Source organism: Echeneis naucrates, chromosome 1, assembly GCF_900963305.1.
Source record: "Echeneis naucrates chromosome 1, fEcheNa1.1, whole genome shotgun sequence".
Classification (NCBI taxonomy): Eukaryota; Metazoa; Chordata; class Actinopteri; order Carangiformes; family Echeneidae; genus Echeneis; species Echeneis naucrates.
Window position 1 is genome coordinate 1,569,098 of NC_042511.1, and position 139,728 is coordinate 1,708,825.

The following is a 139,728-nucleotide window of genomic DNA, read 5'->3' on the forward strand; positions in this document are numbered from 1 at the left end:
AGCGGTTTAAACGCAAAATACTGCAAATGAACACACAGAGTGCAACTTCAGCTGCCTGCTTTTACTTCCTCACACAGCAGCAAGCACGAACACACCTCTGTATTATCAGCCGGTTGTGTATTTTATTGTTGGCGTGTGCCAGATGAATCTGTTTAATGATCCTTTTCTCCCTCAGAGATCTAACATTTCCTCTTTTCTTCTTGGCTCGCCAAAGATAAATTCTTCTCTCGCAGAAAAACTGTCTCTGAATTAGTCTGTTTACATTTTCCAGGCAGGACACTAACATCTCAGTTATTCTGTATCAATCATTTTTTATAATGCGTGTGCGCATTGTGTGTCCTTTGTGCACAGCAGACCGTCAATGTGTAGATGTTGGAGGCTTTATTGGAATTGGGGGTTGGGAAGGTGCTGTGATTTTTATCCTCCTTTAAAGACGCAGGGAGAAAGAGAGGAAGGAGCGGCGGGGGGAAGGGGTAAAGATGGCGGCAAGGAGAGGTGGAGGGGGTGGGAGGCCTGTGGATATGTTGCAGAGGTGTTCAGTGGAGAGCAGGCCGAGTGTGTGTTGGGGGAGGAGGGTCTCTGTGGAAGCCGATGGGGGTATATATTATGTTTTATGGTTACGAGGGGATGAATAAATCACTGATTCATTAAACGGCCTCAGTCTCAGAGCGCACCCCCCCCCACCCTCCCTCGTGGAAAATCCCTCTTTCTTTCTTCTCCTTCCTTCCACCGTCTCCCTTCCTCCCCTCACCATCTCTTTCTCTGTCCCTGTCTTCCTCCCTCTCTCTACGAGCTGCCATTGCTCATCGACTCGGCCCGGACGCTAGATGGCCATGACACAGTGAGGTCAAAGGTCAAAGTAACAACAACAAGAGGAGCACAGCCAGTGTCAAGGTTAAAGATGGAAGGAAAAGGAAAGCAATGGAGGAGAAAACAGCTCTTTATTTAAATAAATAGGAAAAAGAAGCACTACTTGTCGTACCAACCAATACATGAGTTTTTCTTTTTTTTTTTCTCGTCCCATGAACGATGCACGGCTGGTCTGCATACTTTTGCTTGTTTGTGTTTTTGGCAACTTAAAAACAAAGATTCAGCTACAGTCTACAGATGATACAGAGACAACATCATCTTCAACATATAAAAATACTGTGACAAACTCAAACGTATTATTAGCTCATTATATATATTACAATCTGTTAGGCTGTTACTGTGTGTAGATGTATTCCAGTTATTATAATAATAATGGTAATTAAAGCTACATTAGTTTAATAATGATTTATGAAAAAATAACCAGCTAAAAAAAACAACAAATAAAAACATGTTAAAACTTAATATTACAGTTTTATTTTAGTTTCACATCCATATAAATTACATGTCATCATATATAAAAGCTACATTTTCTGTGTGGCATTTGGACGACGTGTTCACTGGCTCTTCTGACAAATGGGAGAGGAAGCGTTTGATTGGGACAAACACACGGAATCATCACAATGAAGCTCATTATTAGGGACGGTGACACTCACACACATACACACTTTTGTTCTTTTATTATGAGGACTGTCGTCAACACGTTGTGCATTCTTCAATACACCATGTTTTATTGCTGATAACAAAATGATCTTTAAAAGTTTTTCTTATGTAATTTATCAGCAGGAGCCAAATTTCATTTTCCATAAATCATCTAATCTTTAGGTCCCATTAAAAATATCATACAAACATCCTCAAGTATTTTATCTCCCACTTCATGTTTCATTCTGTGAGAATCAATTCATCTCCAAGTTAGCTTGAGCTTCATGACCACAGAATAGGAAATTTTAAGATTAATTTATTAATAAAAATAATAATCACTAAGATCAATGTGGGTGCGGCTACAATAAAAAGGACCAAAACTATCAGAAACAATAATACCACCAAACTCCAAAAGTTGAGTGTCTGATTTTGAAAATGTTTGTAGAAGAGGAGAGAAAACTAGAAAATATTTGTGCACCATCCTTTAAAAACAAGAACTTCTTTTTCCAAGTCGTCCTCCTCAAACACATTATCAAAACCGAAAACGTATTTATTCTTAATTCTCAACCTAAACCTGAACCTGATTCCTTTAAACCAAATCCAGACTCATCTGACTCTCAGTCCTCAAAAAGAACAGAAACACACACACTCATAAACACTCCCAGCCCCATGAATCGGACATTGTGCCACGGCCCCTTTGCTGTCCCCAGTGAACTTTGTGACCTTTGACCTTTCCAGCTGTGTTCAGTTGTGTCAGAGGAAGTGGAACATCCAGCTCTAAATGAAGTGCTCGTTGGCGGACGTCGCCTTGTCGTCGGTGTTTACCAACGAACCCAAATCTGTTCTCTTTCAACATCATGAAAGTTTAAGCTGAGGACAGAAAACTTCTGTAAATGTGATCAAACAAAACATGTTTAATTCCCATCTATTGAATAAGATTCTGCCCTGAGCTTAAACTTTCATAGAAATCCTGACATTTAGATTGGTTGTATTTCCGCGGCAGAAAAAATGACTTGATCAAAATGTTCTGTATTTCATATTTTAGCGACTTTTTTATAAACCTTGTCGTCAGTGGAGCAGAAATACGGTGTCTGCAGTCACGCCTGCACATGACGTCCGTCAGTGAGATCTTTGCTTGCGAGTGATTTTTCTTAATCTGACTTAAAACCTTAGTTCATGAATGTCTCAGATTAGTACCTTTGCTCCCCTCTGCCGCTGAGACCGGGAGGGAATGAAGAGCAGCCACACATCAGAAACACATACGAGAAGGCATACAGAGGCTTTTCAACACACGAGTATTAATGACGAGGTGGAGTTAGGTAGTTAGTGCGGCAGGTTTCCGCCGCAGGTGGAGAGGAGGAAGATGACGATGAGGTTGACTCGTTGATTTCATGTCTCAGGAGGGAAGAACCGTTTTATGTTACAAAACCATGTCTGTGCGCAAAAAAAAAAAAAACACACAAAACAAACACAAAAAAATGTCTTCATCAGTGATTGGATCCCTACAGTGTGTGCACCTCTTCAGCTTGGTGTGTGTGTTGTGTTTGGATGTGTGTGGGCCTGCATGTGTGTATGTTGCGCACCCTCACAGCCGCAGTGCTACACACACTCCTTGCAGCCACATTCTACTGGCTTCTCCACGTCCTGCGTAAACGAGGTCCCGTCGTCGCATTCGAAGGCGAGCCGCCGGCGTCTGACCCTCAGGGGAGCGCAGCAGGGGGTGCCAACGCCAACGCCCGGCTCAGTTCCTGTCTGGCAGCGGCCCCGACACTCCACCCAGGAGAAAGGTTTGGAGGTCTGGCAGAGGACGGTGCCACGCTGCAGCCTGTGGTAATCCCTCACTGGCTCACCTCTGCAGGGGGACTCTGTGGGCGGAGTCAGGGATGGTTAAAGGTCCATGTGGTCTACAGGTAAAAAAGTTATTTTTAGTGTGTTCATTGTTTAGTTTCTGAGATACACAATTTTTTATGCAAAAAGATGGCATGTTCACTAAAATAAACAATTTACAATAATGCAATCTAGTGTCTAAGTCTTTGTACAAAACCATGTTCATCTATGAAACAAGAGATGGTGAATATTCCATCAGTGGAAGTGCTGTAAACAGCTGCAGAATAGATTACAATATTGTCGTTGTTTGCGCTTTTTACTGGACTTGTGAAAAGCCATTAGCGCAAAGAAACAGCTCTCTGGGACACACTGAATGCTGGGTATTAAAGTATCACTCCTCCAGTTTCATATGAAAAAAATGTATTGCTCTATTTTATTTGGTTGCAATTCTACCAGCATTTAAAAATAGATATGCGAACGGTCTTAAAGGGTTAATGCAGTGAATGTATCAAAGGTCTCAGTCACAGAGAAATGTTCGCAGCCCGGATTCACAAATTGAGCCTTAAAACCGGCCCTCAGGACTTCTGGAACTTTGTGATGTCACAACCAAGAACTACTTGTGATTGGACAACGTGTTAGTACAGGTTATTTTGGCCCTGACCATCCGGAGAAGGGTTTCTCCTCCTGACCTGTGTCGCAGCTCTCTCCGGTGTATCCCTGCTGACAGACGCAGCGCTCTCCGTCCTCAGTCTCCTGACATCGGCCCTGCAGACACTTCAGTCCCCGGCAGCTCGCCGCTGGCTCCCCCTGCAGGTTACACAGAGTGCCGTGGTAGCCGACCTCACAGTCGCAGCGGTACGTCTGTGCGTCCAGCACCACGCATACGCCGTTCATACACCTGGAACAAAACAGATCGAAGACAAGACAGACAAAATAACCCCAAAGATATTAGCTTCTGTTGACAGGATTTCATGAATGATAACAATAAACAAGTATTCTCCAATTTATTCTGCACTGAGATGACGTCTCATGTTGGTAAAAATCTTCTCAGAATCTTGGGGGGGAAAAAGCTTTAGTTTTCTCTTCTTACTGTTAATGAAAATTTTTATTTGTAACGAGGACAAATGTCAATCTATTACAAACCTGAAATGTCGATAAATGCCAGAACAACACTCACTTGCTGCCTTCACACGGGGACGCACCAGTTGCCGTGGTGACAGCATCCACACCGGTGGGGCCTCCTGTTATTGGCTGGTCACAGTGTTGTCCGGTCCAGCCTGACTGACAGTGACACTGCGGCCCCTGTGAGGAAAGACATGTTTATTTCAGCAACACTTCCAGGAAAAGAAAAAGCTGAAGACAGGAAGACCGCGAACAAAATAAGTATTCGTCAACAAGCAGTGACCTTCTCCTCTGTCACTGACAATTTTGGCCTCTGCTTTCGACACATCAGGAGAATTGAGAGGCTGTCAAAAATGAAATGCCACTTTTTTTTTTCTTTTTCTTTTTTTTTTGCTGTGACTTTCTATAAGAAATAAAATAGATTGCTAGTCCTCCCATCTGTCGATCCATCAGGGTTGGAAGGGGGATAGAGCTAATATGGGATTCTTGTCACCCTTCAATAATAATTCTGACACATTTAAAAATCACCTCACAACAATGTGCACACGATGATAAACAAGGGATACAGGACATTTAGATCTGACCAGAGGAATTGGATCAGAATCCACAGTCCAGACTGTTGGTGGTGATTTGATGCTGAGCTAATCAACCCTGATTTGATCACTGCAGCCCGTCTGAGTAACTCTGCTCATATTCAACGTCTACTTCCTGTGTGATAATCTGATTTCCAAAGATGAATCTGTGTCAAACTGGTTTCTCAGAAGACCTCTGAGATTTCGTTCCTAATTAAGTGCCCTGTCTTCTCCTACCTGTGCGGTATTGGGCTGGCAGATGCCGTGGAGGCAGTAGAGTTTGCGGCAGGCTTGGCAGCCCGGCACCACCCCGGGCTTCATGTGGCCGCGGGTGAAGTCCTGCAGCTCGTGGTTGATGTACAGATTCCTGATGCAGCCGTGGAAACTGGACACGTTGAGGGTCTGAGAGGAGAGACCCAGAGAGGCTGGGATTACCTCCTCTGGCATACCTGGGTAGAAGGGACATTACAAATAAACCTCTGCTCGGAAAATAGACAGATTCAGATTCTCCAGCCCCCGAGTCCAGATCTTACCTCCCACATACAGAGGGGCCTCCCCTGTCACCAGCTGGCTCCGGCCCTGACTGTCCAGAGTCATCGGCTCTCCTCCGTCCACTGACAGGTTCACCATGCGGTTAAAGGTGACCAGCTCCACTGTGTGGAAACGGCCGTCGTTCACTGTCTCAGTGCTGGGGGGGGATACACAATCTATATCAAAATCAAACTTCCAAAGAAAGAACGATTTTCTACCATCCTTTTAAAGCTGCATGTTAGACTCAACACTATGAGATTCAACAGCCCTCTTTTTGTTGCTGCACTCAGCCCCCGAACACACCCATAACACCTCGTGGACTAAAATAGGAGAGAAAAGACAAAGGGCAAGAACGTACGCTCAAACTAAAAGGATGGATGGCAAAAGGTGTCACTATAAATGGCTTTAATTTTCTTGGCCCTTTTATCTTTTGCTCTTTGCAATTTGCCTGTCATTTTCCCATTCCCACTCAAGGTGCTGCTCAGACCATCTGGAGCAATTTGGGGTTCCATATCTGGGCCGGGAACAGTTTGACAGATAATGCCGGCCATCAAACCTCAGCGCTTGTTTAGGATCGACCGAAACGAATTTGTTGCTATGGGGCTGAAGAATATCACATAAAGGTTTAATATTTCTGAAATTCATTCAATACAAAACAGTTTGGTAATAAAACAACAGGCTGGATATAAAAGTAAATGTCCTGAAGTCTACACGCTCAGTAAAGGTTTTTGATAAACTAAACTTGGCCATAGATTTAAAACATCCAAACATTAAAAAAAAGGAGCAGATGAGGGCAGATTTACAACAAAAAACAAAGTTACAACTAAACCTCAGAAATCTGTTCTGGCTTCATGTGTTTGTATCCATCTGGTTAATTTCCAAAATTATTTCTTTGGTGTGGTGCTCACCAGGTTCCAAAAAGCTCATTAATGTCCTAAACGTCAGCTTCAGTCCTCCATGTGTTGCTGAGCACTTACAAAATGAACAGAAAGACCCCACCAGCTCCAAAGTTTAACACAAACAGCTGTGTCTTATTATCTGGAACATAAATAGACAACCACCTCGGTGCATTTTGATAAAACCAACCAACCAGCTTCGGTCTGGTGATGAACGTTGTAATATTAAATTTGGCCTCACACAACAAACCCACAGCCGTCGACACCCTCCCCTGACATTCCTCTCTTTTGTGTCTTTTGTGTGATCACCATAATCCCAATCTCCTCTTCACAGCTGATATTCACACAAATGGCTTCAATGTGTGTGCCAGCTGGCTACACCTCCTCCTCCTTAACAGTGAACCATCCAAACATTTAAGCACTCGACAGCCGATGGAGTGGACACTCATCTCAGAGTGTCCTCCGGCCGTGATTAAACCACACGGCCGACGTCGCCCGTCCACATCCCTGGACGCGGCAGGATTCTCTCTGAGCAGGAGCCGCTCCGGCCCGATGCTCTGAGTGTCTGACAGGAGTCTGGTCCGTCACTCGGCTCAATCAGCACTCTGCTTTCAAAATGTGATGATGAGAGCTCGCTAATCAAGTTGCAGCTGCAGTGTTGTGGTTAAATGTCCCATATGGACTAAACGTGGACGTTAAAGGTCCATACCAGGTGGTGTTATCTAATGGATGACAACACTTCAAATTAACTTTAACATTTACACTTGGTTCCAACAAGTGGAGCTCTTATTGTGCATCTTCTCACCCAGAGCTGATAAAAGCCTTTGTATGTTTATCCCGCCTATTTATGGAGGAAGAAAGGCACATTAATGTGTCAATACTGCAAAAAATGTGAATGAAAAATAAAAACAATGAGCCTTAAGTACAGAAATGCAAACGGGAAGTTTCCGCTCCTCTGCAGAGCGTGTCGATGTGTCCTTGAGCAAACCAGTGAGCCTTTAATTGCTCCCAATGCTGTGCCATCCCCCTAGTGAATGTGTACACAGTGTGGATACAACATCATGAGGCTCTTTGAGCGGTTGATAAACTAGAAAAGCTGTATGTGAATACAGTTTCTCCCTGAAAGAGTTAAAGAAAAAACTGAACAACGTGACCGTCAGGCTGGTTGGATTTGCTGTAGCTCCGTACTGTTAGAGCCTGCTAACAGTAACTACACGAAACCAATGCCATGCCAATGGAGCGTAAAATAAAGGCTGCCAAACCTCACAGTGTTCCTTTTATAGACAATATCATACTGAGAATTAATATAACTCATATCGTTGACTCACAGTGTTCCATAATGTCTGGCTGATCTAAAAAGACGATTATCAGACCAGAAGCTCGTCGGGAAAACAATTAGTAGAGCAAGTAGAGTGAGAGTAGATTTCAATACAATCTGACTTATCTTACAGTCAGAATGAAGGTTAAAGGCTCATCAGCAGCAGCTTTCCTTTTCACACCCGTCTGCGTCTGCGTTTTCATCCCATGTTTTTGTTAAGAGATTTCAAATCCTGGATCACGTGACGGTTGACATCACTGTCCACAAAGGCAGGACTGTCATTAACATCTATATCTGCAGCTGTGTGTGTGTTTGGATCAACCTGTAGATGGCGGTGGCGGGCTGGTTTCCAGGGTCATAGGTAACCCGGACATGACCCTCGTGGAGCTCCACGGCGATTGGCTCGTCGTCTCCGTTGTAGAGCAGGATCCCATTGTCCTCTGCTGTTGACACCTGATGACACACACACACACACACACAAAAGCTCTCGCAGTCAGAGTAGTTTTGGTGTCATTCGTCACCTGTCAGGTCCGGACAGAGGCGGACTCACCTGCAAGGTGATGTTAGCTTGAGGCCAATTCTTGACGTCTTGGAGCTGAACGTAAGAATCTCTGTTTACAAAGTTGACGCTGACCAGCTTCTCGCAGCTCAGGCCCTCGAAGCCCGGCAGACACTGACACGTGGCGGTCCCCGTTTTCTCCACGCAGGGGGCGCCATTCTGACACTGAGCCAGCTGGCAGGGCGATGGGGGAGCGACGGCAGCCTCACAGAACTGTCCGCTAAAGGAAGGAAAAACAGCCATCACAGAGGAGATCAGAACACATCTGACGCTGTAGATTGACCATAGTAGCTCTGATTGGATGATAGGAACGAAACAGGAAATACAAAGATCCTGGCGTTTGTATTTCCTGTCCTCAGTACCTGTATCCCTGTGGACAGGTGCAGCTGTATCCGTCCAGATGGTCGACACACTGAGCTCCGTTCTGACAGCGATGATCTAAACACTCATTATAATCTATACCGCAGTCCGGCCCCACCCAGCCTGGAATACACACACACCTGGAAAACACACACAGCTCAGCAAACCTTGCCTTTGTTCATGTTTGTGTGTCTGTATTTTACTTCATCAGGGAGCTGCATCTGAAACTCTGCTGAGCCTGGCAGTGATGAAGAGGTGTGTGTCTGTGTGTGTTTTGTCACCTGGGGCCCGAAGGACTGCTGATGCAGGTGGACTGATGCTGACAGGGGTTTCTACCTGGAGAACACACACCCTCCTCTTCTTCACAAAACAGACCTGTGATCAGATGGAGAACATGAAGGATCAGCTGTCTGTTTGTAAGACAGGAAGCTTCGCCGGCTCCGGAAGCATGGCGGCGTCGTTACCAGTGTACTTTGGAGCACACAGGCAGGTGTAGTTTCCAACTCCATCCACACAGGTGGCGCCGTTCTCACATCCGTGGTCCTGACAGTCGTCCATGTTCACCTCGCAGAATGTACCGTGGAAACCGAACGCACACGCACAGCTTAAAGACAAACGACAACTGATACTCACAAACACAAACAAACCAGCAGGTTCAATGTGACAACTGTGCTCTTTAATCTCTGATCAGAACAGGACGTGTGTCGATACTTGACATGTCCACACTATGAGACGTGATTATGTGTCCTCCTCTTCAGGGCTGAAATCAGCTCAGACCTGAAGGACAGAAGACAGACGTGTTGTTACCTGAACCCTCTGGTCTGCTCGTCGCTCAGGCAGGTTCCTCCGTTGGTGCAGGGATTACTGACGCAGGCGTCAACCGGAGTCTCACAGTGTCTCCCCTGAAGTACCACGCACGCACACACACACACACACACAGAATATGGAGCATACTTTTGACTCACACAACATTAGATCGGGTCAACTGATTAATTTGAAGGGATTATCACAGACAGATGTGGGTTCAAAATAATCACCGTCAACACGAAAACACATAAAAATATTGGATCAGCGGTTTGACAACCTTCAGCTGTGGGTGTCTAAATGGATTGGTGTGTGTCCCGAGGGGGGAAAACCTTTGGATTGGATGACACAAGGGGCCAACAAAAACAGGCAGGCGCTAAAGAGATCACGCAAGCCTCTCTGCAGCACGCAACACACAGACACACACACATACCGTGAATCCGGCCTTGCAGGTACAGGTGTAGGACTGTGTGTGGTGGACTTGGCAGAGCCCCTGATTCATGCAGGGGGAGGACATACAGGGACTGCACTTAGCTTGGACGGACGCCTCGACAGGACCTGGTAACACAAACACACACATTGGCCAGTTAGTGACAGTAAACTGGTCAGGAGTCACATCTGGAGGGTAAAAAAAACAGGATAAGGGCTCCTAGTTTTTTTTTTTTTTTAATGTGGATTTATCAGTATTTGTCATGATAATTAAAATGAGTTAAAATTGGATTAGAAAAAAAATAATTATATGACATCAGGCTGAAAATTGGATTCTCAAAATACTGTTTGCAGCACACTGTAATTTAAATGGTTATTGTTCTCTCTCCTTCAGCCCGTCATTTGAAACTCATTTGTATTTTCATTTTTTTCCCCCACATCACTCTTAATTGCTCTGCTTTGGCCACATCCCAGGAAATATGTCGCTATATTTTACTTTACTGCTTTTGACACGACTTGTGTTTAAAGGCAACAAACACCTGATGGAGGAGAACCTGAACATGACTGACGACGCCTCCGTCAGCTGAGGAACGACCTGAGGAGCACGTCAGTCAGTCATCATGGTGATTGACAGGTTGGGGGGGGGCAACATCTGTGAGTAAAACTGATCAAAAGATCATTTTGAATCCTGCAAAAGTCACAAATAAAAAGAAGAAAAATGTAGCTCCGCATGCAAAAGGACAACAGAAAGAAAAAGCTGTAAATTGAAGCTATTTTGATAGATTTCTGCCTTCAAGATGCACAAAATTGATCAAATTTCAATCCCAGATTATTTGGCCCATTAATATAAAAGGTAAATTATATTAATATGACAGAGGTGAACTCAGAAAAATGAACCAGCATTATATGTTCATGAATGTGATATATTTAAAATGTTATTTAATGGAAATGAAAAGACTTTCCTTTCTGACAGTAGAAGGTGGAGTCAAACTCCTCCATCAGAAACAGATCTTTGTGTTGACTTTATTCATCAGTTGTCCTGTTTTAATAATTTAATTCCTTTAAATCAGTTTCCCGTCTTTTTATTGAAAAAGTCTCATCACCTGTTGGTTCGGTTTGTGGGCTGCTATTTCTCCAGTAACTTTAAAAGACACAAACTAAGTAAATGCTTCTCTTTATTGCGTGTTGTGTGAAAGTTCACGACATGTTCCAGACAGTTGAGTGATTCTGCTGCTGTCACTTCGCTCTGTTTAAGGAAAAGGTGAAGTGGTACGAAGTGAAATGAAGCGTACACGGTGCTCTGAAGTGGTGAGGAGACGCCGTCCTGTTTGCAAAAACGCTTCATGTAGAGAATATTTAATTATAGCAAGACATCTCAATGAATTTTACAGTGCTAATGCATTTGGATGTTTAAAAATACAACAATTAGCACCTGCGATGGAGAATAGAAGCTCTGAATTGGAAAGTTCACAGTGTATTCACACCGTCAGGAGGGCGAGTCTGGATCCTCTAACCTGTCAGTCGATGCTGTTTGAACACAACTTTGACTCTTCATCCTTGTTCTTTTCTAGTTGTCACAAAACCTATTAAAGAATTCATCTCTGTTCACCTTTCATGATTTCACAACTTTAATTGGTTGTGTTTTAGTCGAGCTTTTTAATCCACAATTTAAAAAAAGAAAAGAACGAAAGACGAAGAGAATCCCTCTTATCTCGCAGCCCAATCAGCAACTCGCTGTTTTAGACGTTGCACAAAAAGATTGATGGAAACTAAAGTGTGAGTGGCATCTTTAAATAATATCATGTTAGACTGTTTGTGCAGCACTGCTGTTACTCAGGCGTTCTGCAGGAAGAAAGAAAAGTTTCAAATTAAAGACCCGTTCAGAACCAAGTCAGACACATAAAAGCCTTCTAAAGGAAAATGTCATTGACAAAGATCCACCAAGACCGGAAAAAACTTATCGGCATGGTGGAGCAGAGGTTAGGACTCACAGGAAGAAGGTTCTGGGTTTGAACCCCAAGCCTAGACATGCCTGTGTGGGGTCCAAACACACCTGACTGTAAATGAGTGACTGAAAAGTGTCCTCTGTCTCAGACGAATGCTACGTCTGCAGGAGGGCAGAGGAAGGCCGGACTCACCCAGACACTGGAACTTGTCGGCCGGCGTGGTGAGCAGCAGCTTGCCCTCCATCCCTCGGGGGCCGGCACAGCGGGCGATCCCCGGCTCCTTGTAGCCGCTCTTCACCCAGTCCGACAGCCAGAGCAGGCGGCAGTCACAGTACAGGGGGTTGGCACCGATCGCTCTTGGGGGGAGGGGGGAGGGGGGGGGGGGGGGGGGGGGTGTGTTAATGGATGGTCACAAAAATTTGACCTGCACAGAATTTTAAAGCCACATGGTGGAGCTCTCACACAGTGACACACACACACACACACACACACACACACACACACCTAATGATATTCATTTAGACAAGTCAATTGATTGACTTAGTCAGATTATCAGATAAATGTGGATCAGACGTCGCTCTTCCCATAATGCTCGCTCGCTCTCTCTCTCTCTCTCACACACAGTCATTAGAGGTTGTTTCAGTCCTTCTCTGGTCAACTGCCGTGGTTTCAGTTTAAAGTTTGTTTCACTGAACGCTTTCTAAAACCAAAACATCTGTGAGGTTTGGCTGAAGTTTGTGATTTGAGCTTCTTTCTTTAATCCCAATATGAATAACAATGAAGATTATTCAGTCTGAAATTGAGATAATCTAATCTTGAATCATCTTACAGCTGACGTCAGATCATTGACAGCTTCAGACATCGTCAGATTTCAAAGATGAGATGATATCACCACTTTATCAGGGACGACCAGGACAGCTGGTTAGCCACCGCTGGAGGCAGGCTGAACTCAGAGCTCCTTTAAAGAAAAACTGATGGTAGAAAAACGTCCTTCACATTTTGACCTACGTTTTCTCCTGTAAGCCCGAATCATCAAGAGTCTTGATGAAGCTGAGCAGGCGAGGAAAGGTCAGCTCTACAGCCCGATCAGGCTGATGAGGACGGAGGATGATGTCACGTTTAACAGGATGAAAAATAAAGACCCCCCCCCACCACCATCATCCATCTCCCTCCTCACTAACTGTGGATCCTCACATCGACTCTGACGGGTCACGCCTGACTGAAGATGATGATACTGAATGTACAGACACACACAGATCAGATCAATAGTATCATGGATCCTTCCAGCTAATTCAATCCAGCAGGAGAGCACTTTAAAGTGGACTCAATCTGACCAGAGCCACGTATGACACGCTGTACATTCAGCCGGTGCTGCCATTATGAACGTTTCTATCTGAGCTCTTACAGGTGAGACAGAGAGGCCACGTCGCTGAAGATGCCCTGCCGCAGCTCAGAGATGTCATTTCCATGGAGAGAGCTGAAAACAATAACAAAAATAATAATAACACTCATTTATGAGCGCCTTTAGAGACATCGTCCGATAAGTAAATAAATAAAATCAGCATACGTTAAAGAAAGAATGGAGTGTAATAGAAGTTAAAGTGGGTGAGTTTTGAGTTAGGAGAGAATCAGAGGCTGTGGATGTGAGGAGGCAAGATTTGGGGGGGGGGCGGGGGTATCTGAGGTATCAGGCAAGGTGGGAGAGAAGCTGTGGATTCCAACACAAGTGCTGGTGAATATTGTATGTTTTTCATCGAAGGACAGCATTAAAGATATACAGGCATCCGTGGAGTACAAATGGGGGGGCAGCTGGTTGGTGAAGAAAGATGTGTGTGTGTGTGTGTGTGTGTGTGTGAGCTCACAGCAGCCTCAGAGAGCGCAGGCCGCCGAGGGCCAGCGGAGGGATACAGCGCAGCGAGTTGTAACTGAGGATGCTGAAAGGAGAAAACATAATGAGATAAAATACAGAAACACACACTTTAATCTGTCTGTCTCTGTCAGCCTTCCTCAGGCTGAGAAGAAAATTAGTTTTCAATATTAAATCAGCTGATTTTGTTATGTTCGCAGTCAGAACAACTAACAGCTTTATTGATGAACTGCACAAACACACACCCGCCTCCAATAACGACAACTATCATTTTATTTGAACAGTGTTTGTTTTGTATGAATTTGTGTGTTCGGACTCACAGTGTGGTGAGCTGGCTCATGTTGGAGAAGGAGTCATCGGACAGGGAGCTGATTTTATTATTGCTCAGATCTCTGCAGAGAGAAAACACACACACACACAGTTTAACCCCATTGGATACACAAATCAATCACATAACTTTGAACATCTTACAACTTGCTCATTAATGAAATGAGTTGATCACATGTTTTTGTGTGTATGTGTTATTTCAGTATGATGCTTGCTGGAGTTCCCTCCACCACACAGTCCACAGCGCCCCCTGCTGGATTCACCCAGAAATACAGAAACTGCTGGTTGATCTGCTTCAGGATCTCCTTCACTCCGTCACGTCTCATCAGACACTAAATGTGAAGTTCTGGCCTTAGAAGGTCACCAGGAGCGAACTGAAATCCAAGTCTGACAAACACAGTAGCACCTGGAGCTGTTTTTATGAGGGCCTCCTGTAAATGTTTGATAATTGGTTGGAATGAAGCCTGAACTCTGCAGTAGCTCCACTTCCTGCTTGTTCCCGAAGCCCTTCTGCAGATCATCAGACTGAGGTTCTGAGCCGGACTGAGCCGGGTCAGAGACTGGACCAGGCTGATGGGAGGTTTGCTGTTTTGAAGTTTAACACAACAGCTCCCCCTACGTTCAGCTCCACTCCACTGCCTCTGCCCTGACTTCTGGACTTAGGAGGATTTACAGAATGACTGTTTACACCTCCAGTTTTTTTCCTGTCTGTGTTGTAAATTTATTAGATTTACAAAAACTACGAAACAGAGTTATTCTCTCACACAAGCTGCAGGTACTTGAAGGTGGCCAACTCTTTGGGAACGCTGGTGAACTGGTTTCCATCCAGATACCTGAGAGGACCAAAGATGGACAAGTTTCATTTCTAAACCATCGCCATCATCACAATCGGCGCACTGAGGGATTGTTTTTAATATTATCTAAACAAACATCATGAATAAGACAACAAGTCTTCATTTCTTGACTTTATCTCAGAGTCCTGGAACATCTCTGACTGAATCGGGACTCACAGCTCGGTGACGTTGCGTGGCAGCCCCCGGGGCAGAGCCTGCAGGTGTTTGTTGCTGCAGCGGACCACCGTGTCCATGCAGGTGCACTGGTTTGGACACTGAGGACCTGGACCGCAGCTGCTGTCCTCCAGCACTGAGCCTGTGAGGACGCACAAACACACTCAGCTGGATTATCGCACAAATGGGAACTAACTGGTGTTTCTGCCGCCCTGGGCCTGTTGGTTGTGGTCTCCCCTTTTAATGCACCAACAACACCAGAGAAATAAAACACACAACATCACAAACATCTTCAAGCCAAACGATAAATTATACATAAAAAAAGAAAATATAAAGTTTAGAAGTGACTTCATACGCAGCCCGTCATAGAGAAGTGGACGTTGGATGGAAATAAAAATAAAAGCACTGTACCGTCCTCGCAGCGGAAGTCGGGCACAGCAACATCTTGCAGCGGGATCTCTCGGAGGAAGGCGGGGCCTTGGCAGCGAGGGTTCCCCGTCACGATCCGTCTGCTGCGGAGCCACACCCCGAACCAGGACAGACGGCAGTCACAGTTGAACGGATTGGCCAGGAGGTTTCTAATGGATTGAAAGGAAGAACGACAGATGATGAGGAGACAGTGTGTGTGTCTGTCTGTGTGTGTTTCTGTGTGTGCGTTACGAACAGCGTGGACAGGTTGGGCAGTGTGTCGAAGGTTCCAGGCAGGATGGTGCTCAGCTGGTTGTCGTAGAGGGAGAGCAGCCGGACGTTGGTCAGCCCTGTGAAGCTCCCGTTATGGATGCAGCTGATCCGGTTGTTCCTCAGCATCCTACAGACACACACACACTGTGTCTAACAACATTATGCTCTCCTTGGTGATGAGGATTTGGTGGGGGGTGAACTCACAACATGCGCAGCCCCTCCATCCCTCTGAACATGCTCCCTCTGACAGACTCCAGGTGATTGGCCGTCAGGTGGAGCTCCACCACCGAGGAGGCGCCTTCGAACGCTCCGTCTTCGATGTCCAAGATCTTGTTGTTGCTCAAGTTACTGGAAGGAAGCACAGTGTGGGTAATGAAATCATGCTTTCCAGGAGTGAAATTAATTTATCATAATAACAATGATAATTAAGAATCATGTGTACTTAAGCTCCTGTTTTGTGTTGTGTTACAAACTAAACATTGTGCATTTTCTTTTCACGCAGGTTCATTTGCGAGCCAAAGACAATGAGTTCGATCTCCGAGGAGTCGTCATTGTCAGCGTGTTGACAGCGACCTACATTTTCTTGAGCTGCGAAAGGCCCTTGAACGCTCCGGTGGCCTCCAGCACAGAGAGGTCGTTGTTGTTGAGGCGCCTAATGACGAAGACGGAGACGAAAATCATCATCAGAAGACAAGTCTGTTTGGAACGTGTGTGTGCATCAAACTTAACCAGACTGATAGTTCAGCAAGAAAAGTATCATCTGCAGATAAAAGATTAATTAATACCAACAGACCCACAATTCACTTGTGTAGCTTTACTGTGTTTGTACAGAGAGCATGAACTCTGAGTGTGTGTGTGTTTGTCTCACAGCTCTTCGGTGGAGGAGGGAAGGTGTTCGGGGAACTTGGTGAGGCGAAGGTTGGAGCAGTCGACCATGTTGGCCTCACAGCGACATTTGGCAGGGCACACCGGCTTACTGTTACACTCATAACTCTGACGTCTGTCATCGGTGCCTGGACGCACACAGACACACATGTTGTGGGTCAAACTGATGTTCAGACATCAGACAGGTCAGAAAACTCATCAACACAAACACACATGATCACCTGGGATGTGGTACTGCTCTTTGGCTGTCAGGAGACAAAGAAGACAGAAAAACTGGTGAGTCAAAGAAAGGAACAAACAAACAGACGTCTGCGCTGATGTCAGACTCTCTGACTCTAAATTTCAGTTTTACTCCTCGACATTCAGCCTTTAATAACTTCAGCTGTTTAATCTGGAAAAATAAAAATGTTGGCAACATCGCTTTATAAATGAGCCAACCTGATTTCTTCAGTAGATCATAACTCCAGTAAAAAACTCATTTTATTTAATTTACTTTCTTTAATATATCTACTTACTTTAATTTTGCCGTTAAGTTGTTGGAGTAAATAAAATAAATCTGAAGAAGTATATTTTTTTCTGAGCAGCTCCTGATCTGGATTTAACCAGTTTATTGAACTTCAGAGAAAAGTGGGAGAAAACCAATCTTCCATCACAGAGCATCACAAAGATCAGTGCTGTATGACTGACAGAGGCTTTTCTGTCAGCTGGCGCTTCTGAACGCACACAGACACACACTGTGTTACTGACCTGAGCATCTGAACTTGTTGCTCTTGATCTGTGCGATGCGTTTGTTGGCGAGGCGGCGAGGGCTGGCGCAGCGAGCGCCGCTGGTCTCGATGGGGTTCGAACGCAGGAAGTCAGCCAGCCACTTCACGTTGCAGTCACACACGAAGGGGTTCTGGGCCAGGTGGCTGATGGGAAATGACAGATCAGACAGTCAGACTGAATGTTTGTGGGCGGTGGCGGCGGCCTTCAGTGTGCGTGTTGTGGCCTCACAGTGTCTGGATGCTGTGCAGCGAGCTGAAGGTGCCTTTTGCCAAACTCTGGATCTTGTTGTCGTACAGCGACAGCAGAGCCAAGTTCTCCAGGTCCTTGAACACCGTCGCTCTGATGCAGTGGATCTTATTGGCGTTCAGCAGCCTGTGTGGGGCCACAGGAGGTCAGGATTGTTTTGTTTTTCTTCAGCACAGTTAATCAGGATATAATCAAACACAACATCCAAAGAATCTGTTCACATCTGTCTTTTCTTTGTTGTATCTGGGCAGGTTGTGTTTGTGTTTTTTTCCACTGCTGTAAATCAAATTCCTCCTCAGGGAAATAAAAGTTTAAACTGAGTCCAGCTCTGGACAGAAACCTGCGAGAGGAGACATAAAACTCCACAACCAAAAATATATCTTCTCATGGATAAAACACCGGGGACACTCCGCTTTCTACATGTTTTTGCTGTGTTAAAGTGACAAAGATGAATTAAATCGAAGATGAGGCAGCAGGAACAGATGTATCTCAGCTTGAGAAAAAATTCAGCACTACAGAAACATTTGTCTCTGTCCTCAGAAATGAATTTATGTAAATGTCACTGCAGCATGATGGTTTGGACTTACAGCAGCTCCAGCGAGGCCAAACCGTCAAACACTCCGCCGGGCAGCTCTGTGATCTTATTACCGTACAGCACCCTGAAAACAGAGAGACACCCTGAGTTCATCTTTAACCGTCGGCCTGTTCCAGCAAGACGCTTAATTTACTGGAAAAACGTTCTGTTGGCAAAACAGATTCCTGCTCGTACGCACAAAGGCCGCCCGCTGTGAATGTTTACACGTTGTGATATTTCATAGGAGACGTCTGCACGGCGCCGCTCCTGCATTATTCATTCAGCGGTGACATATGGAGGTGAAGGCAGAACGCAGACAGATGTAAACACATATTGGTGGAGGCACTTTGTAAACACGCGCGGAGCAGTTGTGTTGTTGTGTAGTTGTGTTACTCACAGCGAGTTGAGAGCTCGGAGGCCGTGGAAAGCATCCGGAGCGATCTCAGATATCTGGTTGTTACTCAGGTCTCTGTGGAACAGAACAAAAACCAGAGTGATTTCAATCCTCAGCTTAAATTAATTTCAGGAAGATCTATGAGATCAGATCTTCACTCTGGAAACGGCTGTGTGAATTCTGAATTCTGGACTTGAACTAAAACCTTGTTTGGCTTTTTTTTTGCAGTTTTACTAAGCTGTTAACGTTAAGTTTTTTATTTTTAACCAGAAGAGAAGTATTAGTTGGAGAAAGTGCAGCTAAAGATCTCACCGACGGTCTGAAGGAGTGAAAATGTCACATTTGCTTTTATGACATGAAGCTTGTAGACTTTTAAATCAGCGCTCTAAATGTTATCTGCATTCAAAATGTTGTCTTGGACTTTTGAAACTTTGTAAAGTCTATTTTAATGTTCTTTGTTTTTGAGCTGCCTCGTGTCTGCATAGAGCTGAATAAATAATCTTTCCTTTTCTATCACGACGATGCAGCTCGCTGATGGAAGGAAAGTTCAGGATTTTCTTTGTTTCGAGACTCTGATTGTTAAAACCGATCCTGAATCTTCCTCCTCCAAAGAGTTTAACGGAATACAACATTTCCATGTGGCGTTCTCCAGATGATGCATGAGCGACTTAATTGTTCTTTTGGTATTCCTTTTTTCTGATCCCAAAATGAAATCGACCCATTTATGAAGTGGAGGCAGCAGCACTTCGTGAGTCGGCTGGACTGGGACGGATCTGGACACGTGAAAAGGCAGAGACGGAGTCGGAGCTGCTCTTCTGCAGTCTGAAGTCCGTCTGATTCGGTCTGACAGACCAGACCACAACATGCTAGATTAGAAAATCCTTGTTCTGCTGCCATGTCAGTCGCTGAACTGTCATAATACATCTTAAGACGAACCACTTCAACCAGTCTGGAAATCGAATCAACCCCCTCCCCCCCTTTCCTCCTGTTAGCGCTCAGGACAGTCTCACAGTGATGATCTAAGAGGGCGATGAGATGAGGAGGAAAAGCAAAACCACAAAGACGGCGAGAGAGATCGTCTGAGGATGGAAAAGTGGACGGAACAAAAACCACAAAGAAGAAAAAAAAATTCAACAGGGTAGAAAGTCAAAAAGTCAAGACTGTAACTGTTGTGGTTGAACCAGATCACAATGATATACGTTCCCATAAAGGAGGGGGGGGGCTGTCTGTCAGGTCGGTGGACGCTGGAGACGAAGACGAGTGTGATCCAGTGGGCAGGTCGCACTTTAAAGCGTCAACGCTTTCTGAGGCATCACCTCCCAGAAACATCTCATTGGTGGAGGTTTCAGCAGCTCCTCCAAAGAAAAACTTTTTTTTTATGGAGTTAACAAGTGCCAAAAAAATGTCAATAAAAAATGGATGTGGATTGCGATCATAAAGTACAGCATCAAACTCTGACCCTTCCTGACGTTTGTGATCTGCTCTAAACTCTTTTTAACTACATCCTGATCGAAGAAGACTCGAACCAGAGACTGAGACCTGGAATTCATCTGGAAAACATCAACCGAGCTGAAGGGAGAAGTTCCCATACACTTCAATCTACCCCTGTTTTTATGATCCTAACTGACTGAAAATATTCACAGAGCCTGTTTCCTGTAATTTATAATTTCTCGTTTATGTTTTTGGGGGCAGCAGTCTAAATAAATAGATTCAAAAACCTTTGGAGTCAGTATGAACTGACGTCTAACACTGAGGAGGACTCACATTCGCCGAAGCTTCTTGTAGGAGCTGAAGGCGCCCGGAGGAACCGACTTGATGCCATTTTGTTCCAAACGACTGGAGAGAGAGAGAGAGAGAGAGAGAGAGAGAGAGAAGGGGGGGTCGTCGATCAGAAGTTTGATTTTATGTGTCACTGAAATAACATGAATATAATCTGGTAGCTCCATCTCTTCCCTCAGATGAAGCATCCTCTTTCTGGAAGGTTTTAGGGAGTGAAGCGATTGAGCAGGAAGCCTGATCTCTCAGATTACACCTTTTAAAAATTTATTTCCCGCTGTACGTCTAAAAGAGCCCATGAGTTCATATGTCTGCTTTTAATGTCGGTCCATCCATCAAAGAGTCTGAAACGTGAAGTACGCGTAATGGCCTCTAACATCTATTTATTAGATTTGCCTGATGAGCCACGAGCTGAAGTGCAGCAGCATTAATAAAGTGTTCAGAAAACCACGACGTGTTCGAGACAGGTCGTCACGGCTTTATCAGAGAGAACACAGAACAGCTCTCAGAAGTCATTCTCCGTTTTTCATTCAAACAGAGTCTGTGAGAAAACATGACATCACGTTCCTGTCAGAATAAATTCATTTATCAGAATGTGACAAACCCCCCCAGCAGCCTTTTGACGGAACATTCATCACCTTTAGATTCGTTTAGATGCGCAAATAAAGATGTTACATATTCATGTTTATATTGTAGATGTCTGTTACAAAGAGATGAGAATGATGTATCATGGTAGATTTTAAAGATTACAGATTATTTATTACAGTCAGCTGACTCCTGTTTCAGATTCAGGGTCTAGCTTTTTCTGCTGGCACACTCACATCTCCGTCATGGCCTCAGGCAGGTGGGCGGGGATGGCGGTGAGGCCCCTCCCTCGACAGTCCACGATGTTGTTGCTGCAGGAACACATCGGCGGGCAGGATCCAGACGCCAGGCTGCACGGCTGAACGAAGGCGCTGCCGCCGCCGTGACCTGAAAACAAACAGGAAGAGCTTTGATTATCCAGCTGGGCCTTCGTTACTGTTTGGGCCAGAACCGGCCCCCCTGACGCTGCTGCTGATGTCATACCCGGACAGGCGAAGTCGCTCTTACGCAGCTCGGCCAGGTTGAGGCCCCTCAGCGTGGGGGGGGAGCTGCACTGAGTGTAGAGGCCCAACGCCGGGCGCTGCCGCAGCCACGGAGACAACCAGGCCAGGTGACAGTCACAACGAAGAGCGTTGGAGTGGAGACGACTGAGAGGGAGGGAGGACGGAAGGAGGCAGGAAGAAAGTAGAATACAAACGCAATCAAAACTGTGGCATTGTGGGTAATTGAATGAAAGGAGCCGAAGAACTTACAAGGTGCGGAGCTTGGGCATGTGGTTGAAGCTGGAGACCGGGATGCTGCTGATGTTGTTGTTGTTCAGAGTGCTGAGGGGGAAAGGTGGAGCGAGGAAACGATGACTATCTGCACCATTCTTCATGTCGACGCCACAAAAATGTGATGTATTACATTTCCAACATGTATGAAACACAACGTCCGCGTTGGCTTACACACAACCATTTGTTTTCCTCTACCAGTAACCTGCCGGAGTCGGATTTAAGCCGGGATTTGTCGTATTAAAGGACGTTTACTACTCACAGAACTTCTAGAGAGCGCAGAGCTCTGAACGCTCCCTCCTCGATACAGCTGATGTGGTTTTTGTCCAGCTGCCTGGTGGATAAGAAGAACACAAACACAACTTCACACAGGTTGTTTTGCTGCAACATCGCCATTATTCAGTGTTTTTATTGTGCGTTTTGTGTAGACTTTCACACACAGGTTTTTGAGGTCGGTGGCCCCCCTGAAGGCTCTCCTCGGGACGGCCTGGATGGCGTTTTCACTCAGGTCCCTAAAAGCAGAGAAACATTGTAATGTGTCTACACAAAGTGACTCCAGACGTTCGGTTTCTGTTTATCAGGAATCTTCTTTGGCAGTTTTGTCTTGTTGATGTCGATAAAGCACAAAAAGCTTTTACATCTGAACACACTGGAGATTATTAACACAAACATTCACACTGTGTGTGAGGATGAATGTATGTATTTGCTGCAGATCTTTATATTTCTCATCCTGCAGCGTTTACCCACCACCAGTATCCAAGCTGCTGGGGAGGAGGGGGGGGCCAGAGAGAAGGCATATATGTACGTCAGATTAAATGATGTCAGAAGGAGAGTGGAATCCAAAAGATACAAGCAAAACTGAAGGATAAAAAATGTTTGTGTGTGTGTTCAGATAAACCACAGAGGAGGATGTGCATCATCTCTGGCTGCCCTGGAGGCCCTCAGACACACTCCATTAAGGTTGGGGTCAGACCAGAGAGCGTGACAGCCGAGGAAACACCCACTGACAGAACGTACGGCAGCGTTTTTTCTCCTCTGCAGGCCGAAACTGTGAAAAACGTGAAGCTGACAGCTGAGAGGTTCTTAAATAATCAAACATTTTCTTCTTCTTTTTGACTTTTGTTTGTCACATTTATCGCACAGATCAGAGAAGCTGCTTCGGACCAGTGTGCTTTCAGAACAAACTCCGGGTCACGTCCGGGCTAAAGGAACTACAAGTTCTTCCACATAACAATCTGATTGTATGTTCACATTGTTGTGCGTTATAGCCTGAGAAGGCCAACAGACTACAGTTGTGTTTCTATTGTGTGGCTCTGCAGGGCGTCCCTCCACATGTTCGGTTTTCTGGCGGCTGCAGCTCTGAATGTGGAGACGCTTCAGTTCTCAACCAGAAGTTCCTTCTGTGTGGCCAAAACCAGTGGAAGTGTCAGAGAGAGGTCAGCGGTTGTTCGAGTCAGGCTGAAAGAAAATCCATCACCGGGACGAACTCGGAGAAAACCAGACAAAAAAAAAAGCTCAGCGGTGACATGAAACAATCAGCAAATAAGGTGGTGAAGGATATACAGAGCGACGGAGCGGTCCAGAGGACGACAGGATGATGGATGGGCGGAGAGAAAAGGGAGAGGGAAGGACGTAAATTAGAGAGTAAGAAGTCAGGAAGTTCAGCGTCTCATCCAGCAGATCCAGAGAACGGGAGAAACTAAAAGATAAAATGAAACATGGAAAAAGAAAAACTTCGACTGTTACTACGATGCCGGCAGAGAGAGAGAGAGAGAGAGAGAGAGAGAGAGAGAGAGAGAGGCTGGACAAAAAAGACGACGTCAAGTTGTCCTGCTTCTTTTCAGACAACCAAACCGACTCTTTATGTCCGTCGGTTTCCAGTCTGTCTGTTTCTGTGTAACACGAAGGAAGGAGGAAACACAGCTGAGCCAACACAACAGAATGTGAGCGTCACGCAGAAAACATGAAGAAACGTCCTCTGTATTTTTAGAAGCACTCGAACTCCGAGCTGCTGCCATCGAAGGAGGTGACAATTTAATAAAGAGGCGGATTTTACCTCACGGGGTTATTTCAGCTTTTAATTGGATACCAACTTTTATTTCCAGCGCAGAAACTTTGGCAGCTCAGGGAATATAAATTAGTTAGAACACTGAAAATGACATTACAGGATTAGAAAAACTAAACTAAAGTGAAGACGTGAGTGTCTGTCAGTTATTTATCATCCGTCTTCAGCGGTGGAAGTCAACTCATTTATTTTCTCTGATCCAACGAACCGGCTGGTCTTTTCTCTTTTAAACAGTGAAAGCTGAAAGAGCAGCAGACAGAAATAGTTCTTATTGATTTGAAGGTTTAATAAAAAGCTGGTTTAGGTCCAAAGTGACTCCACGTTAGCTGTACCTTTCCCAAACATGGCAGTGAGTCTAAACAGCATTATGGAGGATGACACTTTAAAAAACCAAGATGGCTGACCAATAAATTACACTTCTCTCTGTTTCCTGCACTTTTACCGCACAGTAAATACAAAACACCATAAAAACATCATAAAATAGCACATAGGACTAAAACACACATCTATCTTTATGAACTTCTACATCTGCACAATGAAACACATTCACGGTCCAGAGGCAACCAGCTACACACGCGCACACACACTCAATATTAAAGATGCTTTCCCATCAGGTTACCAAGATATCTGTTGCCACGGCAGCACAAGACTGGATATGATGTTTACTGGAGGGAAACAGAGCGGTCACAGCTGGACGTGTGTGTGCAGCGGGTCGCCTCATAATATTTGCTCTTTCTCTCTCCTGCTATCTGCTCAGTTCATTTTCTGCTCCGTTCTGTCATCCGTCCGTCGGCCCTCCCGTCGGTCCAATGCCCCCCCCACCTCTGAGGAGGGTGAGAAAGGTAAACTTTCCCACTCCTTCCCTGCTCATCTTTTTCCTGGTAACCTCTCCGTCCATCCGTCTCTCTCAGCTTAGTTTTAACTGAACTGGTTATTCTCAGTCACTTATTTTTATTTTCAGGTTTCCATTTATTTACTTTTTATTGTTGTCCACAGTTTAAAACTTGTCCTTTTTGTTTTTAACCAGGTGCACCATTGTCCAGAGACAGATAAAGCCAAAGAAGGTCAATACGGAAACAAACAGAAGTCCACTTCAAACCAGCAAGAGACAGATTAACCGTTTAAATCATCTGAAAATATCGAAGGTAAATTTGGTGTGGCTGGAAAAGCTTCCCCTGTCGATTCAGTTTTAACCGCGAGAAGTAAAATCGACCTCACCACAGTTAATCGCTGCCATAAAAATCTCATCAGAACATATGACATAACATTTCGAACACGCTGGAGGAGATCCATCCAAAAAGCAGATCAATGATCGTTCACGTGGTTAACGAAGCGCAGTGACCTCCTTCGAACGGCTCTTCAAACGGCCACCAATCTGGCAGCAGCTTGGCCTGATTCTATAATTAGATGAGGGCAACGGTCCGAAGGCCGAAACTGGGCCAAATCAGACATGGACCACCCAAAGCTGCCGTGTTGATACTGACGCCAGTCAGACGCAACTAATCTGCATCACACTTATTTATTTTTTAATTGGTTGGTGTCGTTACATAATTCAAACACAGTCTCAATAATCCGCCTCCTGTGACGACTGCTGTGACTTCCTGGATACACACATTCACCGATGAGACAAAACAGGTCAAATATGTACCGTCTGCCCAACAACACACCAAGAGGTGAACGCTATTTACACGTTACACATTTAACAGCCAAAGGCCAAAGTTCAGATTCACACCGGGCCACCGCAGACTTTATTTTACTCCATAAACAGCCCATGGTTACTATACCGCCGCCACAAGGTTACCATGGAAACAGCATGAAAAAGACAACCTGACTTGTTTTACTTCAGCCAGATTTTACTTTCTGATGAGCTCTGCAGGTTTTTATTCCCGCTCACTTGTGTTTGAGGCTTTTTAGGATGGAAGCTATTGAAGGCCAAAACAGACAAGAGGAATCTGTAGACAAAGCAAAAAAAGGGTTTGTCGCTGCGATCGTTTTCAGAAGAAAACACGGAGAAGGGGAGACGAAAGTTAAAACCAGATGTGGAGCAGAGAAAGAGTAAATAACATCAGAATGCAGACAGATGTGGTTGAACAAGAAACTGCAGTTTGAAAGGTCGACCCCAAAAAGACACACATCAGACCTGATGCACCACTTCATCTGTAAACACGCTGCTCCTGAATCTGGACGTTTGCTGTCGACAAGCGTGACACATGCTTTTTGACAGAAGCAGTCGATTATATCAGCATGGACATACGATCATCACGATCGCTACGCCGTCATCCTCGCTTGGAGTTATCACAGAAGTTTCCAGACCAAACTTCTGAGGCATTCGCCGCTCCGTTAAATGTTACAGCTTCTTTTATGGGCCTGATTGTCTCAGTTAACCTGAAAATGGTGTAACTTCAGTTAAAAAAAAAAAAAAAAAAAAAAAAAAACACATTAGAATTTCTGCTGTCAAATGAGCTGGAAAAATTATTTTCGACGGTGAAAGTCTTTCAAGAGAGAAGTTTAAAAGTTTAAGGAGAAGAAGAAAATGTTCTTGTTTCACACAGAACCTTCATTTTTCTGATTCGGCTCCTGTCTTTGTGTCGACCGCAGAGCTGCAGGCGGACGCACAATCACACGGACAAAAACACAGCGTGGGGGGACACACACACGCAGTGTGAGCATGCAAACACACCACACACACATGCTAAATATTAGCCTCACACAACATCCAGAGGCTGCCCCTTTATTCAACACAAGCCGAGCACATCGCACCACACTGACACACACACACACAGTGCAGCACATGCGTGACGAACACACACGCTCCTGTTGGCACGCACAAACACAAATTCCCATTGAACTCTGGGAGGGTTCACGACCCGATGGCACAAAGGAGGCTGTAACCATGGCAACAGGCCAAACTCAGCCAACTCAGGAGAAACATACTGTAAATGTTTTCTCCCCCCATCAATCGATAAACATCGCACACATGAGAGCAGTTCAAAGCTTCACTGATGTACGAAAACACAAAAGAATTAATAAGCAAACAACAAATATGGTTTAATTAAATAAGACTAACTAAAAATGTAACAGCTCCGAGCCGAAAAGCTGAAACCTTCATACAATAAAGAGCTTAAAAAAAAGTAAAACTATTTCTAAATCAACACGTTTCTTCTTTCTGCTGTAAGTTCATAAACATAAATATGTTCAGCCTGACTGATCCTGGAGCCGAGTCAACACTTTGAAATGGTTGTTGTTTTTCAAAACAATTCCCAACTGCTGGGAATACGATGGACTCGTGTGTCCATCGACGCAGGACGACACCATCTTGTCTTCTTCCCACAGTGCATTGCAGGAGCTTCCTGAAGTTTTCTGGGCTTCCTTTTCCATCCTCCAGTCTTTTTCCTTTTTGGCTTCCCCTCCATGTTTCCTGTTCCCTTCCTTTCATGTCACCTCCATCTCTCCTTTCCTTCCTTCCTTCCTTCCACCTCTGCAGTCGCTCTCTGTTTCTTCATCAAGACGACGGCCTTCTCTTCATCTTCCACGCTCCGTCTCCTCCTCCCTCCGTCCACGGGGGAGCGCAGCAATTAATTGAAAAACCCCCAAAGGCAGAAAGGAATAAAGGTGATGAAGGTTAGAGAGGAGGAGGAGTGATAAGCCCCCCACAGAGTGAGAGCTGAATGCGATTATCTGCCGTCTCTCACTGATATTGGTCTGTCCGTCTCTTCCCATCATGCCTTTCACCTCCCTCACTGTGTCAGCTTTACTTTGGAGGGTCTGACTTCCCACAAACACACATCCTGGTCTGGGGAATAACAGCCTGCCAGGTTTTTGGGGGGGCTGGTGTTCGTCTTCTCCACAGATCCCGCCTTCCTGGGCGAAGTTGTGACCACATGCAGCGGGAAGCGCCCCCGCAGTCCCGGCTCTAAGAAAACTTGAATTCTGGGAAAATCCTGCAGAGTCCTGCAGATAACGTAAACATGGCGGCTGTCTGGTGGACGCCTTCCCGCAGACTGGTTGTGTTTGTTTTTATAGGCTGGAATTAGACCATTAGAAGCTCAGAGCTGCTGAAAAACTTCTGGTTCGTTAAACCGGCTGGACCCCGAGCTGACTGCAGCTGATGGTACAATGTGACGGTTGGACCTTCGTCCACACGTACAGCCGGTTTGTTATGTTCAAGATGAAACAGACAGACAGCTGATGGAAGCTTCTTTACTATTGTTAGGTAAAAAAAAAAAAATCAATTCAATGACCCAAACATCAAAAAGTCGAGTTTTACTGACTTCTGCACCAACAAACACTGACGGCATCCAATTATCTCACAACACACCAGCAAAAAACTGCAGAAATACAAAATGATCACACATGCAAAGGAAATTAATTACCGTACATGCTGACACACTTCCTGTCTCTGCAGACACTCCAGTAATTCTGTACAAAGCCACACTAACAGGTAATTATACAGGACAGAATGCTAATACAAGCAATTATCACACAGAGTCACAGTTGAGGACACACACAGATATCACTTTTTCCAAAAATGAGTTGGGTAAATGGCAAGGTCACACTCCGGTTAGCCTCGGAGCCGCCGCAGCCCGCCAGCTGCTGTCACCGCCCCCGTTAGCTGCACGTCGCTAATTAGCCGCCCTTCGATGCCAATCAACGGAGCTAATAAGGACAACTCTGCCATTCTGCCTAATGAGATTGTCTTCAGGGAGAGCCAACCATTAAAACACACACACACACGTTTCTATTTGGTTCTAACTTCATCAGCAGTTAATCTGATGCACATAAATAAAGTTGATACACAGCGTCAGAGGAATGTAACGTGAGACTGATGATGTCAGATACGAGCTGCAGCTTTTTGAGAAGAACGTTTGGATCAAGCATCAACAAAACTTCAAAAAACCTGCAGCTCCTGACTCACATCAAATATAAAGATATGAGGAAAAAGCTTTGGCCAGCTCTGCAGAGTGATTTTTCTCAGAGCAGCCAGTTGTTTTCCTCGACAGGCTCATTTGTATGCAGCAGATACTGACGGCCGTTAATCCCACGTGGGACCTCTAAACCGGTCCAAAGACAATCCTGCCGACTTCACTCACAAACATCAACGTGCTTTATCGGGGTTTTTCCGCGTTCATGGCCTCATTTGACTTTTTGCTCTTTGTCCAGCTCGGAGTCGACGGGACGGAGCACAACTCTGCCAAGTTTGACGTCAATCGGCAGTCCACAGCAGCCGACCGGCGAGCCGCACAGTTCACCTCCAGGTCAAGGTGTGTGTATGTGTGTGAGGCAGCCAGCTACTCTCCCATAATTCTTGGGTTCCCCCCTGGGCTGAAGGGAGGGGGCACCCTGGTACACAAACACACACACACACACGCATTCAGGCAGCCTCTGGGCATGATGAAAACACACAAAGAGCTGTTACTGGGTGTGGAGCGAAGCCATCGCACAACCGCACAGAGCCAACAAAAGAGCAGAGAGGCAGAAATGAGTCAATAAGGACAAAAAAAGGAAGGCCGAGGAGGGAGGTGAGGGAGATGACGTCCACATAAGAATAACTTCGATCGTTAAACAAATCACCTCAGCGGAGTTCTCTAATCATCACAACATCTTGTGTTGGGATTTTTGGGTTGAGGTTGACATTTTGCAGCTTTTCTGTAAAAATCTTTAAAAACCCAAACAACAATTTTAATGTCAACAAAGAAGATGGTTGAGTGATGGAGAGCAGAAGAAGAAGAAGAAAAAGAAAAACAAAAAAGCAGCACACAAAGTATTTTTGTGTTGGTATATATGTGTGTGTGCCAGTGGAGACACATTACACCAGGGAGGAAGTGTGTGTGCGTTTCCAAGGGGCATTGAGCTTTATAGAGTCCATCAACACAGCAGGAGGAAAAGAAATCACTCCTGCTGGAGGAAACACTAATGGCTCTGCACTGTGATTGTGTCACTTTGTGTGTGTGTGTGTGTGGCGATTGATCGAACATGCCAAGTCCATCTCGGCCTCCCCCTAATGGGAGCATGAAATTGCCAGAAAGGCAAATAATCAGGACACACACTCATCCACAAACACAAACACTCTCACGCACACTTTCTTTCATGAGCGTATCGCTCTCAGGCTTTCTCTTTGTGCGCTCGCTCACACACAGACACACACACACACACACACGTCCACCTGTTCATCTCCTGTAATTACAGTTATTTTTCATGGCTGTTATCCACGCCCCCCCCCCCCCCCCCCCCACCCGTCTGTACTCTGACGAAAAGTAAGAGTGTCTTTGTATCTGTATGTTTTCTGTGTCAGCCATTAAGAAGCCATCACACACACACACACACACACACACACACACACACACACATGTGAAAACACATCACTGTCATAAACGTATCACTCAGCGAGAGCAGTTAATTAAAGAGCTGTGGTTTCTGAGCGTTGTGTGTTTGTGTGTGTGTTTCCAGGCGTCTCCAGGCAGTCGGCAGTTACCTTCCCGTCCCGAACCACAAACACAAACACACAACGATAACAAAGACTTCACAGCAGCCACACATTCAGCCACATAGTAACCGAGTGTGTCCAGGACTCCAGTCATTAAACAAGGGCAGAAGAAAAAGTGTGTGTGTGTGTGTGTGTGTGTGTGTGTTGTCGACTTTGCCCACTGCTCCTGCGGGACTGTGGAAGTGATTTGTTGTGTTTCTGGGGTCTAAGGGGAGACCGTGTTCACAGTTTTCTAGGTGAGAAAAATGGGTCAATTTCTGATGATGAAAAGCAGCCAGAAGAGCCCGAAGCTGCAGAAAATAACTCTGTTGGCTGCACCGCGTCGGAGCGTTGCAGGAAATACTGATTTTAGTGGAGTTGGTGCTGCAGGAGGGATCAAATGATCCTTCAGCTGACAAAGAGACAGTCAGCTCTGATTATCTGACTGTGGCACATCATCAGCTTTTCAGCTGAGGCATCATTTATGAGAAAAGGACAATGAGAGACAAAAAAACACAGCAAATCCAGAGCAGAGTCAAAACTCCACAAATCTCAACTTCCAGAACTTTCACAATAAAATGAAATGACTGTGAGGCCGATCAGGAGTTCCCCAACATATAAAGAATATCAACAGGTCGAAGTCCAGTGCAGCATTCTGCAGACAACAGAACAGGATCTTTTGCCTGAATTCACTCAGCAGGTCTGATTTATGAGCATTAACGGAGGAGTTCTCATCCATCCAGATATTCGCACAACATGACCTCGAATTTTAGAGCCACACAGAAACAAACACACAGTTCTCAGCCGGATCATTAATGAGGGTCAGAAGTGCTGTAGTTTATCCCTCACTGTTCTCGTACACTGATTCTGATACTGATCACCTCATTTGTGTATAAGTTAACTTTTTTTATCAAACCCAGCATTGTTCTGTTAATCTGTTATCTTTTTCCTCTAAAGCACTTTGTTAGTTTAAAGTGCTGCATAAATCAGTTACTGTCATTTCTCTGACTCTGTTTCGCACTCACAGTCTCGACAGGGCTTCGTTCTTCTGAAACAGCAGCTCGGGAAGTTGGCCCAGACGGTTTTTGTTGAGACGGCTGGATGGACAGAAGCACAGGGAGAAGAAAGGGGCAGAGTGAGTATTACAACATAAATCTCCAGCTGTGTGTTTGTGCGTCTATCAGCCGCTTCTCACAGTCTTTCCAGCTCCTTCAGCTCGTCAAACGCTCCCCTCTCCACGTTTCCGATCTGGTTCTCCATCAGGTGGCTGAAACACAATAACACATTACAGATTCCAAATCTGGATTAGATGGAATTTTTTTTTTTTTTTTTTTTTTTTTTTTAAATACAATCTTACTGCTTCATTTTCTCAAAACAAACAGCTTGTCTGAACTTAATTCATAAATAGAAGATTAATCTAAGTAAATTCTGTTAAATGTGTCGATCATGTGCAAATGTGCTCTTTGCTTTGTCTTCCCGATCAAACAGAAACGGCTCTTTGATTAAGTTGTGAAATTTTTCAAAATAAAGCAGAATAAATTTGTGTTTTGCTCCCATATCAAATCCCCTGATCTGCCTCTTCAAATAAAAACAGACAAGAGAGAAAAACACATGTGAAGCACGACACGCTGATTAAACGGAGGCTTCGCTGAAGCCACAACAGAAATCTAATTGTTACATCTTCCTCCTTCTCATTTTAACACAAAAGCCTGAAGGCGAATTCTCTCAGCTGGGATCTGGATGTCTGATAAATACACAAACCACTGAGGTAGCACTTCCACATCTGACAGCCTCGGGCTCCCGGCAGGCTGCTAATCTGTTTTGAGGAGGCCTCCGGAGACGTCATTAGCTGCTGGCATGTCATCCTTTTAAACACCTCATGTCCGTCACTGACGCTCAGCTCGGTTCGGCTCTTCGGCTGAGCTCAGGAAATCCTCCCACAAGGCCCAGCGTTTCCAGGTCAGGGGGTCACACATCGACCCCACCTCGGTATAAATCTGACAGACACTGACACCCGACAAGCAGCTCTGGGTGGTTTTTGTGTCACTGCTGAGCTAAAGCTCCTCTCGCTGCCCTCCGGCTTTCCGTGACTCCCACATTCCTGCCAGAGACGTCTGGAGAGAGTGAATGTGAGCTGCTGCTGACAACAACGAGGCCGAGAGGGAAGAGCAGGGCTCGTTTTCTCCCATTAAAGTGTCCACATACGTTCAAACCAAAGAAAAGGAAGCAAGTGTGGCTTTTAAAACAAAATGCCTCTTCGGATGAGAACACAATTAGAATAAACGTTATTTCTCATCCTGTGAATCAGCTGAAATAAAGTACTGATCTGAAGCTGTGACAAAAATATGAATCTATGAATAAAGAACTATTTAAAAAAAAGCTCCAAGCTGGTGTTTAAATTGACACCACTGGTGTCTCCTGCTCATTACAGACTTACACTTATTGACAGAAAAGCTGTGGAGTGAAAAAGAACAATTGATTTGCAGTAACTAGTGCAGCATCAGCATGAACGTTAGTGTCAGCAATTAGAAATGACACAGGACGGAATTTGTCCGTCTGTTTTAGGCATCAGAGACATTTCGGATTTGAGCACCTGAATCTGACAACTGCAGTTTGTACGGCAGCTTTCAGTAAAATACACTTCTGTTCTTGACAATATAAGTGTGATGGTGAAAGAGGAGGTGACTTACAGGACTCGGAGGTGTTTCAGACCAGAGAAGTCCATCTTGGTGATGACCGTCAGGTTGTTTCCGTTCAGATCACTGAAATCAAACAAGTTGACGGCCGATCAGAGGTCAGGAAATAATCAATATCAATAAATTCAAGAGATCACAGGAAACGAATCATTCTGAATACATCCTTCACTGCAGCAGGATTATAACCCGGAATATCAGATATTATTATTTTAATTCTTAATGGAAAAGCAATCTAAGAGCAGCTAATCAGGAAACTTCAAATCCACTTTGATTTATTTTTTTTTTTTTTTAAGGATTCAACAGACAAAAACTGAACTTCACTAAAATTCACACACACAAAAAACCACAAAGATCCAAAGCCAGAGAACAGAGAACAGAAACAGCTAGCAGGTTTACAGCACACAGTTATTTTCACTGTTTAGTTTTATTTCTGTAAACCGAGCATCCTTCTCATCCTTCCAGAGGACTGAAGGAAGGTCTCACCTTGACACTTCTGTCCGGTATGAACAGTTAGTGCTGCGTGTTATGTGATAGGTCGGGCTTTCAGCGCCGCCGCAGAGGGCTGCTTCAGGAGGGAGGGGTTTAACCCTGTGACCTCATTGTCTGCTGTGATTGACAGCCACGATGAAAGAGAGGGGATGATGTCACTCTTCCCACGAGGCTTTGTGGAGGGAGAGGTAACCTAAGCCCCGCACACACACCTGTGTGTGTGTGTGTGTGTGTGAGCAGTGTCATGTTGCTGCACTACTGTAAAGGGTGGAGCAGAGTGTGACCTTGTCCTGTTCTGATTCAAAGAAAAAACAGACAGAGGGCAGGCTGCTTGTTGTGTGTTGGGTGTGTGAACAGGAACTACACACAAAACACCAAAACAAAACAACAACAAAAAACAAAGTCGGCAAAACAGAGAAACAGCAAAGCTGCAAGCTGTTTTTAAACGACGCGTCCACACCGGTGGCCTGGCAGGATGTGGTGATGAAGGAGGAGGAGGAGGAGATAGAACGGCTCCTTCCTGTAAACATAAACTTAGGATGTGCTCTAATCACCTCAGCGCCTCGGTTCATGTTTATCTGCTGCGACACCAAGAGGGATCATCTGTTTTCTTTTATTTCACCGAAGAACTCTAATCTTTTGAATTTAAAATTCCCTCTTCTAGTTCCCCCGACAGAGGAATCCACCCTCCCTCATCATCTGAAGCTTTTCCTCCTTCAACATTTTATGAAAGATTTTAACATTCAACATGCTCTTCTCCTACTAATGTGTCTCCTCGTGCTTTTAAAAACCAAAGGCGCTTTATGGGTGCAGTTTTCAAAATTCTCAGTGTGCGACCGACCGATGAACGACTGCAGGGGTCACAAAGGACACAAGAAAGCTGCCAACAAACTGCAGAACTTCCCAAAGAAGCCACCTCCTCTGTGACATACACAAATAACACACAACTATGGGCCACTACAACACCTATTAATATGAATCTGACTGTTATTTATCATGAACTATGTTGTTTTATTATGGGACAGACAGCCGTCCGGTTCTGTTGGTGGTTTATTATTTTTCTGAATATAACCATGTATTTGTATGTTCCATAGAAACTCCGTCTCCAGAAGCGTTATTGCCGTGGTGATACGATGCTCTGGTTCTGTTTTTCCTGCCACTGTTGCTAAGTGTTTGCTCACGGAGGTATTTGTTGGGTTTCTTTAAATAATTCTATAAAGAGCTTGGTCCTAACGATTGGTGCTTTATAAAGAAAAAACATTTTTTAGCTTGATTTAATTTCGTGTGGAATCTGAGTCAAGCCTCGACATTCTCTTGGTGATGTCATTTTTGTAAAAAAAGAGCAAACACATGGCAGCAGCGAGAAGGAAAAACTTCCTTTTTAAGAGGCAGAGACCTCAGACCAAACCAGACTCAGCGTGGTTTAATTCAGAGCGGAGGGTTCGTTTTTGGATTTCATTTCCACTGAAATTTCAAATATGAAAGATTTTTGCCAGACTGTTTTTCACTTCTGGAGAATATGGCTTCATAAACTGAGGAGTTGGCCCATTTTCCCATAAACTTCAATAAGATCTTGCCCCCTGATGGCCATTATATAGACTGCAGTGTACGTTCATTTCATCCTTCTACTTGATTAATTTGGTTTAATTTTCCAGCTGCAGTTTCCGGTGAATGTCAGTAAAAATCTGCCTTTTAAAAAAAGGATGGAAAAATAATGTTGGTCTGTGACGCCGAGCCAACGATCGCTGGAAGGTAGAATATTCTCCTGCTGGAGGAGAGTACGATTTTTGGAGGTTTTACAGTCTGAACACGGAGGAGGAGGTGGTGGTGGTGGCCGGGGAGGCTGGGGATTGGCTGGGAAGGAGGGCTAGAGACGGGTCATGGCGGGGGGTCCAAAAGCACCCCCTGGATGAGTGTGAAATTACCCTGGCAGTTAGACTGCACGGCGAAGACAAACATCAGGAGGAAGACGTTCAGATTTTCACACGCTGTAAAAATCAGCAAACGAACAGAGATTTGTGTTTGTGGTGCGAAGAGCAGAAAAGACAACAGAGGCTAAGAGATGAACACAAGCAGCGGCCTGATGAGGCGTGGTTAATTGAGTTTTGTGCAGCATGGCGGGGTCAGGGGTCAGCCGAGCGACAGACTCCCCCCTCGAGTGGCGACTCGGCCAAACAATAGCTCATTAAAGCAGAACGCGTCTCACACACACAGACACACACAATCGCAGCCTCAGTGGGCAGCGAGGCAGTTGATCCGCTCAGCGCTGCTCTCCACTGTTGGACCTGACATGGAGGGAGGGGGGGCAGTAAGATGATTAAATACATCGTGTGGATGGAAAGAAATAAACCCAAGAGATGGACAGCAAGCTGAATCTGAAGGAGAGCTCAGACCTTAATACTTCTAATTTCTGTTATCATGATGTTTGTGTGTCTGTCGACCTTCTTCAGGAGCCATTTCACTCAGAGAGCCACCAACACATCTGGACACACATCAAAATCTAATTATTTATTAAATATGATCATTTTTCATCCACAAATTCAAAAAACAATGTGTCCTGCCGTTCAATGCTTGTTAAGCGTTTGAACCATTAATCAATACTGAATCCTGAAACATTTCAAACAACGATGTGAAGATGTGAAAAAACATCATCCTCAAACTTCAACACGTTTTATCAGGAGTCAGAAAATGTTTATTCTTTTATTGTCTGTAGAACAAATATTCCTCCTCCCTCTGAGCTGGTTGGCTCTCTGAAAAGCAAAGCAATGATAATTAAAGAGAAAAGAAATCAATAGGTCAATCAAATTTTAATCATTTCCAAGTTTGAGTTAAGACTGTAAAATTAAAAAGGATGTTTATAATGGAAGTCTTGAAAGCGGCAAAATAAAAATCTAACCCTCAGCATCTGGTTCTAAAAAGCATCAGTGTGGTTGGACACAGCTGGTACACAGATGTCACAGATCAATAACGTTATTCTACTAATTAATTCAACATCTGTGCAGAATGTGAGGAATCACGACGGAGGGTCAATAAAATCCTCCTCCCCACAAAACCACCATCACAACCAGACCAGTGAGCCGTAACATCAGGACCACCAGCCGGGAGCCTGGAGGTCTGAACTCCTCTAGACTGCAGCAGCCGAACCTGCGGGGTGGGGGCCCACCTCCGCCCTGATACCGGCTGGGGCAGCTGATATTTCCATTTTCTACAGAAGTCATGAATTCCACTTTTAAACTTTACAAACATAAGGCTGTGTTTTGTGTAAATGGGGGTCACCACCAAAAAAAAAAGGGAGAGTAAATTATTTCCACTGTAATTTAAACTAACAACGACAAGCTGTTCCGTTTGGGGACTCAAACACTGCAAAAATAAATGAATGACTCTAAATCTGATGGGACGCTCCTTCACGCAGGGCTCACGTCTCCTGGAGGATCAGATATTATCACGGAACATTAATCTGGAACAGACTCAGTTTATGCTCTCACAGCCAAAAAAGCCAAATCAGAGTGTTTGTAAAAAAACAAAATACAAAAAAAGGCTCTGGGTAGTGCAAATGACAGAGAAATAAATATTTTGGGATGAGTAGTGAAAGTAAAATAATAAGTGAGAGATCAGTATTTTTGCAGGTGTCCAATAGATGTTAGGTTGAGTTGTTGACTGTGGCGAGGTCAGTAACGACTGCCATTCATTCATTCAGAGAAGTTTCTGAGTTTTTCTGTGTTCCAGAGTCCTGAGCACAGGAACTCCAAATCAACATTCAGAGTCTGACCAAGAGAAACCAGAACTGGAACCAAAGTAAAGAAGTAAAATCAGTTTTTACATATTTCTGTCTCTGTGCAGCTCAGGGAGGCTTCGCTCTTCGCTCGGTCACACGAGAGCAGAGCAATCAGTGCAAGATGTTCCTGGGCGGGAGGTTTCTCGGGTCGTTTCCTGTCAGCCCCCGGCTGCTTCATTTGGACCGATCTCTGACCGGCATCCCATAATAACCCAGATGCTTTTCGTAGATGAGTGGCGGCGAATTTCAGAGCAAAGGCATTTACTGACACGGAAAGAAAACTAGAGGCAGCTTTTACTGGTTCACTTCAATCTGGTGAAAAACAGCTCGATGAACGCTCAGCGGATGTGAAAGCCATCTTAGTTTTTCCTCCAGAACACCACAGACATGTCGCCATCGTTGGTAAATCCATTTATCCAGTTTGGGATGAATTGTTGTAATGAAAGTTAATAACCTCCTTAACTTTACCGCCTTCGGAGGCCCGAGCTCGTCATGAACTGAGGTGAGGCGCACAGCTGGGTCCGCCATCTTGGACGGCTTTGTACGGCGACTCCACTTGGGAAAAACCTGTGTACTTGAGAAAACACAAAATTTGGATGTTTGTAGTTTGTTTGTTTGTTTTTTTGAATTTTTAGAGCCCAGCCCGACTCGATCTTCCTTCAACAGTCTGAAACGTCTCCACCTCGCTCTTCGTCACTCCCTCCATCCTTCCTGACTAATTTTACCAACCACACACATTTAGGACTAATGGTGTTTCATTAATTCGCCGTTCCCGCTGAGAGAAAACGGTAAAAATGATTAAAAGAGAAGGACAAAGAGGGAGAGAAGGCGACGCTGGTAATGAAACAAGGACTGATTCTGATAATTTAGCTAAGAAAAGAAAAGCTTTCAGATATTTTTAACTATTAATGCTTTGTTGTAATAAGAGCCACCAAAACTTTAATTTCCTTTTTAAATGAAAGGAGATGGAATTCAGTTGAAATGGGACTTTTAAAAAACTCGACTGCAGCCCGTCGTTCCAGAAACAGGATCCATGTTGCCTGTGATGAATCCACAGTGAGGCCTGCAGGTTTATTCTGATAAGTTACTGCTGGGATTTATTAATGTTGGGTATTTCTTCAGAAAACCGAAGCTGTGACAGTCAAGCAGAGTTCGGAACTGTGACCTCTGATTTTAAGCTCTTCATCACGTGGCAGCATGTTGTTTAGTGAAGGTGTCTCATATTATAAATAAAAAACTCCAGAAAAGATGAATGTGAGTGTGATTCATCTTCATAACAAACATTAAACTAGTGACCGTGAATCCTCTGGTTACTATTACGACTATTTGATATAAAATTCATGTTTTGTTTTTCAAATTAGCTGCCAGCTGAAGCGGCCATCAACATGTTGAATTGCCATGTAAATTATTGAAGACATTATTCTCAGCACTCATCGGGCTGAACCTGCGTCCTAAAACCTCCTCGTAGACGTCTCCACATTTAGCTTCTTGCTGCCGAAGTGATTAAACTTGCAGCGTAAACAACAGAGCATCGATCGCTGCTCTCTTCCTGGGCCGTCATTGTCGATGCCAACCTGAACGGAATCAAGTCCACGTTTTTTTTTGTGATCTTTAATGTGTTTTTTAAAAGAATACATTCTACAAATGCAGCCACTGAAGAGGTCGAACAAGAAACGGTCCAACTTCTTTTAAAAAGTAAAAACCGTTTAAACTGATCTGCTCTAAATGAAGCGGCAGTCCAGTGACGACCAAACACTCCTGAAATTCATCTCCACAGATTCTCCCACTTTCTCACACACTTTCTTCTCTCCACTGCTCAAATAACCGCCGCTCATCAGGGCCCAAAGGGGCATCCATTTCTCACCGTTGCCATGACGATCTAATGAGGAGGGGGGTGTTTAGTCGGACTGGTGCAGTCACCTTGATAAATGACCCTCTTATTGCCGGCTGTCTCCAGGGGAATACTGTACACACTCTATCTTACTCTGTCTTTCACACACACACACACACACTTCTAGCTCTCTCCCCGAGTGGCTAGCTGTCCAGCTGACACACAGACACACAGACACACACACACAGAGATCACTTTACATGCTAATTGGCCGACAAGCCCTTCAACAAATAGCTGCTTAATGACTCGGTCCTCTGCAGGGCCGACCGACCGGACGGCGTCCGGACAACAAGCTGCTCCGAAACAATCCGGAGGTCAAAAGGTCACATCGGCTCATGTTTACATACACACAGTGGCGGGTCGTTGGTCAAGCTCTGGTGTGGTATTATTCTTTTCAAATGGCCAGTGGTCAAATACCTATTATCTCTTCAGAGTTTAGTTTCTGGTGATGCCACCATTAAAACCTCAGTCGCTGTGGTTTAAAAAGGATGTACATCAGCAAACTATCAGAGATGAAGACCTCCAAACTTTAGTGCATAAACGCTGGAAAAGGGTTTTATTTTAAGGGTTTGGATAAATGTACCTCCCTGAGACAGCATGGCAACATCAAAAGGAAACACAGACTGTTGTTTTGCATCTTACGTAGCATCAAATGCCAAGATGACTGAATTTTCATCTCCAGCTGTCAGGAGGTGTTCAGCTCTGTTTATGACAAAGAGGCAGATGAGAGGAAAACGAGGAAATGTGACTTCCGGAGCTTGTCCCGTTTAAAAGGCAAGAAAAACAAACAAACAACAAAAAAAAAAACAAACAAACAAACATGAATTGAAAGCGCAGACAGACAACGGCCAACGGATCACATCCCGAAAATCCTTTTTTTTTTTTTGTGACTGACAACTGAAGCTTTTGATCGTATTCTGAATAAAGTGACCGATGGAGTTTTGTTCAGGTTATAAGAGGTGAGGCGTCAGTTTGCTGTGAGTGTGAACCAACTTCATTCCCGACAAAAAAGTTGTTTCTTCGTCTCCAGATTCTGTTAAAAAGTTCACAGCTTGATACAAAAACTACGTTGGTCTCTATAGCTTATGTCCTTCGTGACATCTGTACAGGTGATGAGGCTTAAAGTTATGATGATGATGATAATCTGTGGTGCGACCTCCTGGGTAAGCCTCATTTATACCCCACCTGTTTGCCTACTTTCAGATGAACCAGGAGAGCCAAGATGACACTATGTCCATCTTTATCTTCCGTCTGCTCTCATAAACTTCTCCTTAATCCAGAATCTGCGACAACACGTAGACAACACATGTAGAGAAGCTGAAAACCCCGAGAGCTCAGACCTCCATCAGAGTCTACAGATTGTGAAACATTCCCCAGACCTCAGAGAACGAAAAATAAAATTTAAAGTAAATGATCCAAATCTGGACCGAATGTAAGCAGCTTTTTCCTGGCTGAGGCCCAAAAACCTCCAACCAGGCCGGTTCAGAGCCGACGTACAAACAGACGGGGCTGGAAATGTGAGTATCGCAGGTTGGGACTCATTTTTAACTGTGATAGCATCAGTAAAACCTGAACACTGACCCCAAAGCTACACCAGCAGCATTTCTGTCTACAAACACACACACACAAAAAAACCATTTAGATATGATGGCCGTTTTTTTTTTTTTTTTTTGTCTCTCTTCCTTTCACTGTCAGTTACCATTACTGCAAGAAAAAACTGTTTCCCTCTGAGCGAATAAAAAGACAAGTGGGTGTGCAGGCTCAGAGTTTTTTCCAGGCCATTTCTCTTTGACCAGGAGCCCAACTCGCCCCCCCACCGCCACCCATCGTTCCTGATCATAAAGCTATCAGCCTCAGAGGGGAAATCATCCTCCACGCTACAGTAACCCAGAGAGCAGGAAGGATAATGTGTCTCTGCCAGCTCCCCCCAACAATCATCAATTATTCACACACAGCCACTCTGGAAGTTGGAGTAAACACACAAACACACATAGTCACCATGTTCCAAACATAAAAACACACATGTCCAGCCTGCGCTGAGCGTCCCCCCCCCCCCCCCCATACAGTAATTACAGCAAATACAGTACGGACCTTCAGAGGACACAAACAGATAAAGTGCTTCCTTATTTATATTTATACTTCTACACAAACTCCACACTGCTTCCTCCCTTCAGACTTGACGACAGTAGACCTAAATACATGCAGCAGCCCGTCACGAGCGCACAACGAGGAGGGGGGCTCAACGCAAGCTGGCCAGCAGACCAATTAAGACCACAACCTTATCATCAGGAGATCAGGGTGAAGTCACAAAGACAAACCCGAAAATCTGCTCTTACAGTCACAGGACGAAATTATAGTTTCATGTCATTATTCTCCTCAACCAGAATAATTTAGATCCACATTATTATTGCAGCAATGTCTCTAAATCACTTTACATTGTGGTGAGAAACAATTATTATGATTGCATTGATCAAATTCAAAAATGTACACTTTAAACCTCTATAAATCACTGCAGTGTTTAATTTGAGCTGGGCAGCAGTTTTAAATTATTCACAAAGAAAGAAAGATTAGGAACAGTTTAGGATAAACTATAGTCCAGTACAACAACAAAGGCAGCAGAGCTGTACCTAATAAAGTGGCCAGGGACTGGAAATGTGGAGCCAAAGATGTGAAGGAGGCTAACGAGGAAACAGCCACACAGATGGAATGAGGTTTTAATCCATTTTTCTCAAACAGGACACAGAAAATAAGAATAAAATAAAACAGCTGTTTCCTTTTTCGTCTCTTGATTACACAGACTGAGCAAAACAGTCGATATCTGACTGCAATATTTATATTTTACTACTTATTTATACTTTACATGCTGCTGTGAAAAAGGAATGCTGACAAACAGAAACGTTTGTCAGGAATGTGCAACAACATTAAAGAGTGGATATATATCTATGTGAGAGAAAATCAAACTGAGGGCAGCTACACAGCTAACATTAAAGGTTTAATTTGACCAGGGACGAACTACAGAAAAGAGCAACGATGCCGCAGCGCAGCACTGAATCCTGGGAGTCAAGTGGAGAGTCAAAGTGTGTGTGTGGGGTATGAAGTTAAATACACTACTGGTAAAAAGAGCTGGAATGAGCACGAGAGCAGAGACACTGCGGCAGACCAGAGATGACACAAAGCGTACACACACACACACACAGATAATTAAATTCTTACTACACACTCATTTCCACATCAACACACAGAAACTCCCTCACTGCTTTTTCCTCACACACATATCTTGTACGCACAATTATATATATATGCCTTGTGAGGACCTTCATACTCTGACCTACAAACCCAGTCTGACCACAGAACCTGGTCCTATCCAGAGACCAGGTCCAGATCTGAGCTGCTCCTTTAACACACCGTCACTTTGAAGGATTTCCCTCCTCAGTCTGTGATCACCCGGTCCTCAGAAGTCTATGAAACAGACACACGAACACACACGTGGCGGGTGCGTGACTACTCACAGCCTCTCGGTGCCTCGGGGGATGTTTTTGGGAACGGCGTGGATCCCCAGGCCGTGACAGTCCACCATGTTCCCCAGGCAGCTGCAGGGAGCGGGGCACGCCTCCGCACCTCCCTGACCCACCAGCAGCACCAGGACGCCCCACGGCAGCAGCATCCTCGTCATCATCTTCATTCGGGGCCCTGCCGCCCCCGCCATCAGCCTCCTGCAGCCTCCTGACCCAGCAGGCATCCTGCTCTCCTGCAGAAAGCAGCACCAGACCACCGCTGACACCTTCTTTAAAAGTGGAGCAAAAAAAACTAAAACAAAACAAGAAGTGGACTGAAGCTGACAGACAGGTGAAGTTCAGCTGAAACTGAGCGTGGACAACTATGTCCACCTCCTCCTCCTCTTCCTCTCCTCTCCGGTGTCCTCTGCTCTCTCAGGCAGCCGTACAGTGTTCCTGCCTCTCCCCTCCACTTTTCATTGAGTCATTGTGCGCTGAACAGTGAGCCACTAGAAAAAAGAAAAAGAGAGGGGGGGACTCCCTCACTGCCTCTATCTCACACACACACAGAGCAATCATCCATCAAAAGCTTTTACAAATAACAGCACTCAGACTCCTCCCATGCCCCCCCCCCCCGTCACACACACACACACACACACCCAGAGTGAACTCACATCTATTCAGTGACAGCAGCAGTGAAGCCAGCAACTACAGTGACGGCAGCCTTTTTCTCTCTCTCGCCCACATGCACTCCCTTCCTTCCCTGGGGGAGGAAGGGGAGCCTGAGGCTGCATGGACATGATGAAGGGGGAGACAGAGGGAGGTAGGGAAAAAGAGAGAGAAGGAAATCGTGATCAGGTTGAAGGATCTGAGCCTGAAGCTCCTGGGGGGGGCTGCTGCTGTAAAAAAAAAAAAAAAAAAAAAATATATATATATATATATATATATCTCCACGGCTCAGAGCCAAACCAGCACACCAAAGCTGCAGGAACTTGGGGGTTTCTTATGAGACTGGCATAACTGGAATGCCATAAGCTGCCACAGAGCTTACTCAGAAGTCTATTATGAATTCACTGGCAAGGCTTTGAAATTCAAATGGAGCCTGGCTGAGGTTTTTTTTTTTTTTTTTAATCTCCAGAGAAACGCTGGCTCCAGCTTTTTTGATTGCCATATCACCAAGGAAGAGAGAGAGTGTGTGAGAGAGAGAGAAAAGGATAGAAAAACGAAATCTGAATCATCGGGGAGAACAAATTTACCCAGACAACGTCCCAAAGTGCTGAGGAATGACCAAAATTATCCAAAATCTGCCAAGGAAAGCTGCAAATCCTCACTGCTGAGAAGCAGGAAGTGGCAAATTTTAGGTATTTAGCTTTTTCATCAGTTAGCCAAACAGGATCATATTCAAATCAACCGGTTGACAGACGAGGCTGTTTGTGAAGAATCTCTGCTGCAGCAAAGGGAGGGGAAAGGTGATTAAAAAAAAAAACAAAAAACGGTGGCATCTTTGTTGCCTTCATCTCGTCTGCAGTGGTGGCCGTATTTATCACTACCTTACGATTTCTACGACGCACCGTGTGGTGAGGTGGAGTGTAATTAGATTTTCTCCGAGTAACAGATTTGATTTGTTTGCAGTGTAACGATCAGCAACTGGAGGGCAGAGTTTACCCAGCCTTTTATTTACCAACCACACATGAGTGATTATTGCTTGTGGCCTCACTTTGTCTTCTCCCCACAGACTCGGTGTGACAGGTTAATTTAACCAGGCGCTCTTCAGAAGTGATGGAAAACAAATTGGCCACAGGCAGAGCCCCGGCTGCCTCCTTTGTGCGGCTGAATTGAATGACTCATTCAGCGATAATCTACAACAAAGGGAGGAACGAGATGTTGACATCTCCGGAGGGGGGGGGCACCCCCTTATTTCTGGGGCCATAATGGCTTTTTGAGGGAGGACGTGGATTGCAGACGTGTCAGAATTGATTTCTGGAAGGATGGAGCAGATGCTTTTGTCTCAAACGCGTCAATTAACAATTCACCCCTCGATTTGGAAAAGTCCGTCCACCCAAACATCATTCGGCACCAAAATTTGATGAGAGCACACAAACACATTATAGTTATTCAGGGACGCATAGCTGTCCTCATCGAGGGAGAGATATGTCAGCACAGAAGCAGAAAGATTGTGGATGAGGAACTTCAGTCAGTCAACTGGTTGAACTCATCACACGGTGTCAGAAATGTAAAGTCAAAAGTTTAGGTTCAGATCTGACCCTGATCCTTCAGCGCCGCTTCAAACAGACGTTTAGTTTATAACTTATTATCTGCAGCAGAACGGCTGTAGGTTGTAGTACCTGCTGTAGTAGGTAATGTAGGTTTAAGCCCAACGTGATGACAGAAATATTTTATTAAACAACCAACTGAAAGGGGAAAGCCAAAAGAGCAACCCCAATAAAGAAATAGACTTTCAGTTCACAGATAAATTGATAGTTTTGGGTTTAGTTCATCAACCATTAGGTTTGAATAATGTGGTGCTTGGCCTTAAAACGCATTAAGCTCCATTAACTGACCTCCATCCACTGCAACACTTCATTTCCTTTGGCCCTTTAGAGGTGACACCAAAGGAAAAATAACACCACGCCGTCAGGATGGTCTGCCTGTCTGCTGAATCCCTACCATCTCCTGAGCCTGACCTCTGACCTTCCTGGAAGAGGGGGGGGCGAGAGAGATTGTTTCCATGAGCATCAATAAAGTATGATGGTGGGCATCAAACCATTTCAGCCGTTATAAAGAATTAATGTGCTGAGCAGAAACTGCAGGTGAGTGAACGCTGATTCAACTTCCATCACAAGAAGGAAATTAAAACGTATTAAAACATATAAAATTAAAACTATAAAGATCTCAGCTGATGGTAAATGACCAAACACATCTCAGTTCATCTGACATGACACCCCCTTTGTTGGCCAACAGCCCCCTCTGGTGAGGAAGCTCGAGCACTGACATGGCCGGTACAGTTCCATCTAAAAATAAATAAATAAAAAGTTTATTTTGATGAATAAAGTCTGAATTACAGACAGAGACAGAGGCATGAAAAGAAACAAACTTTTGTTTTTTAGTTTTAATCCAAAGCGGACCATTCGCCAAGGAGTTCAATGTACAGGGTTAAATTATATTACATGACAAAACACCAAAATAAAAACAAAACGAAACAAAGTGGGTACCACAGGTTGAACCGCACAGCGCAGCAGGCACAGGAGAGAGCTGTGATCAAATTTTGATTTAAAAAAAGAAAGGAAAAAGTGACAATGTCTCTACACAGCAACAAAAAAAGGAGACTAAAATTCAACATGTTGGCTTTTGTCTGTTTCACCAGGAGTCATCGTCATCCTCAGCGTGGGAGGAGGGAGGACTCAGCCAGCAGGGATCAGATGTTCACATTTATATGAAGGGAGGGGAAAAAGACGACGTGCAACATTGACAGTTAAAGTATGTTAAGAATATAAAACAGTATTTCACATTATTACAAGTGTAACTGACTAATGTTAAAAAGGAAGAGCGTAAAAACAGAAAAAAAACTGCTTTAAATCTTGATCATTTTTGTTGCCAAACTTTCAAAACATATATATATATATAAAAAAAAAAGGTTGTAACAAACGTGATAAATACAACACAAACAATCCAGCTCTCCTCAGAAACTGATGTGTGGAACTGCAGAGAGCTGATGATGAAGAGACGTCAGGCCGAGATGAATTCAATCAAAAGAAAATACACAAAAACAAACAGAAAGGAGTCTCTCAGTTTCCATCAGCGCCCGACGTGTCACGTTCAACATCTTAACCACTTCCAGCAAACCATCATAACGACTTTCACCAGACTTTCAAAACAGCAGACTCTCCCAAAAACATCACGAGCTCTCAGAAGATTCTCCCATCGATAAAAACAAAAACCTGCCAACTTCCTCCGTCTGACATTAGCTCTGAGTTCAGTGTGATGTGTCTCGGCTGCTGACCTTTGACCTCCACATGGACCGTTCTGTTACACGACAAACTCAGTTCAGATGAGAGGAGTGAAGTTGAAGACACATTTTTTGGGGGGGGTCCAAAGTCTTTTTCACACATCTTCGTTCCTTCAACTTTAGATAAAATTTCATGCTACGTTTGATTCTTTAAGCACAATCTCAGATTTGTACTGTTTTTAATCACACAGTTCATCGTCCTGATCAGAATGACCTAACGCCCCTTTAGTCACACACTATCCCATCAATAAAACTGTGTTAAATCCAACACCAATAGCTGTAACTTCACTGACTCATTTCTGAACAGGAGCTCGGCTGGTTTTGTCCATCAGTGTAAATACAAACAAAAAAAAAACACTCTTTCAACTTTCCTTAAAACCACCAACGTTAAAAAAAATTCACTTTTGTTTCAGACAAATGCTCCCACGCCATCCATCACCAACTCAAATAAACAAAACGATCCAACACATTTGTACGTCCCACCACATAAAGATGGATGTAACAGTTCATATTTGTAAAGTTCACACACAAGGATTCAAATGAGTGGTTTTATAAAGAGCTTCAAAGTAAATCCTTTTTTTTTTTTTTGTATATATATATATATATATATATATATATATATATATATATATATAGATCAGGAAAAAAACATTCTGGAAAAAAAATAATAAACTGACCTGTTCACTATAAAAAAAACAAAAAAACAACAACAAACAAACAAGAAATATCCACCCAAATATCATCCATCATCCAACTTAATGCACATCACAGTTCCCAATAAAAGACTCACAACTTGTAAACACATTGTACACACAATAGTAAACTGTAACGGCTGAGCCAGCGGAGCCAAACCAAAGCAAAGACGGCCAATGAGAGACCTGCCACACGAATATTAATGTTTGTATCTTAGTGTATTTCACAGCACGAGCTCGGAGGACGTCACAGAACCCTGGTCAGTGCTAAATGTCCTGGTTCTCACTGACGAGAACATCCACTCTCATAATTGGTTGTCAAAACTAAACAAACAAAAATAAATAAAAAGGAATGTCACATTTGACTTTTAATGCCAAAGTAGTACCATACGCTGTGTGGTTTAAAATTCACATTAAATCTCTGCAGACCCTTTTAAAGTGCAGCTGACGATTTTATATGTATTTTTGCTGGGTTTTGGATGGTCATCAGAAGACATATTGGTTGGAGGTAAGAATTGTAGAAGATTTCAGGTTATGTAACCAAGAAGCTGCAGCTCATGACGTGACAGACTTGCTGACTTCGGTTTGGCTGCTCTGGCTGAAGCGTAAACTGCTGTATAATAATCACAGTTATAAAAGACTCACTATGCTGAAAACACAACTCTATACATGAGGATTAATGATATTAATACTGCCCACATCCGGTCTGAGGGGAGGCCGCCGTGTCTGCTTTTACACTGAGATTCCCTGAGAGGGAGAGAAACACATCCTGGACACAGAGGGGGGTTCCTGCTGAGAGATTAATGGCGGGGGAGAATGGATGTGGGGGGGGTGAGGGGTGAGGGACGGGTGGAAAATTGTCCAATTACAACTGAATGTAGACTGTGGTGACATTCAACCAAATGGTCAAGTTATCTATAAAAGACACAAACAAATTAGAGAAAGAGCCACAGACACCTGGTGTGTTTCGGAGAGTTTTAAATCTTTCACTATGTTGATTTTTTATTTCCTCTCAGTCCACTACAGAGTCATTTCACCCAGGACTGTAGGCCCATTTCTAACAGAAGCCTGATGTCAGATAGCGTTTTGGTCAGCGTCATTAATACAAGGAAAACTTATCTTGACCTGAAACTGACAGAAAGCACTGACTGATTCAGCTGTTTCTTTATAATCTTTTTTTTTTAAATCAGAATATAGATCCATGAACTGACCACTCCTGGACAAGCACATTAGCTTTTAAATTAGTGTTTCTAGAAGTTAGGAGTGCTTATGAAGGAATGAAAGAGTGATGGCAGATACTGTATGATAATTCTTCACATCCTACAGAGTGATAGAACATGAATGATTATATAATAATTGCTGTCTATGGATTTTTACCATTTCAGGACATTGACCCAAATTAACTAAAGGAGAGTCAAATGAAAGCTGCAGCACAACTGTATTCATTTTTACTGTCAGTACGTCAGAGACAGTTTTAATGTAGTGGGGTCGTCTCGAACACTCCAAGGTGATATTCTGCTACACAAACTCACTATGACTCTACTAAATCCTCAGCCCTGTAGGTTTTGGGAAACTGGGTTTTGTTTTATTGAAATTCTCTGAGGTCAGATGAAGGGCCGTGAACAATGTGAGCCGTGAGTGACAAGTGACACTGAAGTCAGGTGAGGATGAACAGAGATGAACTCTGTCATACCTTGGAAACCCTCAGAGCTTTTCCGTCCGTAAAAGAAAAATCTGGATTCCTTACTACAAGCCCCGCCTTCCCCATCAGAGGACCAGTCAACGGGCTGTTCACCTGCACACACAGAAACACAACAGACCCACTGAAACAGTAAACAGTGACCTTTCAAACACAATGTCTCAGCCGTGTTTCAAGCTACAAAGAAAGTTTGGTGGATTGTGTTTTGTTGAAGACTCACCCCTCGAAGAATGACGTTCTCTTTCCCAGGTTTCCTTTCTGCTCTACTCACAGCCTCTGGAGAGATGTGTCTGACCCGCCGCTCTGCCGTCAGCTGCTCCCCGCGAGCTTTACGCTGTCGGAGCACCGAAAGGAAACCGTGTATATTTAAGTGAGTCAAACTTTCCCAGTCAAATAAAAATACTTGCAAATATTAACTAGTGCTTGAATAACACAACATCAGTGATATCCAGATCTGTTTTTTCAGATAAATCCATTTTCAGTTTCAGAAACTTCAATGATACAGCGTAAACTAAAGTGCAAATATATATGAATATAATGGGAAGAAAATTTTGTTAATATTATGAAAGCGCAAATAAAGTTGTTCCTGGTTTCTCTCGCTTTTCTCTTCTGCACCAAAAAAAATGGAGCAGAAAATGACAATATCCAATATTATTGGTCGATAGTGGATGTCAGCCCAATATGTTAGAAGATTTCTCACAGTTGAAACAGTTTTATCAGCTTTAGTTAATTAGGAGTGTTAAGGATACAGCTACTCTGCTAACCCTGCTGCTCTTCACGATTATAGCGGTCTGTACCTTAATGAGGCCGCCGAAGGACCGTGAGCGGGGATGTTTCTTGCTGGGCGCTGGGGGGCCCTGTTGGTGCTCATTGGTAGGCGTGCCGGAGGTCGTTTGTTTGACTAACTGCACACAGGAAATAAAAGTCAATTATAATTTACACCATGAGCCATTTGAGCACACAATGGCAGCGCCACAGTCCAACCAGCCGGACTCAAGGACAGGAAGAAGACCCAGAAAGTGGACCTGTCGGACGAGTTTCTTTTTCTTGGCGGAGTCCGGCATGTTGTGGTGGACGTGTCTGAAGAGTTCTTTCAGGGCCTCCTCTGTGTACTGTTGAGCAGGAGATTGGCACTGATCCGGAGCAGCGGGACCCAGAACGGCCGCCCTCTTCAGGGGCAACACAGTCCGCTGAGCAGGAGAGCTGCTCGCTGCCAGCAGCTCCAGATCGTCCTGAGAGAGAGAGAGGGAGCACAGAGGAAGTCAGGCTGGCTGCAGACTGAAGAAATTCGTAGAATATTATTAAATGTATATATAAATATTGCATTTTATTACTTAAGAAATATTCTCCACAGTCTCCACAGGTGATAAAGTGAACTCCGTCCACCAACCTTAGTCTGAAGAACCTTGGTCCCAGTAAAGTGGACACGGGCATATTCCCGCAGGTAGACTGGAGCCTAAACAACAAATGACACGTTACTCATCCACAGGCCGTCCATTTAAACAGCCACACTCGATGCTGATAAGTGGTCACTAATCACCCTGAAGAGTTTCTGTGAGTGTTTGATGAGGAAGGCCATGGTACTATTCAGTTTCTTCAGGTTGTCTTTCAGGTCACCAGCTGTCATCTGCAGCGGGACAGAAGAAGTCAGAGCTGCTGTTAACATTTGGCTCTGCTTATCTGATCAGAAGTGGACCCAAAACAAATACGTCCTGGGAAGTGTGATAAGTAATTACGTTTAACGGCAGCCTATTGAACTCCTGTTAAAGAAGTACCAATCTTACATGTCTGGGCCAGAGGACATGCGGGGCAAACATGAGTGCCAGGTTGAAGGCGGACATCTTGTTCTTGTCCTGCTGCTTGGCGGTGTGGTAGAGCAGGTCCAGCAGCAGTTTGAGCAGGGACCGGTTGGCCTGGGGTAACAGCAGGAAGAGCAGCTGCAGGGCCTCGATTTGACGCTCCTTGTTGGGTATTTCCGTTTTGTTGCCTTGATCATCAAACAGAGTCATATCTGGGAGCGGGATGACGTGAGGAATTACAATATGACAACAAAATCGACAAGTCTTGTTTAGTTTGACTAAAACCTAAAGAATATTCATGTTTAAATGTCTGTGCCATCCAGTGATCATTGTGTACATGTATGCCCATTCCTACCAGCTATCTTCAGGTGTGCATGGAAGTGTCTGTGTGTGAGTAACGGCTCGGGCAGCTCTCCCAGGAAAGTCTTGAGCAGCGTGGCCACGTCATTGGGGTGAAAGTCTCCAGACTCAAGGTGGACATCAGCCCCACTGTTGAGGAGCTCTTTCAGAGTCTGCTGCCGAACACTGTTCCCCGGCACCCGAAACAGACCCTCCACATGCAGATCTGAGTACGTAAAAGCAGGTGAAAGTCAAAGTTTGAGCATCTGGTGAATTGGAATAAAAAATGTGTCCATTACTTGTTCTTGTGAATCCAAACTAATGAAGGATACTGGACTAAAGGCAGACAAGAACTGTCTTTAAAACACATTTTCATCATCCCTTTCCTTACTTTCTGAGGACAGCTCCATATCACACATTATAAGGCCCCTTTGTACTCTTCAAATAATTATTGAGCACAAAGTAGTAACAATAGAGTGAGGCTAAAAAAACCACTGGATTGTACTTGGACCACTTACTTTTGCTGAGGTATTCAATGAGCTGGTAGATCTGTGCGATGCAGCTTTCTGTCAATGAGGATCCAAAAACAACACCTTTTTCTGTAAAAGAGAAAAGAGTGAGTTACTGAGAAGTCCACCAGAGAAACTGCTGCAGTAGGACAGACTCAGTACAAAAACAATCACTCAGGAATGTTAAGATTTCAGTTACTTTGAAGGGTTAAAGCAGATTGTTCAAACAATTATCAGTTTATAACTGGATATCTGGTGAGGACTATGTTCTCAATCATTGTCGCAGGGTGGAGTCATGGAAGTTAATGATGCTGTAAATATTAATGTGCATACAGGACATTGCACATGTGCCATATCCACTGCAAACAATTCTAAATTTTAAATGTCACTTTGTTGGCTTTTCACCTTTGCGCTTGAGGAAGTTGAAGGAACGAAAGAAACCTCCATTTCCACCCGTTGGGGTCTTCGGGCCCTCCTCGCCGAGCAGCTGAGAAAACTCAGCCCCAGGGAGATCGATCAGGCGAGTGATGTTACTAAGTACCAGCTCCAGGAAAACGTCGGGACACTCATGGCGGAGTTTCTCCACGAAAAAGTCTGGATTGAAGATGACTGGTGGTCGGCCTGCACGAGAGCTCCCTGTGGATTCTTCATGACTGATCACCACACTGCTTCCTGTATCTCTGCAGAGTGAACAGAGTGAACATCATAGGCTAGAAAAAGAATGTCAGCCCTGAATGTAAGAATGTAAGACAAATCTTCATACAGCTGCCCATCGACGGTGTTGTGAGTCTGAAGCTCTCACACACCGAACTGCATGCATGACAGATTGTTTTATTGTCCAACACTTTGTCTCATCACTGCAGGGGGAACAGGGCCAGACCTAACCTGGACCAAACCTGCTGCACTGTGGGAGAAAAGCCGGAGGAAGGTCACATACAACACACAGAAGCGTCTCCTGCTGCAGCGTGTTGGTTGTTTTTAAGCCTTTAATGAACACACAGCTGTTATTGGACGTGACGGTTACAGCAGCTAACGTTAGCTAACGTCAGTTAGCAGCGGTGTGCCAACCGGATTTTACTGACGTTAATTATTCTGAACGGCTTGAAAAAAAAAACCTCACAAGCTCAAATTCAACAGTTATCGGAGTGAATAAAAACAACCAAGCTCTTACCTTCTATTTTCAGTGTTTTCACCGACATCTTTCCCGGCCGCCATGTTCGGTTTGAATCCTCCGCTGTTTTCCTCCGGGCCCCGCCCACCTCGTCTACAATTGGTGGGTTTGCGACACCGGATGTGACGTCTGCCGCTATTATTTAGACAGCCCTCGCTGTGATTGGTCGGTTTGAATCCAGCGGCTACGTCATGAGGACAACAACATCTGTGGACTGCGGCTGCATAAACAGATAAAATATGAAAACAGAACCGTTTTCATTGATTTCTCTTTCTTACTATTATCAGATAACACAGTTTTCTCATCCTTCCCTCCCTCTCCTGCTCCTCCATCATTCTTTCCCCTCTCTCTTTTATTGAGAAAAAATATGGAAGGCAGGACAGATGAAATGAAGCAATGATATAACTTAGATCTGTAAATTTCTTTATAACTGATACATTCATATGTTATTGTTTTTAAAGCCAAACAGATAATCAATAATGTAGGTGCAGTGTTGGTTGGTGATACACCGCCATCTGCAGGACATCAGAGTTTACTGTTTGCTTTTTATTTGGTATCAACCAACCCTGAAACAGTTCACCTTTAATGTGACAGATTTGCAGATCCTGAATCAGCATTTTTATATCTGAGAAAAGTCTCCCAGACCACATCTATCCTGTGTCAACCAAGGCCATGAATAAAATCTAAAAAGCCAGTCAGCCCTCTTCATCATCCAATAGGAGCATTTGCAAAGTCAGAAAAGAATTAATTTCGAGTAGAAGTTTGGGAATTGGAGCCTGAGCAGGTGCTGCATGCTGAACAATATGGACATCCCAGGTGGTGGCTTGGATTTGCTGTATAAAGCACAAACACAGGTAAGCACACCTGTCTGTGAAATCTCTCAAGCTGTTTGTGTGCCTGTTGTAGAGAATGTCTGTGGATCAGCCTGCTGTTGAACACAGACGTTAGAGAAACACCTCCACCTTTGTTTTATTAATGCAACAATGGAATGGAACACCCTTGTGACCAAATGAAAGACATTCGGTTTCTGTTCAATTTCAGATTTCAAGTTTAGAAAAGTTAACTACTCAATGAGACTACGAGTATACAATTTATTTGACGGATAATTAAGATTTATTGTGTAGTTTTATGTTTGCTTTTAGCTTTATTACGGGGTTTAGAACTATTTGTTTATGTATTATCGAAAATGTAATATTTATGTTGTGATGAGTACAACTATCATTTGTCACTTTCAGAGGGCTTTTATGGTTATCTGGGAGAAAATGAATATCCTGAATGAACAATGTCACTGATTAAATGTTCAAGTCATGACTTAATTCAAGATGAAGGACAGATTTGTTTTATTAAATCATAAATGTGCGTTAAGGGCTGGAGTCACGTTTGGAGTTAATCTCTAAGAAATGTGTCCCACATGAAGTAATTTATAACCTCCGTTTACCTTCAGGCTGTACGTTGGAATGAGATAAGCCCCTGAGGGAGGAGTCTGCCTCTCCTGCTCTTCAAGGTGTGATGCCTTCCTGCTCCTGACGGGAGGATCAGGCTCCATATGCTGGTCTAATCCAGTCCAGGTGGTCCTGTCTGCTCCTATTAGGGCAGGCCTCGGCCAGTGGGACTGAAGCAGAGAGGGAAGCCAAGCAAAGTGATCTTTATCTTAGCAAGAGATTATGAGCAATTGGCTCCGTGGAGACTTTTATCGCTGACTGCCTGATAAATTTCCGTCCTCAGCACCAGAGAGAGCTGCTGCCTGTTCATGCCGTCGTGGATCAGAATCAGAGGTGACGCACTGAAATCTCACTCAGTAACACATATCACACTCACAGTGTCACTGATGTTGATTTTTGATTTTTATGCCATTGATGAGTCTGAAACTTTATTTTTGACGACTTTAATGAAGGCTTCTGAACGTTCTCCCACAAACACTGATGAGAATAACTAAAATACAATAATAAAGAAGTAGCTGTAGATATAAAGAAATAACCTAGAAGCTAGTCCAACAGCGTGCAGAGGCTGAAAAGGAATAAATGAGGGGGCAGAGGTAGAACGTGGGCGCTCTAATGGAAAAAGGTGAAAACTAACTCCAGCAGCAGTGCAAAGTTCATTTTTATGTGTGAACCAGGACTTCATCAAGGACCCTCATTCCAACAAACCACATCCTTTCTGTCAGAGGCCCACGAGGAGCTGGATGAGGAAATGGATGAAGAGCATCTGAAATGTCCACATTTTTAGTCTCTCGAAGCTCTCTGGATACATTTCTTACAATCCACCTTTATGTTCTCCTGCGCTCCTCTGAATGTTTCCCACCAACCTGGTACCAGACACCATCTGGGTTCAGGGTTATGAAGACGCAGTTGGTCACTTGAATTCACAGTTCTGCTCTCCCATCAGACAGTTGATCTTCCTCCACCAGGTTTCCGAGAGGCTCTTGATTTTGTCCGGCGTCTTCCTCTTCAGAGTCAACCTCTGCTGCTGGACGCTGCAGCTGTCCGTCAGATGGATGCTGGCTAAGATGGCTGAATCAAACGCATCCTTCAGGTTCTTCTGGGTGAGCGCGGAGCACTCCGCAAAGCCCACCGCCCCGACCTCCTGGGCGAGCCGCTGGCCCTCCTCGGTGTCCACCGGCCGCTCCTGGTTCTTCGCCAGGTTGATCAGCACCTGGACGTCCTCCTTCAGGTCCACTTGGGTGCCAACCAGGACCAGAGGAGCGCCGGGACAGTGCTGCCGGATATCAGGGACCCACCTGTCAATCAGGTTCCGGAAAGAGCAGGGCCGTACCACGCTGTAGCAGAGCAGGAAGACGTCTGCGTTCTTATAGCAGAGCGGCCGCAGGCGCTCCAGCTCGTCCTTCATGAAGACACAAGGACACAAAGACATAAAGACATAAAGACACAGGAGTCCAGATCAGATCCAACAGAACACACAAACCAACAATGACACGTTTGTTGGGGACTACTTTTAGCGGCGGATTAAAAGAAATTTGGTGCTGTCGTGAGCATTTCCCTTTGGCAGGTTTTGGATATAAACAGGAAACAGGACCAAAACAAAGTTGGTTTATCAGAAAACTTGAAATCCTTCAGCATGTATTCTATTCTTTTATTTTTATTAGTGTTTTTCTGAGATTTCTGGATTTTTGTAAAATAAGCCAAACATAGTTTCAGGTGGACGGAGTGACGCCTTAACTGGACCAAGAGAAAACAGAAAAACTCACTTTAATCCTGCAGGGGGCGGAGTTTGACTGTGGGGTAACAGGGCAACTGTGGGGGGGGGCAGTTATTCCAGGATTAAAACCTGGCAGCAGGGGGCAACCGACACTAACACAACAACAACAACTGCAGCTGTCCAGTTGGAGACTCTTATTGATCACTGGTGACTTACATTGATTGGTTCATCAGCCAGCCCCCATTTCTGTGGTGACAGAGCGGGAAGAAATGAGTCAGTGTTCAGGAAAGTTAAAGGTTCGAACCCTGGAGGAGGCAGAGAAGGTGCGGCTCACCTGTCCGGCCATGTCACACAGCTGCAGCCTCACCGGTTTCCCGTCCACCACCACCATCACTGAGAAACACACACACACACACACAAACACACGGTGTTGTGAGCGCGTTGTTGTGCAGTAACACAACTCGGGACTGTGCGTAAAGTCCGCGCGTCACGGCGGCGCACAGCCGGTCTTACCGGTGAAGTTGTCGAACGCGGTGGGGACGTACTCCGTCGGGTATCCGTTGGTGGTGTAGCTGACAATCAGGCTGGTCTTCCCCACAGCCCCGTCCCCGACCAGGACGCAGTTCACCCGGCGCTCCGGCGCGGATCCGGACCGCCGGCGCTTCGCGCTCAGAGGAAAGTCCCGGTTCTTCAGGCGCCGCGGCGGGACCGGGGGACAGTCTCCTCCGAGCACCGGGTCCGACACCCGGCGGGGCTTCTGCCTCCCCGTCTCCTCGGGGAGCATGCCGCTCACTTCTACCACAGACCAGATCGGTTCGGGTCCGTCCGCTGCACCGGGACGGAGGTCTGAGCGGAACAGCCGTCGGGTTTCTCCTGATCGTGACTCATAAGAGGCTTAACGCGCCATCTGAAGCTTTCCAAGTGAAATGAAGTGAGCTCAGAGGAAAACCTTGATCCTACAGACAGCAGGTCTCCATCTTCAGCCAATTACCAAATAAAACCAACAGATCTGACAGATGTACTGTTCATTAACCTGTTTCCCATAAATAATAATAAATAATTAGACCAGAGATGAGCTCCTGCAATCAGTGTTTGCTTTTGTGTGTGTCGTCTCTGCAGCACAAAGTGAACACAGTCTGAGTCTGCTGCAGCTTTTTTCAGCAAAACGTGGTTGTTCTCCTTCTAAAGGCTGAACTGATTATGTGTGGAGTGAGTCAGGTGACAGGTAAGTTGGCTCCCAGGTGGCAGACTGACGCCCCCTGATGGTGACAGAAGGTCAGGGTGAAGGTAAAGATTAAAATCAACAAACATCTTCATCCAGTCAGATTATTGCTACCTGACTTGTGATCCGTGTTTTTTTTTTTTAGATCTTTAGGTGAAATTGAAGTTTCACATTAGTGAGAATAAAACTAATCTGAATGTGCAGATAAAGTTTTCTGGCAGCATTTTGTGTGTGTGTAGTTGTGTTTTTACTGCCCCTGTCTGATTGATTCTCCTTTAAAAAGCTCCGTCTGACCGGAGACATTAAACTAACCTCGTTTTATTGTGATGAGCTCAAAGAATCAAACTTCCCATCTGCTCTGTTCATGTGTCGCCTCGTCTCCAGGAGGCTGCAGCACTGTGTGTGTAGCTTCTGAGCGTCTTCTGTTATTCGCTGAATATTTATTTGTGTGTTTGTGTTGCTGAAGTCTCAGACAGCGTCTGTGTCTGCAGTTAAAGTGATTTACAGAGTCACTTTGTTCCAGTTTGACGGTTTAACTATTTAAACGTGATTCACATTCCGTTCTTTTAGTTTCCAGACTCATCTCTGGAAGTTCAGGTCGAGCTGAGTGAGTCACTCTGATTCAGACAGAGGCCTTTGCACTCGACCTTTGACCTTTAACTGCAGCAACACTGGACAGATTGTCGTGTCAACAACAATAAAATACTTCACTGTTCCTTTCACATTTCTCCCTGCGTTCTTCTTTACAGCATGATATTATGGCACCATTGTTCACTAATCGCCACGGCGTTCTTGTGCTTTGTTGATTTTTCAGTAAAGTGGGCGGAGTCCAGCCTGGACAGGTGACCAGGTTCGCCATGAAGCTACGGCCAATCAGATTCCTGCTCACCTCTGCAAACATCACCGAAAAACCTCATGTTCTGACTCTGGGAGGAAGCCCCAGGCCCAGGTTCAAACCCAGAACACTATGCTCGTTAACCACTGCTCCAACGTGCCACCTTCCAGTACAACACATAGATATGTTTTACATTAACAGTGGGATTTCAAATAATTACAGTCTGAACTGATTTCATTTCAGATGTCTTGACACTCAAAGACAGAACCAGCGGCTCAGTCCTCATCACTGTGCAAAAGTCGGTCCTGGTTTCAGTTCTCTGCGTCCTAAATCTGCTAAAAATAATCTTTAACCAGGCGCTGACATCGCTGCCTAACAGGATTAACAGCAGTCAGCAAAAAAAAAAAAAAAAAATGTGGATGGAGAGCTGGAGCAGACCCAGAACCCTCAACACGCACAAACGCACACACACATACACACAAAGCTGCCATTATACCCATGTACAAACAGCCCCCCCCCCAACATCTGATAAACTAGACACCTAATCAGGATCTTTGGGGATCCTGGGCCTCCTTTTGGAGTTTGCAGACCAGCAAATACATTAACTCAATTTAAAATTTGGGATTAAGGACTCGCCCCTCCCCCGTTATAATACACACACACACACACACACACACACACACACACACACACTGTCATCCCCTTCCTCCACCCGCCTCCTGTCTTTCCTCCTTCCCTCTCTGTTTTTTTGATGGGATCAGCTGAGCGATACCTTCTCCTCCTCTCTCTCCCTCTCTCTCCCTCTCTCCCTCTCTCTCCCCCGGGGGACCGGGCTCTCGGACTCTATAGTTATGGGCCGGGGCCATCTGTCACCGTGCGCATTCACGCAGCCACCAGAAGGCCGCAACATGTGCAGATTTAAATGGAGAACCCAACTTTCCCAGGACATACAGGCCTGACCCCAGCAGCCGCTGCAGCCCCCCCCCCCTCCACCTCCATCCCTCCCTCCCTTCCTCCCCACCCCCCCGTGCCTCCCTCCTTCATCCTCCTCCAGCAGCTCCATCCAGCATCCCTAAAGCCCAAACCCCACCCTCCTGCCACACCCTCCTCCAGCACCACCAAGAAATACTGTCTGCATGTGAATCAGTGAATTAAAACACCCCCCCCCCAAAAAAAAAAAAAAAAAAAAAAAACAATCCGGCCGGACCAATCAGACCCCCCCTCCCTAAAAAATACACACCACTAAGGGTGTGTGTGTATGGTAATGGTTTTGCAGCATGCACGAGCACCTTCTTTGCACACAATGATGGATTTCAACCTTACATAGCAGCTGATGGTGAGGGGGGAGGTGTGGGGGGAGTGTACGTGTGTGTCTGTGTGGGGGGGGGTTGATGGGAACCTCTGCTGGATGTGTGAGAAAGAGAGAGAGAGAGAGAGAGATCAGCTGATTGGTAAAATTGATTGTGAGGCAGAGAGGGAAAGGACGCAGTGTGTGTGTGTTGTGGTTTTGGTGGTCGTGGGGGGGGGGGGTAACAGGATTGGTCTTGTCTGTGGGACTCATGGGGAGGACAATGGGAACGGCGGGGGTGGGACGAGTGTCACACGCTTTTGCTTTGTGGCTCGGTCAACAGGCGTGTGCCACGGGTGTCGTCTCGCCTCCCCTCGCCTGCTGTCCGACTCAGGGAAGGACCGGCAGCCATGAGAACCGGGGCCCCGGGCCCCCGGGCCCTTTAATGAGGGGCGTGCTGCTTCTTATCAAAGATGGACAAGCCATCATTACAATCATCATTAGAAACTGCACAATGGAGAACGCCTCCCTGAGCAATGGATGGGAAAATCCTCCTACAGAGCTGCGGCGGCTGCGGCGGCGGCGGCGGCGGCTGTGGGGGATGAAATTTAAAAAGCAAATAAAAAAAAAAAACACTCACATGCCAGTTTGTTGAATTGGGAACAGTCGGGTCTCATCAGGCTCCACTGAAACTTTTCAATTCATTAAACAATGTGATGTTTGGTGACGACACTTCCTGAGTCTTTCCTGGAAGACACCGAAGCTTTAAAAGCAATCTGGAAAGAGGAACTTTGGCCATTGTTGGTGTTTTCATCCACTGGGGCCAAAGTTCCTGGTAATTCAGCTCTAATCATCTGGAAACATTAACTTCATCATATTCATATTTCTCTGGTGCAAACGGTAAAAGTGATCCTTTCCAGACAGTTAAACACTTCAGCTGAGTTCCTCAGAAATATTTGGGGCTTTCTGTGTTTTGTTTTGTTTTGTGTGACGTTTTGATGTTTACACTGTTTACTAATCAGACATGACAGGAACACGTCAACAATAACTGTTGTTAGACATGTTTCAGCAGGACGGGGGGGGGCATTTAAGGAGTTCAAAAATGACTTGGACGCAGTAAGACCGGTATCTGGTGGAGGAGGAAACACATTGGCTTTAAACTTTAATGGTTTGAGTCCGAAGGTGGAAGTTGAAAGAGCAGAGTTTTACAAGCGTCTGTCAAAGTGAAAGTTAAAGTCTCTTCTGATTTGCAGGAATTCAGAGTGAAACTGGAACAGCGACCGACCGAACACCTCTGACAGAAACACAAAGACGCTCTGACCGAGGTGAGCTCCACATCTGATTCTTTGGCTCTGAGAGGGTTAGAGGGCTGAGGGGTGGGGGTCGGGGGGGGGTTGGTCCAGGTTACTGTGTCACGCAGCGTAACCTCGCTCTGAGTTGGTCATCATTAATGTTGGTCCAAAAAAGGTGTTGCTCCGCTGCGGCCTTTCTCCGCAGACCTCTCCAAGTCCTTTTTAATGCTCTGCTGGCCTGTGGCCTTGGACGCAGGCAGCATTGTGGTGGTGCTGAAGGTGGAGGGGATGCGGGGAGGAGGGGACGGGCAGGAGGGGGGGGGGGCATGACGCTGCAGCAGTGGCAGCTGGCGGCCCAGCTTGCAGGGGCCATCTCCTCACAATGGAGAGCCTTCCCCCTGGGGCCAGTGATTTAGGACAGGGCTCTCTGGACAGGCCCCCGGAGAGGAGAGGGAGCACACTGGCTTTGGAGGAACGCACCCTCCCTCTCCTCCCACCTCCACCTCCCCTCCTCTCCTTGCCTTGTTCCTCTAAAGCTTCCCTGCTGGTTCTCGTGCCACCACCACCACCTCCCCCCTAACTCCTCCACATACACACACACACACACACACACTCCTCCTGACGCCCTCCCCTCGGCCCTAAGCTCCCTCCTGGGACGGCCGGGCCTTTGGACAGGGAGCATTCCTGAGGTGTAGCACGCTAGCGCTAGCTGGACAGAATAGGGGGACGACAACAGGTGCGTGTGGATCTTCTGTCGTGCGGCGGCAGCTGAGAGATGGAGGCTATTATGGCGCCATTATCCGCCGCCGCTCCACCGGTGGGCTGTTGGAGCTTCTCTTCTCCAACAAAAACAAGGCTTTTTAAGTGTAACCTGGTCCCGTACCCCACCCACTCCAACAAGCTTCTCTTTCATCCTCCCTACCCCAGCGAGCACCTGCCGCCCCCCCCCCGCCCCCCTTCGCCTCTCCATAGCAGCCCAACGGCCACTTATCCCAAGACTGGACTCAATTCAAGCCAAGAAAACCTGGAGCCACTTGTTTAAAACACCCACTACTTCATATTGAAGCCATAGAAATTATCCAGGCAGCCACCTCTGCACCCCCCCCCACCACCACCACCCTTCTACCTCCCCCCTCCCCCCGCTCTGTCCATCTGAATTATGTTATGTCTCAAATGAGCAGTCATACAGCAGATTGTTTGGTGCAGCCACTTGATATAACCGGTGACAATGGCTCTAACAGGGCGGGTGTCCTGGGGGGGTTGGCAGTATTTGGTTACTGCATCCCTGATCTCTACCCCATTGTGGTCCTGCTCCGGGTCCCAGGGAAGGTTGAAAGGGGGGGGTGTAGGGAGGCGGAGCAGAGTGGTGGTGTTTGGGGAGGAGGGGGGGTGCGCATATGTGGGCCCACAACGCAGGTGCCTACATCTGTTCATTTCTGGGCAGATGCTCATGGTTGTAGAGATAGAGAGGGAGAGTTAGAGCGAGGAGGGGTGGGGGGTTGGGGGGGTCTCATCATTCAAACCGGTGATTAAGCTGAGAAGGAACAAAATCAGAGTTAAGGATGAGAAATGGTTTCTTTCATCCTTTTGACTGCAGCAACAAAACAAGCTGACGTCCTGCTCTCTTTATTCTGACACTCTGAACTTCTGTCGCCTCTTCAACATGTTACAGACTCACAGTTTCTTTCTGAACTTATTTGTCAGTCCCTTTTGTTGCCTTACGCACAAAAGTCAGAATTAGTTTGAATTGTTTGTGATGAACTTGATGATTTAAATATAAATTAATTTAGATTTAACCTCGGAGGACGTCATCCTGCGACGGATTCAAAATAAAAAAACGATCGTCGGGCGTTCAGCAGCTCTTCTGATTTTACTTTTAACAAACACGACCGTGATGTGATGACTGACGTCTTCCCCGGCCTGCAGCCAAACGAAGGGAGGAGGAGGCTGCTCCACAAGCCCGGGATGTCGGGCAGTTCAATTGAAGTCGATGGGAAAATGAGGAGGAAAAAAATAAACGTTAAATTTGAGCCGATGGCTGAGAGGGAAAGTTTAAAGATCAGCAAATATAAAAAGAAAAAAGTAAAATTCATTCAACAGTTGGAGAGACGCTTCAGTGAGGACACTGAATGAAAACAGACTCACTAAGATTCATCCTCTGGACAGCATGAAATGTTTCTGATTTTATTCCACCACTTCATTTCCATCTTTTCTGCAGGACAAGGAGGCCAAAGCATCACAAAGCACGCACAAAAACAAACACAATCTGATTAATCATTTGATTTCTCTCCATATTTCCTGTAATATTCGTCCCTCAGTGAGTTTGACCTCGTCAGTAGTTCCGTCTTAATGAGGTTGTGTTGTTGATGTTTGTTTGTTTAACCTCTTGGCGGGTTGTTGACTGTTTGTTGTGGGTAAACGTGTTGAATCATCGCTTTTATTCAGAGGGACCTGCACATGTTGCGGTGCGTCACCCCGGGAAGCGCGCGGCAGATGTGTTTTCATAAACATTGGCACGCGACCGACCACGTCACGCCCCCCCCCCCTCCCCCATACACACCCTTTATCACACACACACTTACAACTCACACACACACTCTTGCAGGCGCGTCTCTGGGCCCCTCACATAATTACTGCCCCCCCTCCAATAAACCTCCACTAACAGCAGCGTATGTAAATGAGCCAGCAGGCCTGGGGGAGCCGTGGGAAGCCGCGGGGAGGCTGGCGGAAACCCCGAGGAGGAGCCCTGAGGGATCTGGATCTGGCCTGTACCCCCCCCCCACTACCTGGTCCTCCAGCAGCTGGCCCCAGAAACCTGATCCGCACACAAAGGGGGCCTGTTGATCTCAGATATGGCAGGTAGAACCAGCGAGGCGAAGAGACGGTCCAGGTCCTGGTTCTGGTTCTGGTCCTGGTCCTGGTCTTGGTCTTGGTCCTGGTCCTGGTCCTGGTCTTGGTCCAGGTCCTGGTCTTGGTCTTGGTCTTGGTCTTGGTCCTGGTCCTGGTCTTGGTCCAGGTTCTGGTCCTGGTCTTGGTCCAGGTCCTGGTCCTGATCTTGGTCTCAGATCAGGGGTCACCTCGAATGGCAGAATATTGAATATTGGTTAACTTATTTACTAAAATCTAGAAAATCTAGAATTTCGTGTCCTAATTTGCACCATGAAGTTGCTCTCGGGTCATTTTAGTGTCAGAGTCTCATTTGATGTCATTATAGAGAGAGAGGGAGGGGGGCTTATCGAAAGTGCTGATTCAAATGTCCTTCAGGCTTTCCGTTCAGCCTGCATCTTAGCACGGGTGGCCATTATAAGCCCCCCCAGAGGCAGCAGCACATCACTCAGGGAATCGAACCTCCATCCTCCTCGGTACCATCAGAGCCTCATCGTGATGATGATGAGGTGTCATTGTTCAAATAGGGGTCTATTGATCCCCTCAGGTTGCCCCCCCCCAACCCCCTCCCCTTCTACTCCAATCACCACTTCATATGATCGATATCGTGTGATGCGTGCCGTGTTTACGTTCCCACGACTGACCATGTGGTGTCTCAGAATGAGAGGAGAAGAAGAAAAAAGCCCCCCCCAGCCATATGGCCCCGGAGGGCCCATACCGTTACAGGCCCTTTAACATGCTTCCAGTGGGGAGACACGGGGCCGGTGGACTGGGCGCTCCGGGCCGGGGGGGGGTTAACGTCGTCTACTGGATGTGGTGGGATCGGAGTGGAGGGGTGTGTGTGTGTTGGGGGGGGGGGGGGGGGGGGGGGTTAGTGGCAGATGGCTTGTAAGGGTCTGTCCGCGTCTGAAGGCGTGTCGTGGTCCTTCACTGAAGACCCCCCCACCCCCACCCCCCTTCCTCCCTCCTGCATTCACAATCAATGGAAATTAAAGCGCACAGAATGGATGAATAGTCAGACCCGAGTCACCCTTTTTTGTTTGGAGCAGCTACTGGTGGGCAGGAGTTAAACTACAGCAGCCCCCCCATCACCCCCCCTACAGTAGCACTTTGGTTAAACAGTCACAGCCTCTTGGTGGGGGGGGGGGGCACAGTACAGGGACCAACTGAGTCCAAAAGTGGCAGGACCCTTCTTTATCAACCCCCCAACAGAGAGTCCAGCTTCTTCTGGGATAGTCTGTGCTGTTATTATTACTATTATTATTATTGTTGTTGTTGTTGTTGCAGTTGTTGTTGCTGTTGTTATTATTGTTGTTATTATTATTGTTGTTGTTATTATTATTATTGTTGTTGTTGTCAGCTTCAGGTGTCTCTGATGGTCAATCTGGTTTTATTCCACTTTATTCAGTTTAATTTGTCACAGCTCAGATTTAAACGGGCTGTTTGTGTGTTTCAGAGGAACAGGAAGTCTCTGATGGGGGGGGTTGTATTAGTTTATAGATGGGGGGGGCTTTGTTTTGGTTGTTACCGATTGATTGGAGGTAATAAGTAACTACGGGCCTTGCTGTGGGACATATGAAGTGAAGTGAAGGCGATTTGGATAAGAAAGGGAAAGCATGTCATTTTTCTTTTCTGTGATGGGGGGGGGGGGGGGGGGGGGGCGTCACGTGCATAGTTATCTGAGCTCTGTGACGCAATGTGCGCGCATGGTACGGTAGCCCGCGAGTGCTGCTCGTTATACAGCTGTGAAAAAAAAAAGAAAATCACACTTCTAATGAACGACCTAATTAAGAACCGCCCCCCCCGTTAACCCCCCTCCAACACACACACACACACACACACGCCACCTGATTCACGTGCACACCTTCACACACAAACAACTCCATAAAAAAGTGCTATAATTAAAGCAGAGAAGAAGAAATTTGTCCAGCGATGCTTATGATGCTTGTGTGTGTGTGTGTGTACTGCGTATGGGCCGTGTGGGCGCGCGCTCAGCCAAGGGAAGCGCGTGCACGCTGTTATTGAGGGGAGAGCAGGTGCTGAGTGAATTACCATACAGCTGGGGGGGGGGGGGGGGCTGATTCCTCCAGCACACACACAATAACAAAAGTTCCCCCTCATGTTGGCCACGCGAGCGACTCTGGTGCGCGCGCACCTCTTTGCAGGCACACACACACACACACACAGAAAATGGAGTCCAGCTCTTCATCGCTGCCAAGGAATGTTTTCTTTAGAGTCTTTTGACCCGATTCAAAGCTGCAAATTCTTCCCACAAGCGCAAATAACAAAATATCAAGAGTGTGTGTGTGTGTTTGTGTTTGTATTTGTGTGTGTGTGTGTGTGTGTGTCCAGAGGAGGAAGAGGAGGAGGAAGAGGTGTAAACAATTAAATGAGTCAGACTTGGACCAAGGAGCATGTTTTCTCTCCTCTTTGGTTCTTTGAAAGTAATTTCTGTTTAAGGCACTTTAACCTGAATATATCATAAAACAACAAAACAACGGGAGGAACGGCCGGAGGGGTCAGTCCCCATGCTTGTCTCCATGTCCACCTTAAAGACAGGAAGACTTTAATGATGGGGGGGTTCAACACATATCTCATTTTCTCCAAATGAATTTTTTGGTCCCCATCTCCAGGCCTGAACGTCACCTGAACATGCCGAGTTTGGCTTCACCTTCTCGGCCGCAGATACTTTCACACGTCGGCCGGTGACGCGCTGTTTGCTCCGCTCGGGGGGCCACTTGTATGAGATCCCCATTGTGGAGAGTCGGGCCAGATTGGGGAGGTGAAGTGGGGGGCGGAGGGTGGGTGGGTGGGTGGGGGGGGGGCAGGAGGAGGAGGGAAGCTGTGTGTGTGTGTGTGTGTGGGGGGGGGGGGGGGCATTTGCATGTTATTACCATAGCATGTGTCAGGCCGTATATAACAGGCTGCAGGCGGCCTTGGCTGGAGACAGACGCACAGTTCACAGGGAGGTAGAGAGGAGAGGAGCAGCATGTTGGACCAGTGACAAACCTTCTTGGGTCAGACCAAGATCTTCACACACAAGCAAACAAGAAGAGCTACTTCCTCAAATTTGTCACATTCTCAGCAAACAAAAACAAGGAAACCTTTTTTGTTGTTGTTTTTACGCACTGGATTATAACGGAACTGGAGGAATTCTGTTTTTCAACTGCGAGCACAAGTTCCCGTATCTTGTCTTGTGATTTTATTTGGAAGGTTTGGGATTTATCCTTTTTTTTTATTATTATCATTTTTGTTTTTTTTGCTGTTGTTGCTGTTTTATTTTTTGGCTGTTCGGGACATGAGTGAGAGCGGCGCGGCTGACAGCGGCAGCAGTAAATGAGAAAACCCCGAGAGGCGACAGAAACGTGCTCAATGCATCTTGTTCAGCGTTGTTGAAGAGGAGGAGGCACCCCCCTCCGTCCCCGCTGCCCCCCCTCCCCCCCTCCCAGGACCAGCCGACACTTTTGACTTTATTTATTCTTTATTTATTATGTATTTATTTAATATGGGGCACGCCATCCTGCCGACTCTCGCCGTCATGTCCATGTTGCTGTGCCAGGTAAGATCCTGAATCTGTATTTCTTACAAACAATGAACCCCCCCCCCCCCCATACACACACCCCTCCCCTCTTCGTCCCCACAACAACACACTGCTGCTCCACCGGCGGCTCCGCGCTCACGGCCACTGACCCCGCGCCGCTTCTCCTCCGCAGGGGTTTTGTTCCGGAGTGTTTGAGCTGAAGCTGCAGGAGTTCCTGAACAAGAAGGGCGTTCAGGGCAACAGGAACTGCTGCAAAGGAGGTCTGGGCTCGTCCTTCCAGCAGCAGCAGTGCGAGTGTAAAACCTTCTTCAGGATCTGTCTGAAACACTACCAGCCCAACGCCTCCCCGGAGCCTCCGTGCACCTACGGCGGCGCCGTGACGCCGGTGCTCGGCTCCAACTCCTTCCAGGTGCCGGACGTCATCCCGGAGAGCTCGTTCACCAACCCGATCCGGATCAACTTCGGCTTCACGTGGCCGGTGAGTACAGCCACATCGCGCCCTTTTTTGTCCTGGGGAGGAGGAGGAGGGAGTGTGTGTGTGTGTGGGGGGGGGGTATCCGTGCGTAAAAACGCGTAGCGGCGTAACGGCCCCGGAGCGCAGGACGCTCTCAGGTGTTTAGTTTGACCGGATCTTCATGCAGCCTCAGCACCGGGGGGAGAGGGGGGGGGGTTCCTTGATGTTATCACTCCCCCCTCCTCCTCCTCCTCCGCTGGCCACCTGTCTCATGAAGCCATTTGTGTTCCCAGGGGACCTTCTCTCTGATCATCGAGGCCTTACACACCGACTCCAAAGACGACCTCTCCACAGGTACGAACCGACACCTTCCCTCCTCCACCTGCCTCACATTTCCGCCCCCGGTTTAACCCTTCACTCCCCTCCTCCCCCCACCCCCCAGAGAACCCGGACCGGGTCATCAGCACCATGACCACCCAAAGGCATCTGACGGTGGGGGAGGACTGGTCCCAGGACCTGCACACCGGCGGAAAGACCGAGCTCAAGTACTCGTACCGGTTCGTGTGCGACGAGCACTACTACGGGGACGGCTGCTCCGTGTTCTGCCGGCCGAGGGACGACGCCTTCGGCCACTTCACCTGCGGGGAGCGGGGGGAGATCGTGTGTGACGCCGGCTGGAAGGGACAGTACTGCACCGAGCGTGAGCAGCTTTCTGTTTATTCCTCTCTATTCTCACCGTTCACACTGCAGACTGAGCTGCAACTGTAGAGAGTTAAAGGAGGCACACAAAAAACTTTATATAGTCAAAGTTTGATTCCTGTTCAAAGTATAAAAAGTTGGTTTGTAATCAAACTGAAGGCCGTTAGAGGGAAACCTGCCTGCTGCAAACACACACACACACGCGCGCGCACGACCACTTGATTTATTCTAAGGAAAGTTTTGGGGAATAATCTCACGCGTGCCATAAATTTACATGCTGCCCACCGATTGGCTGCTGCCGGAGTGGGCCGGGCTCTGATTGGCCGAGGCGGGGGCCGTATTGTTTGAAGTGGGCAGCTGCCGGCAGAGAGGAGACAATGGAGCAGCTGTCGCGCACTGGCAACACACTCGCCAGCTGTCCACTCTTATCTGCCCCAATCCGAGACATTAAGGGGAGTGTGTGTGTGTGTGTGTGTGAGTGAGCAGAGAATGAATAAAAGAGTTTTGACCCGCAGCGAAGAAGAAGAAAAAAAAAAAGAGGAGGGTGGTGGGGTGGGATGAGGGGGTCTGTGTGTGTGTGTGTGTGTGTGCACAAACGCTGACACACACACACACACACACACACACTCCCTCCTTTGTCTCTGAACTATGTTAAGCAGAAAATTCTTCCACGGTAATAAGGAGATTGGGTTTAAGGTAACAGCTAAAGGAACCTCCCCCCGTTTTCTCCTGTGTGCAGTTGTGGTGATAAGTTTTATTCCTCCAAACAAAAACTCGACCTCTGAACCGTTTCTGCAGGTCTCACTGTGTCTTTTCTGTCTCTTACCTTGCAGCCATTTGTCTGCCCGGCTGTGACGAGGAACACGGCTTCTGCGAGAAACCTGGAGAGTGCAAGTGAGTTTTCCTCAGCGCCCATTAACCAATCAGCAGCAGACGCCTGATGCTGCAACGTGAGGACTGACCCACCGATCTCTCTCTCTCTCTCCTAATTGGACAACAACAGGTGCAGAGTTGGATTCAAAGGCCGCTACTGCGACGAGTGCATCCGCTACCCGGGCTGCCTCCACGGGACCTGCCAGCAACCGTGGCAGTGCAACTGTCAGGAGGGCTGGGGGGGGCTCTTCTGCAACCAAGGTGAGGTCACGAGGAAGGAAGCCGAGGGCTAGAGCTGATCCAGGTTTGGGTCATGAAATGTGGTCTTGAAACAAAGTCGGCCCAGATTTCAGCCTGTGTGAGCCGAAGCTCTTCAATCACTGACAGAGAGGTTGAAAAGCATCAACCCTCTGATACAGAAACAAAAACAGAGCAGCAGCTGTCCAAGGACAAACACTGAGGAAGAAGAGAAGGAGTCAAGTGTTCCAGAGGACACAAAGACAATCTGTGGCTGCTGCTGTTGTTCCTGCCATTTGTTGTGCTGTGGCTAATCCACATGTGCTGCCGTGTCTTTCCAGATCTCAACTACTGCACTCACCACAAGCCCTGCATGAATGGAGCCACTTGTAGCAACACTGGCCAGGGCAGCTACACCTGTTCCTGCAGGCCGGGCTTCACTGGGGCCAGCTGTGAGATCCAGGTCAACGAATGCGCTGGAAACCCCTGTCGCAACGGAGGAAGCTGCACCGTGAGTGTTGTTTTTGGTCTTCTGGAATACGAGCAGACGCTCACTGACGGCGGCAGCTCGCTGCCAGCTGTGTCTGAATGCGGCCTGGCGTCCGCCTTTCCCGTTTCTCTGCTCTCAGTATTTTCCATTCAAACAGAGGGCTGCAGCCGCAGGAGGGGAGACGCATCTTGATGCCGAGCCTGTTCTATTTTTCTCCCCACAGGATTTTGAAAACACATACACTTGCACTTGCCCTCACGGTTTCTATGGCAACAACTGCGAGCTGAGTGCCATGACGTGTGCAGATGGGCCCTGCTCCAACGGCGGCCGCTGCGCCGACAACCCTGAAGGGGGATACTTCTGCCAGTGTCCCACCGGGTACGCCGGGTTCAACTGTGAGAAGAAGATTGACCACTGCACCTCCAGCCCCTGCTCCAACGGTAAGCCCCGCAGGACGGAGATGGCCTTCGCCCTCAGCGTGACCGTCAGGGACCAAACTCTAACACCGCTCTTTGTCTCCGCTCTCAGGTGCACGCTGCGTGGATCTGGTCAACTCATACCTGTGTCAGTGTCCAGAAGGCTTCACCGGCATGAACTGCGACCACACCGGGGACGAGTGTTCGATGTACCCCTGCCAGAACGGCGGGACGTGCCAGGAAGGTCCGAACGGCTATACCTGCACCTGCCCACCCGGATACACCGGCCGCAACTGCAGTTCGCCGATCAGCCGCTGTGAACACAACCCCTGCCACAATGGGGCCACCTGCCACGAAAGAAACAATCGCTACGTCTGCGCGTGTGTTCCAGGCTATGGCGGCCGAAACTGCCAGTTCCTGTTGCCAGAGCATGCCGCCATCCGTGGCTCAGAGGTGCCCTGGATGGCCGTGGGGTCCGGCGTGGCCCTGGTGCTCCTGCTGCTGGCAGGGTGTGCCGTGCTTGTGGGATTTTTCCGATCGAAAGTGCAGCGTGGCGGTCAAGTCGAAACAGCCAGCGAGGGAGAGACAATAAACAACCTTACGAACAACTGTCACCGCGGTGACAGGGACCTGGCGGTCAGCGTGATGCCGACGCCGGGCGTCAAAAACATCAACAAGAAGATGGACTTGTGCAGCAGCGACCCTGATGAAGGATCTTCGCCGGGGAGAAGCAGCTACAAGAGCCGCCCCCCGCCTGCAGACTACAACCTCGTACACGAGGTCAACTACGAGCAGGCGGCTAAGGAGGCCATGCTGGAGGCGGCCTGCGAGGACAAGTGCCAGTCCCTGGACTCGTTTGAGTTTGAGGAGAAGCGCAGCAAACGTTTAAAATGGTAAATAATCAATATTTTCCATAAGTCAACACTGAAATTGAAGCTGTGGACGATAAAGCTGACCTGTTTTACTTTTCTCTCCTGCAGCGATGCATCAGAAAAGAAAGCCCCAGAAATGTCTGCATGTGCGGACACAAAGTACAAATCTGTGTTTGTGATGTCGGAGGAGAAGGACGAATGTATAATTGCAACTGAGGTGAGTCTTGTCTTATATCTTGCTCACTTTCTGCCATCTTTCTGTGGTCATTTTCCCGCCGAACCCTAACCACCGCCCCCCCCCCCAACCCTTTGCTGTGTGTCTGCAGGTGTAACCAGCCACCAGTGGGCTGCCCGTTGCTCATTTGCTCTATGGGAGAGTTTTTATGCTCCTTCAGATGCTGCTCTAACCCTAGGGGGAGGTGTCCCGCCTTGAGACTGCTGCTGATACTGAGACGTTTAACTGATATTCAGAGTGAGCTGGTTCTCTACTGGAAACTAAGCGCAGGCAGCGGCGGCCTGTGGGATAGGAACTGGCGGGGTAATAATAAAAATGATAATGATAATAATAATAATAATAATAATAATAATACAAAAAAAAAAACAAAAAAAACAAAAAAGGAAAGACGTTTACGGTTAAAAGTAAACGGCATCTTAGCTTTCTGTTCTGCCTTTTCTCTGGGAGTGTGGGGGTTATAAACGAAATGCCACGTAGCGATGACGCGCCGCCATGCTACGTTTTTTTTTTTTTTTGTAGTCTTTGCAACATTTGCACCCGGGCCTTTTCTCTAACCCACACGCCGTTGCTGAGCGCAGGAACTGCATCAAACGGTGGATGTTTGGCCATACTGGCCTGTTCTTCACGAGGCTGTTCACGTGGGCTGTGCACCCACCACCACACCTGTGAAGACTGTATGTATACTTGATCACTGTGTTTAACTGAAGTGCGTTTTCTACCCCCCCGCCCCGAGCCCTCCAAACCATTTATGACATAGTATTGTTCCATTTTTTTCTTTCTTTTTATCTTTATTGGGACACGGAAATTTTTTTGTCTTAATTAAAAAATAAAAAATGTTTTTTTTTGATACAGATTGTCCTTTTGTAAAATAAAGAGAAAAAAAACAAGAAAAAAGATTTAAAATTATGATTTAATTTAAGTTAATTTAATGATTTTGTGTTATTTTTATTTTGTATTGTATATTTGTGATTGTTATGATTATTTAAGTTGCTTTTTTTAATTGATGATATTTGCAAAGGCACTTCAGGTCAATGGGACTTTTCTTTCTTCTTCCTATTTTTTTTTTTTTTTTAAGAAAATGTTATTTAAGAGGGATTGTACTGTACAAATTGTTATGTTACTGTCTCCTTTACCATTTTTGAATGAAGGAATTAGCCAAGACTATTTTTCCAAATAAATATTGCTAAACATGAAACCTTTAATTGCGTCCAGCTCTTGTTTTGTCCATCTGCGAGTGCGCTGAGAAAACTCTTCTTTCGGGGTACGCGAGCAAAGTTAATCAGTAGCATCTGTTGTCTTCCCCTGGCGACCCCATAGTGGGCTTTTCTATGCCGACACTGTTGACTACTGCCAGAAGTTGAAAGTGTCTCCCCGGAGACTGGAGAGGGGGCCTATTCACAAAAAAAAAACAACAATGTCCGTACGCTAGATTTACCACTTCTATTTCTGCCACCAAAGAACAAGTCAGGTAATTCACAGCTCTGAGATTCAGATCAATGTGGAGAAACGCCTACTGGACATCCAACTCTATGGAGGGGGGGGGTTGTTCACTTCCCTTCCTGTTTCCACCAGAGGCGTATTCAGCTTCTTTTCCAGAACTAATAAACTAAATCAACTAAAGCTTTTATAGCCTCGAACACAGAAAGCCAACTGTATAAAAGAAAAGACAAAACCCCCCAAAAACAACCTTCACATGTTGGACTTTAGATTTGGCCGCTCCTCATCATCACCTCTTTAAACCCCCCCACCAAGGTTTCCTCCTTAATTGCCCCACAAAGACGCTGATTGTATTTAGACACAAATAACTGTAAATCATCAGCCCCAGTAGAGCCCTGGCCCTCTGGTGGGGTTTATAACCCCGTGGCATTATGGGAGCAGACTTCGGCAGACAATGATGGAATTGACAATGGGCCACACAAAAGGCCACCCTTGGGAGAGCCTGCGTGTCCCTCGGCATGCTGGGAGAAAGAGAGTAACAGGAACAGATGTTGTTGAGTAACAGATGCCTTCTGGCCAGAGTTCAGCCACGGACCAGCCAGACCTTCAAAGACTCAAAGCTGCAGGACAACAAAAACACACACACAAAAAGAAAAGAAAAAAGATTATCGATGGGCCTTCAAGAAAATACAGCTTCTCTATAAACTGTCCTCCTGATAAATTTGTAATTTTGAGACATGGCGGAGATAAGAGACAGCCTGAGAGGACTTTTGTGTTCAGTGATGAATGCAGACAAAGAAACTACAGTAATGAACAGGGAGGAAAAAAAAAAAAGGAGCATCCAATCAGTCTGAGGAATGAAGGAAAGAAGATGGAAGAATTCAGCAGCGTCTCCATGACGGCGAGGTAGAAAAGATAAACAAAAATGATCTTTGACAGCCGGCAGACGAAGCTCTCGGATTAAAACAACAACAACAAAAAAAAAAAAAAGCACGACACAGCCAGAAGGCTGTTTTCTACCAACGCACACTGAGTTGTGTCTCCATGACTCCACAGGACCTTACAACACCAACACGACTCAGCCTGACTGAGCCATTAAAAAAGCCAGATTGTGTTGAAGTCTATGTGAAAACGTCCCTATGTTCATGACTCAAAGCTCCAAAATGGCCACTCACAAACCAACAATGTGTTGAAGTTATAATCTTTGACCTCCACTTTTATTCAGTTTTTCCTTTTGCTGTTGAGAGGAACTTCCAAAAGAAACCCACAAGCGCGCGTAACCAAAGAAGAAAAGCACACAACACTGATGTGTAATGTTCTCCGTGTTAATAAATAAGGAACCTCCTGAACCAACGACACTGAAGGGAACTCCCAGAATTCCACACTATTTGATGACATCACCCAGATGAATGAGTTCTCATTTTAGGTCCCCAGATAATGAGGACACACAAACAAACATACAAATTAATGTAAACAAAAAAGAAAAAAAATGGAGACGCACAACAAGCAGCTGGTCTTTTGCCAAAGAAGACTTTTAATTTGGAGAAAGAAATCTTTGAAATCACTCATTTTTAAAATTCAATTAATTCATTGAGTACGACATCTAAGTTCTCAGAAAAAGTTAAAATCATGCCTTTAGTCTTTTTTTATACATAAAAGATGAAAGAAGGTTTTTTTTGTTTTTTTAAAACGATGACAAGTGATTTTTTTCGATTTTTTTCTATAAAATGACTGTTTCTTCTTCTGACATATTTAACATCTGTTAAAGAAATATGAATGTAGAAAAAACAATTATCAACTTCCCTCCCAGTAAAACAGAACAAAAAACAAAAAACCCAAAAAGCGTAACACAGTACGTTACAATGCGCTGACATGGCTTCAAAGCACACATATTACAGTACTGTACAAGGTCCGCCTCAGACAAAATGCACCAAAACCACTTCCACTGTTGAGGATAGATCAAACCTCTGAAACAGCTCAACACTGCTTATTTACCAAACGCAGGGCCAGCAGCTCCGTGTTGGCATCTGGCAAAATGAGGTAAACATTCCCGCCACCCCCCCACCAAAAGAAGAAAAAAAAAAAAAAAAAGCACCAAAGGTTTGGCGTTTAAGTGTGTAAATAGCTTATAACCCAACAGTGAGTTGGAGGAGTTTCCATCCAGTTTGTCTTTAACTCTTTTTTTATTATTATTATCCACAAAACTGGAGAAACAAGTACTGAGTCTGCAAAATCTGTTTGTGATGTTCAGAAGCCAATGAGCTCACGCCGCCAGGCCCGCTCTGAGTAAATAAGCAGGTTTTATAGTTTCCACATTGAAAAATGGGACATTTCATGTCGATGTCTATAGAGAAGTCCAGACCGAAGGGGGCTTTTGAGTCTGCACCTTTTTTTTAATTTTTTTTATTTTTAGGTTCTGGATTCACTTTTAATTTAAAGTCTTCTCTTCTCCCTTTTGACAAATTCATATCAACACTCACAAAGTTCTCAAGCTCAAAAAGTTTCAATTCTCTCGGGCAGTTCACTTGTAAAAATCATGTCAATCAGAAGCCGAAGGAAACTACTATATATCGTTTTAAGCATCGACTGACAGACATTTAAGGAAAATTAGCTAAAAGCTGGGACACATAACGTGTTTTTTAAAGATCACCTCTTAGGTGGGAAAAGAAGTAGAACATAAAGGCCAAATAGTTGAGGGGACAACAACATCTAGGTCTAAGTAACAGGATGTGCAAACTTAATTGTGCATAGAGATCAAATTGTAATAAATATTAATGTGATAATTAAGATTATCACGAGTCTGACTTTGTCAAAACTTGTAGGGGTGATTGTACATTTTCATGATTAAATTTAGTTTTACTAAACTGTTAAAAGGTTTATTTTTTTCAATAGTGCTGCGAGAAAAAAAAAAAAAAAAGCTTTTATTGTTTATTTATTTATTTTTAAGCAACAAACACTTCCCATTTATTATTAACCAGAGCCCCAAAAGACAAACACAACCAAACACTCAATAAAAATCCTGATAAAAGTTACTGATTTGTCATAGTTATTCAACCAAGTTTAACTTCCTGTGAATGGCTCTTTCACTTTAAGAGTTTTTTTTCTTTTTTTCTTTTTTTTATGTTCTGCGTTATTTCTGCAAAGATTCACATGAGCAACAAATAACAAACTGAGCGTTATAGCGATGTACAGGAATTTTACATAGAAGTACTTTAGTAAGCTTTCAAAAAGTAAATGGATCTATTTTAGCTTTAGTTTTCACTGTTTCTTCGTTTGATGTAGCTTAAAAGATGAAGCATAATGCCTGTCTTTGGACCACCGAGGTAATTGTAGGTGTGTGTGTGGGTGTGTGTCTCTTCTGTGTAAAACATGCTGAAATGTTTCCCAAAAACATTTCCGATGAGTAAATAGTGTCCCTCCGAGCCGTCAGGGGCTCGTACTGGTTCGAGGTATATGATCCTGGGGCCGAACGGTGGCGCCTGTGGAAAATGTTACAAAGCTGTCTGATGGATGGTGGTGAATTTCATTCACGCTGCTGTGCGTCACACCTCCTCCTCCGCCCTCCCTGCTGTAGTCTCACTCTGCCTGGACTGCTTCATCAAATCATTCATCAACAGCCCTCTTTGTCGTCTGGTTTGATACATTCACACTCAATTCACTTAATTCTAGGACAACGGATTCTTTTCCACCTTAAATTCTCCCAAAAAAGATGCTTAACGTTCAACTGGGCGAGTTTTGGCGAATCAATTTCAAATTGTGAATCAAATCCACGATCAAAACTGTAACTTCACGTTCTTCTCCTACTTTTCAAATGACGTGGAACTGTTTGTTGTTTTTATCCAGTGGACACGTATTAGAAACTCAGCCCGGACGTTAAAACAAAAAGGAGTAAAACTGGTGTTTCTTATTTCCACCCTTTATCGTTTCTTCAGGAGACATTTTCACTCGCTGCACGACGACGCTCTCTTGTCTTTTATTTTTCAGCTGACGTCGACATTTGAGTCAGTTTCAAGTTAAAACTAAATGGACACGCAACACTGAGGACACTTTGGCAACAGTTTTCTCTAAATTGTTTGATAAGGGAAGGGTAATGGCGTGCAGGAGGGAGTCCAGCCGGGAATCAAACCAAGAGCTCACCTGCCCACACAGGTGAGTTTGTCGTTGAAGCTGCGGTGAAACGTGATTAGATAATTTAATCCGATCGACATCTCGCTTTGATTTGGCCCGTTTGAAGCAGTTTGTTCGTTGTATTGAAACGCGCCACACAAATTAACCGTCATTAAGGCATCTGCGTGTTCCAGAACCCACAATCAACACATAATCACTCTGCGGCAGAAAAACTTAATTTTTTCTGCGTAGCTGCAGAGATACAGGAACGGAAAGATACAAGCTCCAAAACAACAACATTATCAATTAAAAAGGGAATATACAATCATTCTTAATCGGGAACACGATTTGCAGCTGGATGTGCGTCTTATATATGTTGTTGTTGTCATGTGTGTTATCTGCAACGCACACCTATCATGTCGGATTCTCAGTTACATTTGTTAAAAACTACCAGAGCTGAGATAGCTGAAATTCTGGCCCTTTTGGAAACGGTCATCGCAGTCATGCTGACTGAAATCTTCCCTCCAAGTTCAAGACAAAGACTCCCTCCAACTGTTTTTAACCGACAGAACTGATCCACTTCCTGACATTCAATCATTGATCTTCTACCTCTGATCCGTTTCCGGGTCACAGGGGGTTGTTGGACCCAATCCCAGCTAGCTCTGGGTGAGGGCGGGGTCACCCTGGACAGGTCGCCTGTCCATCACAGGGCCAACACACAGAGACAGACAGAGACCAACAACCACTCACACTCAGACCTACGGACAATTTAGTGTCACCAGTTAACACAAACATGAAGTCTTTGGACGGTGGAGGAAACCAGAGTACCTGGAGGAAACATGGAGACTCACAGAGAAAGGCTCCAGGCCGGGAATCGAACCCACAACCTTCTGACTGTGAACCACTATGCCGCCTCCGACAGTCAGGTGGAATTAAATGAATTGAGTGTGAATCCATCCCTGCAAGCCCCCCACCCCACCCACAAACCTGTATCTCCATGTGACCCAAATCCCCATCCCAGCCTCACCCCCCCACCCCCCCTCGCCTGCTCCCAAACCCGCTCCGTTTTCCTAACGTCTTTGGTGACTCTCTCGTCTTTGAAACAGGGTTCCTACACATCCAGTCCCATAAACCTCATCATGTCTTTACACCAAAAACTAAGCTGGATTAAAAAAAAAAAAAAAGAAAAAGAGCCTGTTCAAAAAGGCGTGTGATTGTTAGCGATGTTGCTCGACAGCTCACGGTTAATCGTCACGGCAACAAATGTCACAACACAGGAAATGACAGCATTGTCACAACTCTCTGCATTATGGATAAAGGTTGCTCCCCCCTCCCCCTCCCCACCCCTCCTCAACTTTCAAAGAACTTTTGTGCAACTTCAAAACCCTTTACAAATGTACACCATTTTCAACCCCCTCCCGCAGGCCTGTGTAGGAACCCTGATTAAAGGTGGCATTGAGCGCAAACGATGGGAACCTGCAAGTCCCACCACAACAAAACATCAACAAGGCTGTTAGGAGCAAATAAGGAATGGGCTCACTGATGCCCCCCCTCCCTTCTCCCCCCATACCTCCCCTTCCCTCTCTAGGTGGAGGAAGCTCCGTGGCTGGGCATGTTGGCCATACCGCCGACCATGCCAGCCGCGCCGGCCATACCTGAGGGCCCTCCCAGAGCCGGAGGACTGTGCTTGGTAGGTGAGGTCATGTCGGCTCCACGTCCCTGGCCCTGGCCCTGGGCCGGGGGGGCGTGGTGGGCGTGCTGCAGGGCGTGGCGCTCCAGCAAGGTGCGGTGAGTGAAGGCCCGGTGGCACACGTTGCACTGGAAGGTGCGCTCGGCACGGTGGGTGCGCATGTGCACGTTGAGCGAGCTTTTCTGGGTGAAGCGCTTGCCGCACATGGAGCACTGGAAGGCCCTGACTCCGGTGTGCACCACCATGTGTTTGAGGAGGTAGTCGCGCAGGGAAAAGGAGCGCCAGCAGATGGAGCACTGATGAGGTTTCTGACCTGGAGACCAAAAAAAAAAAAAAAAAAAAAAAAAAATCACTACAATGGACACTGGGATTTTAAATTTCTTTTCCAGGATCACCAAGGTGGTCTAATTACTGCTTATTTACCAAAATATATATGACGGAGAAGGCTTTTGACGAGTATGTGAATTAAAGGCAGTAGGAGGCGTGTCTTACCAGAGTGGATGAACATGTGCTTGCTGTAGTTCTTCCTGGAACGTAATGATTTGCCACAGTGCGTGCAGTCGAACGAGGTCTCGGATCCCTGGGAGGAAGGGGAGGGGCCTGCGGAGCAGGATGAGGTGGAGGGTGGCGGCGCCGGAGTCATCGGTGCCGGCGGCGGAGGCTGCTGACTGGGCTCTGTCCCCGCCATGGTGTCAATCCCACCCATGGGTCCGCCCACGTAGAACGGAGCTGGCTGCGACTGGCTCACTGGGTACTGGAACAGAAGCTGGGGAGGAACAACAGTTACTGTGAGAACGAAAACACAACGAAATGGTCTTTCTTCTGAAACTTTTCATCTCTTACAAAAAAAGTGTTTGTGTCATCCTCAAGTCTCCGCACACTTCTCCATCTTTTGTCTGACAAAAGAATCTCAATCCCATAAATAGTCGACTTGTACTTGTCAGCCGCTAACTCTCAACTGAAAGTTGTATAAACATTCATCCCCTGTTCAGTTTCACGCAGAGCCACCAAAACTGTTTCTTGAATGTGTTTATTTCTACTGTAAAATTGGACATTTTAAAAGGGGATTCTTTGGGGACTGTCTCGGTGTTGCGGTCAAACTCTAATTAGTCACTAGAGGAACAGCAGGTCTTTGACTCTTCAGTGTTGGCAGACCATAACCCAAGAACTTGGAGCTTGCTTTGTACAAAAAGTAACATGAAATGTAATTAAATATGGTATGCCACATTACAACTAATTGGTATTTTCCATTGTCAATTCTCTAATTCGCTCTAAACGATCATTTCAATATCAAAACTGTTCATTTTAGTGACTAAATAGATTGAAGACAAAAAAAAATTAACTCCTTAAAATTTCCATCTATATTTTTCACACACACAGACAAGAATATAAATCAATCTGAATCTCTGGCTCTGCACCTTCGCTAAATACCCCCTCTGGTTATTTGACATATTGACGAGTGACATCACCAAATCCTGCTTGTCGGTACAGGTCTTAATCTCAGATTAATGGCGACTGGAGAACTTTTCTCCTTCAGCAGAACAAACGTCAACATGCTTCACTCTGCAAAAAGAAGCGCTGACAGCCGAGCAGAGTCAGGCGGCTGCATATGAACCTGCTCTACCAGAGACGAGACGAGACTAGATGACTGACTCATAGTTTGTCAGGATTTTAAAGACAGACTGCACCAACCTGGTTGTTGATGGACTGCGTGGTCGGGGGTGGAGTCAGGGGCTTGTTGACCCTTCCTCTGGGGTTGAAAGCCATCGCCCGAGGCGGCTCGCTCTGGGGCCAGAAACTCTCTGAAAAAACCCCCTGCTCATCGTAGAAATCCTGCACACACACGCACACAAATAAAGATCCACAGACACACAAATCAAATGAGAACGCATGACAGCACCAATTCTGAGGAATTTTAACATTAAAGACAGTATAATAAAGCAAACAAACAAATAAAGCAGTTAAATAATTCCTTGTATTAATCCTGAGGTTCAATTCAGACACTCACCTACTCTATAAATGTAAATTCTGCCTGTCCCTGCGCTCCCCCAGCTCCCTTGGTGAAACATGCTGTACGTGTTCAGCTCGGCAAATGTGTGCATATTTAAAGAAGCAAGTCCCCAACTACACGTTCATTAGTCCTCCCCTGTGTCTGCTTTCATATGCAGATATGCACAGACCACATCCCTCATCACATGCATTTACAATCTTTTCATTTAGTCAAACTGCACACACCCAGACGTCGAAATGATACATTTGTGAAGTGCAGTCCGACCAGCCAGGCTACATACATCACAGTGAAAACTGCAGATGATCAAAGGTGCAGACTGATGTCGGTTTGCAGAAGTAATTTAAGAGAAAACAGGAACACGGCTGGAACTTGTCTAACACAAAGCGGAAGGAAATCCCAAAAAGTGTCTAACTTCTCATCTTTTTTTTTTTTTTTTTTTCTTTAAGGGTGCGTGAATATCAGTAAAATGCAAATAACAAATATGCCATCTGATTCATAGCAACAGCAGTACATTATACGGAAGCTTTTGTGGAAAATCTTTGCTTTATTAAACCAACTTCATCATACAACACTGCAAAGATGTAATTAACATCTGGCTGTGATTTCATTGCCAACCATAACACCTTCAGTGTTAAAACCATTTCAGAGCCATATTAAGGCTTTTCAGTTTTTTTTCTTTGCTACAAGAATTCACCATTCCCCCACACATTCACAAATCAGCAGAACCCCAGCTAATTATATGTCACTCAATAAAGACTCTCGCATTTTAATTTTTCCAGCTCTTAAGGATAAAAACTGTGTAAAGCAGAATAACCAAAGAAAAGTTGAACACAGAAAGTTCCTCTTGTGTGTTTGTGTGATATGAAGTTTCTATCTTTACCTGATCATTCTGCTCATTAATGATGAAAAATCAGCTCAAAAGCCTCTAATGCTCTGAATATCTGGTTGTCACCGGAGCCAATAAGAGCGTCCGATGTGGAGACATGACTCTAGACGTCACTATCAAAGATGGAGGATGAGAATGGATGGACAAACACACGGAAGTAAATCAGCAAAGCTCCAGTCGGAGAGTCAGACTGATCCAGATCTGAACTAACTTTGTTCATCAGTTTATCGCTGAAGTCAGTTTCATACACGACAAACCAGGCTGTTAGAAAGAGCTGATTCTGCAGTTTAAGGAGGGGAAAAACGAAAAGAACCATAAGGGAGCAACAACGCACTTCCATGAGCTCAAGAGGATTAGCCTTCCTTTTGTCCTCTCGCACTTCTTTCATTATCTCTATCGTTTGGTGTGAAGCAGTCATTGGAGCATGAAATCAAACATGTTTCATATGATACATTTTTAGCCTTTGCTTGTGAAAACGATGGCGTCAAAAGATGCTTCCTCAAGCAACAACCATTCAACAGCGAGCACAGAAAAGCCTTCAGGAAGACACAAGAACGTATGTTTGGTGTTAGGCCAGAAATAAATGCATCAGGGTGTCATGGTTAATTGGACACAAGGGGAAAATAATTAAAAAAGCAACACACAAACACAAAGCCAGAGTCATTTCAGTGAAAAACCACCGCTAGCTTTATATAGTAGCCTTAATTATAATCATTATGTAGAATTTCAAAGAAGAATTTAATAGCAAATTGTCTGTAATGCCTGGATGGCATTACTTTATAATTGACAGCTCAAAATAAGTTTTAGAATAAATAAATAATGCTGTTTAAATAATGGCTCATGACTTATCACACTAATACAAGTTCTAGTGGGAATCTTTTCAAGTCAGAAGTCGTTTTATTTGTTTCTTAGGCATTTGTTAGGATTTAGGTGTACCAATCGTCTCGTTTAAATTATGAGAACATTTCATTTAAAACTTAGTGATCATAATCTTGTTAAAATATATAAAATACGCAATAAATTAATCAAACTCAACATTCTGCATGTGTGTGTTAAACGTCTAACACAACACATAACACAATGATCTATATTTATTTTCAAACAGCCTGTGCTGACGTAAGCAAAGTGAGAAAAGAAATAATAGAGCAGCAACTTGCTCAAAGACAGAATTAGAGTTGTCCCCAAACACCACTGGACATATTGATGATCACGTACTTTCCTCTCTAAAAAAAGAACTTTCTAAGCTTAGCGGATCTTTCCATTTTCAATCAGAACTTACTCTGCAGCAGTTTTGAGAAAACTGACAGGCAAAGCTGAATTCTTTAGACTGTGTGGCAGATGTTCCCTGTGTAGTCTGTAGGGTACAGCAGGCTGCGGCATAAATCTGCTCCACCATGGGTTGTTTTTTTCCCTATCCTCTCCCTTCACTTTCTTCAGGAATTGTGACAGAAGGCTTTGCACAAATTCAACACAATAAAAGGTCGTTCTAAGAGTTACATTCTAAAAGCAGAATGTAGAAGAAAAAAAAAACCCCCATCAAACTGTGACCTTGAAATTAGGACTCAACATTTAAACTAAAATATGCAAAATGTTTTATATAGATTGTCCTTCTTCAAACAGTGGTTGATGAATAATAAGAAAAATGTTGAATAAAAGCATTTGACAAAGCATTTTACAACGAAGCCTTTATCTTGAATAAAGCTTTGGTTAAACTCACCTGTCCAAAGGTGGCCATTGATTCCTGGGCACCCTCCTGCTCGCCGTCTCGTCTCCCATCCTCTAAGGCGTAGACAGTCCCATCTGTGTCCTGCACCCCTTCATCTTTCACCACGACTCCCTCTCCTCCAAGTACCTAGAAAAAAAGAAATTAAAAAAAACAAGAAGACAAGAAATTACCTGTATAACAGTTGCAGGAGTGAGAAAAAAAAAAAAAGCAGCAGATAGGCTGTAAGAACGACGGGGGCTTTGACCCGACTACAGCCCCTTTCAAACAGGAGCTGGTGAGTTTAATGACGTACAGTAAATATGCAGAAGTCCATAGAGTGACAACAAGGCAATTAGAGCTGAAATGAAGACGAGAGCTTCTCTTCAATTGTGCAAAGTGCAGAAACATCTCAGCAATATACGGCAATGCAGTGTGAGAAGAGGGAAAAGCAGAAAAAGAAAGAAAAAACAAACCGTTGCAGCTCTGCATGCCTGAAAGCTGTAACCATGGCAACCCTTCCCCTTATCCCCCTACCTGGAGTCTTAACGGCTGCCTCTGCTTGCGGCTGTGGCTCGCCCCCCTATCTCTGTCTCCATCCCTTCCCCGCTCTCTCCCGTCCAAGTCCTCCTCCTCGCTGTATCTGTCCATCCCCACCAGGTCATCAGAGAGGTCTGTTGTGTTGCCGCGGAGGCTGTCCCTGCCGATGCTGTCCACGCTGCCCACACCGGAGCTGCAGCCCGCCGAGAGGTTCCCTGTGCTACTAGTGTTGGCTCCGTTGGCCGTCTGCACCAACAGGTCCCGGAGCTTGTACCTGACGTCCTGAGTACAGCTGGGGCTCTGCTTCATGAGGATGGAGCCGGGCCCCGAGCCCATCCCGTCGCCGCACATGGTGCCGGGGCCCATGTCGCCCAGAGCCATCAGGCTCACTGTGTTGGCCTGCTCCATCGGGCCCGGGCCGCTCTCACTGACGCTAACGCTGGCACCCCCGAGCCCCCCTCCCATGTTACTCGCCCCGCATTCAGCCATGAAGTTAGAGAAGTTTGCGTAACCCCCACCTCCGCTCGCTCCGCCAACAGAACAGCTTCCGCTGCCGCTGCTCTCTCGGCCTTTGCCCCCGCCACGCTCTTCCTGCTTGGGGAGAACTCCTCCGAGCATCCCTCCACCTGCCGCCGCCGCAGCTGCAGCAGCCGCCGCTGCCGCGCTCGCCGCCCCTGCTGCTGCCTTCCTCTGAGATATTATCTGAGTGCACTCGTCGATGACCGTCTTGATCTGCAGGATGCTGGCGGCGGTGAGGATGCAGAGGGCCTGCGACTGCAGCACCACCAGCGAGCCGCTGTACATGAAATCCACGAGCTGCTTCACGGTTTCGGCGGGCACCAGTGGCGGCACAGAGATCTCAGAGTGACCCAGCAGCAGCTTGTCCTGGAAAAAGGGGCTACCGGCTGCCAGGACGCAGGCGTGGGCCCGCAGTGAGGCGTCGTGTATCCGTACGGTCACGTCGCAGAAGAGCCCCTCGCGCCGCTGCGTGCGCAGGGCCTCCAGCACCGACTGGCTGGAGTTGTGGAGGTGGATGTAGTGTACGGTTTCTGTGCCGGACGTCATGGCGGGTGGGGGCGAGTCGCTGGGGACTGGGTGGGAGTGGGGGTGAGGGTGGGGGAGGGGGGGGAGGTGTCTGGGGTTTTGCGTCAGCTTGAGGGATAAGGAGGACGGGGAGGGAAACGGGTACAGTGCATGGGCCACGGTTGGGCCGTGTCCCTTCAAACAGTCATGAGTCTGATGGAAGCTTTTCAAACTGCTGCCGTGGAAACGAGGGGAGCTGCCTTTTGTTGTCCTGAGACGGAGCGACGTCGAGAGGTCGTCTCCACCAGCTTCGCCGCCTTTGTTCAAAAACCTGTTGAATACATCGAAACCACACTGAACAGACACGTAGCCGGCGCTCACGCTGGCCACACAGCAATCAGCCAGTCAATCAATTACACAAAGAGCATTAACAAATTAAAAACAGCGATTAATAATTCAAACTGCAGCTTCAGAAACGTCAGCAACCGCAGCATGTCTTTGTTTTGAACCCCCTAATGCAACACCTGGGAGCTGAGAAATAACGATGGGCAGTCTGCACAGTGCAGAATCAATCATGAAGCCCAATTAATAACCGATATCCTTGATGATCATCAGGTAGCAGCCCGGTGTTCATTTCTGTCGTTTAAAATCCATCTGAGGCCATTTGAGGCTGAAAGGTGACAGATGTGGCGACCTGTCCGCGTGCATCATCTGGAACACCTGTTTAGGTGTGTGTGTGCGCGCGCGGAGGGGGGGGGGTTGCAAATGACAGCATGTGCTTGTGCGCGAGCCCTCAACCTCAACCGCTCGGGGTCGGTTATTTTTTTTTTGGCGATTCCGCACCGCGAGCGTCCGGTAACAAAATTGCAGACGTTGTGTTGTGGTCGTCGTCGTTGTGTTGTTGTTGCTGTTGTTGTTGCACTGAGACACACACACACACACACAAACATCGAGGCTACGGCAGTCGGTTAGCCGTAAATAAGGCAGGCGGGTTCCGGTAAACAGGTAAACCGGCCGAGCCAGCGCTGACGGCGGTGGCTAACGGTAGCATTAGCATTAGCTGTTGACATTAGCTGCTCAAACTCCCGCACGAAACGCAGCACAGTTACACGCAGAAAAAAAACAAGCTTTTCCCGTCTACTAAGACACAAACCTGGCCTTGTGAAAAATGTGAAGTATCCGCTGTCAGCGAGTCCAGCTGTGGCTGTAAAAGTAATCAATTTGAAAAATAATAATAAAAAAAGCGGCTCCTGTACAATGCTAACCTAGCTTAAAAAAAATCTGGCTAGCTAGCAGCTAGCGCAAATCGCCACAGGCAGAACTAGTAAAGTTAGCATTCGAGCTAACGGACTGACACCCGTCTCTCTTTTTGTTGTTTGTTTATTAATCAGCACGGCCCGTTAACGTTACACCCAGACAGGTTCCGGTTAGTGTCGGCGGGTGTTGTTTATCCGTGACCACATACCTGCGTTGACAGTCCGGGGCTTGTTAGTTTCGGGCAGATGGATGCAGCAGGAAGCCCTCAGTGTAGCGCAGCCAACCTGGTGAGAGCTGGAGACAAACACACACACACACACACACACACACACACATGCATACATACACGCTAACACACAACGCTAACACACAACACTAACACAACACTAACACAACCGGCCGCAGACAGGCATATGGGGCTTCTCCTGCTTGACTGCAACGAAGCTATTCCCAACATTTTAAAGTGCCTGCAGGACTTTTAGCTCACATTAACACAGATTCAGACTCACACCCACAAAGATCTGGCACAAGAACGTGCACACACAATCCGCATCGATGCACACAAGCGCGATTCCTGGAAGAGCAAAACGGTGCATTGCAAACCTCATCAGCATTAATTTTTATGATTATTTTTATTATTCATTTGCAATTTCTTTACAGCCCACAAACAGTTAGCAGTCATGAACTACTTTATTTCTGTTTAACACTGCATACAGATGAATTAATTAATAATTAATTAATTAAATTTGCCTATAAATAATTCATTCCTCATCTGGCAAACTTTTTTACTTTTATCATTTTAAAAAATCTGTCAAACGTATTTTACTACATTTTTTCTTACACAAAATGTCTGCTGTTTCCTTCATAAGAATTCAATCTGAAGCAATCAAGAGTCAATAAATTGTTAACAACTGGTTAAAATTGTGAGCTGACTTCAGTACAAAGGAGAACTAGTACTAACTAGTTAATTACTTGTAATCTGTCCAAGAAAAGCATGGCAAGGCAATCCAGAGAAACGTTTATACATAACCGCAATTGGTAAGTTTGGCAGGTGCTGGCAGGTGTTTAAAGGAATTACACTTTGCATAAATGTTTACACACCCTGCAGCTTAAAGGAGCATTATTGTCCTCTTTGTGCTTTGTAGCTTTGCCCGTTTGTCTCTGTGGTGGTGTTGTCTGTTGACGATCTTAACACAACAAGCTGCCTCCATTGAATTCAACTCTCAAGGGTGGCAGCTGAAAGAGAGTCTAACGGTGAACGGATAAGGAATGTACAGAAATGTCTTCGAGGGGTCACTTAAAGGCCATTCCCCAGATGATGAGCCGAAGGGAACAGCATCTTTTCATATTGGATACAGCTGAAACTATACGTTGTGCTATAAACTGGACAACAGCCCTATTTGAATAATCAGTCTCTACCCAAGCTGTCTGCGGCCTTGACAGAAGGCAGCTGCATCAAGTGTGGATGGATTGTTACGTCTCGTAGTACAATTGGTAATACAGCTTGAAACAAATTTCCAGCTAATTGTTTTCACTGCCATATCCTTTGACATCGGATGTCGTCTATTCCTTCATGGGACTAATTTAGAAATAACATTAACTTGACAACAAGGTAAACCTTTTAACTCCACTGCAACCAGAATAAATCAATATGGCCTAGATTAACACCTATGTCATTATGATGCCTCCCCAAGAGAAAGCCCTTCCGTAAATTCTGTACATCTTGAGAGATTTTGACAAACCATTGAGGAATCATATGTACTTTCTTTATTCCACCATTCATTTCACTCTGAGTGTACTCTTTTATTGTTTAAAATTCCATGGAAAATGACAATCGCAGTGTTTCATGTCACGCTAACATACTGCACATACGTTATATCCATTGTTATATATTTTATTACACACATTTTCGTGATTAATCAGGGTTTTGTTCGGAAAGATGCTAAACTCCCCTACAGACAAGGCCAATTTTCATAATTAGGAAGCGGCAAATGTCTGTTAACTAAAAAATGATTAATGCCCATAAATCAACAACACAATGACAGCTTTTGGCAAATATCTCTCCTCCTTTGTCTGTAAAACTGTGCAGTTTAACGTTTGCTGTGGTTAATGTCTTTTGTCTGTCTAGAAATTTCAGTTTCCACATGCCTCACATCACTTTTAAGAAAGAGACAGGAAGTATTCCACAACAAAATATAATTTAATGCATCCACTTTTCACTGCGTCAATCACAAATCGATAATGATTTAGAAAATAAAAACGAGAAAGGAAATGATCCGGTACTGTCCTTTGTCTTAATGTAAGGCATGCAGTTTTGACAGAGCTTTGGACATTTAAAGCTACAGGTGGTTACAGAAGACACACTGACAAATACACACAAAAGCGCTCATACTATCCACTCGTTTTCATGGTACCCAATAAACATTTATTCTTTGCACATACAGTGAGTAGAGGTGGGCTTTATCACAACACCAAAAGTATAGTAGTTCACAAAACAGGATATGCTAACACTTCCGCTAGGGCTTTTTTCTACCTTCTCAGCTCTTAAGGAATAAATGGTGCCGGTGCTGATGAAGTACATTAAAATGTGAGTTACCATGGGATTCACGAAGAGGGGTTAGTAGCTTAGCAAGTTGCGTGAGCATGTTGCACGTAAAATGAAGATGACTTTAACAGCCGTGACTCTTGCATTCAACCCTCTTTGTAGCGAGCCCTTTTGGAGTCGGTTGCCTTAACCAGTGGCGCCTGTAAAAATTTGTTTCTTCATTCAGTGAGAAGGAGGTCATTTGTTTGGAAGTTACATTGAAATGCTGCGGCTCTCTTGTATAAAAAGTGCAGACATTTACTTGTGTCTGTGTGCAACGTCCTAATGACCTCTGATGACTTCGTTAAAAGTGGCCTCAGTTATATAAATACAACTATATATTTGCCTTCATATAAAAATAAAATTAGCAATACACAAATATTGGACACCTAAGGAGTTTAGAGTTATCAGATTATTGACAAGCTATTGAGGAAAGTGTACAAACGTGGAAATAATAAACCCTCTGTTGCAGCATAAATATTTAGATCTTCAGTTTTAATTCCCTATGCGTGCAGCATGTCTCTCTGGCTGTGCGGGGGCCAGGTCGGGCAGAGGTGGAGTCACGGCTGCCAAGGGGAGATGGAGTTGGGCTGTGCGGTGGGTGAAGGTCACGGTGGAGCAGCAGGTAGTTCTAGAGGCCAAACGGGGGCGAAACTCCTCAGTGCTGTTGCGCCTCCATCTCTCTCTGGCGACAGCCGACGGCAGTGATGAGGGCAGCCCCCTTGCCGCTGCCGTCCTCGGATAGCAGGAAGTTGACGTCACATTTGGGGGCGAGCTCTTTCACTGTCTGGTGGAAGATCCGTGAGAAGCTGAGGGAGAAAGCGTGTGTGGGGGGGTAACAGGAAACCAGTCAGAAGGCAGATTGTTACTGAATGGAAGAAAATGTGATGTAGATATTATGGATTTGTGATTTGGTGTTTGTGTTTGTACAGAGTACTGCATGAGCATGAATGGGTTAATGTGGCTTCTAAGCACTGTGAGTGGACCATTTACCACAGCTAGAGAAACAAAATGTGGTCAGTCAAACTTAACACCTGTTTGCTGCAGCTCCTGTTACTTGTGCAGCTGCGAGGAAAGATCATTTTCGCTATTGATTAATCTCTCTGATAGTCCCCCACTTAAATGTTAGTCTTTGATATGTCCGTCTCCAAATTGTTCCAGGGAATGTCTGGCTAACCCCTCCCAACATTGGCAAAAAATTCATGAACAGCCTTAAATATGTCCTCTGAGATTTTAGAGGTAATGTTTGTGCATACAATGAGATAAAATAAATCAGAAACATCCTCAAATAACTATTAAAATATAGGAAGGGTGATGACTTTTAATATGCACTGTAGTATTTTCTAATGAATGAACTTCCCCTCATCCCAAACACACCCTCCATTATGTCCCTATCCGTATGACTTACTGCGGGTGCAGCTTGTAAAGCGTGCCATCCACGCCCACGGTGATGTCCAGGTGGTCCAGGCCTCTGTTCTCACGGATCTTGTCCACCACAGCAGCCATTCCGGCTCCACAGATCTGAGCTGCGCGGCGGGACACTGTACCACACACCTCCTTGACGATAATACTGTCATCACAGGTGCTGTCTAGCCCCAGCTGTTGCAAGATCGCCCTGACCTGCAGCAGCGCCAGACGATCGCTGCGGAGGACGGGGGAGGGAATGTCAGAGGTCAGCCAACAGCAGGAGAGACACCGGATACCTCACAGCTGTTCCCGGAGGCTAAGGTAGGCTTAAACGGTGTATAAACTCAAGTCGTCACATTGCTACCCCCTCCTGCTTTTATTCCTAGGTGTGGTACCCCCCCTCGATGTTACTTTTCTGTGAACAATGACCCTTAAGCACATGCTCCCATGCAGTTATCCACTAAATCATACCAGAGGTTGTGTAGTGACAGATATTTTAAAGGGCTGCAGACTTTCTGGTGTTTCAGATTTATGACTTCTCTGAAAATTACCATTTTATCTTTATTTCACTAAAAAACGAAAATGGCACCTGCTCTATATACTTAAATAATCCTTTACAGCAAAGTCTTGTCTGCTTTGACAAACAATTTAAATGCTGTTAAATCATTTTGACTTTGACTTTTTAGAAATTATCTTTGCACCGTGAGTTTCTTAATTTGTAGAAAACAAACGGGAAAACAAATGGCTGTTGTCAGATAGGAGAAAATTGATTCAACAAAATTGACTCGTATTAAAAATCCTGTTGGTAAAGAAATAGATCTTTTTTCTCTCTATCAATTAATAAATGTAATTAGTGCAAACTGACTGGAGCCTTAAGCCACTAAATAGTCTATTGGTTTTGTAATCTTCACAGTTGACTGCTAATTTTGGTTCAGTAAAATAATTTGCTTAACAATCTGTCATTTTTTAATTTAAGAAAATGATAAAACTAACTGAACCAGAAAAGTAGTGTGCAACAGTAGTGTTGTTTAAAGCACAAACAAAGCAAAGCAAACACTCACCTCTCTATCTGTGACAGGAACTTTGTCTCAAAAATGCCTCTGGTCTTCAGTGTCTCTGAGATCTGTCCCCGGAAGAGGAAGCCGCGTTTCGTCAGGTCTATCAAAATCTGCCTGACGATCTCTCCCAGGTACATGCCGCTGCACATCTTCTCATATCTGACCGCAAGAGGAAGAGACAAATCTTATCTCTCTTATCTTTAATGGGCGATGCATCATCAGAGTTGATTCTTTTTGCTTATTTCATTGGATCATCTGCTGTGATATGAGCCAGAGCTTGAACAGGAGAGCTACTCAAACCAGCCGTGGAGATACAGAGACACGGTCTGATTCGATACTGAATGACTCCTTACCTTTGTTTGCCTTCGTTGAGCGAGTTCTCGTCCACCGCCTGGTCGTACTGCGTCCTGATGTCATCCAGGCAGCCGTTGTCCCCGAACGCACCCCACTCCATGTTTACGCACATGCGGCCTTCGTTCCCCTCCACTATCTCGATGTTCCTCATCTCCTCCATGTAACAGGCGTTGCTTCCCGTCCCTGTCAGGAAACAGTCTCAGTTCAGCACACTCCAGTCTAACCGGTACCTTTTTAGTTTGCGACTACACAAATCCAACGCCAACTATAGATTAACTTTAAGATCTTTCAGCATAAAAAGTTAAACACTGTTTACCTTTTTAAAAACACCAGTTCCGAACTCACCTGCAATCAGTCCCACCTCACAACTGGGCTCCTCATACGCACAAGTCATCATCGTCCCCACAGTGTCGTTCACTATGGCAACCACATCCAGCTCAAACTCCTACCAAAAAAAAAAAACAAGGAAAATGAGTGTCAGGCTTTAATACAACGGAATCACATACATGTTCATGCTGTCACCACTTTACATAAATCAGAACTCATGTTTTGTGTTATTATCCAACGAATCCACATACAGAATAATTTAGTTACTCATAAACAACACTTATCTGCAAGACTTTGAGCAAAACTGAGTTCCCATCAAGGATTTATTAAACATAAATGTACTAATTTGTCTAGATTTCCATCCTGTAAAAAAACCCCAAAAACAAACGAAAGCTTGAATCAGTAGTTTATATCCAACAGTTGTTTCTGAGAGGGTGCAGGGATTAATATCAGGCTTGGCAACATTTCCAGCGTCACTCAGAGCACGATGCAGTTCACTCACATTCCTACACAAACTATACAATGAAATACACACTCTGTCTCAGAGAGCCGCACGATCCAGTAGTCCTGACACACACAGTTTAATTAACACACTCTTCCACATCATCAAAGTGAGGTTTTTCCATGCTTTAACAACAACAACCGCACACTGCTGCAGTCCTGTCCGTTAATTATTTACGGTCACTGAATACGTACTGGCTCCTCCATCTAAAAGGGTGAAATCATTACAATTACTGAAAAAGTTGGTGGCATGTCAATATAAAAACTTCACAAAAACAAAAATAGTAAATAAGGAAAATAGGATTATTTATGATGAGGGATGGGCCTTCTTTAATGTATGCCCCAGGACACTGCTGTGGGTTCGTGCAGTGGGGGTAAAGTGGCTGTAAAACTAAAACCGTTCACGCTTTGTTCAATGTGTCAGGGTGTCAGGGTTGGCCTGTGCTCTACACTATTTAACTGTTCCATTATTTGTTGTAACCTTTAAAGTATTTTTGTGTTCAATTATTTTAATAGCTCTATTAGATGTTTTTTTTGGTTGCTGTTTGTTCAGCAGAAAAGGTTTTAGTTTCTAGACTTTATCAGACTAAAACACTAGAATCATAAAAAGAGTGGAAAAAAAACAGACGTTTCTTCTCTAAGAGCTTAAATTACACATAAAAATGCTGCTAAAGTGCCACAAGCTAATAGCTCTGCCAATCAGCCTACGATATTTAAATAGGCCAATCAGAACCCATATTATTCAAGCTGCGTTGGTCCAAAAACAACAGCAACAAGCTTTTATGAATTCCTTCAGGGTTTAACGCTGTCCAAAGAAAAACCGCATTGGTGGAAGTAAGAAGTTAATGTTATCCCGAAGGAAAATGGAAAATACAAAGGATATAAAACATAAAAGCGTTTTCAATGTTGAATCAATTGACTAAGTACATTTTTACTTAGGTTTGAGCAAACCTTGATCAAATAATACCTCAGACATATAACAATAGTGTCTGCTTTTGTTCCTGTTGTTGTGGCTCTACCAACAGATTGAATGGGATACATTTCTTTTTACCTCTTTCCTCTTAATTGCTTCCCGAAGGAGCTCGACCACATCTTCACCTTCACAGTCTGTGGCCTTGAAGCCTTTAGTCCAGGTGACAAGAATACCCTGCGGAGCACATGACACTTAACTGGGAAACTGCTAATAATCAAGCAATTTGAAGGCGATTTGTAGAGAACATACTGCGTCCAGACTGGTCTGATGGCAGGGGAAGGAGAAGGTGAAACCCAGCGGCAGTCGGGCGCTTTTCATTCCCATGTAGTCCAGGAAGTCAGAGATGCAGTGCACAATGTGGTCAAAGAGCTGCAGGGGACATTCATATTTTTAGTTGTGTATATATTAGAGCTCTGTGGGGTTTGATTCTGAGTATGGCCCTGATAGATGTGAAGCACAAATAGGAATTAAGCTTTTTCCAAAGATGTGTAGGATTAAATCTGTTTCCAAGCAGTTAGAGTGAACCAGGAGTCATTTCCACATCAGTGAGAGATCCTGCTTACCTCATCACCAGTACCCTGCATGACTTCTATGGGAATAGCGTAGATTTTGTTATGCATCTCCACCGATCTCCTCTTCCCGCTGCGAATCTTTACCAGAAGTACGCGGAAGTTTGTGCCTCCGAGGTCCAGAGCGAGGAAATCACCGTTCTCTAAAAAACAAAGCCATGTTAGCCTGAATACAAAACGCACTTCTGCTATATTGATGTAGATGGAGAAGAAACATTGCTACCTGATTTTCTTCAGACTGACATCTCAGTGTTTCACAACTTTGAAGTTCTATTTAGATTTGTCAATCACTTTGCTGTCATTAGTTATCATACATAAGCGGTGATGGTTGACTGATTTTGGCTCTGAAGAAATGTGGAAGAACCAGATTCACTTGTGACTGATTTTGGAGAAAGGCCAAGCAGGCAAAGCTTCAGAAGAGGCTGAGTCCATGGTGTAAATATTTAGAAACTTCCATACACCACACTGAGGTGGATGAACTCTGATTTTGTTGTTTTCCCCCCTTCTTTCATGCGATACTCTGACGTCCGAGCTGATAACGTGAGCACAATTATCTGGTGTGATTTACACGGGAAGACGGAAACCACAAGACACACAATCCAACAAACGTGATTAACATTTTCTTATTAGTTGTTAACAGATGTTTTTGGGTAAAACTTTGATCAAGCTCACTGAAGACAGCGGTCTGGATGCTTTAAATACCTTCTGTAGAATGTAACTGCGGCCTTTCTTCAGAAGGCACAAAAAAAACAGAACAACTCCTTGGAATAATTTGTGATGTGTGGTTAATGTCAATCAATCATTTGTCACCCAGTGAGCTGACATATGTATTAACACACTTCCCATTCTGTGCCCAGTTACTCACGAGGGCCTTAATTATCAGACCAGAGATGTACTGAGTATTTTTATGCCTTTGTTTGGTGATAACAGAGAGGAGTGACCTGCAGGATCAAAAAATATATACATTCATTCCTTCATCTTTAAAGATAGGAGGAAAAAAAGTGCAAAAAACGCTCTCCACGCATCCCTTTTAATCACCTGATCCATCTGGTGTGCTTCGGACAAAGGTGGGCAGCATCTTGACCGCAGCTTCCTTGTGGCTGTCCTTCTTTAGGCCTCTTTCAATCTCCATCCTCATGCGTTTCTTCACTTCCAACAGTTGGGATTTGCTCAGCCGGAACTCTGCCAGAGTCTCCTGAATCTGGCGCGCCTGCTCCGTCAGTCGGTATGCCACCGCCGTCACCATGGCTGCACCCTTCGCACTCCCACTCTCGGACAGCAGGAAGCGGACATCTGAGTCTGGGACCAAGCGACGCACCGTCTTGTGCAGACGGCGAGCATATCTGTTCAGAGGGAAGACGATATTCTCAAGAAAGAAAGAAGGACTTGCTCTGCATTGAGAAAGTTTAAATATTAGGAGGATTAGAAAGGAGTCGTTACTCACTGTGGGTGCATCTTGTAGAGGGACCCGTCGATGCCCACGGTGGTGCGGAGGCGCACGACTCCTTTGTTTTCCTTAAGGCGTGAGAGGATTCCTCCCAGTGTCGCAGAAATCAGATTTGCTGAGCGGAAAGATACGATGGTGCAGACGTGCTGCACAGCCAGGCAGTCTTCATCTGAAGGCTCGACCCCGAGCCTCGTCAGGATCTCCATGCATTTCTTCAGTCCCTCTTTAGTCCTGAAATCAAAAGTATTCGTTGTTGAGAATGTCACCTAGAAGGACCTGCAGTTTTTGTTTTAAGTTTCCACAATTGGTTGACTTTTAAAGTTCGCCTCGCTCACTTTTCAATCGCCGAGACATGTTTCGTCTCAATTTTTCCTTTGGTCAGGAGCTCAGGGGTTATCCGTCCCTCAAAAAGCAGGCCCTCCTTGGCCATCTTAACCAGGATGAGTCGAACCAGTTCTCCCATGTACATCCCGCTGGCCATCTTTTCAAACCTGCACAGAGAGAAAGCGTCTTCAGACAAAGACTTGTAGATATCGTTGACAGCATTAGTCATTTCATCTTCTCCTCAAAGGCCCCCAGCTGAATTGACAGATGCTTGGCAGATGGAATTTGAGGCCGTTTTTATCTGTTATGTAACGTCACGGTTGAAGTTAAGAAACAAAAGGAGCTCTTTTCTAGAAAAGTGTGTAAAATAAAAATGACAAAAGGCCAGAGCTTCTTGGGAATTCAACCGTAACGCTTTGTTGTAATAGATGAAACAATGTTGTCGGTCTGGCTACATATCAACAGGTGTGTTCACTGGGATGCTTTTTAAAATTTAATTTGACATTAAACAGGTCAAAAGCAGCCGATTATTAAAAAGGAAACTCTTACAGCTGCTTCCCAGGGTTGAGAGACCCCCTGTCGATCTCACGATCAAACTCTGTGCGAATGTCCTCCAGGGATCCATCATCCCCAAAGGCCCCCCACTCGGTGTTGATGCACATCCGGCCTTCGTCTCCCTCCACCAGGTCGATGTGACGTAGTTCTTCCATGTAGCAGGCGTTTGTCCCCGTTCCTGAAGGAATACAGAGGTGAATGACTCCCGTCCTCTGTGGCTCGGTGTGCAGAGTGCAGGGTAATACACCGGGCTGAGATTATAATACCTTTGGCGCCCTCACATGTAGAACTGAGCTCATTGTTCTTTAAGGCGCTCTGCGTCTTTACCTATAATGATGCCCACTTCGCAACGCTGATCGTCAAATCCACAGGTCATCATGGTGCCAACTGTGTCATTCACCACCGCCATGATGTCGGCCTCGTAGTCCTGGAGAGACACGATTCAGTCAAAGACTTGGAGGTTTCCAAAAGTCTACCTTAGCTCTTACATCGTAGCCCAAATTATTAGTATTATTATTATTTCGATTTTTAAATTGCTTTTAGACCAGAAAAAAAAACAAACAAAACACTGAAGTATATAACTACTTGACAGAAAAGTCATGTTTGTTTCTTAATTGTCTTAAAGGAAGAAGGGAATAAGAACTTACCCCTCGTTTCTTAATGGCCCTGTTCAGAAGCTTCACAACATCCATACCTTCCACACCACTGGCCTTAAACTTCTTTGTCCATGTTACTAAGACCGCCTGTGACAGAAGTGTCTTCATGAGGCCAAACTTAAGTTACAGTTAGACAGACTTGGCAAGTCCCAAATGTCTGTGAATTGTTATTCTAACCACACAAACCCTCTCCAAAAACCCCATTCATGAGCAATTTCTACAATAATGGCTTTAACATTAAGTTCTCTTTCCCTTTTACAAAATGCTTCAATCAAAATTTCCCCCAAATCTTTCATACGGCTTATGTCTGTGGATTAAAAGGTCTAAAATATTTTAAAAAGGATTCTAAGTGTTGAGTAAATGGAGGCTGAGTTCAGAAAGAGATTCTTGTTGAGATGTTTACCTCATCCAGTTTGGTTTGGGCACAGGGGAAGGAGAACGTAAATCCCACAGGAAGCTTTTTATCCTTGATCTTTTGTTTCTCCATGAAATCGCCCAGACAATCTGCAACATGAGCAAAGAGCTGCAAAGAGAAAGGGGACATCATCACTGCAGACAGCACCCCGAAAACATAAAACACACATTTATTAATGAATCACAGCTTCAGTGTTAAAGGTCCATTATACCAGATGTGCCATTTAGTTGCTTGGTAACAGATTCACAAGACAAGATGTGGTTGATTTACAACCGCAACACAAACATTCATAATATTATGCAAACATTTAATTTCTTCATTTAATGTCAGAGCTAGGCTCTAAAGGCCGACTGCAAAATGTTATATTTGACCAAACTGCCTGCAAAGCAAAGAACCCTCTTTGTTAACAAAACCTGTTCAAATACCCCGTTTCATTTTTTTTAACCAGCTGTCCCCTGGACGTTTCATGAAGCAGCATCTGTGCCGTCCTGTCTGTGGGAGTCCTGCTCTGAGCCAATCAGACGGCCTCACACAGCCGCCCGTGTTTTGGTTATCGCATTACAATTCGACCGCCAGCTGTTCTCTACAAGTCTGTTGTGGGTCAGTGCAGGTTCTGACGTCACTGTTATTATTCCTGGTTTTACTTGGATTGGTTTACACTCATTGTTCCCCGCTCTGACCTTAAACACCGTTGAGCTGTGAGGAGGGCTGACACAAACACTGATTGTTTGGACTGGAAATAATTCACTGCTGATGATCTGGGCTTTAACACAATAAGATATCCAGAGCAGTTTCCATCTAAGGCTGGTGGACATTTTAACACAACATTTTTTGAACATTTACCTGCGTTCCACTCCCGTGCGTGATGTCATCGGGGGTCTCATAGACCTGGCTCTCCATCTGAACCGGCTGCTTCTTGTCGTGTGTCACTTTTACGCGCAGAATCCGAAAATTTGACCCCCCGAGGTCCAGAGCTATGAAGTCTCCCTTTTCTGCAGAAGGAGAAAACTGATTTTTTTTAAAAAACATGGAAATCTGCTCGACTGGTTCTTCTTTTTTATTTCTCTGGATGATAATGATCAGTTGAGGGTTTGTTATTTACCCTGCCCACATTTACTAAACAGACCGGAACGTAACAGAAATATCGGCCGCTATTATGTGTTGGAGTTCAGCTACAGGCTTCGAAATAACCTTAAATTTTAATCAACAAGCCTTTAAAATAGTTTGACTGAAAATTATAACCTTGATGAGGCTGCAATGAGATTTACCACAAGACTGTTTACAATAGTTTTAGCTAGCTGTACTTCATAAACTGGGAATTAGTAAAAGTCAAAGATAGAAATGGGAGGCAGAGATGATTTATAATATTAAAGGATTCTATTAAATGCTCTAAATTAACATAGGGCCCAATGAACTGACCTGAGGAAAGAAATATTAAATGTTAATTTCACTCTAAAAACTCTATTTTGCCAATATTAAATGTTTTGATGGGTGAATTAAATGTGCGTCGTAGTAAGATTATGTTAGCTTTAAATGGACTTGGTAATTTGCAAATATATAAGTTGCTTTTTTTTTTATTTTTATTTTTTTTTTAAAACATCTCCAAGCATGTCACCTAAGAATCCCAAAGCACTCACTCCTGTTCTGATGGTAGGATGGATATTTTGTGGTGCAGTAATTTTGCCATTCTTGTGTCATTTCACCCATTTCACCTGTGAAATGACGCAATAACGACAAAATAAAAAAGGGAGGCTTTGTTACTCCTCACATGCCATTACTGGGATTGATGCCATAGCAGAATGTCCAGAGGTGAGACAGGTCTTTGATGAAACACAAAACAGCACACCAATCACTGAGGTTAAAAAGATCCACAACCTGAACACCAATGTAACTTCAGACATGGCAGGCAAACATGCACATTAGAAATGTGTAATTTGCCAAATTTGAGTAGAACTCTTTTATGTGCACTGAGCTGCCAGCCGGATGAGGAGATGGAGGGTTGCTTCAGGCAAAAAGCCCAAAATGTAACTCCATCCTCTGCACAAAGATCTTTCTCGTAACATTGAATACAGAGTTGGTCTCACTTTAATGATTGAAAAGGGAACTTACTTGTTAGTCTGCATTTTGAAACAACAGGTTGTCGCCTGCTCTAAATGCTTCTTAGGTTTGGTCATTTTGTATTTGTGTTTTTTAAAGTCAGCGTTTTCAGGTGTGTGTTTGACACTTATGTCCTACAGAAGTGACGCTGAGTCGGAACACATGATAACGTGTGAATGCACATCTATCGACCTTTGACCTTTGGGTGATATTAAAATGGCATCACATCCTGCCTCCCAACACAACAATGTTCTTCATTTAGTGCCGCTGTGACTCTGAGTGTTTGCTGCGTTATGCTATTTATCCCCGTGCCCTAACTGGAATGAGACATGACCAGGCTTGACATAAAGATCTGTTACTGACATGCTGCAGAGCGCGAGTCTCGTTTGGAAGTTCGGTCTGACAGGAGAAATGTGGTTGACATTCTTAAATTGAATCCTCGTTTTAAATTCCGGCGACAAACTGAACTGAGGTTGTGAGTCATTTTTCAGAGCAGGTGGCCTCATTGTGGCTTTAGATCCCAAAGAGAATCCGTGTCTGAGTCTTTGTCTACCAGCTAGGTGAACATAACATTCCTCTCTCAGCGGCGTCAGTCTGATATTCCAAAACATCATCATCTCCAACAAAAACCGATTACTTCGAGGAAAAGAGTGAATTTAAAGAGTTAACGCGGTTAAACGAGTGTTGGACTTTAAAACTGTCAAAAGTCAGTTAGTACAGCAGACGGTCTATGAAAATTAATGCTGTAAGTTTTGGGTCTGTAAAGCCAAGTCGATGTTGAAGAGCCTTAAACCTGCATTGGTGGTAAATGAGATTGTGTTGAAGTCTATGGGAAAAATGTCCCTCCTCCTCCTCAGCAAATGTTTTCCTGATGAGTTTATGGTCTGAATCTGCAACACAACATGATGTTCATTTTTTAAATGATGCTCCATTTAGAGGGAAACAGACCAGAAAGGAGGGGAGGGCATAGGGGGCGGGGCTATTGTGTGATTGACAGATGTTACCATCCAATCAGGATTAGAAATGTAAAAAAATGACATCTTCTTGTTTCAGATTACCAAGACGGCGGCGGCCAATTTACAAACGGAGGGATAATGTCACAGAGGACTGCGACTTGGGTTGACTGGTGACTGAAGCTAAACACAGTTTACTTTAAAAAGAAGTTCATTATATCAGACAGGATTTTAAAATGGCATTTAAAATGAACGGACTGTGTGTTACTACATCCGTAGAGTTCAGTCATTCTTCTTCGGGACACAGAGAGTCTCCTCTGAGGGGTCAGATTAACCGTCTGCTGTTGTCCTGTCCATCATGTCTGTCGTCACTCATAACCAGCATAACTTAAGATTTAAAATGTTTTCAGTTTTAATTATCGCCACAGTTTCAACTTTGCCCTTTGCTTGATCCGTGTGGATGCAGCTGTATGAACCTGCTGCTATTTATAATGTGTGAGAAGGCAGGGGACAGTGACACAGAGACGCACAGACACACACACCTCACATCACACTCCAGTGGCCTTGTCATGTCCGGCAGACACTTCGTGTTATTTCTGTGTGCACACGAGAACCGCTCCAGTTTGGCCGGTGTGACGTTAGCGGCCGCTCAGAGCAGTGGTTTGGTTTCTCTGAGGACTTTAAAGCCTTAAAATCTTGTTTGCCAGAGAATATCTTCACAAAGATGCACTTTTTAATTGTGATCATTAAAACATCCTGAATATGAAGCATGGTTAGAATACTTTTCCTTTCATTTCAATATTATAGTTCCATAATTAGAAAAGAACTAATATATGGGCTGTTATGTTATTACCTTAATATTATATGAATAAATTCTCATTATTATACCAACTCTGGTGATTTTTTAATATGAAGTGGATCATCCTAATTTATCTCTACCTTGGCTGCGTTGATATTATGGTATTAATTTCATAGTTCAATGACTCATCCATCTTATTAAACACCACTGAAAACTCAGTATGGTAATATCTACAAAACAAACACAGCCCAATCCTGATGGCAGCGGGTAGCAGTTAGTGTGCTACTACTGTTGTCACGCCCCGTAGATATTTAATACTGTGAATGGGTTATATAAGCCTGAAGGTCATGAAATGTCTCTCATCAATAGACAGGTTTTCATCTGGCTGTGGTTGTGTTCTCTGAGGTGAACACATCATGTGATCGGCCTGTGTGAGCTGGTCAGCCCCGGGGCTAAAACGTACGTGATCTACTGAGTCCAAATCCTGAGCACAAAGAGGCTTAACGTGTCAGCACTTTTTTTTTTTTTTTTTTTTTAAAGCAGATACAGGAAGTGACCCACCACAGTTACTGTAAAGGTACAGAGAGAAGAGGAGGATTCACTTTTAACTGATTTAAATTAAAACAACAGACTCTCAGGTTCATTAATCTGTGTGGATTAACATGCTACTTTAAGGTGGAAATGTTTTTTTTTTATTGCTGTGTTCAATATAATTTCTCTTTGTTGCATTTTAAATTATTTCATACCAAAATAAGATAATTCCAGCTCTCAGTGGGCCAGATCAGATTTTAGTTAATTACACCAGTGACAGATATTCATCAGTTGTTAACTCAGTAATTATCTTCCATTTAGGAAGATGTTAAGGAAGTCTGCAGCCAAGGAATCAAATCCTTTTCATGGCAAGTTTTCCGTTTAGCTGCCCAACTCCTCTCCTGCATTTTTCTCCACTCATCAAAAGGAGTTTTAAGATCATTTTGGTGCAAGTGATGTTGCCAGAAATAGCACGCATGTTCCTGACTTCATGTTCACTGTACCTGATCCATCAGGGATGGACCTGACGAAGGTGGGCAGCATCTTCACGGTGGCTGTGGGGTTGGTGTCATGCCCGAGCCCGTTCTCCATCTCCCGGCGGAACCTGTTCATGATGTCCTTCAGCGTCTCGTCCGAGAAACGCATGGAGTAGAGGTATTTGTCAATCTGAAGGACAGAACGCAAACAGAGGGTGAGTTTAAATGTTAGCAGACAAAGCCACCTTTTAAAGTGAACACAAGCCAACAAAAACTACCAATCAAAATCTAAATTATCCATGTCCTCCTCTTTTCTTTCCCTACATTAGCACTGTGACATTAAAATAATAACTCTGCCTTCTACTCACATTTTATTTTCTCACTTGGTCCGAGAAGTTAATGTGTTAATGTGTTAATGAAAGATACTTGATTTCTATCAACTCAGACGTACGTTGATGTCTGTTGACTTACGTTTACTGTGATTGGTTTGATTTTGATTTTGATTTGGTCAGCAATACATCACAGATTTAAAAATCAATAAAATATCGCCTTTAGCTGTCATCAGTGCCCTTATCGCCATTACGCACCCTGAAGCGACCTACCTTCAGCAAATATCAATATTTGTTCCTCCTTAATTTCCCTCGAGATACAATATCTCTCCATCTAACTATTGGAATTGGTGGACAGCGTTGTGTCCCCAATTTATTAGACTGTGTTTCCACTTCCTTTCAGGAGAGTGAATAGTGAGGCTGAGTGGGAGTTGAAGTGTCAATAGATTGATCCATTTAATACAAAACGATACAGGTTGAATAGGTTGAATAAAGCCTGAGGCAGGGCGTGCCTCGACCCCCACAGCCCCCGAGCTGTGACTGTGTTCTAGAAAATTATTCACAAAACAGGGAAAACACTGCAGCGACATTTTAAGTCCTCCTCTTTTGTTTTTTTATATAAAATAATATTTAAAAAATAAAGTAAGATGATAATCAGTTTGCTAAAAATGCCTACTTTGTGCACTTTGAATGTTAAATTATAATTAATGGATGGATGTAATTGATGGGTTGTTTGGAGTGTGTCTGTGCTGGACACTCACTGTTATTGTTACATAATCACACGGCGCATGCCATGAGGCACACCACAGTTCAGTCTATTCAATGCCATGAGGACCAGTCCACACATTTGTGTCTCATCAGGCATCTCTGTAGCTTTTCTATTCTTAGCCTGTCAAAAAGGCTCATGTGATCAGCGGTGTAACAACATCTCAGTCTGTTTAATATTATTGGCCTGTAGGAATTCTCAGTAGTAATAAGCAGAAAATCACATTTTCCTACTCATCTTCTGCACCTTCAGTCTTTTGGAGGTTCAGTATCGAGGCAGTTTGATCATTTCTTAACATTTATTCTTCTGTGTGTTCTGAATCAGCTCGTTTTGGCATTTTACTGCAGCTGTGTGATGCCGACATGATTGATATATTAAAATCTAAAGCGTCATGATATGTGAATCAGCATTTCACACGCATTAACCTAAGAGCTAAGCATGGTTTCTTTGGAAACGTGGGAGTCCCCAAAGTTTGGCGTGACCAAACTTTGCCTGGCTGTTTCGGTTCATGTTTTGTCGTTACTCCTCTTCTGTGTCTGAAAGGAAGTCATGTTGGTCTCTGCTGCTAAATTTGTCCAAATCCCTAATATGGTGCTGAGTGGATCGGTCCGCTGCAGGATTTCCACAGTTTATTCTTTCAAATGATATTTTCCCACCTGGAGGTCACCATGTAAACCTGCTTTGACCTACTTCTGCCCAAAGGGGCACGTGGGCATGCTACACCGTGACATCATGAATGAATCTCCCAACGCTGCCGACTCCCCCAGTGGCAGCATCTTACATGCCTGTAATCTCATCCAAATTTCTGCAGAGCCTGAGGTTAGTTTCTCTGGAGACTGTGATCCAGGTCAGATTTCACTGATGGCAACAATGGCCCTCTGCTAATGAATATTTGTTGGCTTTGCCAGAGGTCATAAAAGAATAATGGGAGTAAAGAGAGAAGAGATGAAACAGTAGAGGAACCCCCCCCCCCCGCCCTCCCCGTGCAAAGCTCACGACTTTCCTGAACAGCCACTCACAGACACCTGTCTGCTTCAGGCGCCTCGATCATGAAGGTGTGTCTGCAGCACATCACCACGCTCACTGACCACAACCCCCGTCAAGGACATCCATGTCAAACCCCATAAAGGCGCTGAAACTAACTAAAATATATTCAAATCCAAACGGGAGTTCATCACAGCCTCCTCATCCTCCTCTTCCCAAACGCTGCATCCTCCTCCTCTCCCAGCCCCACAGCTACGCCCCAGAGCTCAACGCTGACATGGAGTCACTGTGAACCGGCATCCATGGCTGCCCAACCGGCTGCTGTCCCCTTACAGCGACCCCCCCCCCGCCTTTCCTCCACACGTCCAACACAAAAGGAGCACTGTTGCATTCAAAGCTGCATTCGCTCACCTTTTTCAGCTGATCATCCTTCAGCTCGGTGAAGTAGTAGGCCAGAAGCTGAGCTGCTATCATCTTGCCTGCACGTCTGCCAGGAGCTGTCAGCGACTATTAGGTGGTTGGAGAGCAGAGAAGGAGGGAGGGGAGGGCTGCCGTCTCTACTTTCCTGTCCGCCCACGCTGATCTGTCTTTATCCTGGAGTGGAGGAGGAAGCAGGCCAGAGCTGAGGACAGTGGCAAGGTTAAAAGGGGAAAAGAAGTCTGCTGAAACAGGAGAGCAGCAGCGGCCGGGCCTGCTAGTCTGCGACAGGCACACACTCACAACCTCACACACACTTCAACACACAAACACACACAGACACATAGAGGCCGGGTTTGACCGTGTCTCCTCCCTTTGAGCTTCCAGCTCCCAGTCAGCTCTGAGGGAGATGCAACAGCTCTGCTCCTGAGTGGCAGTTGGTGTTATGCCCTGCCCCCACTGAGCGCCCTGATTGGCTGAGCTGGGGAAGTGAATGCGAGGAAGAAAGGGGAGGGGAGGGTGGCTTCTTCTACCCCAGCAGAGGGAGAGAGAAAGAGAAGAGGGGGTGGCTGTGAGCTGAAGGAGGAAGCTGCATCTACACGATAACCGGCCTCTCTCCCTCCCCCGGCCTGCACGTCCCACACGTTTCCACGGCACCCAGATGTGGACCAACAGAGGGGCAGGGCAAGCACGCCATGATGTCATCAGTCCTCTAACACACACATCGCTCTCAGCATCCACCAACGGCTGAAGGGCAATAAGCACACAAATTATTATAGTCGGATACACAGACTGGTGATTTGTGATGTTTTATTATCTCCTGGAACAGCTACCCCCCACCCGCCCCCCCCCCCCCCACCCCTTTATCTCTCCAACCAGCTTTTAATTGCCTGAAATTTTGCCTGAAACTAAGATATCCAAACCAACTAATATATAATTCAACATGGATATTAAGTCCTGACCTCAGAAGGCTTTCATCTCACTGCATGTATGTGCCTTTCTAACACAGAACAAAGGGACCCCCCAGGACATGTTTCTCCAGCCTGGAGGAAGCTTTACATTTCACATACCATCAGATCTCCCCCTTCATTTCCTCTCAGGATGACCTGCAGGGTTCTGACCTCCGCCTTTTGAGATCTGCTCTCTCCTGACAAACATAATTCAGTACTCAAACATCTTAGGTGACACAAAATGTTCCCAAATTGAAATGTAAAGTGTTTTTTGCATTATAATGTCTTACTTTTTGAACGCGGCATTGACTGACAGCTAAGTAATATGTAAACCAAATTAGGATTAAAAAGTGCACTTTGTTGCAGCAGTTAGTTTCATATGAAAATGAATTCAGGGGAAAGCCTGTTTGCCGTTCTGCATCAGTTAATCCTCCAGCTCCAGGTAGAAATCAGTGACTGATTGGAAAGCTCAAACAACGTTCTGTGGAGCTCTGTGTTTTACACACAAGGGAGAATGATTGTTGAAGAAAAGGTCTTATTTCACACTGTAGTTTCATTTTTTCACCTTTGTAAACCGCTCCAAATTTTGTCTTGGAGGACTCGCTGCTTGAGTTTTTGTTTTTGCTTAAGTTTTTGTATAAGTTAGCATTATTAGTCTCTAATAACAAGGAAATAGCTTTAAATAGATTTTGAAAATTAGAAACTAATTCAGTCGAGGCCTGAGGAGGAACAACCCTGATGAAGCAGCAGGTGGATCCTTTTTTTTTTTTTTTTTAATTAACCTTAATATTTAGTTCATCATGTCTCATTTCTCTAAAAAAAAAAAAAATGCATCCAGACATGCTTCACCCTCCAACATCCGGCGGCACCACATGATTTGAAGGCGCTGTTTAGACCGCTGGTGTCGCCTGATGCAGCAAATCTCAGCGTTGCTATCCAGAGTAAGACGACCCCTCCTCTCTCCCCTCACGCAGCTCAGTTACATCACCACGCTCTGCGTAAAATGCTCTGTCTGCTGACTCGTTGACGTGCAGAGCTCCTGATGTCCCCCTGATGACTTCCCTCCCTCATTCCTCTCTATCCAGCCTGTGACCCCCACCCCCACCTCTTCTTCCTCCTCCTCCCATTTCATCCTTTGCAGGATTCAATCACAAGTCTCTAACTGCATGAATGAAAAGAGCGGCCTCCTCGTGTCGCCTTTCCCCCACATCTGATGTAAAAAGGAAAAAGAATGGGAGAGGGAGGGCTGAGCGTTTACTCTCTCCCCTGTGAGGCAGAATATTCCGCCCGGTGTCATGGCTGCTTCAGGGTGACCTTCATTTGTGTCCTTATTTTGTCAGTAAAATCAACAAAATGATGCTGCAGCAGCCTTAGAGAGACACGTGCACATTTGAAAAAAACAAAACTGGAATAATAAAACAAATGTGGTCAAAAAATTATCAGATTTAAAAGGAAGCTAATTGTTATAGATTATTATGGTTGTGTGGGTGTGAAACAATTCAAAACCAAATTTAACGCTGTGTGTGTGTGAAGTGTGAAGCAAATGAATTCAGTCAGGACACTCCACTGCCTTAAACTCATATCAGTGTCATTCTCTAACTTCCCTTTCTGCATAAGTGCCACTGGAGGAAAAAATCATGAAGTCAATGAATGCAAGTTTCAGGTGTGTGAAGTGAAAAATCTGACCTGATGGTTCCAGAGCATCAGGTCAGGTCTCGTAAAATATTAAGACAATTCATCTAGAACCAAAATTAATCAAGAAGAAGTTTTAAGAAAATGAAGCCAATCATTTCCAAGATATCATTTCTGAAGTAAAGTCTAAAATGAAGTTGGTTTGCAGTGAGGAGGCCCCCAAACCTGCGGACTGCTCCATCATAATATCACGCTCCAATAATTTCTTTTATTCCCCTTCAAACATGCAGAGCTCTGGGGGCCACAAAGGGGGGAGGCAGACAGACACACACTCCTGTCTTTGTGAGGACCCTTTTAACCTGAATAACTCACACCACCTGAACCACAAACAGCCTTCAGCAGGACCGACAAAAATGTCCTGACCGAGTTCGGAATAAAAACACACGTGAGAAAATACAGGTTGAGGATTCAAATTAAAGCAAATCTGTTTTTTCTCGATTACCAAAATAAAACAGACCCAAGATCTGTCTCAGGAGAGAGATTTAAATGTAAAGTCTTTACTTTCTAAATATTCTGTTAATTAATACCTCTTCTTTTCTTTATCTTACTATGTTTCCTGTTTTTGCAGCAAAATGCCAAAGCAAACATTTCATCATTGATAAAACAAGGATTTCTTGTTTATTGTATTTATTTCTTTATTTATTCTAAATCACATTTATTAGTAAAATTGTGTTTAAAATTTTGATTAACGAGAGCTTTTAAATTTATAGTTTTTTTTAAATTAATTTATCATTAATAAAGAAAATTAAAATAATTAACTCAGTGAATGTCCCTGATGACAAAAACACAGTCAGAAAGATTAATCAACTTGTCAACATGTGAACTTCAACCAAACAGCCAGCAGGTGGCAGCATATAACTGAGTAAATGCAGCTTTAAAGGGTCATTCCACCAAAGTTTGAAAGGACAGTCAGTTCTCAGCTCTTCGCTGAAACCTGCTGTCAAGAGGTTGTCAAGAAACACATGACCAAGATGCATTATGGGACATGTAGGATTCATTACTTTGGAGTTAGGACATCTCATTTTTAAGATTTGACCGCACTCTCTTAAATTTGCAGCCACGTTTACGTCTGTCATTACCATCGTCAAAAAAGTATTTATTTATTAGGAGAATCAGACTATATGAGATCTGTGAAGTACAGAACAGTTTTTTTTTATTGTGCCTATTTTTGCTCTCTCTGCTGTTTTTGGAACTTCAGTTTGAATACTGTGTGTCAGTTAACACAGTTTGTGTTGTTTTGTGTGTGAGGAATGACTGCGGACAAATGTGGATTTATATTCTGGGGCAGCAAAGTCAGGCCTTAAACCTGCATTCTATCTAATAGCCATCAGGGGGCAACGCCCCTGGGAATGGATGAGATTGTACTGAAGTGTATGGGAAATGGACCTACTTATCACTTGATTTATTAGCTCAGTAGACATTTTCTTAATGATATTATCGTATATCATGATCATATAATGATGATCATATATATATCATATATGATTATTTAGTTTTTATTTTTAGTCGACCATTTTAAATGCCGTATTTTTTTAGCACTGCCTTTTTGTCTAGTTTGTGATTCCATGTCATGATTCCAACTAAATATCCCCAAAGCACCTTTCTGGAGTCGAGAAAATAATCTCCCACACTTAATGACTAGATGTAATTCTTAATAAACCTAATCCTAAAGGCCTTCTTCGACACTAACTCTGTAGTGTTTCGACATCATCATGACCACTTTAATAACTTTATGTTGTACTTTGATAAAGAGCAGCTTTCAGGACATGTCTCAGGCTCAATGAGATGGTTTCTCCCATTAACTCCACCTCATAAGTTCTTTCCCCTCCACGTCTTCATTTATTTTTTTAAATAGTCTTGTGTTAATATAAATAGCTGCAGGGGCTCTTGTACAGTATGAATTGGGGGGTATCGCTGTAACGGAGGAGTTGCTGTTAAAAATAGCCCCTAAGTTCTGCCCACAAGTGTTGAGCCAAGGAGGACCGGCTGTCTCCAGAAACCTAAAAAGGTCTCCTAAGTCTTTCAGTGTCGGGATCTGCCAGCAAATTGTCTTCAAACGTTTTTTTTTTTTGTTGCTGTTGTGTGAATGAATATTTTACTTTTAAAGGTGAGATTCCTCTCCATAATCTTCTTATTAAATCTTCTTCTCAAGATGTTCAACCTGCTGTTTTAAGGCGGACTTTTTGTAAACCAAACACTGAGGAATGAAATATTTCTCTTTTTGAAAGCGAAGCTCTGTGAATATTTCTAGAAATTGGAAATAGCATCCCCTTAGCTCAAAGCTCAGATGATCACTGAATTCAGTAAATGTCAGCGAATGAAACATACCTCAAAATACTTTAATAAAATTTGCAGCTACAGATGTGCACTCCTCATCTTCAAAGTGCAGAATGAGAGCAAAATTTGGGGGGTAAATGCTATATATAGTCTTAAGTGCCTCCATACATGGGGTGGAAGGGGAACGGCATTCCTCCGGTGAGAGGGTAATATTTTTGTTACCATCAGCAAGTGCTTCCCAAGCGGCATCAGGCTGGTTTGCCACCGCTTTGCGCTGTTTTATTCTCTTGGGGTAAGTCACTTTTCTCATTATTTTCTCACAGGTGGGATCATTTAAACTGGACAAATAACTAACTAAAAGGAAGAGAAGGAAGGGAATCAGCTGTCAAGCCTGAGAGAGGTGAAACGTGTTGCTGTAGATAATCTGTCTACAGCAGCAGCCTGTTGTAATCTCCCTGAGCAGTACTTCCTTACATACCAGAGCATTAAGGGGTGGCTGACCCTCTTTTTCTAATTTGTGTCGGACAAATAGACTCAGGTTTATTCCAACACTGCTCTGTTGGAATAACTGATTATACAGGTTGGAATCACAATCAGACCGAGGCTCAGATTTGACAGCTGGTTTTAAAAGTTTAAAGTTTCATTTATTCACGATCAGTCCTGTTTTCTGTGGATGGTGGTTTTAGTGGAATGATCTGAAGGCTGGTATTGACTCTGGTATTGACTCTCATCGTGGAAAAGGCAGAAGTGCTGCAGGCTATTCATAGCTGAGCTGTTTGAGGCTGTAAGGTGAAACATTGGACGTGCCGAGCTCTGGTTCTGTCCCGATGCCTCCTGAATGTTGCACCTTTAACTGTCTGATAAATGCCTTCATGTCATATTTATTTATTCTTCAAACAGCAATGATACATTTCTTATGTTTGATATGAATACAAGCACAGATTTCTGATGACGGCCCATCTAAGATGGTAACTGTGCATCATGGGACTTCATAATGGCTGCAGTAGCTGTAAAGGTAAAAGGAAGACTTGTACTGACATGGCTAACACCCGTCTGCCCCCCCCCCCCACCCCTCCCTCGGTGCTCTTGGCCAGGTCCTTGAAGTGTTCCAGTCATGGCTTCCAAAGGCATAGCGTGGCGTATGAAGAAGCGTGTGAGCCAAGTCAAAACTGATTATGCTTATCATCACACTAGTCATGTTGCCAAGCAGCAGATGGAAAGGTACGAAGGTGACGTTCACCTGTGGATTTTGCTGCTTGGCGAGGTTAGAGCACACGGAGCTGCTGCTGTAGTGGGGGGGGGGGTGGTGGCGTAGAGTATCTAACAGTGGGTGCTGACCATCCTGCTGCCTGGGTGTCTGCTTCGTAGCTTCGCTGCCCATTTGCCCCCTGTAGGGGGTATTTAAAGCTGTGCACATCAGCCCATGACAAAGCGATGAAGGCGGATGATTAAACTTTGAGATGCAGTAAATTCACAGTCAACTCCTAATTTTTTTTCCCTGTGAGGTCTGACGAGCAAAGAAACAAACCTCCAAACTGTCTTTGTGAACCTGCCTGCTAGAGACAACGACCCCTCAGACATCATGACAGCTCCTGTCATGAGCTGGGAGTGACTCTAATTTACCCAAACTTCAACATCCAGAGTTTTCCAATCTTTTTCACATGTAAAATATTTTCTTGAACATAATTTTCTGTTTAAACTCATAGTTGACTCTCCTTCTGCCAACTGTGCAGTTCGAATCAATAGATGACGTGTGATTAAGTTTCCAGGCTAATAGAAAATGTCAGGATTAAAGAATGAACACTCGCTCTTCAGCTCCTCTGCTGCATCTGTAATCATTTTTGCTTTATTTCATCGTACTTCTCATCTGTTTTAATACTGTTAATACTAACACTGTTTTCTCTGCCACATTTAAAAAGCATTGCGCCCGCTCTGCCCAGCTGCAATTCGGCTTTTTGCTGAGTTTTATTTACGTTAAAGCTTTAATCACGAGTGATCAGAAGAGGGCAGAACTTAAAACTCCCTCAGTTCAAACTTCTGAGCTGCTGCAGGTTCTGCCCGCTGCGTCATCCTGTAACAGGCCGCCATGTTGTCATGTAGCCAGCGCCTTATGTCAGAGGACACGCCCCGTAAAGCTGACCTGCTTCGGAGGCCTGCGGATGGATACGTTTTCCATCTTTGTGTCTGGAGACAAACTTTAAATGGACCTCATAATTTCTATCCACAACATTTGAGATTTTTTTTTTTTTTTGGGGTCAATTTGATCAAATGCTTTGGAAAGTCAAAGCCAAACTTTCTGATTTATGTCAGAAGCTAAACTGCTCAATTCATAAAAATGGAGGCAAATAGATCCAACAACAAGCACAGAGAATTTTTTAAATATTTTTTATATATCTTGGCACTTTAAACTAAAGGATATTAACAGCTCATCAGAGGGACACGGGCCTTTAAAGTCAACTAAAAGCTCAGGTGAACCACAGCAGATTTTTAAACAGCTGCTTCTGCCAAACTAAAAGCCCAACAACCTCCATCACGGTCCCTCCTGTAATATCTGTGCAGTAACGATGGACTCTTCCCCCAACAGGAAATCAAGCTCTAAATCGGTGAGCCAGGTACAGGCCCAGGCCACAGAGGCAATGGCGGAACCAGCCTATACCATACCGGTGTTCCGGCAGAGGTGAGCGGGTGCTGCTGCTGTCCTGTCTGTCTATTTTCAGCGTAAGGTAATACTGACGCACAGCTTCTGTCAGCTGACTCCAATCGACACGGCACAATTCTGCCATCAGTTACAAATCATATGCTTAATATGCCTTTAATTCAGTTCATGGGTAGCTTCGAACCCAGCTTGCTGTGTTTCTCACCGCTCGACCACCAGAGCCGCCTCGAGCTGTCAAGTGTTGACTGAGCAGTTGTAGATTGTCCGCTGTGCTCAGATCTCCAGTATTTTAAAATAAACACACGATTTAAACCTTTACCATCAATCAGGCACAGATGATTCTCCGCCTCAAAGTTAAGCTTTGATCAGCATTAAACTGCGAGATGTAGAAGAATAAATTGTGCTTTCAGAATGCCAATAACATTTTATTTTTGCTTCAGAAGTGTTTAGATTTTTAAGGTGGTATCTATAAAACCACTATAAAAAAACTTTAGTGGTAGGTTAATGTGGTTTATGTGGCATTAGGACTCCTGAGGAGACTGAGGAATACCAGAGAGTGTCTACAAATGTTGGGAAAGGACTGGCTGTTATTCAGGAGGAGCTTCACAGGATGAGGATGGCTACTAAAGCTCAAGTGGAGAGTCTGGAGATCGAGAGAGAGGTAAACACTTTGAGTGATGTGTATTTAATATGTATAAGATGCATTTTTAAGGGCAGGTACTCAAATCTGACTCTAATTCATTTACCAAGCACCCAATAAAGGAACTCAAAGGCACATTTAACTGATGGCATTTTATTTTCTGAAGCTGTGATGATACGTGGTGAGTATCAGCTGTAATCAGAATGGATAATCTGTGCTGAGAACGTTCACCTGATTGACTTTACTCTCTCCAGGTTCAGCTCAGGATGACCAAGAGGTCAGATTTGTTGGATGATATAGCCCGGATGCCGGACTTCATGGTGGCCCTGCGGCCCCACACCGTGTGGGAGAAGACTCCGGTCAAACTCTTCTGCACCGTGCAGGGAAACCCGAGGCCCATCGTCAAATGGTCAGAACCGTCACACTACTGGAGACGCAAACTCATTTAGCTCGGATTATATTGAAGTCTCATCAACTTCTCACTTGATTTTTTTAGCTCAGTAAACAAGTTTATGGATGTTATTTTTTTAAACGACGGTCCTACTTAGAGGAAAGAAGCCCATAAAGCAGGTGTACATAAGGGGGTGTGGCTACTGTGTGATTGACAGACTGTACCACCCAGTCAGGATAGAGTACAGAGCAGGTCAGATCCAGCCCTCGCTCCTCCTCAGCTCCACCTTCTTCTCCTAATAAGGTTTCTTAGAAAACAAAACAAGATGGCCGGCGTCCAAACATCCAACAAATCTAACAAACCACACATGAATGAAACATGAAATAACCAGCAGCCACCAGATTAATGTAAAAACTGCAGAAAGAGACAGACTGAGTGGCGAACAGGAAGAAATTTAGACGTGATCTTCATCAGCAGATAAAATGAACATGTGTTAGCATTCCGTTAATACCTCCAACATCCCTCCACTATGTTCAGCATGCCTTTGGAGCAGCTGGCTCTTGGTTGATATCTGCCGCTACTTAAACTCACAGTGATGCAGCTTTATCGTTGTACGGATTATCATGGATTGTTCCTTCATGCTAAGTGACAGCACGAAGGTGAGCACAAATCACCGACTGCTGGTTGTTGGCAGGTATAAAGGAGGAATGCCAATCGACCCGCCAAGCACTCCAGGAAAGTACAAGATTGAAAACAAGTACGGAGTCCACAGTTTGATCATCAGCAGGTACGTCGCACCCTCCACTCCCAGAGACTGTTCCCCAACTGAGTTTTTCACCAAATGACAATATTCAGCGAAGGAGCAATTACTTCACAATGCCAGTCACAATGCACAAATATTGTCAAGAAATTCTTTTTTTAAAAACCCCAAATGACCTTTTGACTTATTCACCTCAAATAAATTAATCTCAGGTGATTATTTGAAATCTCAGATATATTGAAGGAGATTGATACCAAACTCATAGATGAGTCCTTGAAATGTATCCTAACAAGTCAAAATGAAATATAAATCAACTTTAAATTTAAAAATGTAAAATATTTAAGTTTCTTTTCATAAAGAAGCCAAAGAAAATGATTCTTAAGGGCCCTGACTGAACAAACTGCATCTCCTTTTGGTTTTTAACCACCAGAGCATCTCTGACTCTCAGAGTCTGTCTTGGCTCATAATAAATATTCAGAAATGTGCAGAAGAACCAACCAAAAAATAACTGCAGGTGTAGCGACACGAAAACAGCAGTGATGTAAACGATTCAGGAGCCGACTAACTGTAGCTGGTCGATGAAGCGGTTTAGTTTACAGCTGTGCATTTTATAACAGAGCTCCTCTCTGAAAGTGGCAGCGACATGTCCATCTCTGCCAATGGACTCATGTTTGACACCATGTTTGGCTGCCGTTGGAACAAATCTGCCAACCTGCAGCTCCGTCTACTGGATCTATATGGTCCGGTCCATCTACCTGTTTAACTTTCACATTTGTGAAATACGAAGAAATCCGAAGGACATCCAGAGATGAAGAAACAGAGACAGAAGGATTACTGAGCTTGTTATGATGCTGAAGAATCTTGAAACATTTGATTTCTTACCTCTTTGCCTTCACTAAAGAAGGCTCAGCCTGCTGGTCTGTTCGTCATCTTCAAGGCTCCTCAGCTGTTCGTGCTGAAGTGCTGACCTTTGCGTCATTCGAGCCCTGAATTCCTCCCATTGCTCTCTCTCCCCCTTCGTCTCTCTCTGAGTATCAGTATCACTCAGTACATTACAGGGTCGGTGAGGCGACCCACGTTAATGTGACTTTGTTGAAATTAAGGATTTTTCTCATTTACAGTGAAGGCGTCAGTGAGCAGAAGAGTGCAGCCTTGGTTTCTGCCCGAGGGAAAAAATAGCTCACGGTTAAAATAGTTGGGCCCAGGGTGAAGGTCACATTTCTTCCTTCTATTCTCACCCTCAGACGCCTCCTTGGTTGCCATCATTCGCCGCTCCTGCCTCACTGCCTCACCCCTCCAATGAGTGAGGTCACTTTTCAAAAGAGGCTGTAGTGACGACTTTACAGCTGACCTTGGACCGCCACCGTCGAGCCACCGAGGAGAGAAAGAGCTCCAACTCCTTGTAGCAACATTTAGGTCACGCTGCCAAGACTTTAAGAAGCCCAGTTTCCTCCTGGTTCTTTCCTCTGCTGCCAAGTCAAGCTGAATGTGCACAGTGTGAAAAATTGCGATGACAATCTTTTTTTTCCTCCTCCGACTTTTGGACAGACAGCAGAAACACTAATCACAAAATTAAGGTCTAACAATGATAATAAAAACAGTGAAAGAGACTAAAGTCAACATTAAAGCAGGTATATCCTTTTAATATAGACAAATACTCCTTTGAGCTACGATCAGTTCCTGAGAAGTTCTCACGAGCCAGACGGAGCTCAGGTCACATCACTGATGATGAAGCATTCCCTTTAGATTCACCTGTAAATAACAATATTCTGTTTATTGCATATATACTCTTTAGTCATGTGATTCAGCCCTTCATTGTAAATATTTCTATATTATTTGTTGGTATTATTGTTTTACAATCTCGCAAGAAAGCAAAGCAAAGTTTTACTCACTTCTCATACGTCATAGCCAAAGGAATAAAATCAAATGTTCATAGTGTGAAAATACCACAAAAATAAAATAAAACTAAAACACTGGTTAAAATAAATGAAAACACCGGATTAAATGTGGGAGAAAGACGGTTCTGGGTATATCCTGGTAGTATTTTAATGTCTCTGTGCTGTTGTAGGTGTATGGTGAGCGACACTGCTGAGTACAGCGCTGTGGCCACCAACCCCCACGGAACGGCCACCAGCAAGGCCACCGTCACCGTGAAGAGTGAGTGATTCTCTGTTCCGACTGTCTCATCGAGGCCGGATTCACCTGTTGTTTCTCTAATCCTGAATATTCTCCTGCAGGACCGTCAGGAGCCGGGGAGTACTGCCACCTCGGTCTAGGTGAGAGGAACAGGGCGGGGGGCTTTTTCACTTTGGGTTGGAATCAGGCCCAGAAACAACCCGGTGTCACATGAGGCCGCTTGGCAGCAAGCAGCCGTGCATGTGAGGCGGCTGATAAACTGTGGAAACTATTGGGAGAAGCTGCCGTCCTTGTTTGAGATCCAGATTGTTTAAAAGCATCTAAGTAAACATGCGTGTGATGTGAAAACACAAACACAGCAACATTCAGATAAGGGGCCAATTAAAGTGCTTTACAGAGGCATGGAAATACAAATGAAAAATAAATAGTCCAGAGAAGTTTTATTAAAATGGAGGAAACACCATTTTAGAAGAATAACAGCAGCAGGTAAATGTAGAGATGTCAGAATGCACAACATAAAAAAGAGGCTATGATTTATTGGTCAGCTGCCTGGTTTCATATAAGGAGATTAGAGACAAAGACTGGTTAGTACTTTACAGAAACAACGAAGCCAAGAAGAGCTTTAAGAACTGATGTGATGTGAGTTAAACAAACATGACCTGAATCTGATATCGTTAGTTCACCTCAGACAGTAGAGCTCCTTGAAGCTAGTTCTCTTTTGAAAATGTGAACACGTGAAAGGTTTTGTTTCCCGTTTCGCTCTTCAGTGCCCCATCTGACTGACATCCATCCCAGTAAGCTGGAGGTGTCCTTCCTCGACCGTTTCCCCGTCTCCTTCGGCGTGGAGGGCAGCTCCGTCAGCCTGGTGTGCACCATGGTGGTGGTCCCTGACCTGCCCAACCTCCCGCCCCACGCCCAGTGGTACAGAGACGGTACGGATTCATCCGCTCACCTGCTGCGTGTTTTTATTCAAACAAACAGCTGAATGTGTCCCAACTGCGTGTTTCGCTCCCTCCTCACAGATAAACTGCTGAAACCGGGTAAGCTGGTGGAGATGGCGGTGGGTGGGAGCGCGGCCAGCCTGACGCTGCCCCACCTGGCCAAAGACGACGAAGGCCTCTACACCGTCCGCATCTTCACGAAGGACGGCACCACCGAGCACAGCGCCTACCTGTTCGTCTCAGGTCGGACACGACGCTCCAATTCACCACGTTTTTACCCCCACAGATTATCAGGGCCGAGTCACATTTTGAAGATGATCTGGATTATTTTACTAACAGGCTGCTAAAACGTAAAGAGGGAAACTCTCCACTTTGGAATAGATCTGTGAAACGAGCAGCGATCACCATATCTGAACAAACTGTGTTTTCACCACAATACAAGACAGGAAAGTTACAGTTTTTGGCCCAAACACACTGAACTCAGCACAAAGATGACACCCAGCCATGAGAAACATTTGGTGTAACAGATGTTTTATAGTGTTCCCCTAATAAAACGTAACTGATGCCTTTGAGAAGAACCGTGAGAATCAATTAGCCAAACTGACAATAAAACAGATGGTTCATTTAAAAATCCTTTAAATGTTGTCTGTCGGCACATCTGCTGACAAACAGCTCAGCTCAGTCCGTTCCCCCGAACGTGATCCCCGACAGAGCCACCAAAAGACAAACTGAGGGAGAGGTTGGATATGTGTTACTAAAACTCTGGTATGGCAGTGTGTGATAATTAATGAGGGCCCTTTTAAAACAAATTTAAAACAAAGACACAGATTGAGACGTTTAATCCATGATTGTGCTGACGGAGCTAAAAGGTAGAAGAAAACAGGTTTTCATCACGTTTCCATCCAATTCACATTCAGCAGTCTGTGCTTCCTACCTGATGTCCTTGTTTCCTTGACTCCTAGACGCCCCCCCCTCTGCGGCCGGGGCCCCTGGCGCACCGATGAGCGTAAAGGCATACGACATCAACTCGGACTACGTCCTGGTTGCCTGGAAACCCCCCAACACCGTCAACGAGGCGCCAATCGCCGGATACTTTGTGGACCGGTCAGTCTGCCCCCTGAAACCGACCTTTCTTTTTATAGACTGGAGTTGCAGTCACATTACACAAAACCACAACCAAAGGGAAAGTACAAGTACCCTCTGATGTCACAGTTTAGGCTTTAAAACTGCACCGATCAATATTTAGTTTACTTCACTTTCTGCTGGTGAGAAAACATGATGGATGGAAGCAGTCGATTATATACAAGAGTAATAACAATGATAGTAATAATAATTACAATGGTATTAATTTTGGTGATAAGAGCAGTAAATGTTAGGATTTACTTGATGAAGGGTTTTTTTTAATAAATCTTACTGTTCTAATATGAAGTACAACATGACTGACAGATTAATTCAATGATGCTCAGGTCAGATCAGATTTGGGGCTAATTTATGCGATGATGTCAGTTTCTTTTTTCTCAGATGTAGATATCTGATGATGAAAAGTTACTCTGTGCTGTCAGAAAAGGGGTAAAATGAGGCGTGTTTCCTGGTGTGCAGGTGCGAAGCAGGTAGCGACACTTGGGTCCAGTGCAACGACGCCCCGGTGAAGGTTTGTAAATACCCGGTGCACGGCCTGAGCGTGGGCCGCTCCTACCACTTCAGGGTCAGAGCCGTGAACAGCGCCGGCATCAGCAGGCCGTCCCGCAAATCGGACAAAGTGACCGCCATCGACGCCGCTGAGAACGAGAGGCTGCAAGGTACAGACGAAGGTAAACACAGAAAAAATACACCCCTGCTGGAAAACGGTGCCTTCTAACGGTTCTGTTGTCATCATTTCCTGCAACAGTGATTAAAATTGAAGGAAAATACGACATAGTGATCAAGGATGATGACCTGGAAGGTAGGGCAGTCCACGGAGACCGATCTGGATCCAGATCTGCTTTTAATCCTGCCTCATAATCTCACACAGACCAAATACTAACGGCCATCCCTCTTCCCATCAACATTTACATCTTCAGAGAGGAGCAAAACTGTAAATATCAACACCCTTCATCAACATCATCAAACAAGATAACATTTTTAGAAAATGTCTGGACTATTGGCAAGATCAACTGTCAACATCAAATATTTTAATTAGTTTAGATTGTAATGCTCTTCTTTAGATTTACTTTTGCTGTTTTATATCCAGACTTATTAAAATGAAATACAGATAAACACATCAGGACAAAACCTAAAAACAGGCCTAATGTCTAATCCGTCATTTGCTCTAATGTCCTGAATTTAACGCTACAAACCATCTTCCCATTTCATCCCATCCTAACTGTCTCTGACTTGACTCCAGCCCTTCTCCCTTTAATAGACTGAAACAACTTTTACACTTTAAAAAAATCCTCCTGCTCCTCCAAAGTGTGTCGACTTTAATGCCAAACTAATTCAAGAGCTAAAAAAAATAATGGTGATGCTTCGCGGCGTTTGTATGAGCCTGCTGCACAAGTCCCACATTGCAGTGTGAAACTTCAGGAGCTCCAAAGTGACTCAGAATTTATCAGCACTGTGACTCAGTATCAACTTTCACGAAGACAGAAGTCCTTGGCAGCAACTGATCTGACAAACAAGATGTGGAACAAGGCCACATGCTGCTGTTTAGGGCAAACAGAACTCAAAAGCAGTTTTTGGTTGAGAACTGGTGTCATTAAAATGATAAAATCCCTTAAAAATCTCCTCTGCCTGTCCATCCGCTTGGATACCGAAGGTAACGTAACTAAACTTAAATTAGCAGTCTATCTTTAAAAAGATTCATTCGTTTTGTCATCAATAACAGTTCTATCTGACAAAAAAAGGAATTTAATGAATGAATAAAGAAACACATCCCCCAACAGCGTGTGTCAGAGTCTGGTAGTTTAAACTGAGAAGGAGGCGACATTTTAGCCTCCAGCATGAATTTGGAATGAATGCTGCTTTTCCAGTCACAGTTGATATTTGTTCAGATTAATTGAAGGGCGTAGTGACACAATAAGGACTAACGATTATTCACCACCTCGGGCAATTTAGAGTCACCACTTAATTGAATCCTGCAGGTCTTTGGAGAGTGTGAGGAAGCCGTAGAACCAGAGAGGAGCCACCACAGGCAGAGCAAGAACACACACCACACGTCCTGGATTCAAATCCCGCTCTTTCAATTTTGGATTTTCTCAGTTAAAAAAACAAAACTGCCAGATGTGGGACTTCTGCAGTAGCTGGTTGTACAGGTTGTACTTCTTTGCCTCAACACCGTTCAACCCTCAATCTAGGCCACGTTACTATCCCGGGGGAGCCCACCGACGTGCATGCATCAGAGATTTACAAATCGTTCGTGGTGCTGAGCTGGAAGCCCCCCAGCCCCCGCGGACGAGCTCCGCTGTGGTACGTCATCGACAAGGTGTGTGTCGCCTCACCTTCGGCCCTCCATCTCTAAAGTTTCATTTTCTTACTTAAATACGTGTTTATCTTTCATACTTGGATTTAAGCAGGTCTTGCTATTATTCTACAATGAAAATTATAAATGTCCCCCCCCAAAAAAACAAAACAGTTTTCATCTCATTAAAACTAACCTTAGCCCCAACTGTGAAAAAGTAAATCCTCCCCAAGCTGAAAGCTGCTCGCTGTGTTCCTGCTACATTGATGAGGTTGTCGCAGATGGCTGTACCTTCTCACCCCTCCCTCCCCGACTCTCCCACAGTGCTTAGCAGGCACTGGAGCGTGGCAGCGGATCAACACAGCAGTCAAACTGCACTCCCCCCGTTACCCGGTTTATGATTTGCAAGACGGGCAAAAGTACCAGTTCCGAGTGTATTCGGTCAACATGCACGGCTCCAGCGAGGCCTCTGCGCCCTCCGAGCCCATCCAAAAGGTTGACCAGGATGGTAAGGGCTGGGACCTGCAGAGACATCCACACACTGTCATGTTTATAGTTACACATACACCCATACAGCATTTTCATATTCATTTTGGGTAAAAATTTAATTGTATAATGTTCAAAATCAGAGGCTGTGTCAACGGGTGCTGACTGAATTTATTCCCGACATAAAGTTGTTGGTTGGTTTAATATAAACAAAGAGGAAGAAATTGGAAGACATGAAGCTTCTGAAGTGTCTGATGAAGGTTTCATTTAAATACTAGATGTGCTGTGCAGGTTTCCTCTGAAAAACAAAAAAGGGGCCGTTCAATATTTCATAGTTTCAACTTAAACCTATTTGGTTTATATTTTATAAAAATATGGACTACACAATCAGTCTTTCTGAGCTGTCATGTCTTCTGTCCTTGCCGGGACTGAGAAACTTTCTCCAAATACCTCTAAATGCTTTTCAGCTGCAAACATGTGATTTTTATCTGCAAACACAAGATGCTAGAATTTTTGCTTTTGTTCAAAATGAGTCGCTGTGTTTTGCAGGAATTGAGCTTCCAGTCGGTGCGTACTGTTTAATGGAGATATCAATCATTTCCGTAACATCACGTTTGTTTTCTAACTGCAGGCACAACAGCGTTTCAATCAAATCCTGTCTTTGCTGTGTCTAAATAATCTCACAGGGTCACACCACAACCTTTACACACTGCATGTCTTACATGTGTAGGTCACACCTGAAGCACCTGAAGTGAGTTTCCTGTTTCTATGAATGATTCACTTTCTGTGACCATTGACCATTTCTAACTGAGATCAGATTTTTAATCAAAGCCAAATGCATCCACATCTCCTCGACTTACCTCAGGATAAGAGCCTGAATATGTGATGGTCAGCTCACACATGTCCAATTTCACCAATAAAAGGAATTAAAGCTATAAATCTAGTTTTGATAGGATTGAATTTGATGAATGGGTGATTAACGATGGCTCCTCTGTCTCTGTGAACAGGCGTCCCCTCTGCTCCCGGTCAGGTCGTTGCCACCAGGAACACCAAGACGTCTGTGTTTGTGCAGTGGGAGGCTCCCAAACACCTGAAACACCTGATGGGATATTACATCGACGGCCGCGTCGTCGGATCCAAGGACTGGTTCGCCTGCAACCACAAGCCCTTCAAACACACCAGGTAGTCCAGAACTGACAAAGTCCTGCTGCCGCTCCGCAGCCGTCGAAAATAAGATGATGCATCGCTTAAAATGTCCACTTTCTCTCATGAAGATGAGGAAAAACTTCTGTTCATCAACTACAGTCTGTTTGGAAAGTTCATTCCCCAACGAGGCACAAATGAACGACATGGTCTGTCCATCATCTGTGTTTCAGGTTCGTGGTCCACGGCCTGATCCCCGGAGAGAGCTACGTTTTCCGCGTCCAAGCCGTCAACGTCTTCGGCCTCAGTGAGGAGTCCCAGGAGTCGACTCCCATCTCCGTGGAGCCAGCGCTCGGTGAGATACCAAACTATGTTCACACAGTCAGTCACAACAGTAATGAATAAAGTATGGACAGGTTTTTCAAACTGATGGAAAGCATTGCTCTTCGTTGGTATGTGCAGGAGGGGGGGTGGAGTATGGTATGTATTATATTTCTATGTCGATTTCCCAACACTCCACTTCCATTTGTGTGCTTCGTTCACAGAAACGCACACTCACTCTGTCACTGTACGCTGTAGTGGCAGTGCACTGCTTTTTGTTAAACACAACCACAAACTCCAGCTGAACTGGAGTCTGCTGCATGTAATTCCCTTTCTCTTTTTCCGATTTTCTTGTTGCTCTAAACTGTCCTGTTCAATAATAATGACAAGAAACGACCCCCCAAAAGAGAAAACCAACCACAAACTGGTTGTACCTCCCTGAATAAAGGATAATATCTAGGATCTGGATTTAAATTAAAAAAGTAAATGTGCGTTGACAGCGACTCCCAGCTCTCCCTTTGGCATCACCCTGCTGAGCTGCGATGGGTCCTCCATGACTCTGGCCTGGAAGAGTCCCAAACACTGTGGCGGCTCCAAGGTCAACGCCTACTACATCAGCAAGCGCGACGCCGACACTCTGGTCTGGAACGAGGTCAACCTGACGGGCGTCAAAGAGAGAATCTGCACCGTAAGTGGCATCAAAATGACGCCACCTGTAGCCCGCCACATCATCTCCTCGTTAAAAACGCCCATTCTGTGTCTTCAGGTCGACAACCTGACGGAGGGAACCTTCTACGAGTTCAGAGTCCAGGCAGCTAACATGGCCGGCGTCGGCCCGCCATCTTCTCCCAGCGCCCCCATGAAGTGTGTAGCTTGGACCGCGGAGGTCCCAGGTGAGAGTAATTTACTAACCACAGGATGGTATCCGCACGTCTTTCTGTTGGAGCAGTGAAGCCCTGAATGTTTTCATTTTATTAATTACATTTTTCACATCAAGGCCCAGCCTACGACCTGAGCTTCAGCGAGGTCAGAAGTCACTCCCTGGTGATCCTGTGGAAGGCTCCTGTCTACACCGGGGCGAGTGCCGTCACCGGGTACTTCGTGGACATGGCCAAGAAAGACTCCTCAGAGTTTGTTACTCTGAATGAGGAGGCCTTGAAGCATCGCTACCTGCAGGTAGGAGACTCTTCCTACCAGCAGCTTAGAGTGTAATCGAGTTTTGTTGAACGCTGCCGCCATCATCCTCTCCCTGTGATGACATTTCCGTGGTTTCCTGCAGGTGAGCGGTCTGGAGGAGGGACAATTCTACGTCTTCAGAGTCCGTGCTGTCAACGCCAAAGGTGTTGGAAAAGCCTCTCAGCTGTCTGAGCCCGTCTGCGCCAGAGCTCTTCCAGGTAACAGCTCGATCGTGTCTCAGGAACAGCTCTTCAAACTCACACAGTCGCACTGAAATGCAGCAGATATTTATCGAATGATACATTTCATTCCCACATTATAAATCTGTTAAAATATGAATTTATTTATTATGTTTTTACAATGCTTCACCTAAAGATGGAATACTTGCAGACAATAGACTGAATAAATGAAAAAAAGAAGAAACGATCTTCTTCCTGATGCCAAATGTGGACCTGAGCTCTGTTCTTCACCGTCACAGGCACCAAAGAGATTGTGGCCGGTGTGGACGAGGAAACCGGAGACATCTATCTGTCTCTGGAGGCCTGTGAGATCTGTGAAACGTCCAAGTTTGAGTGGTCCAAGAACTACAAACCTATCGGCGACTGCCCCAGGCTCGCCGTCACCACGAAGGGACGCACGTAAGTTCAGAGTCGCTTCAGGAATCACAGAAAAGAAAAGTTCTACTAATGACAGCAGAACAATCTGTAGTTTCAGCTGCAGCTGTGAAAGATCTGCTGACTCACACAATCCATTCAAATCCAAGATTTTTCATCTATTTAAAGAATTAACCAATTAAAGAGTATGATTTGGTTAAGTCAGCAGGTTCCAAGATGATGAGTTGAAAAATATTTATATTTTAGAGATTCTTTTAAAAAAACATTCTAACTTTATTTATATAGCACCTTTAAAAAAAAAAAAGTTTGCAAAGTGATGACCAGTAAAACAAATGAAAATGAAACAAGCAGCAGATATGACTGCAGACAGACACAGGAAGGTGAAAACATGGAGGATTGAAAAAATAAAAATTATTATCACCTTTAAATCTTCTTTGATCTCCATTAAGTCTATTGTCAGTTTGACTGTGCAGGATTCTGTCTCTTTATGCTTATGTACATATATTTATGTCAAATTAAGAGCTTCCTTTACAAGAAGCGTGGTCTGATTATAAAATCTGTCCTGACTGGCCTCACAGCTCCAGGCTGATTTTCACCAACCCTGATAAGGACGACCTGGGCCGATACTCCGTGGTCGTCACCGACACAGACGGCGTCTCGTCCAGCCACACGCTGACCGAAGACGGTGGGTCATCAGACGAGGCAGAAATCAGAACTCTGATTGTTTTTGTTTTTTTTATTCTCATGTTTTTCTTGAATCTTCTCTGCAGCTCTGAACACCATGCTGGAGCTCAGCCATGCCATCAGAAACCCGAGTGAGTGTCGTACACAGGCAGCAGATCTCAGATGTCACGTACTGAGGAATTATAGATAAATATCAATAACCGTGTTCTTTTTCCTCCCTTCTGTCTTTGTGCAGTTATTCCTCTGAAACACGGCCTGAACTATGAGGTTCTGGAGAAAGGTCACGTTCGTTTCTGGGCGCAGGCGGTCAAACTGTCACCCGCAGTGTCCTACAGGTTCATAGTCAACGACAAGGAGGTCACCAGTGGGGAGGTAACACAACCTTCATCAGGAATGGATCCACTAAGTGACCGATTTAGGCTTAATGTACCTTTTAACCTTGAACTTTTCCACTCGAGGCCTCCGGGCTTATTTTCCACTTTTGTTTGAGTTGTCTCATTAGCTCAAAACAACACAAACAAATAAACAAACACACATCTTCAGTGCTTCAGCCTCCAGATGATCATGACACTATGAAACAGCAAAGCACCGATGATCCTCTGGATGTTTTTAAAAAAACAAAACAAAACAAACAACAACTAAATCAGACTTATTAATGTTTAGTTCACATTGAAATTAGCTTATTTAGATAAATATATAAATATCCTGCACATGTCAATGACTTAAATATAACTGAGTTCTGATTAATACTAATTTAAAAATGTTTTTCCTGGTTTCCCTCTCAGGGTCATAAGTTCAGCCATGACGTGGCCACAGGAATCGTCCAGATGACCGTGGATCAGTTCACCAGAGCCAACGAGGGCACCTACACCGTCCAGATCCACGACGGCAAGGCCAAGGCCCAGAGTTCCCTGGTCCTGGTGGGAGACGGTGAGGCTTCTAAATCACGTCTGAAAGGACCAAACGCGCAGAAACACTTTGAACATGACAGCAGATTGACTGAGTGACTGTCTTTTCTTTTCTCAGTTTTCAAGGCTGCTCTCAAGGAGGCCGAGTTTCAGAGGAAAGAGCACATCAGGAAACAAGGTACCGAGCAAGAAACACAAATATTCAAACAAAAGTGATCCGTTAATGTCACAACAACAAAAAAAACAACACTGTCTTTTGTTGTTTCAGGCGCACATTTCTCTGAGTATCTGTATTTCACCGTCACTGAGGATTGTACTGTTCTGCTCACCTGCAAGGTGACATTATTATTATTATCATACATAAATCCGATGGCCTCGGTGAAGGGGGTTTAAATGAATCTAAAGTGTGTATGGGTTGATTTGGTGTCAGGTGGCCAACGTGAAGAAGGAGACGACTCTCCACTGGTACAAAGAGGACGATGAGATCGTCCCAGAGACCCCCCCCAACGTCATGTCCGGAGCCTGCGCTCTCCCCCTCCCTCTGGTAACGACTGCAGCGTCACTATTAAATATTAACTCAGCAGCGTCAAACAGGAAAGTTAATGTTGACTGAATTAATTTATGCAAAAAAAAAAAAAAATGAGAGATGCGCTGTTTAATTTGAATGAATCATTAGTGATATAATAAATCAACCTATCAATCAATCAATCATCTGCTCTTTCAACATTGCGTTTTCTGATTTTCTTAAGACGGAATAAGCTCTGGATGGATTTCCGCTGACTCAACTGTCATGTCTTCAAAGAGTTACCTAATTAGTTCAATAAATGTGTTTACTGTTTTGTATTTGCTGGAATAATTGTATTCAGAGCAGCGGGTTTCCTCCTTTTCGCTGACTCACTGAGGTTTCTCCTCTCAGTTCTCCAGAAAAGATCAGGGAGTTTTCAAGGCTGTGCTCGGTGACGACAGAGGGAAGGACACATCCACGATTGACATTTCAGGCAAAGGTCAGATTTTATTCATCAGAATTTGTTTCACCATGAATAAAAAATATGAAGAAGGGTCAAATATGATTCTCTGCTGTCCTCATGTTATGTTATTGTGCGCTACGCTATGCTGTACGCTGTTGTGTTGTGATTTGTTCTTCTGTAAAAGTGTTTCTGCCAACTTGTGATTTAAAACGTGTTCTTCCTGTCTCTTTGCTCTGTAGTCTTCGATGACATCATCAACGCCGTCGCCAAGATCGCGGGTGAGTTCGATCCGCTCACACTTAAAGTCTGTCGCTTAATCTGCTCTGACTTTATTTGGCCCGAAGGTCCAACTGTGTCCGTCTGTGAAAACTCCCCCGAGTCTTAACACAGTAGTCAACACTGACAGCTAAAATGTTAGTTGAACAACACACAACTATGACGCACGTGTGGCGTTTGTTTGTGTTTCAGGAGCTTCTGCCTCTGATCTGGTGCTGCAGTGTACTCCAGAGGGCATCAGGCTGCAGTGCTACATGAGCTACTACACCGAGGAGATGAAGACCGTCTGGAAACACAAGTACAGTCTGAGCACTTTTCACTCGTTTTAGAGTAAACCTGCCCGTTAGGACCCAACACCAAGAGCAGGTCGTGTGAAAGATGTCGGCCATTCTTGAAGCTTTATGTAACACACCGCAGTCCTGTGGAGCGGGATTATTCAGTATTGTAAAACTTAATCCGGACTAAATCGAACATGGCCAAGCAGGTTCGTTCCTGCAGAGACATCTCAGTGTTTGATCTTGTAGCATCAGCATGAATTTCCCCTGCAGGGAAAGCAAGATCGCCTCTTCTGAGAAGATGAGGATCGGCGGCACGGCAGAAATGGCCTGGATGCAGATCTGCGACCCTTCCGACAAGGAGAAGGGCCACTACACCATGGAGATCTTCGACGGCGTGACCACCCACACCAGGACCTTCGACCTTTCTGGACAAGGTGGGCAACAAGTGTCCTCTGGGTGGCCGTATTCATTTTCTTTAATTAGTTTTCATTTACATTTTCATATTAATTTCCCTGATTATTCTTTGTCTCATCTGTCCCTCTGCAGCGTACACCGACGCCTATGAGGAGTACCTGAGACTGAAGTGAGTCACCAGAAGCTGAAGCATTTTTTCTTTAAATTGGGTTTAACTCAAATATTAATCATGTTGTTCTTATTTTTTCTTTTTTAGGGCAGCTGCATTTGCTGAGAAGAGTGAGTATTTATTATTATTATAATTAATATTAATAACCCCGAGGCTGTTAGAGACAGATCTGAAAGTAAAGAAAGAAAGTAAAGTCAGGCTCTGTCTGTCTGAAGTCCTCCACCCTGTTTACACTGAAACAGGTGGAGTCTCGCTTCACCTCACAGAGCAAACATGCTGATGTTTTAACTGCGGCGGCGTTTTGAGCTGATGTGTCTGCTGTTGTTTCTCCTCAGACCGCGGCAGAGTGGTTGGCGGTCTGCCTGACGTGGTCACCATCATGGAGGAGAAGGTGAGCTGATGGTCTGTTTGTTTACTCTGATGCTGTGAGGAAGTCAAAGGTGGCTGTACTTGTAGTACGAGCCGCTCCTCCCCAACAGCATTCCTGAGGACTGAGTGCTGGAACTAAACTTCAGAGTAAGAGCTGTGAGCCGCGTCCTGCTCTTATTGATTGTTCATATTTATGAAATCCAAACAAGTTATTCTAGATACCAGAGAAGTTTGAAATGCTCTTGGATTGTGTTCTCTGCCCTCCACATTGTGTCTAAAAATAAACGTTGACTTGAGTTGAACCCCTCCTCCCCCCAGTCCCTGAGCCTGACCTGCACCGTGTGGGGCGAGCCGACCCCCGAGGTCACCTGGTTCAAGAACGAGCAGGAGGTCACCTGCAACGAGCACACCAAGGTGACGTTTGACGGCGGCAAGTTCGCCAGCCTCGTCATCAACAAGGTCACCCCTGACGACTCCGGCAAGTACAGCATCAACGTCCGGAACAAGTACGGCGGCGAGTTTGTGGAGATCACCGTCAGCGTCTACAAGCACGGCGAGCAAATCCCCGAGCCAAAACTGGGACACCCCAAGATGGCCACGGCCACGCCTGCTGCTACACCCGCAACCACGCCCATGCCGCCCAAGTCGCCGGCTCCCCACTCCAAGACCCCGACCCCCACGCCCTCCAAGCCCCAAACCCCGGCGCCATCCGTGAAGAGCCCCACCCCAACCCCCAAATCTCCAACCCCGACCCCCAAATCCCCGACTCCACCTCGCAGCGTCAAGTCACCAACACCCCCCAGATTCATGAAGTCTCCCACCCCACCCAGGAAGTGAAACACGGCGGTGGGGGAGGTGGTGACGTCAGAGCATGTGAGTGTGAAAGTATTTATTTAGATGAGGTCACTGTGAGAGGTCCGACTGCACCGACGCTCGCTCCGGACTCAAACTAACCCAGAACAGGAGGACTTTCACAGTGACTGACGTAGATGTCCTTCTCAGTCACTTCCTGTCGTTCAACTGGAAACAAAAAAAGCAAAAAAAACTCCAAAAAATAAAAGTTCCAGGGTTGACGTTAACGTTCAGTGTTTCAAGAGCTGCACCTTCCGCTTCACAGGAAAGTGGAATGTTTTCGTTTCTTTGCGGATGTTAAATGAACATTCTGGTTTTTACAACTCAGATTTTATTCATGTTCAAACTGGAAACACGTTTTGTTTTGTTTTGTTTTGTTTTTTTTTGTTTAACAAACCTGCAGGTTAGACGGTCTTATTTTGAAGAGACAGACAGTTTCCTGTGCAGATCTCCTTCTGACCGACTTTACTGAAGTCAGCGTATTTCCAGATGTGAACGTTTTTGGTATAAAACCAGAGTTGTTCTGAACCAGAGTCCTTGAAGCTACTGTAATCTCGGGTAGCTTTGATGGTTTGGAGGTTTCTGTGGACATCAGCTGATCCTGATCTGGTCCACCTGAACCAGAGAGGCCTGTCTGTCCGTCTGTGACATGTTGTGTTTCTCCCTCCCAACGCTTTGTGCTGCCAATAAACTTCACTGATCAACCTCCTGTTGTCTCTGAGTGTCTTCTTCAGGCTGCCGAAATGAATTAAAGCCCAAAGTAAAGCAGCTCAGCTGAACCGGATAAACAAACCTGCTCCTGCTGCTGAAGGCCAGGTGAGCCGAGGTGGGCGGGGCCTGTCAGCGGAGGGAACAGGGCAGGTTTGACAGGCTGTTCTTTATGCAGAGAGAGTTCAAATCCACACCTTAGTGCTGTCGGCTCATGCAGGAGAAGCTACAGACTCCGAGGCTGACTGCAGGCTGAAGGTTTGCACAGAAATCGCAGGTTTCCTTTTCCAGCCATGAAGTAAGTTTGTTTTGCTCTCTGAACTCTTGTTTCGGCTGATTTCTGTCCTGAAGTGAGTGAAAACGTCACCACATGCCTCCTGTTGTTTACCTTCTTGTGGTGAATCACACTGGGCCGACTGGTTCTCACCTTTCAGCTTCACATATGTAAACTGCCTGTTTCGTTCCTCAGTGAGGTTTCCAGTGTGCGTTGCTTCATCAGAGGAAGGTTCCTCCTCTGAGCAGGATGGTCGTCAGTCGTTCTGAAACTAAAGGAGACGTCTGAAGGTTTGCACAGAGATTCAGACCCATGGAGTCCAATCTGTCCTGCCTGTCTTCCCTCAAAGACGACAACAATGTGGCCTACATTCAGCCGCATTACAAGGAGTCCTACCGGCTGGCCATCTACGCCCTGCTCTGCGGGGGCAAGGAGGCCTACGAGGAGTTCCTCCGGGCCGAGCAGATCAGCAACTTCCTGTCGGAGGACGAGATCTTCTTCATCCTGGAAAATGCAGAGCTGCCCCCTGAGGAGGACGAAGACAGCCCTGAGGGGAGACGGGTCCCGGACGAGCTCAGCCCTTCCACTTATTTCCCAACAGAGTCGGACGAGGAGGTCCCAGACCTGGACCTGGGCTGGCCCGACGTCATGCTGGAGGGCATGGACACCAGCATCAGCCTGCTGTTCCACCCGCCCAGACACAACACGCCGACCATCAAGGAGGTCGTACGCAAGCAGATCCAGGAGGCCAAGCAGGTGAGGGGGGGTGGACCTGCATCGCCATGCATGCTTGTACACAGACAAACACAATGAACACAGTAGTTTCATTCACCGCAAATTAAACCACCTGTCAGTTTTGTTTGCTTCGTCAGCGAAATAAGATCGAGTTCAATTTGAATTTGGTTTCAGATAATCATACAAAAATCTGAAACTATTTCTATAAAAGTGAAAGTTTATTTTTTCCTCATTATTTCTCCCGGCACAAATAGAACGACTGCAGTTGGCATAAACATGCAGAGACACATCAGCATGTCAGAGCAGAGTCAGATCGGAGCTGTTTGGCCTCCTCGCTGCAGCTCGTTAAAGTCTGGCAACATAGTTTACAGCCTAAAGAGGGAGTTTAGGGGTGAAGAAGAAAACCACAATCCTCTTCAGGTCCTGTCAGACTCTTCGTTATCCAAAATGTTCACTGTCATTAACAAAGAAAGTATCAGTCAAGTTACAAATGAGTCATTCATTTAAATACACACCTACCTAAACTCAATGTGGATGGAATTCAAATTAAACATTTGTGTGAAACAAACTTCTTAGATTTAAGCATAAATGAAAATGATAAAGGAGATCAATAACATAACATATTAAAATCTTTATTTACGAAGCGCTTCATTCAGATTCATTTAAGATAAGAGTTGATATTCATTTTAGAGAAACTTCCGCTCAGTGTTTAATGATTTATTTTTTAACTTAGATGAACAATGTTAACATTTCTCAGACATGACTGAGAAAAATCAAATAAAGGTGGCAGCAATAACTATGCAAAGGAAAAAATTAATAACACAAAAACAACATGTTTCCAGCAGTTTGCGATTTGCAGCAGCAGAAAAAAAAAACCATGACGCCTCGAGGTGAATTATTAGTCATCTGAGTTTATGAGAGTCAAAGACGAGGTCAAGTCGGAGCATGAGGTTCAAATACAACGAGACATTTTAACCACTCACACTCCATATCAGGTGGGACTCTTAAAGACAAGTCCTCATTCCAGGCACACAACTTATCTCAGCCTCACTGTCCTGATGATCCGGGCTATCATTTTAAAAGTGAGAAACTAGAGACTGAGACCATGAACATTTCCCCATAGACATCAACACAATCTGACATCTGCAAAAGATTCCACGGTTTAAAGAAACTTCATCTGATCAGCCTTCAGCTGTGTCTTCCTGTCCTCATGTGTCTCCAGGTTGTCGCCATAGCGATGGACGTCTTCACCGACGTGGACATTTTCAAAGAGCTCATCAGTGCGACCCTGCGGGGGGTGGTGGTCTACATCCTGCTGGATGACTCTCAGCTCAGGAGCTTCCTCAGCATGACGCGAAGGGTCGGCATCAACATCCAGGACTTCAAGGTGAGACGGGTCCTGGTCCTGCAGATCTGTGAGTGAGTGAAAAACAGGACAAGCAGATTAATGAGACAAACTGTGAACCAAGTCAACAATAAACAAAATAAAATGAATGAAGTTAGCTACAACAACTAAAGCTTCTGTTCTTTCATCTCTTTGTGTTTTTAAAAATTTCCTCAGATTCAGAATCAGCTGATTCTATCTTTGACTCAAAAACAGTTTGCTCTCTGTAGCACAGAACACAGAAAAAAAAACCAAAACTCACTCTGAATGTTTCCTTCTTCTCCAAAGAAAGGTTCCTCTCATGTTCTATCTTTATCTGATCAGGAGTTCTGCTCATTAATGATGAAAATTCAGCTCCAAAGCCTCTAATGCTCCGAATATCTGATCGGCAGAGTATGTGTGAATGATTTCATGTGCTCAGGGTAAGAAGCTGAAGACAAACATCATCTCTTCTTCCTCTGGTTTGGCTCCGCCTGCGGCCTGACATTTAGCTGGATTAAGTCTGACATTTGCTCTGTCTCTGGTGAAAACGCTGCCATTTAGCAGAGTTTCCCTGCCGCTCACGACTTTCATGTTAAACTGCATCAGGAAAAAGTTCCAACAGGCCGAAGGAGCAGTGGAGCTGCAGAAATGCAGAAATGCAGCACAGTTCTGGCATTGTGAGCGCTCTGCAAATTGCTTAGCCAGTGGCCACATCAAAATGTCAACCTAAGAAAAACCGATCCACAAGTTTGTTCTTGTTACAAAAGGCGTGTGTTAAACTGATGAATGGAAATGGAAAAAAAAAACAAAAAAGCCAAAGATTGTGCCAATTTCCTGGAATGACAGCCAACGGTAGAAAATCTGTGGAAATATTTTTCTGCTGTAAGTGAGTTGAGCTCACAGCTTATTTGATTAGCTCTAGTTATTAGTTTGTTTTTCTGTTCGTGTGCCCGTCAGAGCATCCGAGTCCGGGCCGTGCAGGGCCAGCAGTACCAGTGCCGGTCTGGGGCTAAGTTTCACGGAGGTTTGGAGCAGAAGTTCATCCTGGTGGACTGTCGGACGGTTTTATACGGAACGTACAGGTAAGTCTGAGTCCTTTCTGAACTCTCGCTGCTCTGCAGAAATCAGGACTTGACCTCTCACGACCTCCGTGGGTTTTTTTTGGGTTTTTTCTGACTGAGCCTCCATTTTCTCCTTCAGCTTCACGTGGTCGTACGAGAAGATCAACATCAGCATGGTCCTGGTGGTCACCGGTCAGCTGGTTTGCTCGTACGACGAGGAGTTCCGGAGACTTTACGCTCGCTCCACGGTTCCTTCATTCCTGTCCGGGGAGCTTCCGATGGTGAACTACCTGAGAGACAGCGTGGCCCTGCAGAGTCCGAACTCCAGCCAGCTATCCATTCACCAGATTCACATGAAGTCCAGAGTGCTGCAGGGCCTGAAGAGTCATCAGGATGATCGGTTCAATAACGCCGCCATGCTAACCCGAGGCCTCAGCGTCCAGGAGATGCTGCATCAGTCTCACTCTCCTGACTCAGGGAGTCTGATCCGGGGACACAGTTATGGTGGAGAACTTCAGAAGTTGAACTCCATGACCCGGCTGAGGATGGGGACCAAGGACTTCGGGCTGCCCTTTGCTCCCGACAGGGCTGGTTCCAACCTGAGGGCGGGCGGCGACCTGCTGCGAACGCACAGATCTCAGCAGCAGCTTCGGCACTGCAACCGCTACGGTGCCGACCAGAATCTGATACCGTTCAACTCGGAGACATCACTCCACAGGTGGAAGATGGACACCTACCTGAATGAGAGGAATGTGTCTCTCGACGCGTCGTGTGATGCGATCTCCCCGTACAGCAGCAACACGGGTCTGAACGAGCATCAGTCGCAGCTGATTCACAGCCGTTCTCGGGACATAAAGTCCAGGATGGAAGAGATAAGGCAGAAGAGGCTGAGCATGCAGGAATATGCCAATCTCAGGCAGAGCCAAGACTCCCTGAGGTCCATGTACCCCCCGCTAGAAAGACCCAAACTGATGTCTTCACTGAGAGGCCTGGACGTCAGACACAGCATGGTGGAGTTAGACCAAAGGACTCAAAACGGATTCAGCCTGGAGTCAGGCCTCCAGAAAGTCAACGAGCCAAACAGGAGCGCCGACGTAGACATGAAACACAACGACCCGTCGCTCATGATCTCTCATCTGCACTCCAGCAGTCTGAGCATCCAGCACCCGAGACCGATGGAGTCGTTGGTGGAGATCCCCGAAGAAAAGGAGGGTTTGAACGTTCGTGTCAACGGTCCAGACAACAGCAAAGAAGAAACATCTGCTCCAAAAAACTGGAGTTTACCCAGAGAGTCACAGCGTCAGGAGCAAGCAAGAGGGAGTCTGGCTTCTGTGGGTAAGGAGGCTAAAAGTTTAGGCTCAGCTGGTTCGAAAGAAGGAAACAAATCCAGATCTGAAAAGATTCTAAAGGGCTCTCCAAGATCTCAGCATGAAGGAAGCGTGGAAGTAAAAGGAAGTCCGACGGAGAAGCAGCGAGAGGAACCGACGCTGCAGAGAAAGAACTCCATGAGAATGAAAGTACAATCGCTGCTTTCAACTGATGAAAAGAAAACGTGCAAAAAGGAAGAGAAGCCTCTCCAAAGAAAAGCCTCTACGAGATCCGTCAATCCCTCGAGCGCCTCAGAGCACGTGGCGAGGAAAGGCCAGTCCCCAAAACCCTCCAGACCGAACAACTCTGTGGGAAGTACAGCCGAGACCGAGAAGCCCAAATCCGCCTTCCCCAGATTATCTCCCCACCGCTCCAGCAAAAGGAAGGTGAACCCGACAGCAGAGTCGGATCGGGCCTCAAAGAACGCCCTCGATGGCGAGGGAACCACCATCTTTCAAACGAGGAGGGAGAAAGCCTACAGCCGGTACGAGTATCTGCTCAGCACTGACAGCCTTCCTCTGGATAAACCCAGCAGGGCCTCAGGCCTGACCCCCAACAGGCCCGAGTCGGCCCACCAGCCTCACAGCGGCGCCGACAACAAACTGGGACGGTTCATGCAGCGAGTCGGAAGTCTCATCACCAAGAATAAGTAGAAGGCAAACTCTGTGCTGTTTACTGATTTGTTTTGGCTCAGACACAAACAGTTTGGTTTTCATCATGTATTACAAGGAAAGGTGATTACTGCTGAGGCTATCTTTGAGCTGGAAGGTTCCGCCTCAGCCCAGATGGGCTGCTTATGGCAGAAGTGTCGTGTTAAATGTGTTTATTTCTAAAAGTTAAGCTGGAATCTGTTTTTTTTTTTTTTTTTATTAACACCAATTAATTTTTCCTGCTGACCAGAATCCAAAGCTGCTCTGCCAAAGAACTCCACATGTGGATTAATAGTCCCATCGTCTCCCATTTCCATCAGTTTGAATAACATTTATTGAACATTGAAGCATTTTGGCTGCTCGTAATTCAGCCTCAAGCTTTTACTTTTTTTTGTACATTTCTCTTTTCATTTGAGAGTTCATGTAAAAATGTGGATTGCAGCACCAACAAGTTTACATTTCTACGTGTTACACTGTAAATACAGAAGGTGAGAAAAAAACTTAATTATTAAAGGTGTTTGATCAAATGTTGAATTAAAGTTTTTGTGACAGCAACAAAGCTGATTTCTGCCAAATAAAATAAAGCCAGATTGAGTCTGCAGCATCTTTAGCGCCCCCCAAAGGCTCTTCAAAGCTGGGACTCTTTATTATATCATATTATGTGAATACTAAATGGGTCATGAAATAAAACACCACCACGGACACGGAGGGTCTTAAACACCTTTATTTTGAGATGACTCTGAAAAATATCGAAGATCTTTATTATCATAATAATAATATATAAAATACAAAGCTTTCATTGTCACGCAGCCGTTTCTTCTGATTTTATTGGTTGGAAATAATAATAGTAATACATAAAATATAAAGCTTTTACTGTCACGCAGCCGTTCCTCCTATTAATCATGATAATCAGATGAAATACTCCAGACACTTGTTCCTCTCGTCGTCCAGTTCCTGTGTCTCGATCTCAAACTTCTTCATGGCGATGAAATACTGGACGAAGGGCTCTCCCAGGCTAGTCCGGATGATGTGGTCCTGGCCCAGGGCCTCCAGGGCCTCGTCCAGCTTCACCGGGATGGGGAACTCCCTCTGCCGGCCGGGGGCCCCGGTCTGCGGGGGGCCGTCCGCAGAGGTCAGGTTCCGGCGGACGCCGTCCAGGCCGGCAGCCACGGTGGCGGCCAGCACCACGTAAGGGTTGGCCATGGCGGAGCCCAGCTTGTTATCGATGTGGGTCTCCCTGCCGCCGTGGGACTTGACGTTGAAGGAGCTGCAGTTGTCGTTGCGGCCGCAGGTGGCATACACCACCCTCCGGGGGTCACGCACCGTCTTGGCCATGTGGCTCCGGCAGCCGAGGCCCGGCGACGTGAGGCAGCTGAGGGCCGCAGAGTGCGTCAGGAGGCCGGACAGCCACCGCCGGCCGATCTCTGACAGATCGCCGGCCTTCTCCGCGGCCTGGAAGAGGCTCCGTCGGCCGTTGGCGTCCCACAGGCTGTGGGAGAGCACCCCCGCGTTGTGGAGGCCGTCGTCGGTGAAGAAGCTGGCGATGTAGCTGTGCTTCCGGGCCAACTCCTTCATGCCGGTGCGGAAGGTGAAAGCGCTGTCAGCTGCTGCGATGCCGAACTCGGGCCGCAGGTTTATCTCCATCTGGCCCGGCCCGCTGGCCGAGGCCACGCTGTCGATGTCGGCCCCCATGCAGTACATGCCGTCCACCAGCTGCTGGGAGAACGGCAGGTCGTGGTTGCTCAGCAGGGTGGTGGCCGGGAAGAGCAGAGTCTTCGGCCCGATCCGGTCCGGAGCTCCCAGGACACAGCACTCGTAGGTGAAGGCGCAGCGGAGGGAGAAGCCCAGACTCCGGAGCTCACCCAGCAGCTGCTTGGCGATCAGCCGGGGCGAGGTCCTCAGCGGGCTCCCGGTCACCGTGCAGGGGTCGCAGATGACCCGGGCCGTCTGCTCGGCCCACGGCAGGACCCTGAAGGTGCCCAGGTCCGGGATCAGCAGCACGTCGCTGTTGAAGTTGGCCGTGTCCGCGCTGTCCACCTCGTTGCTCTTCGGGCTCAGGGTCAGCTCCAGGTAGCTCCTCGGCATCGGGACTCCGTACACCGCCTTCTCCTGCGGAAGGGAACCGGCACACCGACAGAACTATTTCTCTTTCTTAATGGAAGATTAATGAGAAGAACTCTATTCCATCCATCAGTAAGGTCTCTGGAAATACCTCCAACATATCACATCCCAAAAAACAGAAAATATTCACATCTGATTTTGGTAAAAAAAATAAAAGAATAAAGTGTGCCACTTTAGTTTTCCATAATATTTATGCTAAGCTAGCTCAGCTAACCATAATGACCTATTGACCTTTGGACTGATGGACAGATGGACAGATAGAGGGGATAGGACAGAATAACAGGAGTTCCATACTTGGAAGAAGCGGACCGGTACGGTCTTGGATCGGGACACTCCGTGGAGGTCCGTGGCCTCGAAGCGAACAAAGTTGATGTTCTCTCTGGCGATCTGCTGCTTGATCGTCTCCATGGCTGCGATGAACGTCTGATTCCCAGAGAACTCCACCGTCTCGTTCCCGTTACCTAAGGAAGACAGTTTGAGATATCTGCAGAATCATCGAACAGCTGATGACCACAAATACTAAACTTTAAAAATCTTTGTTTTTACTTTCAGTACATCTGAAATTCAAAGTTCTGCTGACATCAGTCAAAGCAAAATAAAGTTACTTTTTATTTGTGCATACAAACAGACGTCAGCTTGTTGCTGTAATCGTGTGTTGGCAGCACAGAAATAGAACAGACTTCAAGTTGTTTAGAAATACTAATGTAACACAACGTTCAACAACAGATTTGACCTTACACAGTAACAATGTAAAGTAAAGAAACATTAACTTCTAATTTAACCTTATTTATTTTAAATGCACAAAATATCAGCCTGTGAAAATGAAGTCCATCTTTCTACTGGAGGTAAATATCCAGTTATTGACCAAAGTGAAAATCCTAATAAAGGATTATAATTAATATCTATCAACAATTAAAACGCTAACTTAAAACAAAACCAAGATGTTAAAGTGAGACCGGAAGTTTAACCATCTGTCATCGGCCATAAAGAGCTAAACCTGCCAAAGATCTTTCCAGATTTGGGATGAACGTTCAGATTTGATCCGCAGCGTCACTGACCTGAATGAGAAGCTCTCGTCTCCTGCCAAGAGCCTTCGGCTGCATGTGAGAGCGCGCTGACCTCCGGCCGTCTATTTGTGTCAGCGTCAGCCCTGAATGAGCTGGATGAATCCACGCTGGGGGGCGGCTGAATAGATGTGGTCTCTGTGGACCTGGGCCCCCTTCTGGAAGCATCAGAGAGGGGTTTGAAGGTGCTGAAGGCCCTGTGGGGGCTTCCATCCCTGCTGCTCCCGTGGAGGTACGTGTACGGCCCCCCCGGCTTCCCCTCGTCCCTCGGCCGGACGCTGAGCAGAGGACCGTCCCTCAGGATGGTCTTCAGCTCCTCCATCGTCTGCCTGGGGACGCTCGTCTCCCTGTAGGACACCCTGCTCTGAGAGGATGATGACGAGGATGCCTCCCTGGTCCAGTCCTCCTGGATGGAGGGGTCGTCCATCCCGGAGTGGTCCCCTCTCTCTGGGGCCCTGTGAGGCAGCGGGCTGATGGAGATCACGGTGGGGGTGTCTGACGGGATGGGGCTGCTGCTGCTGGGGGAGTGGATGATGGATGGGCCTTGTCCTGGACTGCTCCAGTCCACATGAGTCCCGTATCTCCCGGTGACCTTCACCCCTTTCCTTTTTCCCAGGCTCATCCCGGAGCCGTCTACCTGGTCTTTGCTTCTTTTCTCCTGGAGAACACAGCGAGTCCATCAGAAGACGGTTCGTGAAAACAGCAAAACCACCTGCAGTGTTACTGGTCTGAAAGCTTCAGGTTCAAATACACAATAAAGCAAAATCCTGTCAAAACTCTATTCAAAGCCAGAAACAGAATTCAAACCAAAAAGTTAGATGTTGATTTGTTACCTTGAAATCTTCAGAGTCATTCATTTCTTTGTTTTTATCTTTCATGAACAGTTTTTTGGAAATTTGATCGCTGCCATGTGAAGACAGAGCTTCACTCGCACATTAATTTTTATAGACAACTGGTACAATAGTGATGGATTGGAAGGTTCTTTTTACCGCCCCCTCCCCCCCACCGACACCCATGGGAGTCCAGCTGGAATCTGGCACCGGGCGGCCTGCTGGTGGACACTGAGCCTTGGCTGCTTCCAGCTCATTGGCTGCCGGTGGGAACAATTCAGAGGCGCTTTTGTGGTGATGCAAAAGAAAAATAAACTGAGACTGCAGAGCTCAGCGGCTCTGTTTGTGTGCTTCCAGAAAGAAAATGTGAGCAGAAGTTTTTATTCCAGAGAGATAAAAACACAGAAGCACCAGGACCGAACAAAGTGCTGCTGCAGAGGGAAAGAACCCCACCAGGAAAACAAACTAAAACCTGACTACCCATCTAAACCTCAGTGTC

At 45.2% G+C, this 139,728-nt stretch overlaps 9 protein-coding genes across 18 annotated transcripts; 3 read left to right on the forward strand and 6 right to left on the reverse strand.

The window, feature by feature from the left end:
- Positions 1–931: 931 nt before the first annotated feature.
- Positions 932–43,080, reverse strand: LOC115052197 (slit homolog 1 protein-like). Its single transcript, XM_029516232.1, has 38 exons — positions 42,645–43,080; positions 32,975–33,046; positions 31,480–31,551; positions 31,310–31,381; positions 22,197–22,268; positions 22,019–22,090; positions 21,736–21,807; positions 21,467–21,630; positions 21,220–21,370; positions 20,387–20,458; positions 18,626–18,697; positions 18,242–18,313; positions 17,637–17,780; positions 17,388–17,551; positions 16,862–16,885; positions 16,624–16,768; positions 16,333–16,407; positions 15,960–16,103; positions 15,739–15,882; positions 15,486–15,652; positions 15,078–15,216; positions 14,832–14,900; positions 14,061–14,132; positions 13,736–13,807; positions 13,279–13,350; positions 12,066–12,229; positions 9,932–10,056; positions 9,502–9,596; positions 9,159–9,298; positions 8,976–9,069; positions 8,697–8,834; positions 8,326–8,554; positions 8,098–8,228; positions 5,564–5,718; positions 5,268–5,479; positions 4,514–4,638; positions 4,026–4,234; positions 932–3,374 (listed from the first exon to the last, which is right to left on the reverse strand). The coding sequence occupies exons 1-38, from the start codon at positions 42,872–42,874 to the stop codon at positions 3,109–3,111; spliced, it is 4,707 nt and encodes a 1,568-aa protein (XP_029372092.1). The 5' UTR covers positions 42,875–43,080; the 3' UTR covers positions 932–3,108.
- Positions 43,081–47,240: 4,160 nt separating this feature from the next.
- Positions 47,241–52,914, reverse strand: arhgap19 (Rho GTPase activating protein 19). The gene is made up of 11 exons (XM_029528474.1): positions 52,845–52,914; positions 52,079–52,353; positions 51,683–51,763; positions 51,181–51,390; positions 50,811–51,037; positions 50,567–50,653; positions 50,417–50,482; positions 50,052–50,258; positions 49,824–49,931; positions 49,247–49,360; positions 47,241–49,122 (listed from the first exon to the last, which is right to left on the reverse strand). Exons 1-11 carry the CDS (start codon positions 52,886–52,888, stop codon positions 49,015–49,017), a joined length of 1,527 nt encoding a protein of 508 aa, XP_029384334.1. The 5' UTR covers positions 52,889–52,914; the 3' UTR covers positions 47,241–49,014.
- A 1,870-nt stretch (positions 52,915–54,784) lies between these two features.
- On the reverse strand, positions 54,785–56,830 carry LOC115041103 (rho-related GTP-binding protein RhoU-like). Of its 2 annotated transcripts, XM_029498411.1 has the most exons (4): positions 56,514–56,830; positions 56,335–56,393; positions 56,217–56,246; positions 54,785–55,685 (listed from the first exon to the last, which is right to left on the reverse strand). In XM_029498411.1, the coding sequence occupies exons 1-4, from the start codon at positions 56,782–56,784 to the stop codon at positions 55,197–55,199; spliced, it is 849 nt and encodes a 282-aa protein (XP_029354271.1). In that variant the 5' UTR covers positions 56,785–56,830; the 3' UTR covers positions 54,785–55,196. The 2 variants fall into 2 exon arrangements, with proteins under 2 accessions (XP_029354271.1, XP_029354278.1); XM_029498418.1 differs by lacking the exon at positions 56,217–56,246.
- Positions 56,831–67,010: 10,180 nt separating this feature from the next.
- dla (deltaA) lies at positions 67,011–71,634 on the forward strand. The gene is given in 10 exon segments (XM_029506002.1): positions 67,011–67,082; positions 67,237–67,542; positions 67,812–67,872; positions 67,961–68,218; positions 69,051–69,111; positions 69,221–69,351; positions 69,669–69,838; positions 70,041–70,257; positions 70,346–71,322; positions 71,432–71,634. Coding segments are annotated over 10 exon segments (2,256 nt in total). The 5' UTR covers positions 67,011–67,013; the 3' UTR covers positions 71,438–71,634.
- A 6,345-nt stretch (positions 71,635–77,979) lies between these two features.
- On the reverse strand, positions 77,980–86,441 carry zbtb45 (zinc finger and BTB domain containing 45). Of its 2 annotated transcripts, XM_029505648.1 has the most exons (6): positions 86,202–86,441; positions 83,711–85,067; positions 83,189–83,323; positions 80,267–80,407; positions 79,067–79,340; positions 77,982–78,887 (listed from the first exon to the last, which is right to left on the reverse strand). In XM_029505648.1, the coding sequence occupies exons 2-6, from the start codon at positions 84,776–84,778 to the stop codon at positions 78,469–78,471; spliced, it is 2,037 nt and encodes a 678-aa protein (XP_029361508.1). In that variant the 5' UTR covers positions 84,779–85,067; positions 86,202–86,441; the 3' UTR covers positions 77,982–78,468. The 2 variants fall into 2 exon arrangements, with proteins under 2 accessions (XP_029361517.1, XP_029361508.1); XM_029505657.1 differs by lacking the exon at positions 86,202–86,441 and having other exon boundaries at positions 77,980–78,887; positions 83,711–85,064.
- A 1,731-nt stretch (positions 86,442–88,172) lies between these two features.
- LOC115054421 (hexokinase-1) lies at positions 88,173–104,925 on the reverse strand. Of its 5 annotated transcripts, XM_029523697.1 has the most exons (19): positions 104,510–104,922; positions 102,047–102,209; positions 98,007–98,155; positions 97,152–97,271; positions 96,740–96,835; positions 96,420–96,519; positions 96,087–96,270; positions 95,549–95,704; positions 95,211–95,444; positions 94,805–95,109; positions 93,761–93,909; positions 93,447–93,566; positions 93,276–93,371; positions 92,420–92,431; positions 91,742–91,841; positions 91,396–91,579; positions 91,046–91,201; positions 89,986–90,219; positions 88,173–89,386 (listed from the first exon to the last, which is right to left on the reverse strand). In XM_029523697.1, exons 1-19 carry the CDS (start codon positions 104,570–104,572, stop codon positions 89,236–89,238), a joined length of 2,772 nt encoding a protein of 923 aa, XP_029379557.1. In that variant the 5' UTR covers positions 104,573–104,922; the 3' UTR covers positions 88,173–89,235. The 5 variants fall into 5 exon arrangements, with proteins under 5 accessions (XP_029379557.1, XP_029353142.1, XP_029353773.1 ...); XM_029492869.1 differs by lacking the exon at positions 92,420–92,431 and having other exon boundaries at positions 89,236–89,386; positions 104,510–104,572; XM_029497282.1 differs by lacking the exons at positions 92,420–92,431; positions 96,740–96,835 and having other exon boundaries at positions 104,510–104,572.
- Positions 104,926–109,647: 4,722 nt separating this feature from the next.
- myom2a (myomesin 2a) lies at positions 109,648–129,755 on the forward strand. Of its 4 annotated transcripts, XM_029499230.1 has the most exons (38): positions 109,648–109,726; positions 110,529–110,655; positions 112,019–112,111; positions 112,616–112,751; positions 112,985–113,139; positions 113,816–113,908; positions 115,950–116,038; positions 116,119–116,157; positions 116,785–116,949; positions 117,040–117,201; positions 117,921–118,062; positions 118,558–118,757; positions 118,847–118,900; positions 120,291–120,418; positions 120,719–120,902; positions 121,888–122,062; positions 122,257–122,378; positions 122,486–122,503; positions 122,845–123,032; positions 123,111–123,237; positions 123,342–123,520; positions 123,624–123,738; positions 123,999–124,158; positions 124,713–124,819; positions 124,905–124,949; positions 125,054–125,190; positions 125,604–125,748; positions 125,845–125,904; positions 125,995–126,062; positions 126,157–126,270; positions 126,643–126,730; positions 126,934–126,972; positions 127,163–127,268; positions 127,519–127,682; positions 127,795–127,831; positions 127,919–127,941; positions 128,167–128,222; positions 128,519–129,755. In XM_029499230.1, the coding sequence occupies exons 2-38, from the start codon at positions 110,549–110,551 to the stop codon at positions 129,035–129,037; spliced, it is 4,539 nt and encodes a 1,512-aa protein (XP_029355090.1). In that variant the 5' UTR covers positions 109,648–109,726; positions 110,529–110,548; the 3' UTR covers positions 129,038–129,755. The 4 variants fall into 4 exon arrangements, with proteins under 4 accessions (XP_029355090.1, XP_029355079.1, XP_029355099.1 ...); XM_029499219.1 differs by lacking the exon at positions 122,486–122,503; XM_029499239.1 differs by lacking the exons at positions 120,291–120,418; positions 120,719–120,902; positions 122,486–122,503.
- A 162-nt stretch (positions 129,756–129,917) lies between these two features.
- Positions 129,918–135,843, forward strand: LOC115041641 (protein FAM83B-like). Its single transcript, XM_029499264.1, has 5 exons — positions 129,918–130,058; positions 130,230–130,790; positions 131,992–132,156; positions 133,093–133,217; positions 133,336–135,843. The coding sequence occupies exons 2-5, from the start codon at positions 130,347–130,349 to the stop codon at positions 135,215–135,217; spliced, it is 2,616 nt and encodes an 871-aa protein (XP_029355124.1). The 5' UTR covers positions 129,918–130,058; positions 130,230–130,346; the 3' UTR covers positions 135,218–135,843.
- A 280-nt stretch (positions 135,844–136,123) lies between these two features.
- Positions 136,124–139,256, reverse strand: lgsn (lengsin, lens protein with glutamine synthetase domain). Its single transcript, XM_029500686.1, has 4 exons — positions 139,233–139,256; positions 138,394–139,057; positions 137,630–137,796; positions 136,124–137,323 (listed from the first exon to the last, which is right to left on the reverse strand). Exons 1-4 carry the CDS (start codon positions 139,254–139,256, stop codon positions 136,124–136,126), a joined length of 2,055 nt encoding a protein of 684 aa, XP_029356546.1.
- Between the last annotated feature and the right edge of the window lie 472 nt (positions 139,257–139,728).

Coding starts and splice junctions, on each gene's coding strand:
- LOC115052197 (XM_029516232.1), bottom strand. CDS start 42,874: ATGCCTGCTGGGTCAGGAGGCTGCAGGAGGCTGATGGCGGGGGCGGCA. Junction 33,047..42,644: donor CCCCGAGGCACCGAGAGGCT/GTGAGTAGTCAC, acceptor GTTTGATTTCAG/TGATCTGAACGGAAACAACC. Junction 21,371..21,466: donor GAGCGACTTCGCCTGTCCGG/GTATGACATCAG, acceptor GTTTGTTTTCAG/GTCACGGCGGCGGCAGCGCC.
- arhgap19 (XM_029528474.1), bottom strand. CDS start 52,888: ATGGCGGCCGGGAAAGATGTCGGTGAAAACACTGAAAATAGAAG. Junction 50,483..50,566: donor ACTCACAGAAACTCTTCAGG/GTGATTAGTGAC, acceptor TTTGTTGTTTAG/GCTCCAGTCTACCTGCGGGA. Junction 49,123..49,246: donor AGAACGTCATTCTTCGAGGG/GTGAGTCTTCAA, acceptor CTGTGTGTGCAG/GTGAACAGCCCGTTGACTGG.
- LOC115041103 (XM_029498411.1), bottom strand. CDS start 56,784: ATGCTCCCCGAGGAGACGGGGAGGCAGAAGCCCCGCCGGGTGTCGGAC. Junction 56,247..56,334: donor TGTGTGACATGGCCGGACAG/GTGAGCCGCACC, acceptor CTGTCACCACAG/AAATGGGGGCTGGCTGATGA. Junction 55,686..56,216: donor TGGCTGATGAACCAATCAAT/GTAAGTCACCAG, acceptor GTCTTCATGAAG/GACGAGCTGGAGCGCCTGCG.
- zbtb45 (XM_029505657.1), bottom strand. CDS start 84,778: ATGACGTCCGGCACAGAAACCGTACACTACATCCACCTCCACAACTCC. Junction 83,324..83,710: donor GGCAGCCGTTAAGACTCCAG/GTAGGGGGATAA, acceptor CTTTTTTTCTAG/GTACTTGGAGGAGAGGGAGT. Junction 78,888..79,066: donor GCACATGTTCATCCACTCTG/GTAAGACACGCC, acceptor TTTGGTCTCCAG/GTCAGAAACCTCATCAGTGC.
- LOC115054421 (XM_029523697.1), bottom strand. CDS start 104,572: ATGATAGCAGCTCAGCTTCTGGCCTACTACTTCACCGAGCTGAAGGAT. Junction 95,445..95,548: donor CATGTCTCGGCGATTGAAAA/GTGAGCGAGGCG, acceptor TTTTGATTTCAG/GACTAAAGAGGGACTGAAGA. Junction 91,580..91,741: donor TGAGGTGGGACTGATTGCAG/GTGAGTTCGGAA, acceptor GTTTCCTGACAG/GGACGGGAAGCAACGCCTGT.
- myom2a (XM_029499230.1), top strand. CDS start 110,549: ATGGCTTCCAAAGGCATAGCGTGGCGTATGAAGAAGCGTGTGAGCCAA. Junction 112,752..112,984: donor GTCTGGAGATCGAGAGAGAG/GTAAACACTTTG, acceptor TACTCTCTCCAG/GTTCAGCTCAGGATGACCAA. Junction 126,973..127,162: donor CGCCGTCGCCAAGATCGCGG/GTGAGTTCGATC, acceptor TTTGTGTTTCAG/GAGCTTCTGCCTCTGATCTG.
- LOC115041641 (XM_029499264.1), top strand. CDS start 130,347: ATGGAGTCCAATCTGTCCTGCCTGTCTTCCCTCAAAGACGACAACAAT. Junction 132,157..133,092: donor TCAACATCCAGGACTTCAAG/GTGAGACGGGTC, acceptor TGTGCCCGTCAG/AGCATCCGAGTCCGGGCCGT. Junction 133,218..133,335: donor GTTTTATACGGAACGTACAG/GTAAGTCTGAGT, acceptor TTTCTCCTTCAG/CTTCACGTGGTCGTACGAGA.
- lgsn (XM_029500686.1), bottom strand. CDS start 139,256: ATGAATGACTCTGAAGATTTCAAG. Junction 139,058..139,232: donor ATGACTCTGAAGATTTCAAG/GTAACAAATCAA, acceptor TGTGTTCTCCAG/GAGAAAAGAAGCAAAGACCA. Junction 137,797..138,393: donor GACGAGAGCTTCTCATTCAG/GTCAGTGACGCT, acceptor TGTCTTCCTTAG/GTAACGGGAACGAGACGGTG.